Source organism: Eubalaena glacialis, chromosome 2 (assembly GCF_028564815.1).
Source record: "Eubalaena glacialis isolate mEubGla1 chromosome 2, mEubGla1.1.hap2.+ XY, whole genome shotgun sequence".
NCBI lineage: Eukaryota > Metazoa > Chordata > Mammalia > Artiodactyla > Balaenidae > Eubalaena > Eubalaena glacialis.
The window spans coordinates 26,546,851-26,691,029 of record NC_083717.1 but is presented as its reverse complement, the minus strand read 5'-3'; the positions used below and the strand labels follow the sequence as shown (position 1 = coordinate 26,691,029).

General features: G+C 38.8%; 1 protein-coding gene, 1 long non-coding RNA gene and 1 other non-coding gene across 3 annotated transcripts; 1 reads left to right on the top strand and 2 right to left on the bottom strand.

Moving 5' to 3' along the window:
- Positions 1 to 43,331: 43,331 nt before the first annotated feature.
- Positions 43,332 to 130,198, bottom strand: LOC133084875 (uncharacterized). The gene is made up of 3 exons (XR_009699480.1): positions 130,062 to 130,198; positions 46,786 to 46,892; positions 43,332 to 43,368 (listed from the first exon to the last, which is right to left on the bottom strand). It is a non-coding gene; the product is annotated as an uncharacterized LOC133084875 (long non-coding RNA).
- On the top strand, positions 100,699 to 100,771 carry LOC133086054 (small nucleolar RNA R38). Its single transcript, XR_009699837.1, has one exon. It is a non-coding gene; the product is annotated as a small nucleolar RNA R38 (small nucleolar RNA).
- Positions 130,199 to 131,691: 1,493 nt separating the features above from the next.
- On the bottom strand, positions 131,692 to 132,513 carry LOC133084874 (malignant T-cell-amplified sequence 1-like). Its single transcript, XM_061181672.1, has one exon. It carries the CDS (start codon positions 132,379 to 132,381, stop codon positions 131,836 to 131,838), a length of 546 nt encoding a protein of 181 aa, XP_061037655.1. The 5' UTR covers positions 132,382 to 132,513; the 3' UTR covers positions 131,692 to 131,835.
- Between the last annotated feature and the right edge of the window lie 11,666 nt (positions 132,514 to 144,179).

Sequence of the window (144,179 nt, the reverse complement as noted above, 5' to 3'; positions counted from 1 at the left end):
ACATGTGATTCCAAAATGATGACATTAATATTCGTATCCATTAAACACTTTCAAACTAAAGTGTGGGCCCTGGTACAACAGACTTTTTTCCCAGATTTCATAATCAAACATACACAACTTATTTTTACTCCTGGAAGTCTCTTGCTTTAAATGGAAATGCACGTGTGTTCTTGTGCTGTTGTTTTAAGGAATGGGATTTCCCTGGAGCCTGATCTTTATTTACTTTGGAAACATCAGCAGGAACACAAATGGGTATTTAGGAATGGAGATACTAGTTCATGAGTCATGGTTTACAGGTTAGCCGTCTGTAGTTTGAACTGTATTATCTACATCCTTAGCGTTGAAGACAACAACAAAATTCAATTGATTTCATGCTACTGTGTACACCTATTCACTCATTCAAGGTATATTTACTGAGCGCCACTGGATGCCAGACCAGGAGTGTGCAGTCCAGCAATGGAGACAAACAAATTGATCACTATATTCCTGTAGGAAATACTGATGCATACTGATAATACTGTAATACTGATACATATAATACCGTATGCTGGTGGTTGATAGAGGAGGCATGGTTTGTGGATCAAGGAAGATTTCAGAGAACATAATGTCTAAGCTTAAAATGTCGACGACCAGACTGGAAAGATACAGCTTACTCAAGGACTATCAGAGGACCACTGCAGTCAAGAATATTGCACCAAGTTTATGCAATATTCTAAGCCACTTGTACTCACTTCAACAATCCATCAAGTTCACCATCCTTTATGAGCGTGGTTCATGGCCCACCCAAACAATTACAAAACATCAAAGATCACCGATCACAGATGATCATAGCAAACATGATAATGATGAAAAATTTTGAAATATTGCTGGAATTACCAAAATGTGACACAGAGCCACAAAGGGAGCAGGTGCTGTTGGAAAAATGGTGCTGATAGGCTTGCTGGATGCAGGGTTGCCTCCAACCTTCAATTTGTAAAAAATGCAATATCTGCAAAACAAAATAAAAGGAGGTCTGCCTGTATCGTTCTTCATGCAGAAAATGCATGGATTCTTTTTTTTGTAAGTTTTATTGAAGTATAGTTGATTTAATACAATGTTGTGTTAATTTCTGCTGTACAGCAAAGTGATTCAGTTATACATACATATATATATATATATTCTTTTTCATATCCTTTTCCATTATGGTTTATCACAGGATATTGAATATAGTTCCCTGTGCTTTACCATAGAACCTTGTTGTTTATCCATTCTATATATAATAGTTAGAAAATGCACGGATTGTGAAATGAAAGAGCCATGTGGGACTCATAAGTTTCTTTGCCAAATAATTTTAGCCCTTAGAAAGTACTTGCTTTACTTAAAGGCACAACGCACTTTCCATCTTCAATCTCATCAGACCATTTTCTTCCCACCCCCAACCCCGACCTTTTTTTTTTATTCTTTTACTTCCAGAGTAAGACTGACTGATAGAATTCGTAGGTTCCTACTCAAGCTGTCTTTTGAGTGTAACCACCATCTTTGAGTCATTTGAGCGGAACACAAATGAATAAGCAGCCCTGGGATTGAGTGACATTTAATAAAAAATACTATTTGTTTAACCTGATTGCGATGTTGTCTGAATCATAAAAATACTGAGCATCATGGTGGCTGCCAGGCGCTATTATCTGGTACTTGATTTTAAGTGACATCTGTGGGATTATTATGGATATTGATGTTTTCTTTTTCTTTCTTATATTAATACCACAAAAAGTAAAAAGGATTCAGACTGTTGACATCAATGAGTATTCTAGGAATGAAATATTAAATGATTTTAGGAGAAATGTGGCTTTTATGCTAGGAAGCATGACACATTATAGACCTCTCTATCACTGTAATCAGTCCCCTGACATGAAAATGATAAGGCTGCACATGCAATGTCTATTTCCATCTCAGGCATAGTGCTTTAGGTGAAAACAGAAGGCAGAAGGTTCAACAGTGGAAAGAAAGTGCATTCTGGAAAGATGTTTGTTTTAATATTTGAATTTGCTTTGCAAGGCTATGCACCCCTTGGCTAATCTAGAGGGTGTTTTGGCAAGTCTGTCACCTGAAGTGTGTGACTAATCCCGATTCTGACTCAATAGATAGAGGAAGATTAACCTGCTCACAAAATATTAATTTCATGGGTGAGAAGCTCTCTGGATCACCGTTCTCTTCTACTTTCTAATGTTCTGAATATACTGCACAATTCAAGAGCTCCATTTCAGCTTATGTTTTCATTTTATTTTCCATTTTTGTTCCCTCTGATTTCCCAGGACCTCTGTGGTTCCTTGATTAAAACTGGAGTGATTGCTCCTCAGTATTTACTCAAAGGGATTGAAAACATATGTTTATTCAAAAACCTGCACATGAAGGTTTATAGCAGCTTTATTCATCATTTCCAAAACTTGGAAACAATCAAGATGTCCTTCGGTAGGTGAGTGGATAAACTGTGGCACATCCAGACAATGGAATATTACTCACTGATAAAAAGAAATGAACTATCAAGCCATGAAAAGACAGGGAGGAACATTAAATGCCTATTGCTAAATGAAAGAAGCCAATCTGAAAAGGCTACAGACTGTATGATTCCAACTCTGTGACATTCAGGAAAAGGCAAAACTACAGAGACAGTGAAAAGATCAGTGGTTGCCAGGGTTTGAGGGGGAAGGAAGGATGAATATCCTATCCACAGAGGATTTTTAGGGCAGTGAAACTACTCTTTCTGTGAACATAAAACAGCTCTAAAAAATAATATCTTTCAAAAAAAAATCTGGAGTAACTGGGAAAATTGAGTGTAACTTGTTATGTGATGTTACCATTGGCATTCTTTTAGGATTGAGAATGTAATGCAGTGCTTTGGGGTGTTCCAGTAAACATAGCTTCCCCCTTTATCAATATAACTCACCAGAATAGTTTTTTTTTCACCGAGGATGAACCTACATTGACACATCATTATCACCCAAAGTCCCTTGTTTACCTTAGGGTTCACTCTTGGTCTTGTACATTCTATGGGTTTGTCTACCATTATAGTGTCATAGGATCTTTCCCGTTATATGTTATTATAAGATATTGAATATACTTTCCTGTGCTATACAATAGGTCCTTGTTTTTATCTATTTTATATATAGTCATGTGTACATGTTAAGGTAGTGTGTATCTGTCAGTCCCAAACTTCTAATTTATCCCTCCTCCCTCTTCCCTTTTGGTAACCATAAGCTTGTTTTCTGTGTCTGTGAATTTATTTCTGTTTTGTATATAAGTTCATTTGTAGCATTTTTTTTTAGATTCCACATATTAGTGATATCATATGATACTTGTCTTTCTCTCTCTGACTTACTTAGTCTGATAATCTCTAGGTCCATTCATGTTGCTGCAAATGGCATTATTTCACTATTTTGATGGCTGAGTAATATTCCATTGTATATATATTCCACATCTTCTTTATCCATTCATCTGTTGATGGACTTAGGTTGCTCCCATGTCTTGGCTGCTGTAAATAGCGCTGCTATGAATGTTGCAGTGCATGTATCTTTTCAAATTAGTGTTTTTGGGTTTTGTTTTTTTGTTTTGTTTTGTTTTGTTCTGTTTTGATACATGCCCAGGAGTGGGATTGCTGGATCATGTGGTAGCTCTGTTTTTAGTTTTTAAGGAACCTCCATACTGTTCTCCATAGTCAGCCAGCTTTTACTACTTTATATGGCCAGAATCTATCCTCCTAACTTCCGTTGTCTAGTCTTCTGTTTCCATAATGATGCAGATTGGGAAACAAAATAATCTGCGGGGCATCACAGACTGAGGGTCTCTCATACCAGTAAAATATGAAGCTCTGAGCTCAGTCTTTGTGATACAAAGGAAGCTGACTACTCCCTATATAGTGGAGGTTGCCGGGAAGAAATAAAGGTATTGCTCTCATCAGTTTTTATTTACTAATTTCCTCTTAGGAACTATGTAAAAATGTGGACCTAAAATTGAAGGTGAAGGGTACTTCATTCATTAAAAGTAAATAAAACAAGAAAGAAAATTGCAGCTAGATAACTGAGAAATAACGGTGTTTCACTAACACCACTAGAAATTCTGTGAAGCTATGATGGTAGCTCACAGACACAATGGCACTGTAAAATCATACAAGACTCCTTTTAGCCACCAATTTGCTTCACAACCAATAATTAAAAGATGAGGAAATTCCATCTGTCCTCACTGTGTGATGCCTCGGGCCCCACCCTGAGGTTTTAGGCTCTGCACAACGCTGGGGCAGCCCCAGGATCCAGGATCCAGGGTCTGAACCTTCTACATGAATTTTAAGGTATTAAAGGACTTACCTACACTTTAATTGCAAGGACTTATCTTAAATTTAAATGGAATCTTAGAGCCATTGATAACATCATCTTTTTGCCCACTCTACTCAATGGATGCCTGGAAGAGCACAAGTGTCCAAGGAGGAAACAAGGGGCAGAGTCTTATGAATGATCTATGCAAAAGCTTTGGAATTACAGTGATAGCTTTTCAATCCTACCAAATTTGCTCCACAAAGAGTATGACACCAAAACTATAGACAATTGGGAGATATCAAAAGCTATTAAGTGGAAATGAGATCAGATCCATATTTTTGGAAGACAGTGCCATCCTTAGGTGACTGGATTTTTTTTTTCATCTTTTTTCTTCTGCACTCAGCAGTGCGCACCTTCTTCCCTAATTACCTTCCTTACAGTCTTTAAATCTGACCACCTTGCTTAACTCCCAAACTGGGACATTAATTTCATCTGGCCCCTTCATTCTGGCTCATATTTTTGTCCTGGAAATTATCTTTCTTCAGATCTTAATACTCCAGGAACTCTCCACTCTTCTCTGAGATTAGCTTTCACTCCAACACAAATGTACAATTAGAAAGCAACTTTGTTTCCATTTAGATCACTCCTGCCTCAGCTGAAGATACCTAAGATTTCAGGCACATCAGGCTATTTAGCACAAACAGCCATTTTCTTTTGTATAAATTTAGTTACTTTAGTTCAGTTTTTTTGCTCTTTAAAATATATTGCTCTGAGAAAATGTAAACAAAATTATACTAAATCCACTTCTCTCCATTGGCACATACATTTTAACTTAAATGAATACCACCAGACCCTCTTAGTGGCTCTGTTTAAATTGTTGGCGAGATCAAGACTATTTCAATAAACAATTTCAGGAAATACAAAAATCCAAGAATAATATAGTTTATAATTATCGAAAACTATACTCACCTATTCTGCCAATGAACATTCAGTTGATTTCCATTTTTTTCACTATTTTAACCCTTCTGCATCACTTTATTGACAGATAAAAATTTACCTTCTGTGAATCACTCCTCTTATCCTTCAACTTTTTTCCATTTTTTGGTCTTTTTCTTAGAGATATATGAGAGCTTTAAATAGTTTGATTGCTAATTTTTTATAGATTATTTGCACTGTCAATCTATTTATTCTTCCCATCTGTGGCTTGTTTGTTATTTGGGAACATTTGATCAAATATTTAATATATTAATTTTTGTTTATTGATTGATAAATTGATTGTATTCATGAATTTTTCCCGTAACAATTTGGTTTAAGTAATTCTTTTCTCCCTTGTGGACATAGATAGACTGCTTTACTTTTCTTCTACAGTTTTAACATTTTGCTTTTTACTTGTAGTTCCACATAAAGTTTTTTTTAGTATCATTTACTTTTCCACATGGATATCTGATTTCCAGTAACATTTATTGAATGAGAAGCAAATCTTTTTTTTTAATCCATTTTATACACATCAGTGTATACATGTCAATCCCAATCTCCCAATTCATCACACCACAACCCACACCCCCCGCGGCTTTCCCCCCTTGGTGTCCATATGTTTTTTCTCAACTTCTGTGTCTCAATTTCTGCTCTGCAAACCTGTTCATCTGTAGCATTTTCTAGGTTCACATATATGTGTTAATATACGATATTTGTTTTTGTCTTTCTGACTTAGTTCACTCTGTATGACAGTCTCTAGATGCATCCACGTCTCTACAAATGACTAAATTTCGTTGCTTTTTATGGCTGAGTAATATTCCATTGTATATATGTACCATTCTTTATCCATTCATTTGTCGATGGGCATTTAGGTTGCTTCCAAGACCTGGCTATTGTAAATAGTGCTGCAATGAACATTGGGGTGCATGTGTCTTTTTGAATTATGGTTTTCTCTGGGTATATGCACAGTAGTAGGATTGCTGGGTCATATGGTAATTCTATTTTTAGTTTTTTAAGGAACCTCCATACTGTTCTCCATAGTTTCATTAGGTCCCATTTGTTTATTTTTGTTTTTATTTCCATTACTCTAGGAGGTGGATCAAAAAATATCTTACTGTGATTTATGTCAAAGAGTGTTCTTCCTATGTTTTCCTCTAAGAGTTTCATAGTGCCTTGTCTTACATTTAGGTCTCTAATCCATTTTGAGTTTATTTTTGTGTATGGTGTTAAGGAGTGTTCTAATTTCATTCTTTTACATGTAGCTGTCCAGTTTTCCCAGCACCACTTATTAAAGAGACTGTCTTTTCTCCATTGTATATCCTTGCCTCCTTTGTCATAGGTTAGTTGTCCATAGGTGCGTGGGTTTATCTCTGGGCTTTCTGTCCTGTTCCATTGATCTATATTTCTGTTTTTGTGCCAGTACCATATTGTCTTGATTACTGTAGCTTTGTAGTATAGTCTGAAGTCAGGGAGTCTGATTCCTCCAGCTCCATTTTTTTCCCTCAAGACGGCTGTGGCCATTGGGGGTCTTTTGTGTCTCCATGCAAATTTTAAGATATTTTGTTCGAGTTCTGTAAAAAATGCCATTGGTAATTTGATAGGGATTGCATTGAATGTGTAGATTGCTTTGGGTAGTATAGTCATTTTCAAAATATTGATTCTTCCAATCCAAGAACATGGTCTATCTCTCCATCTGTTGATATCATCTTCAATTTCTTTCATCAGTGTCTTATCGTTTTCTGCATAGAAGTCTTTTGTCTCCTTAGGTAGGTTTATTCCTAGGTATTTTATTCTTTTTGTTGCAATGGTAAATGGGAGTGTTTCCTTAATTTCTCTTTCAGATTTTTCATCATTAGTGTATAGGAATGCAAGAGATTTCTGTGCATTAATTTTCTATCCTGCAACTTTACCAAATTCATTGATTAGCTCTAGTAGTTTTCTGGTGGCATCTTTAGAATTCTCTATGTATAGCATCATGTCATCTGCAAACAGTGACAGTTTTACTTCTTCTTTTCCAATTTATATTCCTTTTATTTCTTTTTCTTCTCTAATCGCCATGGCTAGGACTTCCAAAACTATGTTGAATAATAGTGGTGAGAGTGGACATCCTTGTCTTGTTCCTGATATTAGAGGAAATGCTTTCAGTTTTTCACCATTGAGAATGATGTTTGCTGTGGGTTTGTCATATATGGACTTTATTATGTTCAAACAGGTTCCCTCTATGCCCACTTTCTGGAGAGTTTTTATCATAAATGGGTGTTGAATTTTGTCAAAAGTTTTTTCTGCATCTCTTGCGATGATGATATGGCTTTTATTCTTCAATTTGTTAATATGATTTATCACATTGATTGATTTGCGTATATTGAAGAATCCTTGCATCTCTGGGATAAATCCCACTCTATCATGGTGTATGATACTTTTAATGTGTTGTTGGATTCTGTTTGCTAGTATTTTGTTGAGGATATATTCGTCAGTGATATTAGTCTGTAATTTTCTTTTTTTGTAGTATCTTTGTCTCGTTTTGGTATCAGGGTGATGGTGGCCTCATAGAATGAGTTTGGGAGTATTCCTTCCTCTGAAATTTTTTGGAAGAGTTTGAGAAGGATAGGTGTTAGCTCTTCTCTAAATGTTTGATAGAATTCACCTGTGAAGCCATCTGGTCCTGGACTTTTGTTTGTTGGAAGATTTTTAATCACAGTTTCAATTTCATTACTTGTGATTGGTCTGTTCATATTTTCTATTTCTTCCTGGTTCAGTCTTGGAAGATTATACCTTTCTAAGAGTTTGTCCATTTCTTCCAGGTGGTCCATTTTATTGGCATAGAGTTGCTTGTAGTAGTCTCTTAGGATGCTTTGAATTTCTGCGGTGTCTGTTGTAACTTCTCCTTTTTCATTTCTAATTTTATTGATTTGAGTCCTCTCCCTCCTTTTCTTGATGAGTCTGGCTAATGGTTTATCAATTTTGCTTATGATCTCAAAGAACCAGCTTTTAGTTTTATTGATCTTTGCTATTGTTTTCTTTGTTTCTATTTCATTTATTTCTGCTCTGATCTTTATGATTTCTTTCCTTCGGCTAACTTTGGCTTTTGTTTGTTCTTATTTCTCTAGTTCCTTTAGGTGTAACATTAGATTGTTTGAGATTTTTCTTGTTTCTTGAGGTAGGCTTTTATAGCTCTAAATTTCCCTCTTAGAACTGCTTTTGCTGCATCCCATAGGTTTTGGATCGTTGTGTTTTCATTGTCATTTGTCTCTAGGTATTTTCTGATTTCCTCTTTGATTTCTTCAGTGATCTCTTGGTTATTTAGTAATGTATTGTTTAGCCTCCATATGTTTGTGTTTTTTACGTTTTTTCCCCTGTAATTGATTTCTAATCTCATAGCGTTGTGGTCAGCAAAGTTGCTTGATATGATTTCATTTTTCTTAAATTTATTGAGGCTTGATTTGTGACCCAAGATGTGATCTGTCCTGGAGAATGTTCCGTGTGCACTTGAGAAGTGTAATCTGCTGTTTTTGGATGGAATGTCCTATAAATATCAATTAAATCTATCTGGTCTATTGTGTCATTTAAAGCTTGTGTTTCCTTATTAATTTTCTGTTTGGATGATCTGTCCATTGGTGTAAGTGAGGTGTTAAAGTCCTCCACTATTATTGTGTTACTGTCGATTTCCTCTTTTAGAGCGATTAGCAGTTGCCTTATGTATTGAGGTGCTCCTATGTTGGGTGCATATATATTCATAATTGTTGTATCTTCTTCTTGGATTGATCCCTTGATCATTGCGTAGTGTCCTTCCTTGTCCCTTGTAACATTCTTTATTGTAACGTCTATTTTATCTGATATGAGTATTGCTACTCCAGCTTTCTTTTGATTTCCATTTGCATGGAATATCTTTTTCCATCCCCTCACTTTCAGTCTCTATGTGTTCCTAGGTCTGAAGTGGGTCTCTTGTAGACAGCATATATATGGATCTTGTTTTTGTATCCATTCATCAAGGCTGTGTCTTTTGGTTGGAGCATTTAATCCATTCATGTTTAAGGTAATTATTGATATGTATGTTCCTATGACCATTTTCTTAATTGTTTTGGGTTTGTTTTTGTAGGTCCTTTTCTTCTCTTGTGTTTCCCACTTAGAGAAGTTCCTTTAGCATTTGTTGTAGAGCTGGTTTGGTGGTGCTGAATTCTCTTAGCTTTTGCTTGTCCTTAAAGCTTTTGATTTCTCCATCGAATCTGAATGAGACCCATGCTGGGTAGAGTTATCTTGGTTATAGGTTCTTCCCTTTCATCACTTTAAGTATATCATGACACTCCCTTCTGGCTTGTAGAGTTTCTGCTGAGAAATCAGCTGTTAACCTTATGGGAGTTCCCTTGTATGCTATTTGTCATTTTTCCCTTGTGGCTTTCAATAATTTTTCTTTGTCTTTAATTTTTGTGAATCTGATTACTATTTGTCTCGGCGTGTTTCTCCTTGGGTTTATCCTGCCTGGGACTCTCCGCGCTTCCTTGACTTGGGTGGCTATTTCCTTTCCCATGTTAGGGAAGTTTTCGACTATAATCTCTTCAAATATTTTCTCTGGTCCTTTCTCTCTCTTTTCTCCTTCTGGGACCCCTTTAATGCAAATTTTTTTGCGTTTAATGTTGTCCCAGAGGTCTCTTAGGCTGTCTTCATTTCTTTTCATTCTTTTTTCTTTATTCTGTTCCGCAGCAGTGAATTCCACCATTCTGTCTTCCAGGTCACTTATCCGTTCTTCTGCCTCAGTTATTCTGCTATTGATTCCTTCTAGTGTAGCTTTCATTTCAGTTATTGTATTGTTCATCTCTGTTTGTTCTTTAATTCTTCTAGATCTTTTTTAAGCATTTCTTTCATTTTCTTGATCTTTGCCTCCATTCTTTTTCTGAGGCCCTGGATCATCTTCACTATCATTATTCTGAATTCTTTTTCTGGAAGATTGCTTATCTCCATTTCATTTAGTTGTTTTTCTGGGGTTTTATCTTGTTCCTTCATCTGGTACATAGCCCTCTGCCTTTTCATCTTGTCTATCTTTCTGTGAATGTGGTTTTTGTTCCACACTCTGCAGGATTGTAGTTCTTCTTGATTCTGCTGTCTGCCCTCTGGTGGATGAGCCTATCTAAGAGACTTGTCGAGAAGCAAATCTTTTTTAATCCACAAGAGTATCTAACAAATTCTCTGACAGAACCTGATGTTAACTGAATTAAGTTGATTTTGATTAAATTAATTGGCCCGATGGTTATGGGAAGGCCTTACAAGCCATTAATGGGCCCCAGGAGTACAAGACGGGTACTTTGAGCTATAACCCTGGAACTAACTGCATTCCCAGCCTCACTCCAGGCCTGCAAATTCTCTAGGGTTTGTATGCTTGACTCAGTAATGCTCAAAATAAGGTTTTTCTTAGTGTACATAAAAGTTACGGAGAAAAACATCACTTTGTTGCCAAGAGTGGCATTTCAGGCAGAGGCTAGAAAGTTGGCAGAGTCTGCCTTGTGTAACATTTGTCCACGAATCAGATTATAGTAGGACCTCACAAAATATTTATTAAGAGAAAGAGTAAACTTAGCTGATCTAATTTCTGACTGTTAGTCCTTTGCAGTCCGAAAAATTATATTAGTTGAGCTTTCCAAGTTACCCAATAGAGAGCAAAAAGGGTTGAAAAATATTCTAAGTAAATACTTCAGAAAACATGTCTTCAGAAGGCTAGCATATCCAAGACGGAAATTTCTAAGGCAGAGCTTATAGACAATGGGATATGCTAAGATTCTGATGTTCTCGAGCTGGTTAAGGCGCTTTGCAACAAATATAATAGAACCCAGGTTTGTAATGAACTTGCGCCTAGGTCTCTGTGACCTAGATGTGCTGAAAAAAATGGGAGGTACACCTTCTTTTTCCTTCATGTAGCCCACCATCAGTACAGTATTGAATCCCTTTTGTAGAGGGCTTAAACCTGGTGTATTTTGTAATGAACCTTACCTGTTCACCACCCAAACTCAGAAAAAGTATAATTTAAGTGAGAAAAGAAACAGAATATAATTGAATATTTCAAGGCAATCTGCATTTTTGAAAACTGTACGTGTATGAATGAATATGATAGATACAATATGCCATAAACATAATATATACAATATAATTCCATATATTATTGCATGTGTTATATACATTTTATAACATAATTTTGTATATATGCATAGATATACACACAAAAGTATACAGGCAACTAAGACAAAATATTATCAGAATATTTATTCCTTGATGATGGAAATCTCAGGGGTCGTATTTGGTTTTGTTTCTGTTGTTATACCTTATGTATTTTCCAAATATTGTTCAATGAATTTGTATAACCTTTACAATGATAAAAAGTTATTTGTTTCAAGGCTGGAAAGAGAACAGACAAGAAATCTTCACCTGAAAACTCTAAGTGTAGTATCAGAGTTCCTGGCCCCAGGGAAGCAGAGCTGCCCAAAACAGAGAACTGTGGACACCTCTGCCCCCTGCTGTCCACCTTCAGTAAGTATCCTGTGACCCTCAACCTGCTGCTAGTAGGAATCTCCAGGGAGATTGGTGTTTATGAAATCACAAAATCCTGCTGCCCTCCTCAGAGATTCCCAGGCTGGCGACCCTCAGACTACACTGAGAAACGTGCACTTTAGAATTAAGGAATATCCTGATCACAGCTAATGAGATAGACCAGGAAAAATATGGACATCATATGTAGGAACACACATAGAAAGAAACTAGTTTTCTTCCAGTTTTTAAAAAATATATTAGTATATATTATAGTGTATATTGAAAGAGTATATATTAATATAGAATATATTTTAAAATATAATAGTCTGTATACTTAGTATGTACTATTAATATTAATAATGCTAACACATTATATGATTTAATAATATTAATATATTACACATGTACTTTCATAGTATATATGTACTTTAATATACTTGTATATATCTTATATACTTTATAAGCTTTGTACATGTATTTTTACAGTACTATACTTTTTAAATGCATGTATATGTATTTATATACATGCAATTTTATATATGGACAGTACACAGCATATAGCATGTATATATACTATATATGATGTATGTATGTAGAATATGTGTAGTTTTCACACACACACATACTTTTACAAATGATTTTGCATTTGTCAGGATTTTATTTAATGAAGAGCCTAAAGTGTGACTAACATCTGCATTTTAACTCTACAGCTGGTAAAAGTATTTCTTCCTTTTGAAGTTATTCGAAGTTCAAATTTGCTTTAGAAGTTGACACATCTGAGGGGTTTTTTTGTTGTTATTATTTATGAAATTCAGCATTTCCTCAGAGCCAGTTTTGATATAATAAAGTCTTCAGATCTCCAGTCTCACAAGCAATTTATTTACAGTCAGTGAAAGACATTGAAGCCAAATGCCTTTCTTAGACGTGCTTTCAGCAGCGCCCATAGAATTCAGTTACATGTGCTGGTCTGAAGGAAAAATGTGGACAATGTGATAAACACAGTCTGGCCTTAGCCATAACCAAATTAAAATAGCCGCCTCAACAGAGGTAGTTAGGGAACCAAATAGACTGAAAAGAAAACAAGAAAAAAAAAATCAGTTTGAAAGCAAACCAACTTATACCATATTTCCTGATGGCAGATTCTGACCCAAGAGGCATGCAGAAATCAAGCATTAATACTTCAATGGTTGTTGCATTATTTTATGAGATTTCATCATTAAATATTGAAAGTTAGTCCAGGCTTTTTTTATACCATCTTCTTAAATCTGCTTTAAAAGCCTGGGATAATTGCTTTAAAAATGAATCCATACATATATTGATAATATATGATTCAGAAATATATTGGATTAGGGTTTGTGATACTTATAAATGAGAACTTGTCATTTTCAAGCATAAACATTTTTCTTTTCCATGTAATACTTGCCTGGTATTTAACCTGTCTGTCCCTCCCAGAGTGTGTGGAGCTACTGTGAGAAGCCCCCTAAGTGTCTTTTAGGATGGACCAGTAAGTTATACTTGCCATGGATTGATGCTCTGTCTACTCATGGGACAATGTGAAGATCAAACGAGATAAATTATGTGAAAGATTATGATATGACTCAAGCCCTATATCGGGTGCTAAGAACTTCTCACTGCTGTTAAATTGAAGAAAGATATGTAGATTTCAGCATCCTTTCCTCCCATGGCCAATTACAGTTTGCACAGTTGTCTGATGAAAATGTTGATATTGTGCACATATTAACTAAGAAAGTTTTGCAAATTCTCCATTTGACTACCCCTGTATAGAGTGGGCTTTACCGTAAATTTTGATCAAAAAAAAAGAAGATAATGTCCTTATTTGATGCATCTTCTTCAATGTATTACCTCACAGTCAGCCAACTTTTCTATCATGTCAATGGAAAAGAATAAATTTTATGAAACAAAAAAAGTGGGTTTTGTTTCTGAACAAAGGTAGTAGAATATTTACTTTTACTTGGAAAATAATTGATTTTTGTGACCTATGTACCATAGTCAGGCACTCTTGGTCCTCTAGCTAGACATGTAACAAACAAACAAACAAAAAAAACAGATAAATTCAGGATGTAGACAGAGCTCTCAAAGTGTTTTACTGAAGAGAGTCCATAGAGGCACTCACTTTGTGGAAATAGGATCTGTTTATACCCTTTGTCTGTCAGTTGTTGCTCACCAGCTGCCCCCAAGAGGGAGCAGAAGACAGAACCTCGTGGGCCGGGGGTCCTGTAGGCTGTGGACCATTGTATCCAGAAGGGGGCAATGGTAGACAACACGGCCACGGTTCCCAGCAGCTGGGAGCGTGGTGTCCCAGCTGCCAAGGGGTTCTGGGTGGGGCCCCAGTGCCCCCTTCTGCAGGTGGCAACGTGACCAAGGACCAGCAGCTGTGGGAAGCCACTGCCACCCAGGACACTCCGGAGCCAGAGGAACTGCATCTCTAGGGGATCAAAGCCAGTGCTGGAACGTGGTGCCGCAGGTCAGGAGGGAGTAAATACCCAGGCAACTCCCTCTTTCCACCTTCCCATCACCTACCCCTGCTTCCATGGCTAAAGTAACTCTACAGGAACAGGAGGCACGGGAGCCTGGGCAACACAGTCGGTGGAGACCAGCTTCCTTGACCACAAATCAAACGGGAGAGGATGGAGAATGAACCAGGGGTGTGAGAGGGTAGGTAACAGAAAATGAGCACACCCTCCATGGGTTTCCTGCAGCTGTTTAGAGCAGTCAGTAATAAATAGAGGTCTTGCAGATCCCACGATCCCATCCTCCATAGCCCTCTCCCCACACCCGTCTCCTCTGCTTCCTCTTCCTCTTCCCCCTTCCCTCCTCTCTTCCTTTTCTCTCTGTCTCCCCATCTTTCCTTCCTTCCCTCTTACCTCCTCCAGTCTCCCTGAATCATGGGTGACCACTGAGGATTAGGGTGCACGTGGCTAAACCGGACCTATTAACAGACAGGAATGACCTGGTAAGGGGTAAGCGTGGTGATTGCTGCAAACCAGCCTAGGAGCCAAACTGTGGTATTGATAAGGATAGAATAGGGTAATTAAATAGTCAGTTTAGAAATCCCACTAGGGAATTAAGGAGAGAAAGGGAATTTAAAGGGAGTTTGGGAGACTGTGGTAAGCTCATGACCACTCAGGAAAAGAATCCAGTACCCTAGCAACAATCTACACTACCTTGATGGAACACCAGGTGCATTGAAGCACCAGACACACACAAGCCACAAACCTTGATAGTTAAAACGCAAGACAATAGATACAATGGGGTCTGAATCTTGTTACATGAAGTCAGAAAGTTAATAGTCCTTGAGGAGTAGCATTTCTGCATGTAGCCAAGACAGCCAAGACAGAAATATAGGTGAAAGGGGACATTATACTGAAACCTGCGATGAATTACTAAATTTTAGTATATGTCACCACCCTTTTGCTAATATACATATGATCTAAATAGCACCATGACAGTCCCAGTTAAACCATATAGGGCCAAAGAAGGAACTAATGATGTAAACCTTGACACCTGCCCAAGAATGAGGAAGACAGTGGTCTTCTCCCCTCCCCACTTTTTCTTTGGTTATAAAAATGTAGCCCTCTTTGTTCTCGGGGCGGCACACCCTTGCCTGCCGGCTTGTATCTCTCACAAGTGTCCTGTGCTAATAAATTCACCCGTTGCCTATCACTTTGCCTCACGCTGAATTCTATCTGCGACAAGACAAAACAACCTAAGCTTCAGTAAGTCCTGACACCAGGTGAGCGGTTTTAATCAAAAGACAGTGGGTTAGAGGACTTCCCTGGTGGTGCAGTTGCTAAGAATCCACCTGCCAATGCAGGGGACAAGGGTTCCAGCCCTGGTCTGGGAAGATCCCACATGCCACAGAGCAACTAAGCCCGTGCGCCACAACTACTGAGCCTGCGCTCTAGAGCCTGCGCGCCACAACTGCTGAGCCCGAGTGCCACAACTACTGAAGCATGCGTGCCTAGAGCCCGTGCTCCGCAACAAGAGAAGCCACCACAATGAGAAGCCCGCGCACCGCAACAAAGAGTATCCCCCACTCGCCACAACTAGAGAAAGCCCATTCGCAGCAACCAGGACCCAACACAACCAAAAATAAATAAATAAATAAATAAATTTATTTAAAAAAAAAAAAGAAAGACAGTGGGTTCGAGTCTCCTCCTAGTCAGGGATTGTGGGTTCAAGTCCCAATCTGAGTTTTGGCTGAGTTCGAGTCCCACCCAAAAAGGAGTGTGGTTTCAGTGTCAAATAGCAAAGAATACATGACCCGATGTACAAAAGTCATATGGCAATGAAACAACTGCCCATGATGAAAAACAACCAGATTTTGTTGCTATGACTCTTGAGGTAACACAGGGTTTTGCAAAGTGGTCAAGAATTCAGTTGTGCACTATCTCTTCTTCCATGAATTAACTGCAGGTGTTTGCCAGGTGGACGTGGGTATAGAAAGTCATTTTATATACTCTGTATCTGGCAGCGATTATACAAATCATTGTAATTTTAACATGAACAGTGGTCAGTGTGTCGATAAGCAGACCCAGCAAAGGAAGTAGGAAACGGCAGACAGTGCTGTTGCTGTACTGGCTTGTTCCAATCTTTTTGTTTTTCCTTTTCTCTAATTTCTCAGGAAAAAAATTAGCCTTTGGCGGGCCCCGTGGAAGGACTGCCATGTGTGAGATCAGGAGATCGCATGGCACATGGTCAGCTCCCAGGGGCAGGTTCCTGGGCTCCTGTCCACATGCCACCTCCACAGGCTTGTACCCCTGCAGTCCTGGCAGCCTCGAAGGATGCTGACTGCTTCAAAGGCCAATTGGATTACGCGTCCCATGTTTTCTCTTAGCCCTGAACCCGTGGCTCTCTGACTGGGAACAATGCAAACTGCTAAATGTTCCTTCCCTTAATGTGGTTTCCAGCTCACTTTCCTCCAGTCCTGCCCCTGCTTGTGCCAAGGGTCCTATTTTCAGCTAAACAGCTCCATCCCTCTTATGTCTCTGGCTGACGTGGAGATTCTCTCTCATGTTCACTTTGTTTGCCAACGTGCTTTAGCGTCTCTGAACGCCAGCACATAAAGCAAACTGAAGTGTGTACTACTCTGAGAATAGAGTTGGTGAGGAGAGCACAGCTGTGCCAGGACCCAGTCTAGGTAGAGTCTTGAAATTTGAGTTACTGGGGAGCGATTTCGCACCCCATCCCCTTCCTTAACTCATTCTCAGTTTCCCTCCATGGATCCACGTGTGGACATACTGATGCACTCAAATAGATGCACATTGTTCATGTGTGTAGCTTTCTGTAACAACCCCTATGGCTTTCAAAAACGTGTTATCCAGACAAAATGTAGTTTAACAATAATAAAGTGCTAAAGTATGGAAAGTCTCATAATTATATTTTCATAGCAATATTTCCTGAGTTTTTCACACAAGAGTTTTAATAACTGAAAACTTCAAAAGGATAACCTGAGAAGCCAATCTGAAAAGGCTACATATGTGTGATTCCAACTCTATGACATTCTGGAAAAGGCAAAACTATGGAGACAGTAAAAGGATCAGGGGTAAGGAGGAATAGTTGGAGCACAGAAGATTTTTAGGGCAGTGAAACTACTCTGTATGACACTATAATGGTGGATACATGTCATTATACATTTGTCTAAACCTTTAGAATGTATAACACCAAGAGTGAACCCTAATGTCAAGTATGAATTCTGGGTAATGATGACGTGTCAGTGTAGGTTCATCAATTGTAACAGATGTACCATCTGGAGGAGATGTTGATAGTGGGGAGGCTTTGGGAGGCTACAGAGTGGTTATGGGAAATCTCTGTACCTTCCTCTCAATTTTTCTATGAACCTAAAACTGCTGTGAAAAAAAATCTTAAAAAAAAAAAAGTTAACCTGAAGCAGTCCTTTGCAAAAAAAAAGCTTAGATAAAATCATTTGACTTCATTTATAACACCTCCTGTTTAAGAATGGCACAAATAAACACAATTTTACTACAAGTATATTAACCGCCCCACATGCCATCCCAACTAGCCTGGCTTTTATTTCTTCCTCCTTCACATGTATGATTCCTATCTTTGTTTCCTGGATTATCACGTTCCCTGTAAAATCCTCAGACCAGCCCAGGGAAGCTGTTTGTGACTCTCCAAAGATCCTCATATTCAGGAAAAAGGGCAAATTCTTTGTCACATTTTATTCTCATTTTAGTTGTTGTTGTTTTTTTCAGTCCAAATCAAAATAACGCAAGAGTGGCAGGGGCAAAGTAACCGTGGTAACTAAACACTTACTAGACATTTCCCCTAGAGGCTGTTTGCAGATAGCAGCTGCGTGAGTCATGAGAACAGGTCTCCAGGGATCCTCCGTCTCTGACCCAGGGTGGAGTGGGCTTTGGGGCCCTTCACACAGCTCAGCACCCTGGATGATGTCAGCTGATCCAGTCGCAGCAAACAAACCCTGCATTCATTCAGTCTGCAGTCAGAGATTCCAATAACACAGCCAAGTAAGTCTAGGTGGCACAGAAAAAACGACCGATAATAGAAACTGCTGTGAGCCCTCTGTAGATGTAGCTCCAGGCTGAAATGGATTTCCCTGTAAATATCCTGTTTGTCACTGCAGGACAGGGTGTCATTTTGCTGGGCCAGGTTTCACCGGATGTTTTCAGTTTCCTTGTTGGTTTCTAAATGACTCTGTTAAGGAATCTGTGTGAGAAATAGACCTATTTTTACTCACAATGACTTCGCCATCTGCCTTGGTATTTTCTGTAAACAGATTCCTGTCCTGCCTGTTAATGTATTTCCATCTGTGAACCCTCCAGAGTCAAAATGTCTTTTTAAAGAGTAACATGATGATATGAACATTCTGTTTCACAGTGTAGAACTGATAACTACTGAAGGTCCTTCAAATCATTCAAAGAAGGATGGCTTTAAAAATAAAGCTGCAGGAATATTTCATTCAAGACAATGAAATTACATAGTGGCTTGTTTTTCTTAAGGTCGTAGGAAAAATTTTCTCACCAAATGTTTAAATTAGAGGATACTCTTCTTTGTGTGAGTTGAGAGAACTCACTTCCATGTGTTTGGAAATAATTTAAGAATGGGGATAAAGAGACTGGTGCTGACTCCATCATTGATTTATTATATCTTAAATACAACCCTTAAGTACTCTGTTCTCTTGAGTTCCTCATACATAAAATGAGACCAAAAGTGCCTGAGTCTAAATGAAAAGGTTGTCGAAAGTCTGAAATGAGGTGATATGAAAAGTATATCAAGAATTGCCCAAATATGTCAAATCCTGTTATGATTAAGGCTTAGAGTGTCTTCCGGTGAGATTTCATGACTAATACATAAATAAATGGGTGTTAAAGGTACAATGCCTTCACTTAAATCAGTATCTTTCAAACGATTATACAATAAATGCCACTGTGGATTTCGTTACAAAATTAAGGTTGCTTAAAACATAGGAAATGGGTACTTGTACTGTTTCTGTAAAAATAAATAAATAAATAAGGCTATGTCCAGATATGTCCATTTCCAGACATAAGCACTCTTTGTAAATATATATTTATGTAGTGATAAAGTCTGTTTCTCCATGTCATGGCTATGTCTTCTTTTCTTATACTTTTTTTTTAAGGTGAGATTAAAACATACCATGAAATTCACATTTTTAAAATGTACACTAGGGACTTCCCTGGTGGCACAGTGGTTAAGAATCCGCCTGCCAATGCAGGGGACATGGGTTCGAGCCCTGGGCCAGGAAGACCCCACATGCCGTGGAGCACCTAAGCTCGTGCACCACAACTACTGAGCCTGCACTCTAGAGCCTGCGAGCCACAACTACTGAGCCCGTGTGCCACAACTACTGAAGCCCACACACCTAGAGCCCGTGCTCTGCAACAAGAGAAGTCACCGCAATGAGAAGCCCGCGCACTGCAACAGAGTAGCCCCCACTCGCCGCGACTAGAGAAAGCCCGTGTGCAGCAGCAAAGACCCAATGCAGCCAAAGATTTTTTAAATTTTTTAAATTAATTAATTAAAATATTAAAATAAAATAAAATGTACACTAGCGGTTTTCAGTATAGTCACAATCACCACTCTGTATTTCCCAAATATTTTCAAACCAAAAAAGTAAAACGAAAAAAAAAATCCCATCCCCATTAGCACTAACTCTCCTTTCCCTCCTCCCCTTAGTCCCTGGCAAACTAATCTAGTTTCTCTCTCTGCAGATTTTCCTTTTCTGGACACTTTATATATGTTTCTGGTTTCTTTTTCTTAGCACTTTTGCAAGGTGCAGCCATGTTTTAAGATATTTCAGAGCTTCATTTATTTTTATGGCTGGAGAATATTCTAGCGTATGGTTGTACAATGTTTTGTTTATCCATTCATTACTGGATGGACATTTTTTTTTTCCCACTTTGGAGCTATTCTTTTAAAATGTTGCTATGAGCATTCATGTACAAGTTTTTGTTTGGACATATGTTTTCATTTCTCTTGAGTATATGTCTAGGAGTGGAACTGTTGGATCAAATGGTAACTTGACATTAACAATTGGACCGACTGCCAGACTGTTTTCCAAAGTGGCTGCAACATTTTACATTGTCGTCAACAACGCGTGAGGTCTGATTTCCTCACCTTGGGAACAGTTTTTGCAAGTTCTTTTTACCATAGCCATCCTAATGTGTGTGCTGTGGTACCTCACTGAGATTTTGATAGAATTGTCCTAATGACGAATGACCTGGAGCATCTTTATATGTATTTATTGACCATTTATATGTCTTCCATGAAGAAATGCTTATTAAAATCTTTTATCCATTTTTATTATTTGTTTTTTTATTGTTGAGTTGCAAGTTCCACCTGCATCCTGAATAAAAGTCCTTATCAGATATATGACATCCAAACATTTTCTCATATTCTCTGGATTGTCTTTTCACTCTCTTGATAGTATCCTTTGATGCACAGACATGTTTAATTGTGATGAATTCCAATTTATCCAATTTTTCTTTTGCTGCTTGTGCTTTTGGTGTTATATCTAAAAATATATATATATATATTGCTTATATATATATATATTGCATCAAAGTCATGGTGATGTACACCTAATTTTTTCTAAGAGTTTTATCATTGTAACATTTACATTTTGAGTTCGTTTTGTATATGGTGTGAAGTAGGAGTCCCGCTTCATTCTTTTTGATGCTAATATCCATTTGTGCCATCCCTATTTGTTTAAAAGACTATTCTTTTCCCATTGAATTGCCTTTACCTTTATGAAAAATGACTGAGCATATGTGTCAGGGTTTATTTCTAAACCCTCAATTCTATGTCATTAATTTCTATGTCTACTCTTATGCCAGTACCACACACTCTTGATTACTGTGGCTTTGAAAATTTCAAAACTGAGGATAAATAGTCTATTCTCCTTTTCAAGATTGTTTAGGCTATTGTGGTTCCTTACATTTCCATGTGAATTTTAGTATCAGCATGTCAATTTTTGCAATGAAAGCCAAGAGGAATATTGTTAGAGACTGCATTGAATATGTAGAACAATCTGGGTAGCAAAGCATCTTGTTATCACTATTAAGTCTTCCAATCCATGAGACTAGATGTCTTTCTTTGCCATGTGTGGCACTGAAGACTCTGCTTAGTTAGCTTAGTGGTCAGATAGTGTTCAAGAGAAATTTCCTTAAATGTCTGGAAGCAATGTGTCCCTGTCCTTGTTGTTGGATTCTGTTATGGTGTTCAGGTGTGCCTTCAAGACTCAGCCAGGCATTTGGAAATACTGCCTTATCCTTCACTTTTAACTGAGCAGAGTTTCAAGGTCAGCCAGAGGTGAGAGCTCATGGCTTACGGCTTAGGTCTTCCCCCTATGCGTGAGGACAGCCCTGAGCACGAGCGCAGCTCCATGCATGCATGTGGTTTTCTGGACTCCCAGATATGTCAGACCTTTATAAATCTCCCTCAAGTTTTCTTTTCCTCCAGCTTTTCCTTTTCACCTTTTTGGTTTGCCTGTTGTTTTCCCTACTGATAACTCACCACCTGGGGCCATTGGATTATTAAAATATTGCCACAGATGGTTTTCAGCAAATACCCTGCAAAAAGGCTGCTTTTCTGAGGGCCTCTGAGTCAGGCCAAAAAAAGACAAGGCTGATAAGTGGGGTCTTCTGGGAATGGTAGACAATTAAAATAATGACGGTTCTCTGGGAATTGGGCTTCTACCATCAGTGCCTGCAAGGCTGCTGGTTTTCCCTGAGATGCATGCTGTTTCCAAGGCTACCACAGAGCTGGGAGGGGAGGAAGAGAGATGGGAAAAGTTATGTTAAAACTCCCCCAAACTTGCTGTTCTTCCCAAGATTAAGCAGTTTTTCTTGAATAAACACTCCCCGGATTGTTGTCTTTGATTAATTTCCTGAGATCTGAGAAAGTCTATTCTGATCATTTTTGCCAATGTTCTCGTTGAACGTAGATGATTTTCAGAAGTCCTTACTCTGTCATTCCTCCTGACCACTTGTGGCCATGTCTTTTCAAATGGATAAAAAATTTCCTTATTTGAATTCATCAGCATCAGAGAAAACAGCCTTAAATGTGAAGTCCTTAATTTGACTAGTTAGCACGTGCATTATTCTGGAAATATACTAAAGAAGCAAGCTCCATTCTTAACCTTGGGAAAGCTACATTTTTGGCAGTCATCTCCATTACTCTATTGATTACAGGCAGAGCAAGCTACTCCTGGTTTCATTGTAAATGTATAATTTATCCCCCAGGATAAATTATTTACTGGGCAATTAAGAGTGGCCTATTCTCTCCTTCTTCCAGATATCACTTAAACCAAATGACTTGCATTTGTTACTTCTCACAGTAGAATTCTCTTTGTATCTTTGAATTCCTTGCTAGTGCATTTCACTATGATATTTCAAATTCATATTTTGTCTTTTGTTATGCTTATTGATCTTAAGAAAGTGAATTGTTCATACAACCTTGTGCTTAAAATCCATTTAAAGTGGAATCAAATGTATTATAAAATTCCACGGTTTGCTTTGGAAAATATAATGTATTTAAAATTTGTAAACTGTGAATATAGGGAAGAGGGTAAAAAAAAAAAGGCTTTGGTTTTAAAAATAATGATAAATACATCTTCTGATTATTTGAACTTCCATGAAATTTAAAATAGTTTAAGGGATTTCTCCAAGTTAGAGTATATTGATAATATTTTTCTAGTTGCTTTTTTAGATAACAGCCAGGGACAAAATCATTGCTCTGCAGGCCACAGAATATAGTTCAATAAAGAATGCAATGTTATTAGGAAAACATGAACCACAAATGAGTGTTAGAGTTTGTAAGCAGGTAATAGACTGATAGGCATTTTTATCAAAATATAGTCTGTTCACAATAAATGCCCAAACTGCTTATTCTTTTAATGTATTTCTTTTAGCCATTTTAATTACATATTTGCATTTTCAAAAATATCACTAAACCAGTAATAAAACTAATGTTCCAAACCACTAAAATTTTCTTGGAATGCTCTCAGCATTTAAGCATATGGCACTTAACACTCTCTCATGAGTCATTGTCTTAGAATAACTTTCTTCTTAATGTTACAATACTTTCTTATAGGGATTTTGATTTTTCAAACAAATTGATATCATTCGATGTTTTTCATTATTACATAAAAATTATATTTCAGTTCTCTTTAAGCAAAATCAAAATAAGTAACAAGTAATATGATCACTTTCCCATGAACTAAATAGTCAGAATACACATTTGGTTGGCATCCTGGCTGATCCTTTCCTTTATCTCAGAAAGTGACTCATGCATAAGGTAGCGACTCTGACGTTGTACATGTCCCATTATTTTTGCAAGATCCATAAACTCTGTGTGATTGAGGTTTGTCTTTCTATGGATCCAGAAACTTTTTTGCTCTGGTATTCTCAGAAAATAGGTCATTGTATCACTTTCTAAGTGGTTTCATCACACAGGGGTAACGTCTCCTGCTTGTTATCAAAGATGTGTCTTATGTAAGGTAGTTACCTTGATAACTATTTTAAGAGTTTTCTATTACTTTCAGTCTTTAAGGACTGCGAATATCTAGTAGGTGTAAGATAATTTCCTTGGTATGAAAAGAAAAAGTGTGTATTGTGGTTGGTGTTTTAACGCCCACATGAGGAGAGAACAGAATAGTCCATGTCTTATCTTATACAAGATTGGGAACTTCAAATGGATACTTGTGAAATATTGGGACTCTTGAAAGAATACTACTTATAATAAGAGTTCTAGAAACATTCCCCCAAACAAGGCCAAAAATACTACAAGGGAACTAGCCATCTGCATGGGACTCTAATTTACTCAGAGTAAAAATACTTTTTGTAAGAAATTAAATCCTAGTTTGACCTTCACAGCTATATAGACTGAACTAATATTATCAAAGGGAGGTGGAAATCCCAAGTTGATAAATTAAGGGAAAATATATTTGGGGAAGATGAATTATTGGTGGCTCCAGCCAAAAAAAATGCGAAATCACTTTTTATGTGTTCCACTTCAGGCGTGGCCAGGGAAGCTCCTGCCAGACCAATTTTCCCACACACACAAAAAAAAGAACAGTTATATACTTGGATAATTTTTTTTAACTGCCTGGAGTTAGCACAAACTGAACAAAAGCAGGAAGATTATAGCAGAGAATCTGTTTGGAAGACAGAAAGGCATGAGGTGATTTTCCTGTTTTTTGATGACTTAAGCCTGAGAGCAGGCTGAAATCAGTACTGTCAAAGTAAAGCATTGATGGAAAATCCACACTTTTTCTGGTCTAAAGAACCAGAGGACAGAGTATGGATTAATCATTGCCACCATATATTGTTGAAAGCTTGTTTTCCAGTCCTTTGTACAGAGTTAAAAAAAAGAAAAAGAGATTCCATTTATTTAACTTTCTGGAAAAAACTGTTGTGTGTGTAATCTTTTTACCCATTAATTTAAGACTTGTGCATGAAAAAAATATACATTCCAAAAGGAAGAGCAACAGAGAGACAGAGCTTAGAATCCTATGTAAAGAATTTGCCAATTTACTAGATGATTTTGAATTTGCCAACTTACTAGCTGATTTTGAACCATGCACATACAGGGCAAACACAAAATTTTGAAACAAACTTTTTTTTTTTTGGCTGCATTGTGAGGCATGTGGGATCTTAGTTCCATGACCAGGGCTAGAACCCACGCCCCCTGCAGTGGAAGCGCAGAGTCTTAACCACTGGACAGCTTTTGAGCTGCACCAAGGAGACAATCTTTATGAGTCCAAGATAATTGCCTGCTAAAATTTGGAAAATCAGCACTCTATTTAGGAATACAACAGAATTCAGAGTCTCTGCACCTTCAGAATATTCAGGAAACAATACAAATTCACCCAACAGGTGAAAAAAGACCCGTAATTTAACCCATTCTTAAGAGAAAAGACAATCAGTAGAAACCAATTCCCAAATGAATGTATACGGGAATAAGTAGACAGGATTTTATTTTAACTATATGTACTATTCTCAATGTCATAAAGAAAAATATGCTCTCAATAAATGAAAATATAAGAAGTTTCATCAAAAAAATAGTAACTATGAAAAAGTCCCAAAAGGAAATTCAAGAATAGAAAAATGCAGTGCATGAAATAAGTATGCACTGATTGGGCTTTTTAAAATATTTTTTAAAGCCAGGGAAAATATCTATATGCCAAAAAATGATTCAAATATCTTCTGATTTCTGGTCAGAAATTTTGGAAGTCAGAAGAAAGTAGAACAACATAACAAAGTGCTGAAGAAAAAAAAAACTGTCAAACCACAATTCTACATCCAACAAACATATTCATCAAAAATGAAGCTGAAATAAAGACAATCTCAGATAAAAGAAAACAAGGACTATGTGTCGCTAATGACTTGCACTTACGAAAGAAATGCTAAAGTAAATTCTTCAGGCTGAAGAAAAATGATACAAGGAGTAGACACTTAAATCATCATGAAGGAATGAAGGAAAATGGGGAAAATGACATGAATGTTTACACAAAGTATTCTAGGGAATCTACTAAACAACTACTAAAACTCAAAATTTAATTTAAAAAGATCACACATCAATTGTACTATTGTATACAATCAGCAAACAATGGAAAATGTAATCAAATAAAGCACTAAACAGATATAAGAATTAAAAAATCACATCGTATATTCTACAACACAAGATGTATTGAACAACAAAAGCAACTGAAGATGAACTTTAAAAAATTACAACATAGGAAAAAACCACCACAAGGAAGAGGAAATAGAAACAACAGACAGGAACAGAGGTCTCAGATGGAAATAGAGAATATGTTATTGGACCCTGGAAGAAAGGCTACTTTGTTATAAAGTGGCAGAAAACTTGGCCATATTGTTTTCTACCAATGGGTGAAAAGTAGAACTTGTAATTAATGAACCTGGATATTTAGCTGATATTTCCAAGTGAGACTGGAAGATGTGAACTTGTTTCTCCTTTCTGTTTGTAGTAAAATGTTAGAAGAAAGACAGCAATTGAGCAGTGAACTGTTAGGCAAAAAGGAACCAGCATTTGATGATTTGGAAAATTCTCACTCTTTCCAGATAATGTGCTCTGGAACCAGGGCCAAGGGTGTGACTGGAAAACCATTTGTTAAAGAGACTAGATGTGTGACTCATGGATTCAAACACCCTTCTCAACAGAAGTCAGGAATAGAGATGGGTTATCCAGGGAGAATCAGTGTAGAATGCTCGTGTTTATAGGTGTGGATCCCTTTGACATCAATAGGAGACTCACAAGTTTTTGAGAACTTTATACCAGCAGAAACACAGCCAGCCTGGACTGAGAGGAACAGATATGGGATGAAATGAAGGATGAACCACTCCAAGGGCAGAGCCGTGGATCCAAAGTCCAGAGAAGGCAGAGCTGCTATGCTGGGAGGCCTCAGAGGACAGAGCATTGAGCCACAGAGGATTAGTCTTAGCCTTATAACCTAATGGAACTTGTCTTGATGAGTTGAGAACTTGCTCTAGACCAGTAACCCCTTTATTTACTCCATTTTATCCCTTTAGAAATAGGAATGTCTATCTTATGCCTGTCCCACCATTGTATTTTGGAAACAGATCATTTGTTTTCTAGTTTCACAGCTCTGTGGATGGAAAGAAATTTTGACCCAGAATGGCTCATAGCAAATCTCACCCATATCTGATTTAGATAGTTTAGATAATGAAATTTGGAACTTCTTTTGAGTGGATACTATATAGATGAGGTTTTGGATTTAGAACTGAATGCTGGAATGATTTAAGACTTTGGGTGGGATGGAGTGAGTGTATTTTGCACATGGAGGACTTGAATTTTGGGGTGCCAGGAAGTGGACTTTACTGGATTAAAGAGTATCCCCACCAAAAAAAAGAATGCCCATGTAACAGAATTATAGTCTAGGTGACTTAAACAACAAACATTTATTTCTTCACAGCTGTGAAGTCCAAGATCAAAGTGCCAGCTGATTCAGTTCTTATTGAGGGCTCCCTTCCTGGTTTGCAAGAGAGATGCGTTCTTCCTGTATCTTTACATGGTGGAGAGAGAGATCTCTGGTCCCTTCATCTCCTTAAAACGGCACCAATCCCACCATGGGGGCTCTACCCTCATTTTCATCTAAATCCAATTACCTCCCAAAAGCCCCAACTCCAAATACCATTATACTGGGAATGAGGGCTTCAAGATGAATTTTGAGGGCACAGAAACATTCAGTCTATAGCAAGCTCTCTGAAAAAAAAAAAAAAAAAAAAAAAAATATATATATATATATATATACTATAATGAAGGAAAAAAGAGAAGACAAATAAATGATGTATTTTTATGATGTTTGAATCAAAATTCTTAAGTGGATTTTCAAAGAATTTCACAAATGCACCTAAAAGTTGTTCTAAAAGAGTAAAATCAGCCCAGAATTATTTGAAGAAGCTACCTACTCTAACTTGAACTCATTGTTCTTATGTGAAAGTCATAATTCTTTTTTAAAATTTTTCTTATATTTTAGAACTAAAAGATAACTTGCAGATTGAAGCTCTTATGCTGATTATAATTTTGAATTCTAGCTTACCCCTTACCCACTCCCCCCAGTAAGTAAAGAAGGAGAAATCAGTAGAATCACATTTCATATTTAACACACCCTCCCCAAAACTTAATGCACGGAGCTTTCTTTCTAGTTAGGCTAGGCCATCTGTATATATATATATATTTATTTGTTTGTTTGTTTGTTTGCTTATTTTTATTTATATTTACATTTATATTTATATTTTTACTAAAAGATTTGTCCAATAAAAGAAGAAAACTGTTGAATTCTAGTAACCATGAAATTACAATCTCTTATTTTTCTATTTCCTTATGTAAATATCATAAATACGTGTAAATACCCACCCCAAGTTCCATTAAGTATGAAATATTTTAACAGCTCATATTTTGTTTAATCACCTGGAATTAAATGGCTTTATCACAAAAAGAAATAACCCCCAAGTTCCATTAAGTATGAAATATTTTAACAGCTCATATTTTGTTTAATCACCTGGAATTAAATGGCTTTATCACAAAAAGAAATAACAAATTTTGTTTACTCTTCAATATTATCTTATTTAGTAAAAAATCTGAATAAAAATGATGGAACTGGGGAAGGAGAGGGCTACAAATTAAATTTAATGAAATTCAACATTTTGACTTATCACAAGGAAATTTTATGGATCTGGGCAATAAAAGTAAGGCAATGCATATATTTATATTTACCTGATATAAATCTTTCACTTAGCAGTGTCATCATTGTCACCAAATATTAAAGAGCTCACATACAAAGAGAAATATGTGGAGAAAGTTTGTAAGAGCAGTTAAGAGATCCGAAATGATAATTAAGCCAGAAAATCTGTTTTTGGTTTGGTCTTATCATTTAATTTTAATTTTTTTTTAGTATTTTCTGCCTACAATACAAAGCCTGACAACCAATGAATAGTTAAAATTGGGCAGCTGCTAGTGGATGGTGAAGTTACAGATTCTTGGAAAGTTCCTCTGAACAGGATACCTCCCCAACGCCTCGACACAAATGCATCATTAAAAATTAATCCTTGGGGTTAAAAGTTACCCCAAGGAAGACTGTATTGCCGACAGTCCTTTACCTCAATGTAAATTATTTTGCCTTATCTTTTCAGCATAACGACCAGCTGAGAAAGAGAGAAAGGAAATCAAAAGCCTTGAGGAGACTGGAGTTCAGGTTGGGTCGTTAGGAACGAGGCATCAGACCTGATAAAATTGTCATACCCCTCCCAGCCTTGTGTCCTTATCTGTAAATTGAGGAGAATAAAAATACTTATCCCCCACGATTGTAGGGAGGATTAAATTAGCTAGTACACCTGTGGCACCTATGACAATGACTGTCAGAAAATATGCCCTCATAAGTATCAAATACTCCCCACCCTCTCCTCCTTCCCAACTTCCCTTAATCCTACACCCACCCCATTACCATCACTGCTTCTTACTTCAAAGCATATTGCTAACTGTGTCTTGAGGACATGCTAGAGGTTTACATAAAAATCAGATGCAAGGCTCTTTCATTTACCTGTAGCAAAAGAAGAACTAGCTTAAGCTACTTTGGTTCTCCCAAATGTTTTTATGAGATAAAGGCATCAAAAATATTATGTGAATTTTCACTTAATCTATGAAATTTTTCTCCCCTAAAATATCTGAACTAAAACATTTAGGAGTTCCTTATCTTCTTTTCGAGTTTGATTTTTTTAAAGAGAAGCAAATATATGCTGTTAACTATTTCAAAACTCTTATGTTTTATATGGTTTTCCTTTAGAAATTTAATTCTCTCTATTTAAAGACTTATAGGTCACTTGCATTAATTTTTTAAACATTATCAGGATGTGCATAGTGACCACACGTCACAATTATCAGAGGGATAATTAAGTCCATCTCTAGTGAGTAGGATTTTGCCTTTAAGTAATTCATGTGGATAATGCAGTCTCTGGATTTCCAGGGGAAAATCTTTTCAGAGAAAGAGAGTTTCTGAGTTGGTATCTCAGGACCTGTCATAATTTACATCTTCTGACGAATTCCTTATTTATGGACTCAATAGCAAGACTTTGAAGAATGTCATTATTAAGCTTCCTATTTGAATTTTATATTTGTTAACACATTCAGAGTCAAGTACATAGTTTTTATTAAAGAAAAAAGTTCTTAATATATATTTATATATTCAGCATTTATTGACTATATGCTATTCTCTTTGTGATAGAAGGGTTCCAGCTGATCCAACACTGACCTTTTCTCAAGAAACATGATAAAAATATTCCTGTAAAATTAACATCATGATAAGGTAGAAAATAATGAACAGCATTGAACAGGGATATGGAAGTTTGGCAGAAGTACAGAGATGAATACATGTGTTATTTCTGCATTTCATGTCCAGAATTTAAAAAAAAAAATCAACACATTGTATTTTAGAGATAAAGGTACTAAGAGTATTATGAGTCCAAAAAGAAATGGAAAAACCGTAGTAAATACATGGCTAATCCAGGCCAAAAATATGTCTTACTTATTTTTTTAATGTGATGGGTTAATTATGAGAAATGAACATCAGTTTAATTGATTATGTCTCTCATTTTTTTTTCAGATCTGACAAGTTGATGCTGAGGATATGCATAACATGAGCAAGTTTGCAACTGCTTCTAATTTTACCTGGTAAAATAAAATATCCCCTAAGCCACGTTGGCTGGTGTAAGGGAAGAAGAATAAAGTCTGAAATGCAATGCGCGTTCCTCATACCTATCTCTACGCTCGGCATGTTGCCTTCACGTAGTCCGTACTACACATTATTGAAAAGCTGTTGTCATATGCACCCACAGAAATCACCCAAACAACAACAACAACAACAAAACAAATAATTGACAGATGAGCTGCAATTTCCCCTAGTGCCAGGCCATGTTGCCATCATTGTAATTCCCATGTCCAGCACAGGACAGGTCATAAAGAAATAGTTGGTGTGGGTTAGACTTGTTCAATGTCAGGCAGTGCTTAGGGGATAATTTCATTTTTAGTTATTTAGATCATGATTGTAATAAAGATTTCAGAAAGCTTTTTAAAATATTTGTTTTAGGGAAGGAAGGATGTAAGAACAGTCAAGGGGGAATTGAGATAACTTTGGACTGGTTCATGAAAGAAAATGTCTGAGTATAAAGCATTGTTTGTTTTATATCCACTTAAACAATGGTAAAGTGAAATGACATTTTAATATGAGCAGTCAAACTTTATTAGAAGAGTTGGTGAATAATTACAGTTCAACAGCCAAACATTTATCTGTCTGTACCTTATGTGAATAAATAAAATATTTTTAAAGCCAACAACAAACACAAATAATAAATTCCAATGGAAACTGCTTTTCTCTGATAACCGCAAAAACACAGAAATAATAACGTAAGTAATGGAAAACTTTACAAGTCCCCAAAAGATAAAGGGCAGACTGGTTCAACCAAGGCTTGCTTTGATATGTGTAGGAATAAATCTGACCTAGCTACTGTAATGGACCATTAAACTTTTATCAGATCATCATCAGAATGCATGAGGATTAAAAATCATTTTAGCTGAATAATGTGTGCTAAAATTTATATCGTCTGTGTTAAGGTAGTAATCATCATTTGGCTGGTACTTCAAAGGACTGGTGGGCATTAGCCCATTTTGAACTTAAGCACTAATACTTTGACAGCACAAGGAGAATGTTTTTATCACTTTGATAATGCAGTACGAGAATATAAATGTGGGTCATCTCAGCTTCTGTGTGAGTAAGGCATTAGAATTGCGCCATTCACCATTTAATATATTTGTTGAGTTGCTGTCCAAACTCGCTAGATGAGTCTGAAGCAATGTTTCTTGAGTGTTTTTTCTTGAATGTTCTTTATTGTTATATTCTTAGATCTTTTATCACAAGGGATATCCTTCTCTCCAATAACCTGTGTCCTTATACTGAATCTTCCTTTTGTTAAAATTTTAATCAGCCCTTTAATTCACACTGAAGCGCAAAGGGTACTTACATCATGGTGTCACGACTTCCTGGGGCATAGCTGAGGTAGAGGAATGCATTTTCAGTCTCACCTAGAGGAAGTGGTAAAGATGAAGCACACTGGGGCTTTCTAGTGTCCCCACCCTCTCCTCCACCCCTTCCTGATTATCCTACTTATAATAGGAGTCTAGCTATACACTCACCTATAGAGTAAGCTTCCTATGCAGCGCCCTTTTTTTTTTTTAACATCTTTATTGGAGTATAATTGCTTTACAATGGTGTGTTAGTTTCTGCTTTATAACAAAGTAAATCAGCTATACATATACATATATCCCCATATCTCCTCCCTCTTGCGTCTCCCTCCCACCCTCCCTATCCCACCCCTCTAGGTGGTCACAAAGGACCGAGCTGATCTCCCTGTGCTATGCAGCTGCTTCCAACTAGCTATCTATTTTACATTTGGTAGTGTATATATGTCAATGCTACTTTCTCGCTTTGTCCCAGCTTACCCTTCCCCCTCCCCATGTCCTCAAATCCATTCTCTACGTCTGCGTCTTTATTCCTGTCCTGCCCCTAGGTTCTTCAGAACCATTTTTTTTAGATTCCATATATATGTGTTACCATATGGTATTTGTTTTTCTCTTTCTGACTTACTTCAATCTGTATGACAGTCTCTAGGTCCATCCACCTCACTACAAATAACTCAATTTTGTTTCTTTTTATGGCTGAGTAATATTCCATTGTATATATGTGCCACATCTTCTTTATCCATGCAGCTCCCTTTTTTGAAAATAAGAAGCCATGGATATTCTTTTTGAAAGCCTTAATCTCTTATTTATCCCATGTGGATTTGGCCTTAGCAGGGAAACCACTTATGTATTCTTATGTTTTTGTTTATTATTATTGCACTTCAGTCTTGTAATCTTTCTCCCTTTTGGAAACTGAAGAGAGACTTTATATGATGCTTTTGAAGAGAGGAGAAAACACCAATGCACATAAGATATGGTGGGGGGGTGTTAATGTCTTTAAGAATAAATGTTAGGAACACAATACCCTTTATTTATCTCAGGTTTTCAATGAGAAAATAATTCTTTGGTTCATAAAGAAAGATTACCACTATGGAGCTTAGGGATAAACTGTGTTTAGGATGGGGCTCTTCTCATATGAAATTATTTTATTTGACAGTTTTCCAGAAGCTCCCAATTTTCCATCCCTAAAAATGGACCACTTGGGGCTCAGCACAGTACTGTGGGAGGTCCGTCCTAATGATGATACCCACGGAGGTTCAACACAATCATCTTTGACCCTGACCCTACGTGAAAGAGTTATTGGATTGCTTTGTGCCCTTAACACATGGCTGAAAGAAGGGTTCTGGGGGCCTTTGAAAAAGTGTAGGTCAATAATGTGTAGGGAAAAAAAAGAAAAATTCCAAAGTTACAGTGAGGCAACATGAGAGAAGTAAGCTCTTGGTTGAGGGGTTCTCAAAAAGGGGAATTCAGACAGACTTAATGTCGGCTGTGTCTCTGAACCTGTTCTGCCTGCATCGTTACAGGAAAGGAAAATTAGGACAGAGCGCCACCCACATTCAGACAATCGCTTGCGATTTATAATAGCGATAATAGCGATTGCATCTCATCCATCTTTAAGCATTGGCATTTGTCATAGTGCGTGCTCATGTCAGAGGCACGATAAATATTTGTGGAGTGAATGAATGAATAGAATAATATAATTTTAATTTTAGGATTTCCTGGCATTCCATAAAGACATTTTATATTCTTTTAATGTAAGCACTAACATCTCTAGGTGGGCTAGATTTTTTTACAGTTCCATAAAAAATGTAGGAAAACAAAAGACTAGGAATTGGGAGTCAGAGCCAGCTGTGACTATTTAGAAGGTGCTGAGGAATATTTCACAGAAATCCATATCAAGTGATTTTTTTCATTGGAAGAATAACCTCTGATGGTTAAGCCAACTAATGGGAAGGACTAAAAATGACACCGCATGGAGAGAGACTTAGAAATTCTAGGGAAAATCAGTCTTGAAGAGCAGGGCAAATATTAAAAAATGGTTTTTGATATCCATAGTAGATCAATCCAATTTAAAAATCATCTTCATGGATTTAACAACATCAACAACAGAACATTCCGTTGTAGAATATGATTTAATGTTCTTTCAGATTCATGGTTGAATTTAATGTAGCATCACTGAGAACAACACACACCCAGAACAAACCAGTTGAAGTTCTCAAAAGGTTCGATTTGTTGTACTTTCACAGATTTCAATTAAGCATCTCACCATGAGAAAGGCAAATGCCAAAAGCATCGTTTGCTTAGTTTTCCGATCTTGAGCATTTTTTAAAATACTTTGGGAAAATACACACCACACCATGGATGTGTTTTAAGATTTCCACTTGCCTGCAGTTCATTCATTCAACAAATATATTTGAGAGCCCAGGATGTGGCAGACAATGTGCAGAAAGATCGTTGGAAACACAGAATGTCTGAACTCAAAGGCTTCATGAGCGTGAGAGGTAGAGGGGGTGAAGGAGGAATAAAGATATAAACATTGGATATAAAATGTATGGTCAGGTTTCAACAAGTGCAGTGGAGGAAAATGAAGTGGGGAGAGATGACAGCAATTGAAGGCAGAGGAGCCATTTTCTGTTTTCGAGAGGGAGGTAGTGTTCTCTACAGAGGTCAAGTTTCTGCCAACCCTGAAAGAAGCAAGGGTGTGAGTACTGAACACGTCCAGTGGGGAGAGGATTCGAGGCAGAGGCCACCACCAGGCAGAGGCTCTGAGACTGGGCTGATTCTGAAGGGTTGAAGAAGAACAGAGAGTCCAGGGTGGAATAGAGAGGGTGCAGAGGAAGTGGGGAGCGGAGGATGCTGAGACAGGGGTGTAGAGAGGGTCCAGTCCCAGGGACCCCTGAGCCGTGCTGAGGCTGCCCAGTAACATCCTACAGTATCTCCTCGCTCTTAGCAACTCTAATCAGCGTTGCCGGGCAGCTTTGTATTCACTGAAGGTTGAAAAATTCATTTTCCTGCTAAAGGAAAACGTTCTCTACTCACAACACTTCTGTCACCAACTGTGTGGGGTTTCCATGTCAAGCAGTCCTCCGATTCTCTGCAGACACCAACGGGGTGTCCTGCAATTGAATTCAATTCTGATACCAACTACCCAGAGTCAGTGCAGACCCCACAGGTTAGGGCTCAGTCCCACAAAGTTGCCCCTACTTCAGATGCCAGTCTCAAGTAGTGGGTCCCCAAGGTACCCACAATTTTGAGTTGGCTACAAATTGGGGATCCCCCTAACCTCTTCCTCAGAGTCAATAATTTGGTTATAAATGCTCACAAAATCCATGGAAACAATTTACTTACATGTAGTGGTTTATTATATATATATTTTTCAGATTATTTTCCATTATAGGTTATTACAAGATATTGAATATAGTTCCCTGTGCTATACAATAAATCCCTATTGCTTATCTATTTTATAAGTCAGTCATTAATTTTGCATAAATTCACAGGGCCAAAACTTATGATATAGTTTCTAGAGTATGTAGTTTCTGTAGTACATAGCTTCCATAGTATATAACTTTGCTAGCTATTCAGAAACAGCAAAATATTTCCTGCTGAAAGAAAATTGTTACAGAAAAAAGATCTGGGCTTACGAGTAAGTAGTGCAGAAGACATATGTCACTCAGAGTAATGTGCTTTCAAACAGCATGATATTTGTCATTAAACATATTTAGACAACTTTGAAATTAGATTTCTTCCTCAGAATGTCCAAACCACATATTAAACAGGAAACAAACGGAGAGGTGAGAGACCTCACATGCTCTTAAGAAGGACTTGAGTTGCTGTCATTCTGACTGTGACTTCTTTCCTTTAGTTCTCTAATTTTGCAGGTGACTCTGCCCTACCTGGCCACTGAGGCAAGAATGCTGATTCACTGTCAGATGGGCAGATGCCCTGTGGAATGATGGGAAATACAGAGTCAGGAAGGCATCACAACTTTGCTGTCTGTTGCTGGGTCCCCCAAAGAGAACAAGCAGCTTTGGATAGATATATTTATACATTTTGCCATGTGCATATATAAAATATACATGTATGCATATGTAAATGTACTTACATATGTGCTCATGTGTTTGTACTCACACATGTTTATATTATTGGGTATGAAAACTGTATAGGTTTGTGACAACAAAATCGGATGATGCCATTGGGCTGTCGGCGTGTTCATTTGACATCTGGAAGATCCTTTCAGAGCTAGAAGTTTCTGTGTCTCTGTGTGCACACAGATAAGATGCTGACATGTCTTGGAATGTTAGTTGTCTCTTCACTGGGGGTCTGGGCTTGAAAGGATCAGGGATTGCTCTGGGAAAATGTTCAGTTATTTGAAATACACTTGGCTTACTTCTTCAGAGTTTGGGATAATGACCGTGTCTTCCTCTGCACTCTGGTGGATTCGGTGACAAAGGGCTGGTTCGGCAGAGACCAAAGGCCGACTGCATGATGTGTTATGAGCCTCTGCCAATCCACATAGCCAAAGGGTTAGCGCTGAAGGGTAGCAGTCATATGGGAAATTGGAAATTCTGTGCATGGATCTTCCAGACCTACTAGTGGGTCCATGCAGATAATACAAATCTATCTTTGCACAAATGGCAGGGCAGGAGGGGTTCGGAGTTGGTGATCAGGAACTTGATTGAGCTCGTTCTTCCTTTGAGAGATGTTTCTGTAGGTATGTGCATATTGCTGGAAAGTAATTTAGACAAGGAAAATAATCTATTTGCTAGCAAGGGCAATTAATTTTAAGTTATGGGTGCAAATTTTAATAATTGCTTTATCTATGATGGCATTAAAGAGGTGAATCACCATATAGCTTAATCTATCTATCTCTATATATACACATCCATAATACATACCTTTACATACACACATATATACATATAAATATATAGATTAACCTATATAAGCTTAGGTCAGGGTGAATATAAAAGGTAGAAAAAGGCATCGAGTAGAGGAATGTAAGTATAAGCCAAATGGATAATTAATACAATTAACTTTCTTTCCTTTTAAAATGCCCCATCTTTACTATTTTCAGACGTATTTGCAGGGTTTTAGAATGATCAATAGAAAGAACAGTATTCTTCTTGCTGGGGTCACTATTTACAAAGTCAAAGAACTCTCCAGGCACCTCAGTTTTCTCATCTATTAAATAAGATGGTTAGAATGGAGTATTTTTCAAAATGATTTTGCTTCTAAAATTTCATCAAATGTTTTTTGCCTGGCATCCTTTGCCTCTTTGACTCCCTTTGATTTGAGAAATCCTTCTCTGATCTAGGGCATCCAAGTTTACTCAACACAGGGTGGGTGTAGCTCAGACTCATGATGAGTTTTCCCTTCCATGGTCCAGAGGTGAAAACATGAGTTTAGAAAACCAATATATTTGAGGTTTATTATGGACACTGTACAGGAGAAAATTAGTCTCCATCTGAGACAGTGATTGCCAGGGTTTGGGTCGTGTGGAGCAGCTAGGGAACATTTTTGCTGGGATGTGGAGCGGAGTCTAAAGGAGAATAAAATGGGCAAAGAAGAAGCTGATCAGGGACCATCCTGCTGTCAAGATGTCCAGATTTCAGCCAACACATTGTCTTTGTTGTTCCAATGTTTGAGTAATGTCTCTGTGACTTGAATTTAAAAAACAATGGAAAAGAGCTTGATGCTTTTTTGTTGTTGTTACCATTACTACAGAAAGCTTGTGAATTGTATAATGTCTTTAAGTTCAAGGAAAATTAGAAGCTTGTTGATTTCAGTATTTACGCTGTGGAATTTATTTTTGAAACGAACACATTTTATGGTATGCATGATGCCAAGAAGTCAAGACAGGGAAAGTCATAAAAGAAATAAATGAGAGGAGTTGAGGAATCAATACTTATTTGATACATTTACTAAAATAGTGACTATTCATTATCTCTAAATATTCTACAACTTACAAGAAAATGTACTTTTTTTATATTAGAGTAGCCTAAACAGATCAAACAATGTATCATCTTTTGTATTCTTCTAACTACCAAGAAAAAGCAAGAAAAAAGTTTCTCTGTTTAGGGGAAAATTGGAATTTTTACGGCATCATCACTTTTTAAAGTTAGAGTTGAAGATATGAAATATAGCGGAAAACATTATGATATTTAAAACTCAGGCTGAACATATCACCACATGCTAACCAATTCATTGGATTTTTCGCCATCACTAGAGGTTAATTGGAATTCAGATAAAATCACTAGCAGGGGCTTTCATGGAATTTAAGTTTGAGGTGCAAAGGAAAGAAAAATGAAGCAAGAAGTCATTTCAGTCTTTTAGAAAATTAAAATGTTATTCCATATTTTTCCTTATCTCAGAAGCAAACCAAATTGATACTTTACACATACTTCCTCCTTTCCCAATAATTCTTCCTACTCTGAGGACATGTCTGAAAGCTGTCATAATATTGATATTACTGGGATATGGATGAGTGATCAGATTACACATAGAATAAACATCAAAAATCAATTCTTTTCTGAATCAGTCCATTGTCTGTTCTTTTTATTTCAGCTTGGTCAACCATGTTGGATTTATCCTGTAGTGGAAAAGAATTAATGTTCCTTTTTTATCTTGGACTAAGTCTATTTTCTAGAGGGCTTAACCCACATCAGGTTGGTTAGCCCTGAAATAAATGATTCCAATGGGTAAAATTAATAGGCACCATAGGAAAAGGAAAAAGAAGTACTGTAATTTGTGGGAAATTACACTGTTATTAGTGTTAGAAGTACTGTGGTGGGTGATTGAGACACACATACATACACACACGTTTATTGGATCCTTACACTTTATTGGATCCTTACCTCTATTTGTAAATTTCATAATCTTGTATAAAAAAAATCCTGAGGAATCTACAAAAAAAAATTATAACTAATAAATAATTTCAGTAAGGTGAAAGCATAGGATCAATATATAAAAATTAATTGAACTTCTATACACTAGCAATTAACAATTCTGAAATTTAATAAAATTACCCTATTTACAATAGTACTCAAAAGGATAAAATAATTAGAATAAATTTAATAAAATAATTATGACATATGCACTGAGAACTACACATATTTTTTATTTTTTTAAAACGAAAGCTTATTTATTTATTTATTTATTTATTTATTTATTTATTTATTTATTTTTGGCTGTGTTGGGTCTTCGTCTCTGTGCGAGGGCTTTCTCTAGTTGCGGTGAGCGGGGGCCACTCCTCATCGCGGTGCGCGGGCCTCTCACTGTTGCGGCCTCTCCCGTTGCGGAGCACAAGCTCCAGACGCGCAGGCTCAGCAGTTGTGGCTCACGGGCCCAGTTGCTCCGCGGCATTTGGGATCCTCCCAGACCAGGGCTTGAACCCGTGTGCCCTGCATTGGCAGGCAGATTCTCAACCACTGCGCCACCAGGGAAGCCCTACACATATTTTTTAATGAAGGAAAACATTAAATGGAAGCCCATCCCATGGGTAGGTAGACTTAATACTGTTACGAAGGCAAAAATCTCCAAATTGGTCTAGTGATTCAGTGCAAGCCCTATGGAAATCCCAGCTGGCCTCTATACACAAATTAAAAAGTTGATCCTAAATTTCACATAAGAATGCAAAGGATGCAGAATAACCAAACTATCTTTAAAAAGAAAAAATTCGGAAGACTCACACTTTCCAATTTAAAAATTTTCTGCAAGACTACAGTACCAAAGACAATGTGATACTGTCATGGCTGGACATATAGTTCAATGTAATAGAATTGAGAATCTAGAAATACACTTTTGCATTTATTGTAAATTGAATTTCTGCAAGGGTGACGAGGCAAGTCAATAGGCAAAGAACAGTCTTTTCAACAAATTGTGTGGGAAAAAAAATTCCTCAACTAGCGTATGGATAAATGAACTATGTTTCCATACAATGGAATACTACTCAGCAACAAGAAAGAGTGAACTACTGAGACATTGATCACCTGCATGGATCTGAAATTCATTATGTTAAAACAAAGAAGCAAGACCCAAAAGGCTACGTATGATTCTATTTATGTCTCACTCTAGAAAACACAATTATAGGGACAAGTGGGCAGAGGGTCTGACTAAAAATGTCACTACTAGGAGGTTTTTATGGGGGATGAGGAACTCTTTTATAACCTGATTATGATGATGATTACACGACTCTATACATTTGCCAAAAACTATAAAACTGTACACAAAAGAAGAGTGGATTTTACTGTCTATAAATTTTAAATTACATTAAAATGATGTAAAATACTAAAAAATCCACAAATCTATCCTTTACCTAAAGTAATTCAAAAGAAATGTCTGACTTTCAATGCGATATAATTTTAAATTTTCTTTTCAAATATCATTTGCCACAATTCTCTTTTATGTGATTTCTTGGGGGAAAGGATTCATTCATTTTGAAAGTTTCTTTAAACATAATATTTTTTTAAAAAACTAATTTAAATCAGTTCATGGCTGGGAAAATCTGACCAATGTGTGTATTTCATATATTGTATAATATTTTAATTTTACATATTCAGGTTTCCATTTTGGAGAATCTGAATCAGTAGAAGTTCAGAATGATAGCCCATTTAATTGAAACTTTGAATAAGTAACTAGTCATGGATTTTGAAGCACCTCCAAGGGAGGTCACTTGAATTGCCCACTCTCAATGATCTCCAGAATCCACTCCATCTTCTCTTAATGGGCTTCATATTAATATTTCAGTTCCATAACAGCTTAAAATGAAAATTATTGCTTTGTTGCTCAAATGCCTACGAAGTGCTTCCTGCCTTTAAATTGAGACCAAGCCCACCAAATAGTTTATACCCGAGAGCTTGTGAGGTGTGGGAAGGATGGAAGGAGACAGGCTTTTATTCAGTAGTGTGGACACAGCCCAGCTCTCAGACAAGCAGATTCTTCTCCATCTCACGTACCTGAGTATGTTTGAGGAGTAACAGATGGCTATTTTGTGGGGAAATCCCAAGCAGAGTTAAGGATAATGGTATTTGTCTGCTTCCTTGAATTTTTCTCTATTTATCTTTCTCCTGAATTGCTTCAGTAACTTTCCCAATTGATATTTGCCAGTGGGTCTTGTTTGCTTGAATTTTAGGAGTATTTAGCCAACTGTTACTAACTCCCAAAGGCCATGGTTTATGAAGCACAACTTACCATAAGCTTACTTCCAGGTTCACCTTGATTTCAAATTTTAATATTATCTTTATCATCATCATCATTATTACAGGTATCTCTAGTAAAATCAGAAGATTTTAGGATCTTAGAATTTTAGGATTATTTATTAAAAAAAAAGAAAAAGAAAGCCATTGCTGAGTGTTTTTACAGGAGCTCATCCAAACAGTTCCTGTTATTTCCTTATCCCTGTTGAATCATATCCTGTGATTCAAGTTCAGACATAATAGTTTTGCACAGTTCCATTCCATCTAGAACGACCATAAACTGTTGGTACAAAAGTGCCATAAACAGTCTGAAATGATACAGCTATTTGCACGTGTCGTAAGTGGAGGAATACATGTAAATGCTACCAAGCAGCCTGTAAATAGACTAAGGGTGTTTATTTTCAAGAGGAGGTTAATGTCTCAAAATCCAATTGGTAAGCATAGGGCAGTTGACTGGGAGGAAGCTGGGTTTATGCACAATTACACACATTGCTTCATAAACAAACTGTGAGGTTGAGTTGGCATGGTCTTCTGATGATAACCAACCCTCCTTCTCAAAGCTCACCTGTGGGCTGTGATCCGTCTGTATTGACCAAACTATTTCCTGTGAGTGTCGCTTGAACCACAGAGTGAAGATGATTAATGAAAGGAATGTTGTTTATATCGTAACCAATGATTGAAAAATCAGCCTACAGCCCTCACGTGTAAAAATGAAATGTTTAAAAACTTTTGAGACTACGGGGGTGAGCGCCAACTGGATATTTGATGATATGAGGAATTATTATAAAATTTTAGGTGGGATAAAGGTGTTGAGGATATATTTTGTAAAACTTCTTATCTTTAGAGGAAAGCATTGACTGCAGCTGCCTTGGCATCAGGAATTGCTTCAGAATATCTGGGGAAGAGAGAGTAGGGGTTTATATGAAGCAAAACTGGCCGTGACTTGCTATCTCTGAAGTTGAGTGATAGATCCAGGAGGGTCCATGACATGAGGTGTATCCTTGTACTATCCTTGTATTATCTTTGAAATGTTCCCCAATAACAAGTTAAATAAATCAATACTTTTTAGGAAGGAATTCTAGAGCTTGTTTCACAAATCTTTTGTTTTTAAAACTTATATAAGGATCAGCAACACAGACTCAACGTGGGATCCGGACAGCCAAGTTCACATTGTTTGTTTTTAGAGGAGATCTTTATTTTCTTTCCTTTGTTTTGGGGTAAGAGGGATATTTAATTAAGACTATCTAATTATTTAATAACTTTAAAGTTTATTTGTCTCAAAATATTTGCCAGTTCTCTTTTCATTTCATCTTTTTTCTTCGTCTTTTCTGTTATCTGCTCTCTTTTTTTATTTCCTTTCTCCTTACCCTCTTCTACTCTGATGTTTTATCCAATATTTTTAGCTCTTTTCAGTGGCAGACTCAGCCCAGGGGCCTAATCTGTCACCACTGGATGCAGACATTTTCCTCAGCTGCTCTGTCCGTAAAGATCTCTTGTCCAATAACATTTCCAAGGCAGACGTGAGTACTGGAGAGGTTATGCCAGTGGCACATGAAGTAGAAAACTGTAAGTTTTCAGGAAGGGAAACATTAACATTTTCTTTATCCCTATTTAGAATCTCATTAAAAATCCATATAATAGATTAAGGACAATACTTTGATAACCCATTTCCGAGGAGCTGAGAGATTTAAAATAAGTAAGAATGCTTATCTTTCCAGTCTCCTCTACTAAAGGGGTTGTTTTAAGTTTCTTAGTTGTCTTTTACTGTGCCATAGAGAACAGGGCTTTCAGGTGGGTTGAAAATAATGGGGGGGGGGTCACTGGCAGCAAGGCTGGTCCAGCCTCGTGTCCCGGGAAGAATGAATTTAGAGTGAATGAAGTTTGAGTCACCACCTGCCTGCCATTTACTGATGTGCAATCTTGGATCAATAGTTCAATATCTCTGAAGACTATTTCCTCAAAAGGAAATTGGGAACAGGTAATATCTTATTTATAAATTGTCTGGAGGATTAAATTGATTGAGAAACTGTAAAGAAAGTATAAATCTAGTGTTCTCCCTGAAATACTGTAGGAACCCGTTAATGTTAATTTCCCTCCATCTTTGTACCATTCCTAATTACATCCAGCACAGAACAGGATAATAAAAGAGTGAAATCAGATTGAATGTTTTATCTCCTGGATTCTGGAAGACAAACTGGATATCTAGCCACCTCCTTGTTTCCTTCTTCTTCCCTAAATGAAAGTCTGGAGAATTTCGCTCCCTACTTATAACGAAGATAAAAGGGAATTCCAGCATCCTGAAACAAGGGGTTCCCCGAATAGTCAGCCTGTGGAAAGAATGAAATCAGGGTGAATAGAAGAAAGAGCATTGACTCAGAGTAACGGGTAGGTATGGTGATTCACTTACCATGTCTGAGACACAGTCAACTCATGTATGAAATGGGTATAATCATGTCATTTCTGAGCACCTCTAAGTGCTGCTGGGACAATCAAATTGCTTATTAAATGAACTCAGTTGGAAAAATCATAAAGCACTTTATAAGCGTAGAGTGTATAAGTTAAACTATGGGCCACAACACTAAAATATACTTAGACCTGTAAAGACAATAATACAGATAAATAAATGCATATATACATATGTAAACAAACAAACAAAACCTCAAACACTAGCTGACGTGACCCCAGGGGTGGAGGAGGAACAGCAAGTGTGATTTATCTATTGCTTTGGGAAAGGAAAGTGTTTATTGCCTTTTGCAGAGTTAGTTACTGATAAAAGTTCACCTTGTTCCTTGAGTTGCAGCCTTTGCCCCACAGATTCAGGGAAAAGCCCTGAAAGCAATTCCCAAGTGGAGTCTGGACTACAAGTGAGACAATTGATTTAAAAAAATTCTTTTCTGGCCAGAAGCCATTGTTTATTACTATTTGAATAATGATGTAATGCCTGTAACTTGAAAAAGTTATGTCTTTGGAACTCAGAATTTGGTCTATAATAATAGAATGAGTGGGTATTTATTATAGTAAGAGCCACTATGGAATAGATTCTTCTTCAGTAAAATACCGCCATACGGTTAAGAGAGGAATCTCTTTTTCATTGATGGATGAATATCAATGAATAGGAATCACTCCAGAAGTGGCCATATGCAAAACGTTGAGCATATTTTAAAAGTTAAAATAGCCTTGATTTTCATTATGTTGATCTCATGATCTCATCATCCTCTGCGAGCCCATTAACAAAGTGTCTTGAATGGAACTTTTAAAAGCCTCACCGAACACCCGCCATCCACGCCCTGACCCTGCAGGCTAAGCCTCTCTCCCTAGTCCTGACCAGGAGGGCTAGGAGGATTCTAAGAGTTCACCGCGTCAGGTCTGGACTTCCTTGTCCCACTGTGGACTCCATCCCCCAGAGGCTTGCAGAAGAATACTCAAGGGCACAGCTTCCCTGGTACCTGGTGTGCTTCCCGGGGCCAGGAACCCAGGAAATGCACCTCCTGACTCATCTGATTCTCACCTCATTTCCAGCTCTGCTTTCACTTCACACTAGGGCAGAATCCTGACCAGAACATCAGCCTGGCTAGAAACATTTTGGTACCTGAGTGAAAAAACCGTACCTGGGATTGTAAGGGAATTATATATTATTTCCCACTTTGCGCCCATAGCCAAGACAGGTGAAACAAAAGCAGAGCCACTGTGCCCCAGAGATTAAGGGCCTCGTTAATGGAAAGCAATGCTGATAATTCACCTGGACTGCAGTCAGGAGGGGAAGCACCTGGTGAAAAGGTGTGGTCCCAGGAGCAGGTGCAGGGGCTTATTGGGACATTAGCATGCCAGTAGGAGAGTGACAAGCAGTTCATGTGAAAGACTAGAGGTGGGACTCAGAGGGACTCTAGCATCAGGACCAAACAGCCAAATTGAGTCTTGTAGAGGCAACCCCAGAGCACTGAGGAAGTCTGGCCAGAAAATGATGCAATAAAAGCGATGTTGGAAGAATGGATGGATGAAAAAGTGGAAGGGTGATTAAAAGCAGGACCACGTGATCGTTTTCAATAAAAATCCTTGGTTGGGCAGTTGTGTGCTGAAATAATCAAGGGCACAGCTGAGAGCATATATGACAACAGAGGATACACTGATTATGTTGAGGAAAGATCCTGGTTTTGAGGAGATGATGACTTTTATTTCTGAGCGTGACACAGTTTCTCCACAGGAGGTGGTGGGCCAAGTTCAGACCTGCTGTAGGACCTCAGATCCTGTGAGCAGCAGAAGGTTGAAGGTTGCAATGGTGGCTCTGGGTAGAGCTTGAATTCTGCAAAGTCCCACCACCAGCCCAGGAGAGGGGAAAATGGAGGTCGCCCCTCCCACTCTCCTACTAACTGACCCGGAGGAAACAGGAAGCAAATGGAAACGCATTCCCTCAACCTGTCTCTTAGAATCTACCTTGTGTAGAACTTGCTCTGCATATATGTTGGTAATAAACAAAGCTAGTCTCCAAAGTTTGAATGCAAACCTGATTGTTGGTCTGTTCTTGTGTACTGCCAGTTGAAAATTGGGAATATCCAAAATTGAAATATACACAGGAAATAGGAGGTTATAAAAATAGAGGGAGAAATCAGACCTAGCAAGTCTGAATTTATCTACATAGAGGTGAACATTGAAATTCTATGAATGCTAAAAAGTGGAAAAGAGAAGTGATATGACCAAAAGTCATATGATAAATTAAAGGCCCGAGTTAAACTTTTAACACCAAAAGTTGTGGTACATAGAACCGAACAGGAGGCAAACCCCCAAATTTCAGTCTTAGCCTCCAATTTGCTTTTACCATTTCCCTCGATTATTTGTATTCCTTACACATATCTCTTTAATATTACACTATCTCTGGGTGTGGTATTTTATTTGTGGAATGGAAGATAAGAGCAATTTTGAATGAAGTGTCAAAAAACATAAAATTCACATTGATAGCAGTAAACCAAATTACCACCTAGTAGATAGATAAGGAAAACAACAACGATTTAAATATGATATACTGAAATAAAAAAACCACATCGTTTTGTAAGCCTATCAGCATAGTATCTAATGATAGGATCAAGCAAATATTATCTTCCTTGACATAGCTGAATAATTTGGAAACAAGAGACATGGGTCAAAATTGACCAGAATATTTAACTCAGTAAGCTTGATTTGAGAGATAGAAATAAAAACCTGTCAAATTGCAAACACATCCTTTCTCTTCTTGATCACTAACATGATGATCAGAACCTTGGAAAAATGTGCCTGAAATCATGATTTGCCAGCATTTGGTTATGAAACTTTTCAATCAAGTACCTTTTCATCAGTACTGCTGAGCAGTAGTCAATATCATCTTTAATTTCAAGGCAAAGTAACCTAGGCACAGAATGACTTTCTGAAAGACGTAGAAGAAGTTGGTGTGATAACCCTTCAAAACTAATTCAGTGGACCAAGTGAAGGCCACTTGAGGGCAAAATGGAAGATGAAAAAAGTTTAAAAGGTAGTTTGGAGGCTGTTAGTGTCTGGTCAGCCTTTTTCCATAAAAACCTATTCTTAATGGGACTGTAGGATCCCGACTGATAGCACTTTCTGGTTACTTTACTTTTCCTCCATGCCCAACCTGATTGAGAAATTCAACAATACAAAACAGGAAGGCCCATGAGAGACCAAACTACTACCCTTAATTGGGCTGACAGTGGGGTGAGTGGCTTATCTTGGGGGTGAGAGGGCTCCCTGGTACTGACCTCAGAATCAGGCAGAGAGGTCCTCGCATCCAACCTCCCAGCCTCCAAGGCAGGGTCTCTCCAGTGGGGTGGTGCTCCTATAAACTGATATAGGCACTGTACGTGGCCTGTAAAAGATGTACAATGATATTTATTAAATTAATTGATGAACTGAATTAGAATAACTTTTCTCTGCATTGTTCAATACAAAGAAAAAAACTAAATTATTTGTTTCAGAATCATCTAATACCCAATAAAACATTTTTAGCCTTTTTTGGGCATAATTTTATATTGTTCCACTTATCTAGGAACTAGTCTGTGTAATGAAAACAATCATTATTGAATAGCAAGGAAAAAAGACTTGGGTACATACATCTGTCCTGGAAAGAATGCTTTTCCAGATTCATTATTCATATTGTAGCCTAAAATTCCTACAAATGCAAGACTTGTTCAGAAAAAAGCAACCCCACTTAAAGAAGACGAAAATAGTTTTCTTGGAACTGTCTCACCTGCCCAGGAAAATGGAACTTCTCTGTTTGCACTAACCTTCATAAATATCATTAAATCAAGTCTTTAAAGGAGAGAATGGATTTTTAGAAAGAAGACGTCTTCAAGGTAATCCTTGAAGATTACAGTGAAGTCCATCCAAGGTCAGAAGTGATATGCAAATTGTTCTAAAGTGTGAGGAGGGACTTCCCTGGTGGCACAGTGGTTAAGAATCGCCTGCCAAAGCAGGGGACACAGGTTCGAGCCCTGGTCTGGGAAGATCCCACATGCCGCGGAGCAACTAAGCCCCTGCGCCACAACTACTGAGCCTGAGCTCTAGAACCCGCGAGCCACAACTACTGAAGCCCGTGCGCCTAGAGACCGTGCTCCGCAACAAGAGAAGCCACCGCAACGAGAAGCCCGCGCACCGCAACTAGAGAAAGCCCGCACACAGCAATGAAGACCCAACACAGCCAAATAAATAAATAAATCTTTTTAAAAATTTTTAAAAAGTAAAGTGTGAGGGAAGGCCTTGGTTTTCTTTTCTGATTTCCACAGCCCTGCTTTGTGACTCGAAGAGTCTAGCTGATTCTATGTTACGTGAGGAAGTTGAAAGGAGATAAAATACAAGGTCTTTCCTGGAAATAACATGTATGTTATTTCCTAACTTTTGAAAACCTGCCTTTTTTGTTTTCTCCAGAATAAGGTGTAGTAATCCATAGCAGTAGGCAGCAAAATAAAGAATGAAAAGGGGCCCTTTTGAAAGATTTCTGGTGTTTCTCGATTAAGAGGGTGGGACTTAGGCAACGTCATTTTACTGTAATAACAGAAATGCTGGCTCCTACACGTTTATCTTAAAATCTAAAGACACAGAACCGCGGGAAACACTATTTCCCATACAGACTGCAATGAAGCTCTAAAGATGTGGGCCCTTCAAATCACTGGTTGTATTTTCTCTATTCTTTTATTGGGACTCGTGTTTATCATTCATGGGTCATTCAAAGATACTTTTTGTCTTAAGCAATACATATTACCAATTTTATACCAGGTCCTATGATACATGCTGGTAACAGAACTATTAATAGGTAAGGGCTTTTACCCTCCAGTGTCTCCTAGTCTGGTTGGAGGGAAGCGATACCTGAGCTGAATTGGGGAGGCGTTAAAAATCTACATTTTAGAGTCCATCTTCGACCTTTTATCACTTTACTGCTATTGTAAAGACACCAGAGGCACTTGACAGTTTCTGTGAAATATTTCTACCAGGTAGTGTTAGATGAATGCTCACAGGCCCCCAAGAGAGTTGCAGCCAGCTGAGTCCCTGCAAACAACGGTGACAGTTGCCGTAGCCCATGCACCTTCACCCCAAGGGCAATCACACCACTCAGGTGACATCCGCTTCCTTGGAAACTTGGAGTCTTCAAAGCATAAGGGAAAACCAAGTATTTTTGTTTATAAGATTAATAGTTTTTTTCAACATGCTTTGTGAAAATTGAAGAGAAATAGAGGAAGACAGAATATAGATCTATAGATCTAAACATATATATATATATATATATATATATATATATATCTTCAAGGTCAGAAGTGTTTGTTCTCTCTGTGTATTTACCTATCTAGAATATATATATATTCTAGATATATTTATATATATATATATATACACATAAATTTTTCAGTATGTTCTAGCTTCCTGAGCACTCTTGTATGTGATACATGAGGTCTCAAGGAAAGAAAAATCAGAAAATGTCTTTTATTTTTACTAATATCCAGTGGAGTAAATCGAATGAATCTTTATGCAATTAAGAAACTGATTTTTTAATTCCTTCCAATATGTTTATTCTTGATCTTGGATTACTGTGGAGTTTGAAGAAAATCAATGACACTTTTATATCTATCTGTGCTTGGAACCGATGAAAAGACAGACGCAGAAGTTTGGTAGATGGAAATCAAAACACACGCTAAGTGGGAAGGTGTGACCGAGGAGTGAGGCACAAAGGCTTCTGAACAGTAAACTCAGCAACTAGGCAGACTTACCCTCCCAGACACACGCATTTCTGAGAGCTCAGGGCTCCCCTCCCAGACACACGCATTTCTGAGAGCTCAGGGCTCCCCTCCCAGAGGCTGGATCTCATGCTAAGTGCACAAAAGCCAAGAGCCAACAAGAAACAGCCCAGAGACAGAGAGGAGAGGAAAGATGGAGCCTGCACATCCAGCTCCTTCTCTCCTGAACTTACCACTCAGGTGATCACTTTTCCCCCCCAACTGGGGAAATAACAGAACATGCTGAGGGGCCAGGAGTCTGCCCTGGGAAGAGTTCCTTCATGGAAACGTAAGCTGAGGAGAGGGTCAGCTTGGCCACTGCACGTGCTTACAGCCCCTTGGTGGACCCTCACTCCTTAGAGGGGTTTTCTGACGTTGTATTCCTGAAGTGATATCATGCTCCCAATACATGTAAGGATTGCTAATAGGCTCAGAATTATATGTTTATAAACAATGTAACAAAGGCTAATAGGCACTGGAATTCAGGTAAATATCACATTGATCAGAAAGCCAACATAAGGAAGGTTGACCCAGAAACAGGCACCCGTCATTTTCTTTTAAGTAAATAAGTATCAGCCTTAGCTATTACCTGAAATGTGACATGGGATGATGAGATTTCACTCAGGTTCCAGAGCCTTGGTTATATAGGGGACAAACTTCACGAACCACAACTAATTCTACAAGACAGATTTCACAGAGTTTCATTGGGGAAGAAAAAATAAACAGCCTTTTAATAGCTCTTGCTGAAACAAAAACATGTTGAAGCAGAACTTACACCATACATCAAAATAAGCTCTGAGTAGGTTAAAGAGTGGAATATCAAAAAGCTAAAAAGAGATAAGAGGAGAAATAATGATGCCTCCATATTTGGTGTAACAGAAGCAAAGACTGACATGTTTCAAAACTAATTTTAAAATTAAAATTTTAAAATTAGTTTAAAAATTAGTTTAAAAAATTAAAATTTGTTAAAAAATTAGTTAAAAAATTAGTTTAAAAAATTAAAATTTGAATTTTAAAATTGAAAAGTAAAATTTACAGCTAAAATACATTAAAAATTTATTCTGTAAATTTAAAAACTAAAATAAATAACAAAATTAAAATAAAAGCATGCTGACTAACTAGGAAATACATTTGCATGGGTTATCACACATGCATTTTAACATTATCTTAATTTCAAAACAAAACTACCATGGCTCCAAAGGCCATATCTTTAAGAGATATAAACAAATAACTCTCACAGTGAAAATGCTATAGAATACAAACATATGAAACATCTTTGATTTTGTAAGAAACATACATTGCAAATTAAAACAATTTAAGGTATGATTTTATAGGAACAAATTAGTAAAAGTTATTTTCATTAAAAATATTTTTCTGTAAATTATTAGCATTTATAACTGTTTTTTACTTTTAAAATTATAAATAAACCTATGAGTCTGCACAAAAAGATTGATTGCCATACCCTTTGGCTTGGCAACTGCATAATGAGAAATGTAGCCTCCAAAGCAAGTGAAGTACAGTGATTAAGAGCAGGAATTCTGGAGCCAGGCTGCCTGGGTGCAAATGTTAGTTCTGTTATTTATGAACTATAAATAGTAAAGAAGTAAATGTTTGCTGGGCAAGAACACATACAAATGCAACTGGACAGTATGAAAAAGATTTCATAAATTAGAACGTGACATTGTGCTCAAATATGACCTAGCCAATCAAAAGGGTGATTAAAAAAGTTTGTCAAGAAAACTATAATAGTATAATTGTAAATAAAAATGGTGTGTAGGGAAAGACCACATGAATATACACTGTGAACACTACAATTTAGAATATGCATACATTCCTAAGGTATTATTTTAACCAGGCTGCATTTTGAGTCACTTGTCCTTAGGACCTCTGGAAGAGTTTCTATGTACAGAATATAAGTTATAAAGATATACAGATTGCAGACAAATCAGTCATTTGTTAACAACTATTGGATGCTTGCTTGTTCTCATACTGCTGGTTACTAGGGAAACAGAGGGGATCCTTGACCTCTGAACTTTCATGGGCTGCCAGAATGGGCAAACAACACTGCTACACCATCATGGTCTTTAACAGGGGTCTTGGGCAGGGAGGTGGTGTGAATCAGAAAATACTGAGAGATGGGTTCCTGGGTGGGGATTAGTGCATGACAACACCTAACTGGAGATGATGACTTTGAGATGAACATGGATCCAAAAGGCAATTGCAAATAAAGACATTAAGGAAAAGCTGGAATATATGGAGAGAGATAGAGACAGAGAAAGAGACAGAGAAACAGAGAGACAGAGGTACAGAGGAAGAGAGGACAAACATTTTTGCAAAAAGTGTTTAATTATATTTGGGTGATTTTATTGTTCGAAATTAACTCAAGTTTTGTATCAAATTTTGAATACAGTATGTAGTGTTCCTAGTAAATGCTGTGATCCACACGATACTGGGAGTGAAATGGTTAAACAGTAAAACCCTGGAGCTACTTCAAGCAGAGAGGACATTTCTTGTGGTTAGGCAGGGAGTTTACGGACACTCCTATTTATATTCAGTAGGAGACAGTTTCATCTTGAATTCATAGAATAGGAAACAAAACTGGCTACAGGCCTAGAACATTCCAAAAGACAGATGCTAGAGGGCTACAATGCAAATGGAGAGACACGTTATCTGTGTTAATTCATGACCAACAACTGTGCATTTAAGAGGAAACACTGGAAAAGTAATACTTTTGAAAAATAATTAATGAAGAACTTGCATTTAAAATCTGAACTTCCCACACTTCACAAATGTAGAAACAGAATTTTTTTTTTAATTTTATGATCAGGGCCTCTGGACAAAGAAATACACACCAGGGATAGACAAGAATTGTACAGACAAGAATTAGAGAGTACATAGAGAAGATAAAGGGAACAAGAAGAGGAGAAATTAAGATCAAAACCATCAGAGACTCCTTAAGCCAGCATTTCTAGGAGTTGAAGTTCATCCACTCTCTGAGAATGTTAAAGGGTGTTCGGTTCAAAGAGCCAATAAGTCAAGTAAATTGGGAAATTCTGCGTTAACTAAATAGGGTCACGTTTCTTTATGACTCTTCTTCTCAAAGCATTGATAGACTAATATACATGGAGCCTAAGGGAGCAAATAGTAAGAATTGAGAGTATTTCCCAGGTTATTTCAACACACACCCCATTTCTTTCACAGAACAACTTGTAAGATTAATACTTGTAAGATTAATACATACATTTGGGAGCATCTTCTCAAGATAAACTAAGAGTTTTTGCATATCTTCAGGGAGATGGAATTGAAAATTAATACTACAATTTTCTAATATTTAATTTGTTGTATGGTTCAGTTAACAAAGCATATAATAAAATTTTAAGGTATGTATTTAGACGAAGCAATCCCTATTGGACCACTTCAGTCAATGCCCCATTGGCAAACCAGGGCAGACTTGACACTGCTTTGCCTAAGGAGGAAGCTAAGACTTACCCTGTGTTCAGGTGCTTTGGCAATGGGTGGTAATATTGCATTAGAGATGTTTCAATAACATGGAAACATATTCTATGACAGGTAGCCTATGTGTGAAGCATGAGACTGTAGCTCACAACTCCGAATCTTGGGTCCCTTTAACCAAACTGCAAATATAGTACCTGCAAAATCTATTGGTATCAAGCATGTTGACCACATAAACCTATCCTATAACGTGACAACAATTTGCAGATAAGAGACCCAAATCGATATAAACCAAAAAGCATTACAATGGAATATTATTCAGCCATAAAAAAGACTGAAATAATGCCATTTGCAGCAACATGGATGGACCCGGAGATTAACATGCTGACTGAAGTAAATCAGACAGAGAAAAACAGATATTGTATGATATCACTTATATGTGGAATCTAAAAAAATGATACAAATGAACTTAACTACAAAACATAAATAGACTCACAGAAGTGGAGAACAAACTTGTGGTTACCAAAGGGAAAGTGGGGGGAGGGATAAATTAGGATTTGGAGATTAACATATACACACTACTATATATAAAATAGATAATGAACAAGAACCTATTGTATAGCACAGGGAACTATATTCAATACCTTGTACCTATAACGGAAAAGAATCTGAAAAAGAGTATATATATATATATATATCTGAATCACTGTGCTGTACACCTGAAACTAACATAACATTGTAAATCAACTCTACTTCAATAAAAAAATAATAAATTTTTTAAATTTAATAAATAAATAAATAAAAAGCATAAATAAAATTAGGAAAGTATCTCAGGAATCAGTTGTTGGGGGGGCTTGATATGGCACTAAATCAGCAATCCAAGAAAACCAACCAACCAAACACAAACTAGCAAGTAAACCCTCCCCATGTGTCATCAAGCTTGGGGCATAAGCCATCAGCTAGGATATGTCACTGTGCTGCTAGCAGTCACGGGGCAAACAGAACATGAGCTCCTTCAGTAAACAAGACCGACTGGAAAACTAGGTCTAAAGCTGAGGCTCCAGGGCTTCCCTGGCGGTGCAGTGGTTGAGAATCTGCCTCCCAATGCAGGGGACGCAGGTTCGAGTCCTGGTCTGGGATGATCCCACATGCCGCGGAGCAACTAGGCCCGTGAGCCACAACTACTGAGCCTGTGCGTCTGGAGCCTGTGCTCCGCAACAAAAGAGGCCACGACAGTGAGAGGCCCGCGCACCGGGATGAAGAGTGGCCCCCACTTGCCGCAACTAGAGAAGGCCCTCGCACAGAAACGAAGACCCAACACAGCCAAAAATAAATAAATTAATTAATTAATTAATTAAAGCTGAGGCTCCAGCACCTCTGAGTCACAAGTGTGCTTCCAAACGCTTCTCCAGGCAAAGCCAGTCACTGTCTCACATCCCCCAGCAGGTCACAAAGGAGCCTCTGAGTCTTATTTTTATCCAGTATCCCAGGGGCAAACATCTGCTAAATATTGTGTACAGGCACATCTCACTTGATACAATAGAAATGTGTTTGAAACATATCATGAACCCCTTTCATCCTTCAAAACATATTTCCAATAGACTGTGAATAGTTCTATTTTAAGACATTACCACAAATTATTTTTTTAATGGGAAATAAACAGATTTTAAAGAAAATCACCCCCCCAAAGGCCCCCTATTGTGTAAAGCAGGATGTACGTGTGTATCAGCAGGTGTGCTAGGATGCTGCAGCCCTTAAGTGCTCCTGTCAACACGATGCAAACAAACGTTATGGGAGAAGAACAGATTTAAGTGGGAGATGAATATGTGTGTTCCTTCTAGGCTGTAAAGTTGGAGAGGTAGTTATTACGTTTTATGGTATTTTTATATCTTTGTATCTTCCTGGCAGTGAATTCAGATGTTTATGGAGTGAATGAATGAATAAATGAATGAATAAGTAACAAAAGGAAAAGGCCGTTACCCAGAAGACAAGGTCAGTCTGGTGATTTGAACATTTCTCTCTTTATGGAGGGCAAATATCTTGTATATTTAGCCACCTTGATGTCGCATGTCATCCACAGTTCCCCTGTACTTGCTCTGGATAAAACAGATGCGGGTTGGAAACAAATTGGCCAAAATGCCATTCAGAGTTGTCGCTCTTTTTTTTTCTTTTTTTTTTTTGAATTTTATTTTATTTATTTTTTAATACAGCAGGTCCTTATTAGTCATCCATTTTACACACATCAGTGTATACATGTCAATCCCAATCGCCCAATTCATCACACCACCACCCCCACCCCCTGCCGCTTTCCCCCCTTGGTGTCCATACGTTTGTTCTCTACATCTGTGTCTCAATTTCTGCCCTGCAAACTGGTTCATCTGTACCATTTTTCTAGGTTCCACATATATGCGTTAATGTACGATATTTGTTTTTCTCTTTCTGACTTACTTCACTCTGTATGACAGTCTCTAGATCCATCCGCATCTCTACAAATGACCCAATTTCGTTCCTTTTTATGGCTGAGTAATACTCCATCGTATATATGTACCACACCTTCTTTATCCATTCGTCTGTTGATGGGCATTTAGGTTGCTTCCATGACCTGGCTATTGTAAATAGTGCTGCAATGAGCATTGGGGTGCATGTGTCTTTTTGAATTATGGTTTTCTCTGGGTATATGCCCAGTAGTGGGATTGCTGGATCATATGGTAATTCTATTTTTAGTTTTTTAAGGAACCTCCAAACTGTTCTCCATAGTGGCTGTATCAAATTACATTCCCACCAACAGTGCAAGAGGGTTCCCTTTTCTCCACACCCTCTCCAGCATTTGTTGTTTGTAGATTTTCTTATGATGCCCATTCTAACTGGTGTGAGGTGATACCTCATTGTAGTTTTGATTTGCATTTCTCTAATAATTAGTGATGTTGAGCAGCTTTTCATGTGCTTCGTGGCCATCTGTATGTCTTCTTTGGAGAAATGTCTATTTAGGTCTTCTGCCCATTTTTGGACTGGGTTGTTTGGTTTTTTAATATTGAGCTGCATAAGCTGTTTATATATTTTGGAGATTAATCCTTTGTCCGTTGATCCATTTGCAAATATTTTCTCCCATTCTGAGGGTTGTCTTTTCGTCTTGTTTATGGTTTCCTTTGCTGTGCAAAAGCTTTGAAGTTTCATTAGGTCCCATTTGTTTATTTTTGTTTTTATTTCCATTACTCTAGGAGGTGGATCAAAAAATACCTTGCTGTGATTTATGTCAAAGAGTGTTCTTCCTATGTTTTCCTCTAAGAGTTTTATAGTGTCCGGTCTTACAATTAGGTCTCTAATCCATTTTGAGTTTATTTTTGTGTATAGTGTTAGGGAGTGCTCTAATTTCATTCTTTTACATGTAGCTGTCCAGTTTTCCCAGCACCACTTATTAAAGAGACTGTCTTTTCTCCATTGTATATCCTTGCCTCCTTTGTCATAGATTAGTTGACCATAGGTGCGTGGGTTTATCTTTGGGCTTTCTATCTTGTTCCATTGATCTATGTTTCTGTTTTTGTGCCAGTACCATATTGTCTTGATTACTGTAGCTTTGTAGTATAGTCTGAAGTCAGGGAGTCTGATTCCTCCAGCTCCGTTTTTTTCCCTCAAGACGGCTGTAGCTATTGGGGGTCTTTTGTGTCTCCATGCAAATTTTAAGATATTTTGTTCGAGTTCCGTAAAAAATGCCATTGGTAATTTGATAGGGATTGCATTGAATCTGTCGATTGCTTTGGGTAGTATAGTCATTTTCACAATATTGATTCTTCCAATCCAAGAACATGGGATATCTCTCCATCTGTTGATATCATCTTCAATTTCTTTCATCAGTGTCTTATAGTTTTCTGCACAGAGGTCTTTTGTCTCCATAGGTAGGTTTATTCCTAGGTATTTTATTCTTTTTGTTGCAATGGTAAATGGGAGTGTTTCCTTAATTTCTCTTTCAGATTTTTCATCATTAGTGTATAGGAATGCAAGAGATTTCTGTGCATTAATTTTGTATCCTGCAACTTTACCAAATTCATTGATTACTTCTAGTAGTTTTCTGGTGGCATCTTTAGAATTCTCTATGTATAGTATCATGTCATCTGCAAACAGTGACAGTTTTACTTCTTCTTTTCCAATTTATATTCCTTTTATTTCTTTTTCTTCTCAGATTGCCATGGCTAGGACTTCCAAAACTATGTTGAATAATAGTGGTGAGAGTGGACATCCTTGTCTTGTTCCTGATCTTAGAGGAAATGCTTTCAGTTTTTCACCATTGAGAATGATGTTTGCTGTGGGTTTGTCATATATGACCTTTATTATGTTGAGGTAGGTTCCCTCTATGCCCACTTTCTGGAGAGTTTTTATCATAAATGGGTGTTGAATTTTGTCAAAAGCTTTTTCTGCATCTGCTGAGATGATCACGTGGTTTTTATTCTTCAGTTTGTTAATATGGTTTATCACATTGATTGATTTACGTATATTGAAGAATCCTTGCATCCCTGGGATAAATCCCACTTGATCATGGTGTATGATCCTTTTAATGTGTTGTTGGATTCTGTTTGCTAGTATTTTGTTGAGGATTTTTGCATCTGTGTTCATCAGTGATATTGGTCTGTAATTTTCTTTTTTTGTAGTATCTTTGTCTGGTTTTGGTATCAGGGTGATGCTGGCCTCAGAGAATGAGTTTGGGAATGTTCCTTCCTCTGTAATTTTTTGGAAGAGTTTGAGAAGGATAGGTGTTAGCTCTTCTCTAAATGTTTGATAGAATTCACCTGTGAAGCCATCTGGTCCTGGACTTTTGTTTGTTGGAAGATTTTTAATCAGAGTTTCAATTTCATTACTTGTGATTGGTCTGTTCATTTTTTCTATATCTTCCTGGTTCAGTCTTGGAAGGTTATACCTTTCTAATAATTTGTCCATTTCTTCCAGGTTGTCCATTTTATTGGCATAGAGTTGCTTGTAGTAGTCTCTTAGGATGCTTTGTATTTCTGTGATGTCTGTTGGAACTTCTCCTTTTTCATTTCTAATTTTATTGATTTGAGTCTTCTCCCTTTTTTTCTTGATGAGTCTGGCTAATCGTTTATCAATTTTGTTTGTCGTCTCAAAGAACAAGCTTTTAGTTTTATTGATCTTTGCTATTGTTTCCTTCATTTGTTTTTCATTTATTTCTGATCTGATCTTTATGATTTCTTCCCTTCTGCTAACTTTGGGGGTTTTTTATTTTTCTTTCTCTAACTGCTTTAGGTGTAAGGTTAGGTTGTTTTTTTGAGATGTTTCTTGTTTCTTGAGGTAGGATTGTATTGTTATCAACTTCCCTCTTAGAACTGCTTTTGCTGCATCCCATAGGTTTTGGGTCGTCATGTTTACATTGTCATTTGTTTCCAGGTATTTTTTGATTTCCTCTTTGATTTCTTCAGTGATCTCTTGGTTATTAAGTAGTGTGTTGTTTAGCCTCCATGTGTTTGTATATTGTACAGGTTTTTTCCTGTAATTGGTATCTAGTCTCATTGCACTGTGGTCGGAAGGGATAATTGATACGATTTCAATTTTTTTAAATTTACCAAGGCTTGATTTGTGACCCAAGATATGATCTATCCTGGAGAATGTTCCATGAGCCCTTTAGAAGAAAGGGTAATCTGTTTTTTTGGATGGAATATCCTATAAATATCAATTAAGTCCATCTTGTTTAATGTATCATTTAAAGCTTGTGTTTCCTTATTTATTTTCATTTTGGATGATCTGTCCATTGGCGAAAGTGGGGTGTTAACGTCCCCTACTATGATTGTGTTACTGTCGATTTCCCCTTTTATGGCTGTTAGCATTTGCCTTAAGTATTGAGAAGCTCCTATGTTGGGTGCATAAATATTTACAATTTTTATATCTTCTTGGATTGATCCCTTGATCATTATGTATTGTCTTTCTTTGTCTCTTGTAATAGTCTTTATCTTAAAGTCTATTTTGTCTGATATGAGAATTGCTACTCCAGCTTTCTTTTGATTTCCATTTGCATGGAATATCTTTTTCCATCCCCTCACTTTCAGTCTGTATGTGTCCTGAGGTCTGAAGTGGGTCTCTTGTAGACAGCATATATACGGGTCTTGTTTTTTTATCCATTCAGCCAGTCTATGTCTTTGGTTGAAGCATTTAATCCATTTACATTTAAGGTAATTATCGATATGTATGTTCCAATTACCATTTTCTTAACTGTTTTGGGTTTGTTATTGTAGGTCTTTTCCTTCTCTTGTGTTTCCTGCCTAGATAAGTTCCTTTAGCATTTGTTGTAAAGCTGGTTTGGTGGTGCTGAATTCTCTTAGCTTTTGCTTATCTGTAAAGGTTTTAATTTCTCCATCAAATCTGAATGAGATCCTTGCTGGTTAGAGTAATCTTGGTTGTAGGGTTTTCCCTTTCATCACTTTAAATATGTCCTGCCACTCCCTTCTGGCTTGCAGAGTTTCTGCTGAAAGATCAGCTGTTAACCTGATGGGGATTCCCTTGTATGTTATTTGTTCTCTTTCCCTTGCTGCTTTTAATATTTTTTCTTTGTATTTAATTTTTGATAGTCTGATTAATATGTTTCTTGGTATGTTTCTCCTTGGATTTATCTTGTATGGTACCCTCTGTGCTTCCTGGGCTTGATTAACTATTTCCTTTCCCATATCAGGGAAGTTTTCAACTATAATCTCTTCAAATATTTTCTTAGTCCCCTACTCTTTCTCTTCTTCTTCTGGGACCCCTATAATTCGAATGTTGGTGTGTTTAATGTTGTCCTAGAGATCTCTAATACTGTCCTCAATGCTCTTCATTCTTTTTTCTTTATTCAGCTCTGAAATAGTTATTTCCACTATTTTATCTTCCAGGTCACTTATCCGTTCTTCTGCCTCAGTTATTCTGCTATTGATCCCTTCTAGAGAATTTTTAATTTCATTTATTGTGTTGTTCATCATTGTTTGTTTGCTCTTTAGTTCTTCTAGGTCCTTGTTAAACGTTTCTTATATTTTCTCCATTCTATTTCCAAGATTTTGGATCATCTTTACTAACATTACTCTGAATTCTTTTTCAGGGAGACTGCCTATTTCCTCTTCATTTGTTTGGTCTGGTGGGTTTTTACCTTGCTCCTTCATCTGCTGTGTGTTTCTCTGTCTTCTCATTTTGCTTAACTTACTGTGCTTGGGGTCTCCTTTTCACAGGCTGCAGGTTCGTAGTTCCCATTGTTTTTGGTGTCTGCCCCCAGTGGGTAAGGTTGGTTCAGTGGGTTGTGTAGGCTTCCTGGTGGAAGGGACTAGTGCCTGTGTTGTGGTGGATGAGGCTGGATCTTGTCTTTCTGGTAGGCAGGACCGCGTCCGGTGGTGTGTTTTAGGGTGCCTGTGACCTTATTATGATTTTAGGCGGCCTCTCTGCTAATGGGTGTGGTTGTGTTCCTGTCTTGCTAGTTGTTTGGCATAGGGTGTCCAGCACTGTAGCTTGCTGGTCGTTGAGTGGAGCTGGGTCTTAGCATTGAGATGGAGATCTCTGGGAGAGCTTTTGCCATTTGATATTACATGGAGCCGGGAGGTCTCTGGCAGCCCAATGTCCTGAAGTTGGCTCTCCCACCTCAGAGGCACAGGCCTGACACCCTGCCGTAGCACCAAGACCCTGTCAGCCACACGGCTTGAGCATCAGGTTCCTCCTCCAGCTGAGCTGGGAGTAGAGATTTTACTGCACAAAACTATGATTCCTAACCATACATTTTAATCCAATCCAAAAGTTGTTGAATTCAAGCACAGGATATGGATCTTAAAGGTAAGAAATAATTAATAATTTATAAGGATCATCTTTTACTAAAAATTCTTGGTGTTTCTTAACTGTTTAAAGTTAACATATTTTGTTGATTTTAAAGATATTGATATATTTTATTTAAGAACAACTGTGGTGTTAGCAATTTAAAAATACAAGTTTCAGCTCAAAATATTACTTTTATACTTAGGGTAGATATTCAAATATGTTTCTTTTTTCCTGAGCTATTTAACAAAAATATAAATATCATGTAAATTTTCAAATAGTGTGTCACAATCAGTTTCAATCCTAAGAAGTAGTGTGGTTGCATAAAACAGATAGTAGTGAGTATAGGTCCAAGGTATGTTTAACCCTTGAAACTGGAAACATAATTTTAAGCCATAGAAATTTGGAATAAAAAATTCTATGAGAGTATTTGTGGAACTTCAAAAATACCCAGTATTCTACACATCTGAAAGACTATTTACAGGGAACACTTTGGTCAGTATTTTACTACGTTTCCATTGCTGAATAAAGTCCAGTTTTTATTCAAGCTGGAAAATGCCATGTCAGGTTATCACATGAAAGGTGCTTATTTGTAAATCAACATCTTTGTTCCCAAGCATTTGCCCTTTTGATTATCAAAACAAAGCTTGTATACAAAGACACTATCAGAGGTCAAGGTTGACTTGTCCAAGACTCTCCTCTTCGATCTGGCATCTCAAAGAGAAGCCTGGCCTCCCAAAGACCCCTGCTGGTCGTGGGTTACAGCCCAGGGTCTAAGGCAGTAAATTCTGATCCACCCTAAAAGAATGCCATCAGGGCTGATGCCTTCCCAAACATGAACACCGATGGGCACTCCTCCTGCAAGTTTGCCATGTCATACAACCACAATAGCAAGACTTGGACCCCAGCCCCCAAGTGCCTCCTCACCAGTCACACCAGGTGAGGGTCCTGGACCCTCTCCACTCACTGAAGCTTAGCTGGCAGGCTTGGGCAGGAGTCAAGGCTCTGGGAGGTGTCTGTGCTTCTCCATCCACATTTTAAATGCTTCGTAGCCCAAGGATGGAGATTACTGTGCAGTTTTCCCCAATGATGCTCCCTCAACAGGCCTGGTGGGGGCACTGCCTGTCCAGGTGTCAATGTGACACCTTCTCTTCGTGGTCACAGTGTTGCTCCTGCTGAGTAAGGATGGCAGTCTCTCCTGATAAGTGGGCTCTGCAGGTCCACTTGGACCACAGACTGAGCTGCCCTGAGGGAGGGTAAGGATATTCTACTTCTTTGAGGACCACCCCCCAGTTCTCTATTCAGGACTCCCCTAAGGAAATTCTAGCTATGGCATATAGTCCAACCCCCAAACCTCACCTTTCCAGCATGTGACAGTCCTTCATCAGTGTTACTTTTCTGGGGTAGGACCCCATCTCTTTAAGCTCTCTCCCTGCATCCCTTTAAGAGTGGAATGTGGAAGTCTCTGTTCGCCATATGGCCTATATTCTAAGACAGATCATTCCAAACATACTCTACATAGTTGGTGGAAATATGCCAATTTTTCAATGATTTGATTCCAAACAAACTAAAATTTGTGAGCTTTACTGATTTCTCTTATCTTTTCTATTTGCTTTGTCCTTGGGGCTGGTTTTAAGAATACAAATGTAACACGGTCCCACAGGGCTCAGGTTCTAGAATCAGAAAACTTGAGTTAGGATCTTCTTTCTGTTTTACATCCTAGTCTATGTGAACTTGGGAGCATTTTTCTATCTGTTTATACATAGCACACACATATGTTTTATTTATATTTATATAACTAATATATACATATATAAAAATAATGTTTAAATAAATAAAATTTATTTTAACTGTTAAAAAGTTATTTAAATAATAACAAAACCTATCACCATTGAGTAAGGTCTCTCCTCTCTTGTTTTCCTGGACTGAATAAGACATTTATAATGCAAAGGATGACAGGGAATCTTAAAAATGACAGAAAAAATGATAGCACTATAAATTTTATATAGGAAGAATCAAAATAGGGTGGCTTACTTATGACTGTTATTTAATTAAAGAGGTTCTAAAAGGTCAGTCTTATACCAAATATTCCATATCCATATTGTGTCATAAATCTTCTGTACTATTATTAAAGCAGTATATCTGAGCAGGTCACTGTTAAATTGTATGTTACCTGGAGGCAAAATGCCATCTGCATCTATTATTATATTCATACAAACCACTTCCTTGCATCAGTTGCCTGAGTCACTTCTCAGAGCTGTGCTCAGATCATATGAGCTTTTTTTTATAGGATGGGATCAGGGAAGAGCCACAGAACAGAGTACTGTTAGAGCAGGCAGTTTTTGAATGGAGCATCTCAAGAGCATTGAATTCATGATGGATTTGCACGGGGGTTCAGGTTGAAAATGAAGTTGAAAAAGAGAAGTAAGATAGGCCAAAGAGAAGGAAAGTTATGAAGCAAGACAAAAAAGAACTCGGACCATTTTACAGTTGCTAGAACTGCAAAGGGGTTTTGTTGGGGCCAAAAAAGCAATCTGGAAGGACAATGAAATGCAGATTTCCTAAAATCTTAGAGCTCATAACTTCTGGCAGATGGAGAAGGGGATTGGGGGAGAGAGAGAGAGAGAGAGAAGTCTTTTCTCTTTCAAGTTCTCCCATTTTATGGTTGATTTTCTATCTTTCCCAATCACTGAGTCATCACCAAAGTCTGGCTAGAATTCCGTCCTGTTGTCATGGAATATATTTTGATCTTTTGACTTAGATCATTAATTCCTTCAGTCACAGCACAGCAAAGTGGTCCTGATATTGAGGGGAAAGCAGGGCTAGATATTCAACAGGCATGGACCAATTCCAAGTAAGAAATGTATCATCCTCAGTTCAGAGATAAAATGATGTTTCAGTTCACCAGCAGTGTTGATTTTAGTTACCTTTATTATCATTTTTGGCAAAAAGAATAGCATTTTTGATGTCATATACATTTTTCAGATTTTTATATACAACTTACTTATTTGTCAGTGTGTTTCCAGGTGGTCTTAAGTTATTCAAATGCTTTAAATTTTCTTTATATTTTTAAGCCAGCACCCTTCAAAGGAGGTTCCTAATATTTATCAAAGAACAATCACTCTGAATGCCAAAATAAAATAAATTAAAATGTACGCTGTTTTTTATTATTTCTTTTTTATTGAAAAAAATAGATTTGAAAAAATTTAAGTTGCTTCAACAAATAGTTATTGCCAACAAATTTGGAAATTAATCCTGTTGAATAGATCAAAAAACTAAGTTAGCTGGCTAACACACTAATAGGATTTTTTAAAAATTAACTCCAGATGTTACTGACATGTTTTACAAACAACCCTTTTATATGGATGTGTGGATTTTTGTTAATCCACACATTACACTTTTCAGTTGTCTATATCCATGTGCCCAATAGAAATAAAATGAGGGCACATAGGTAATTTTAAATTGTCTAGGAGCCACATTAAAAAAATAAAAACAGGCTATATTAACTTTACTATTTATTATTTAAACCAATATATTCAAGAAGTATCACTTCAATGTGTGCTCAATATAAAAATTATGAATGAAATATGGTGCATTCTTTTATTCCTACTATGTCCTTGAAATCTGGTGTGTATTTTACATTTGAAGTGTATCTCAAATAGGATTAGCCACATTCTAAGTGCTCAGAGTCCACAGGAAGCTGGTGGCTACCGTATTGGGCGGCCCAAGTCTAAATCACAATCATTATTCAGTTCAAGTTCAGTATGACTCAGCGTCTGTCCTAAAAGCATTCAGATTTACTTCCTTACTTTCTGTATTTTTCGCATTGCTCATTGCTTATAAATGCTGATCCCAGTAATAGATCTGTACAGGAATGAGAGGAATAATTGATTCATTTGGCCAATAGTGCCAGGAAATTAATTCAAGTGTACTGATTGTTAAAATTGCTTCTAATGGCATAACAAACTGACATTGTTTCTCAGTTTTGTACTTCTTTAGGTGATTTAGAGATATTTCAGATTTTTCTTAAGTACTGGTTTGAAGTTTCCATTGTATATGCTATTACAAAGCTCATAGGTCGCAGGAATAGTGAAAAAATTATTTATCAACTTAGGGAATTTAAAAAAATATGATGTCTGCCTTCATGAAACTAACAGACCAGTAGATCACAATATTAAGTGTCTTAAATGGATTGACCTTGACTGTATTTTTATAAACCATATGGATCAATATTGAAAATAGAAGTGATAAAATATCCGCAATACAATATTATTGTAAAGACAGTGTAATTTTTGAACACTAAAATAATTTTGAGGGAATGCTTCCTTGTACCCATTAATAAGAATCAGTACTAAATGCAGATACAGTTCAGGAGCTGTCCTGTACTGACAGTGGCAAATAGCATTGTTCACGGTTAGACTTTCATGACACAAAAACAGCATACTTAATAGACATAAGTTTATTTGGTTGCCCCTGTATGTCAGTACCTTGCAAAGTAAATGGCACTTAGATGACAGTCAGTAAATATTTGCTTAAACAAATGGAAAAATAGCCGTTTGAAGATGCTTATTATTTTCTCAACCCTGTAATTAACAGCACACATCTTCGGATACAAAATTACATGCTAAGGTTGTCCTGGAATGTTAGAAAGAAGAAAAAACTATTTTGTTTCTTTGCTATCTTTGGAGTAACAGTCTATATTTAAAAGCATTTTTGTTAAATAACCATAATTATAGACTAAATGTTATTACTAGATCAATACTGTTGTGGAGGTATTTGATATCTTTTCAGGGATGTAGATTTCCAATTAGGGTGTAGTTACTGTATAATTGTGTAGTTGGTATACCTGTGTGGTTGGTATATAACAATATGAGAAAAAAAATTTTTAAGTTTAGATTAATAGGTGAATGTTTTAAAAATTTTAATTAGAAGTGGTTTCGCAAGGGAAAAAATATTAGTATCACGGCATGATACTCAAACTTTTTAAGTCTGCACATAAACAGACTTTTGCCATTTGGAAAGATAAAGGGAAAGAAAAATCAGTCATTTTTCATATATAACGAGTCTTCCAGATAATCATAAAACATGGTGAAGGAGTGAAACACGAGAAGTACTTCACATTTTAAACCCACATGAAATTTTTTTATGTTTAAGGGAGAAATTTCAACAAATTGTCTTGCCTTTCTTGTATATAATCATAAACTATTTAAATCTTTATTCCAGTCACAATATTAGCAATCAGAGCATGACTACCACATCCTGGCACGAGTCAGCTTGTTGAGATTTCTTAGAGTTACTGTGCTTTTTCAGAGTGATATCAATATTTACGTATTGATGATATAAGTGAACAGTTTGTATTAAGTATTAGAAAGAAAAACACTTTTTTATTGAAATAAAACCATGTCCACATAATTAAAGGATTTTGGAAAATTTTATGCCAATCATTTTGAAGAACGATAGGCTTATCACACAAATATTTGGGATTTCTTTCATTTGGGTTGAAAAAAACTAAATAAGATATTCCAGAGTAAAAATGACAACACTGGGATTCAAATATTATATTCTCACCAAAAAATGACTAATAGTGCCTCAGGACGGATTGAACCACTAAGTATATCATGGGACCTATTGACCTCTATATTTTATAACAATGGTTCTGAAACTTAGACTCAGGATTCCTTTACAGTTTTATGAATTTTAGAGAATTCCAAAGACCTTTGGATTGTGTGGGTTATATCTATAAATCTTTAGCATACTCAAAATTAAAATTGATAAAAATTTTAATATCTATCAATTCATTTAAAAATAATAATAATAAACCCATACTCTGTTGACATATTTTTGAAGAAGAGTAACTATATGGTCTAAAATGAAAAAAAAGTGAGAAGAGAGACATTATTTTACCTTTTTGAAAATCTTTTTATTATCTGACTTAATAGATAATAAACTATTAGAGATATTAAGCTAATAGATATAAATATTAGAGATGCCGTAGTTGGAGTTTCTGAATTCTGAATATCTGAATGCCTGCTTTTGCATTCATTGTGTTGAAATATGTTTCATGGATAAAGTATATTAAAAAATTCAGCCTCATACAAAATACATATTTGGAAAAGGGAGGAATATTGCAATAGCCTTTTCAGGTCATTGTTATATTTTTTAATACCATACCAGAATTGGACAAATGGGAGTTTCTTGTAAGTTTCTATGTGAAAACTGTAATGTGGAATCAGAAATCTTATCAATAAGCTTTTTGTACTCTGTTACATTAATATCCATGAGTTTGTCTTATACTTTTGAACAGATCTTTTACCTATGCATAATGTCATAAAATCATGTGATTGTTATTTGGAAAATATCACTTGAGCTATTCAGTTCTTTCAAATATTGATATATCTTAATATATAATATCAAAAATTCACAATTATACTATCACCATGAGCTCATCAGGAAAGTATTAAATACTAGAAAGTTGCAAGATCACCATGATGGACACAAGTTTTCCAAATTCTATCATTTGAAAGCTGAAAATTTATTGGCAACAAACAGTGTCAGTTGGTTTCTTTAAAGTGATGAATCCGTTTATTTAGTCTGAGAAAATGTCTCCTAGAAACCCAAGTCTGAATTACCAGAGATTTTCTGTCAGTCATTCTTGAGAGAAAAAAAAAAAAAAAATTCTTCCATGAAAAAGTGGCTATTTGAGCCCACAACTCAATCAATCAAACACATGCTTTTCCTCAAGATAATCATGACACTTTGGTATCCAGAAATGAATTAGGCATACTTCCCATTTCATTACACAGAATGTTTAAAAGATGTGTACTAAGGGTCAAGATTTCATAAACTTAATATGTTATACTGCTACAAGAAGGACCGTCTTCAGCAAAGCCAACACTAGTTTTCTTTTTTTATGCCAATGGTAAGAAAGACAATTGATGTCTAGTAGAGTTTTGTGCCACTGTTTTGATTCATGTTAAGCCATCAGCAGTTTTATCTACCATTGCTTTTGCACCATCAATGACAATGGCAGTGCAAAAGGCATTGATGTCTTAGTGTAATTAGGAAAATATTTTTCACCATGTGGAATCCTCAGAAGATCTCAGGGATACCACACTATGAACCACTGCTCTATAACTCCACTAAGCAAGGATCCAGCTTCAGTTTGAACACTTTAAGCTGAAGCATCTCTGTTGGGGGCAGAAATGATGGTCTTCTTTAGATAAAGTTGAAATCCATCTCCCTATAACTTCCACCAGTAAATCCTACCTACTCCGACCTCTTGGGAAAGCCCAGAAGAAAAGAAAGCCCTTTTCTATATGACAGCCTTCCAATTTTTTGAAGACAGAATGTCTTCCCAAGTCTATGCTTCTCCAGATTCAACATTCTCATTTATCAACAATTTCTCCTTGGGATTAACTTTAACTTTCTTACACACCCTTCCTCCTCAGATAGCTGTATTTACATGTATCATGTTACTGTTAGTTTTCAACTTTAATTTCAAAGATATCTGATCTTCATCACAATCTAGTGGTTTTCCTTCCCAGTTCTAATTTCTCACACTTTTATATTTCTTAGGCATTACCTCCCCAAAAATCAAATAAGAAAATGTTAATAAAATAAAGTCCTAATATACACTATGGGACATTATTCATCCTTAAAAATAAAGGAAATTCTGTCATATGCTATAACATGGGTGAACCTTAAGGACATTATGCTAAGTGAAATAAACCAGTCACAAAAAGAAAATATTGTGTGACTCCACTTATATGAGCTATAAAGAGTAGTGAAACTCATTGAGACAGAAGTAGAATGTTGGTTGCCAGAGACTGTGGGGAGAAGGGATGGGAAGTTCTTGTTTAATGGTTACAGAGTTTCAATTTTGCAGGATGAAAAAAGTTTTGGAGGTGGATGGTGGTAATGGTTACACAAAAATATGAATGTACTTAATGCCATTAAATGGTGCACTTAAAAGTGGTTAAGATAGTAAATTTTATGTATTGATAAAATCTTAGCAACATTGATCTAGTAATAACACAGAAAATATAAATTAAATATATAAGAATGATACAGGGCTTATCACTACAAATCTGACACATTTAAAAAGATAACTTTATGACAAATACTTGAAAAATACATGACAACTCTTATTTAAAAATAAAAATGTATCAAAATTGAGACTAGAAAAAAAAACTTAAAATTATTCCTTGTCTATGAAATGAATTGATTCCTTAATTAATTAAATGTTATTGAAAACATTCCAGAAGTGAAAGCCCCAGACTTAAATACCTTCACTGTAAGAAATAGATGATAACTATTCAATAAACTCACCCAGAGAATATTTTAAAAAAGGGACACTTCCAAACTTATTTTTTGAGGCCAACATACCTAAGGTAGATTGCACTGAGAGTCTTAATTTTCCTACCTCATTGTATCCATTCCTATGGTTAATTTCTTCCCACAGACTCTGGGCTTGGCCATAGACTTGCTTTTGTCTGTGGACTGCAGCACATGTGCTGCAGGAAGAGGCTTGGAAAAGTGCATATGTGTTTCACACTCTTTCTAGGAGCCCAGGCACTGCCGAGAGAATGTTCTGGACCAGCCCCTGGAGGATGGAACAGGTGCAGGAGAACTGAGTTGGCTCAGCTGAACCCACACTAGACCAGCCAGCTCCTACCCCGTTCATCCATGGATGAAGGAGCCTGCCCAGCCGAGATCAGCTCATCCCACTCCAGATCTGCAGAATTTCCAGCCAGCCCAGAAAATCATGTGTAAATAAACAAAGAGAGAGAGAGAGAGAGACAAATATAAACTCAGTGGTCTTAGTGCGTGTCCCATCCCTAGCATCCTAACACAGTGGAGCCTTCCTATTGGAGACAGCCCTGTCACCAGCGGGGCGACCTCTTCACTGTTGCAGTCCCACAAGGGTGCAGTGTACCCTTTAAACCAGCAGGTGGTGTTTGATGCCGCCTCCATCACACCTGAACGGAACATGTCTTGGAACCAAGGGAAGGATGAAGGTGGGAGAGGACCCCTTTCTGCTACATGTACCTTATAAACCACTTGAAAAATGTTGCATCCCATTCCCATGATGCAGGGCTCAGTGGGTTTGGAGGTCCGAGTGACAGAGGGCCCAACTCTTATCTAATGACCCTTTTCTACAGGAGCCTGTTTCTGGGCTGCAGCAAACCACCATTAGGTCCGAGGGTGGTGATAACTTCCTGAGATTCTTAGCCTCTGCATGTTTCTACATCTCTTGTTTGCGTCCCTCAACTCTGCCTAGACCTTTGCAAGGTTTCCATTTACTGACAGCTTTTCAGTCACTTTGTGAGGGTGACACCACATGATGCCAAGTACAGGTTGTGAGGATGATGATACTATTTAGAGAGCAGGGAAAACAGTGCATTGTGTCTGCAGTGTTTCTGATATCTTTGAATGACATTTTACTACTAAATAATGGAAAGTTACTGCTTCCAGATAGAATTATGTTCTATCTATGGACTTTAAAAGGTTATTGTATTTCTGGATTTTTTTTTTTTACCACTGTCATAAATATTGTGGCTGTAAGTATTATGGACTTTCACCTAATGTACTCTTGTTCACAGTATTAGTGCCAAATTTAAAACCTCTTTTACTTCCTTTCTTGACTCATTGATCATAAATATACTCTTTACTTCAGAAATCGCCTTGATATTCTCTAAATTTCCATTCCTTTAGAAAATAACACCCAAGATAATGACTATTTTATTAACTTCTGTGGCCCCAACCACCTAACTTTGTACCTAAAAACTATTCATATAAATAAATGGATTAATAAATGAAGTGACTCCCATAGCTGAAGTTCATGGTTTTAAATTTTAGCACAATCTGTGGGTCTCTGAGTCCTTTGATCTGTTTGGACTTCCCTCTTTAATATCGCGCACGCACACACGCACACACACACGCATACCTGCATCAACCTCAAAATAATATGGAAAATCCAATATAGACTATCGTGAATATAGTCATGGTCATCTTTGTCTCCATTGATTTTTGTTGTTGTTGTTGTTAATTTCTTATATTGTGGCCCATCGCACCTCTTTGTAACATGTAAACCCAAACATAAGATACAGCAACTTTCTTATAATTTCCCACAAACCAAAAACATGAGGCTATTGCATGCTGCATAATTTTACTAAAATTTGTATCATAAAACAGCTTACTCCATGGCACAACTGTCAACTTAAACTTGTTTATTATTTGGCCCCGTACCTAAAGCTCTTTGGTCATTTCACAGCATTTCTTGCTGATGAACTTTCTTCCTCAGGAAGCAAAGCCTTTTCTCTATTTAGGGGCCCTTTACTCCTTACTAATCCTCAAATGTCATCTTTTCAACTTTTACACCACTCCATCCCTTCTTCTGACGTGGCTACAGTAACTGAAAATTTTCTCTTGCTTTATTATTATTTAAAGTAATTTAGGAGGCAGGTGGTCGTATAAAATTCCAAAATCAAAAGTAGACAATTTTCCAAGAAAAAGCCATCTTCCATATAGAAATTGTGACCTTACTCTGGTCATCAAAATCAGATGAAATCAGTTTTTGTTCAAAATAATATTTTTTCCTGGGATACAAATAGCTTTGAACACCGTTTTGTATGGCATAATAGCTTGAACTTCCTTCCTCTCCTCCATTTCTGCCAAGGACTGCGGTGGGGAAGACAAAGGATGCATTTGAATCATGGTCTCGGATCAGGAGCCGAGACAGAAGAGGGGGTGTCCCGGGCTTGAACGTCTGCAGTGTGTCTGCAGGACGCGTGTGCATGTGTGTTGTATGTATGCATGTTAAATAAAAAAGATAATTCAAGTGGATAGTAGGGCATCTTCAGACAGGTGTGTCTCAGTCACATTAGTGAGAAAGTAACGAGTTGGTCAACACTTTATTTAATTTTATTCATTTTTGGCTGCGTTGGGTCTTCGTTTGCTGTGCGGGCTTTCTCTAGTTGCGGTGAGCAGGGGCTACTCTTCATTGCAGTGCGTGGGCTTCTCATTGCGGTGGCTTCTCTTGTTGCAGAGCACCGGCTCTAGGCGCGGGGGCTTCAGTAGTTGTGGAACATGGGCTCAGTAGTTGTGGCTCGTGGGCTCTAGAGCGCAGGTTCAGTAGTTGTAGCGCATGGGCTTAGTTGCTCTGCGGCATGTGGGATCTTCCCGGACCAGGGCTTGAACGCGTGTCCCCTACATTGGCAGGCGGATTCTTAACCACTGCGCCACCAGGGAAGACCCCAACACTTTAAGATAAAGTTGTTTTGTACAATGAGGATTACCAGTGAGAGAAATAAGATGGGAGGCAGGAAACAGCTTAGGAAGCTATTGAAAATTGCCCTGGATAATATAGTTTAAGTTGTTCTATAGTCATAAGGATTAATTTGCAGGTTTTTAAAATAATACTACTTATTTTCCTTACTTACTTTCTATTTTAAAATTTCAGGGAGAAGAAAAAATCCTAGCCACAGAGAAACTAGTTCTCATGGGAACTAGTTTATCATAAATGGGAGAAGGAAGTGGACATCGTTGCTGATAATATTTCCCAGAAAGGGAAAGTTAGCTTCATATTATATTCCCATTACAATGATTTCTACATGCTTTTGTAGGAAGTTTGTAAACATCCTATACGATAATTATACATGAGGCAAAATTAATAACATGATTTCTTCTCTTTTCTGCTTTATAAAAGTAGTAGTAGTAATAGTAGTGGTAGTAACCATGGTCTTAAGTTATAACTTATTTGGTAAGAAAAATTAGGTTATATTTGAATTACAATAATAAAATTAAAAAGCAAACAATAAATAATTTTTAAAAATAAAGCGTATTATCAGAATTCTCAAATCAAATCACCTGCAAGACTTTTCCACCTCTGTCTCCTCTGTCTCGTACTCAAAGCTCTTGCACACCACAGGTGTCTCCTCATCTTGTCTAACCAACTCATCTTTCTATGGCATCTAATTTTTACTCAATGTTTTTGTCAGAGTAACAATCTCTAGATCCTCCCTCCATCAACAACATCTAAATGAACTTTACATTTTATATTCGGTCAAAGTCAAACAAGATAAGTCTTTGTGAAAAAATCAGTGGATGTGTCAAAGAGTTCTTTCTTATCTTTCCCATATTTCACTGCTGGCCTTCTTCCTTTCACCAAATTAGCCAATCTGTTCCCAAAATGTAATGTCCTTAAATATTTGCTTTCTTCTCCTCCACCTTTCTCTGATTTATCTATGACCTTCCATTCAGAAAATGCTATTCACCGCTACTATCATCTTATAATCTTAAATTCAGTCAGGTTCACTACTGACAGTATTTCCTGGCTAAGCGAGCAGTAAAAACATGCATTGGGCTGTGATGCTTTCAGGATGAATTCTAACCAGTAACGTGAGATTGATACACCTCAGAAAATGATGTAAGCACATATAGATGCAGCTACTGTGTGTTTGCCGATTTTCTTTGCATAAAAGTTTTACTTTTTCATGATCCGATTTAACCTGTAACTAAAAATTGCTAGTTTGTATGAGCCACACACATATATATAATAGAGATTTGGAATGGCACCAGGAAATCTGTTTTCTATAGGAAACTGAAAATAGCCACAGCACCTGAGTTTTTGATTCAGTTCATGAAGATACTTATTTTGTTAGTGAATTGGTATAAGGACCTAAATCTGTGAATTGGAGAGAATCATATCTCTATGTGGAAAGGTCGTTATAAGCATTAGTAAAAATACATGTGTATTATCAGTATATATCCTTATAATAAATATGGTTTCATACTACCTGACTATAATAATGATTAACTGTAATTGTATCAACATATTAGTCATTCTGATGTATGAATGAAGATATCTATAACCATTCAATCAAGATAGAGTCAATGTTGACCACGTGCTCCTGGGGTTTTTATTGCTTAAATTTGGTTTGAGTTTGAGTTTCCCTTTTTGCCAGGATGTCTCACTGGTTTAAAACCTAAATTGCCTACTGATAGGAATCTTGATACAACAGCCCTCCCGGCCTGTGTGCATAACCAAGTCAGATTAGAGATCTTGTTTTATTTTAAGAGGGTCTCATGACTCTCATTCAAATACAGTGTTTGATTAGAAAAGATTAAATATGACTAATGAAATAAAAATTATTAACTATAATTTATAACCCAAAATAGGTCTTCATAATGATGCAAATATATACAAGTCATTCCAGATGTACTCTGTGTTTTTCTAAGAAAAAGTTCCCTTGGAACAAATTAAGCAGTGCATGTGTGGCTTATTTTGCTGTTTGGTTTTTTTTGTTGTTGTTGTTTTTAATGAAATAAGAAAGCTTTCTGGGTCTATATACAGATTATACAATTACTTCTTTTTTAGTAGAATTTTAAGTTAAATTTAAATTAAAAATAAAATTGAGTTAAAATATTTACACACACAGGTTTTTATTTGCCTTTGTTATTCTTCCCTCTACCCTGCTTATCCTAAGACTGCCTACCTCCTAAATTTATTTCCAAGTAATCATTTTTATCTGGTTTTTTTGAACAAAGAAATATGTATATGATATTTCCAAGCTAAGTGTAGCATCACAGCCTTTTACTCTATTTTTAAATAAAGAGCAGTTGTTCTATAAGTGACATTTATTTTGCTCACATGTCCTTACCTCTTCCTTCTCAGTAATAATGAGCCCACTCATGGATTGAGCTCTCTAAAAAGACTAGACTGACTCTTCATTCAGAAATATTTCAGTTTAAAACTCAACTTAGCGGAAAGCAAATTCCTCTCCTCCTTCTCTTCCTTTTTCTCACCCTCCTTCTCCTCAAAACTTCAATCATACTGATCTTTTCTCTCTTAACAATATATCACGAACAATTTTCCATAAATTCAATATTTTCTACAATCATATTTTCACTGGTATGTCATATTCTACTACATAAATGAATCTAATTTATTTAACTCTTTCCAATTTTTAAATCTGCCCTTCAGTTTTCAAAGATGATGAGGTTGAATTTATCTAGATGAATAGTGTAACTAAAAATTAGACATTTTTCCCATAGTTGCTACATTTATGTTATCCTTAGAGCTACCATGAGCTTATTTCAAAATGTCTGCTTCCATTTGATATCACCATGAACTTCAGAAAAGCTTTGCATTAAAAGCCACACCATTTTTTGATTGATGTGTTATGAATGTATATCTCTGCCGCTGTTCCATCAGCATCTCACAATTATGCTTTATGGCTACATAGACCTACTCAGTTATTCAAATGCAGTGATGGTTTCATCATTAGTCACACCCAGACTCATGCATATGCAGGCACTATACACTGGTCTATGGATTTTCTTCTGCCTTCTAGTCTTACTATTCAGTCATCAAAATTTACAGAGTACTCGTATGACCAACACTGTGCAAGGCATGACGCCAAAGATATGATATGAAGTCCCTGGAATTAAGGGTACCAATAACAATAACAATAAAATACTAATGATGATAGGGAACGTTATATAACACACATATCAGAAACTGTCCTACACGTGGAAACAACCTAAACTTCCATCAACGGGAGAATGGATAAAGAAGATGTGGTACACATATACAGTGGAATACTACTCAGCCATTAAAAAGAATGAAATAATGCCATTTGCAGCAACATGGATAGACCTAGAGATGATCAAACTAAGTGAAGTAAGTCAGAAAGAGAAAGATAAATGCCATGTGATATCACTTATATATAGAATCTAAAATGTGACGCAAATGGACTTATCTATGAAACAGAAACAGACTCACAGACATGGAGAACAGACTTGTGGTTGCCAAGTGGGAAGGGGTGGGGGAGGGAAGGATTGGGAGTTTGGGATTAGCAGATGCAAACTATTATATATAGGATGGATAAACAACAAGGTCCTATTGTATAGCACAGGGAACTATGTTCAATATCTTATGATAAACCATAATGGAAAAGAAAATGAAAAAGAATGTATACATATGTATAACTGAATCACTTTTCTATACAGCAGAAATGAACATAACATTGTAAATCAAAAATACTTGAATAAAATTAAAAAAAGAAACTGTCCTACATATTTTTTGTACATTTATTATTTAATCCTCACAACAGCCTATAAGCTGTACTGTTTATCATTGTTCCCACTTTGCATGAAGAAAACTGAGGCACGAAAATGTCTAAGTGATTTTCCCAAGGTTACCAACACTTTTAAGTGAAAGATCCAAGATTGGATCTCAGGCAGTTTGGAATCTGGACTTAATCTTTATAATATGATTGGCGGGGATAAGTAGCATATTCAAGAAAAATTAGAGAACAAAATAGTTCATTACCAAGTGTTAAATTACCAGGTAAAAACAATTGGTACATTAGCTACCGTATAAAGAAGTGCTAATTGTATGGCATGGAAAAAGGAGCTTGAAAATGAGGTCTTCTTAGATAAGAGTGATTAAGGAATTCTCCACGGAGAGGCGGTAGGTATGTGAAGACAGACAAAGCCTTCCTCAGATTGGGGGTGGAGGAGAAGGACAAATCCATTCCTCCTATCACCAAGGTCAGTCTTATATTTTTGCATTGCCAATGAGTAACCAGTTTGGGTGTTGATATTGTGTATTTGGCAGGGGAAAAATGTGAAAAAAACAAAGTGTGGTATTTTGTATGTGATCATTTTAAGTCACTTTGTAAGAATGAGTTCTCATTGAAATTTGCTTTGCTTAAGACTTGCCAGTAATGGTGAAAATTTACATAACAGTAAGTATTTCCAGGATGCTTGTTTTTCACTTGCACAATGTGCTATTTGGAAAACTTGAACAGACTGAAGATTCCACTTTAGAAAAATCATTCTAGCTCATTATTTAGTACATTAGTAATTTATCACTAATTGTAGCAATTTAACAAGAAAAATGAACAACAAAATCTTATGTGTTGTGTATCCAGCCCTATGACCTTGAGTTATTTATGGCCATATCTACTAGTATAATTAATTTTTGGAAAGTGTTATAACTATAATTCATGTTTGCTAGAAAAAGTGGAAAATCTTGTATAGAGATGAATCTTTAGTAGTTTTGAATAACTGTGATAAAACTATTTTTTTAAAGGCCTTGCTAAAGGCATCAGCATCCCTTTCAAAGCAAGGTCAGATGTGCACTTTCTAACAGAGAGTGAGGAAAGGTCATGTCTTCTGACCTTCCCAAATAAAACAACACATTCAAATCTGGCCTTAGCAAAGGTAAGTTCTGACTGTGTTCAATACATGCTCCCATCCCCCCTCCATTCTAAATAGAAACTCCTTAATGAATCCAGACCACATTTCAATTGGTTTATAGTAATATCTTCACTCAGTTAATGTAAGGGCTTGCTTTTTGAATTTTTGGAAACATCTACAATTGAATTCATTTTTATTTTGGTAAAACAGTTAAGGAGTAAATAGGACATTTTTATCACTGTTAATTTATTAATTTCCCCTGTGCTTTGATGATCAGCTATCTATTTTCATTAACGCTTTCATATTGGTCATATATACCACTATTTTTGCCATGGGTTTGTTCTAAATGCTAATGTTTGTTTCTAGATCAGCTTGAGTAAGCTGGACACCTTCCATCTTTTCCTGTAGAATGGAAGATGTTTCTCTTCCAGACATGGATGGTACTTCTACAAACCTGTCAGATCCCACCTGTCTTTTCAGCTTTTCGTGCATGCATATAATGACTAAGCTCTTAATTTAAGAACTTCATTATAATAATTAAGTATGAATCATTGCTCTTCCCATTATTCTGGATGCAATTCTTGTTATGCTTCTCTCTCAACAAGATAAAGCTGCTGATTTAAGTGTTGGCATATGAGTAAAACTCCTGCAATGATTCCAGCTGGAAGAGAAGAAGCAAGAAAAACATAATGTCTGTTTGGCTTTAATATTTGCGCTTACAAAATAACAGAGCCAGGGTGGACAGAAACATTGTAGCTTGAAAGTGTAGGAAATCCCTAAGGTCTGTAAATAGTCTAGTGATTATGTTTTAAGTGTTTAGTACCACATATAACTGTTAATCAATGGAATTCTACGGTCCTGCCAATTTGTCAGTATGTCACTGCCCCTCTGCTAGCAGTGAGTAGATTTCCTGAAATGTGCAAAGGAATAAGTCCCAATCCACAAGGATGCTTCCTGCCGGGGAAGAAAGCCGTTCTTCCAGTAGGACCACAGAATGACTGGGAAGACACCCGAAGTCCTGACTCCAATTGTCCTGCAGAGGAATAGAATTATTTTTTGCTCCCCTTTCTTCTCTGCCTCTTACTTTATCCCTGACTATAATTCCATTCCATCCTTGCTTCTGGTGACTCCCCATTTCGTGGGAAGAAATTTATTTTTTCTCAGTCATTAAATATATATTCAGAGAATATCTCACGCAGTTATATTTACATTATAAAGGTCTCATCTGAAATGTCAGAGGCAATTGAAATATTTCATTTTAAAGAAATATGAAAAATCATGGATTTTTATTCTGATAATAATTTCAGTGTAATTAAGGAGAACAGATTAGTACCACAAATGTACGAGCTTGAATATTAAGAAGGGCAGTAAGATTCCTGAAGCAACCTCATGTTTTGCCTACAGCTAAGGTATGTTTTTCTAAGCAGGTCAGTTATGAGGACCCTGGAAGCCAGCTTGTCTGTTTTCATGAGCATCACATGGATGCTTGGATACCTGAGGGTTACATTATGCAGGCTTTTACGGATTTACCCACTGGACTGAGAGCTTCCCACTCCTGGAAAGCATTTCTCAGTCATTCACGGCAGTGCGGCGGAGGAAAGCAGAAATCCTTCTGTCTCCTTTTCCTTCAGTGAGACCAACAGCAAGGAGATGTGAGTCTAAGGCTTGAGATGTGGGCATCACCTGTCCTGATGAGGACATGTGGTTTGTGAGCAGAGAAGGACATTTGTAATCCACCCCCTTTCTTTTTTTAGTTTACTGTACTTCTTTCAAAGCTTATGCCAGCCCAAATTATTTCCTGCTTTTGATTTTCTGGTGATGTTTCCTCTTCCATTGCTAATAATTATTTTTTCACCACGGATGGGTGATCACCACAAAAGACTTGATTAGATTGACTATCTCTAGAAAACAAGATAAGAAAGCATCACCGAATTTATAGTCAAAAGACAGTTTGAGTCATCTAGTTTAGTGGAAATTTTTGCCTACTTAACACCCAGAAGAATTTTGAAAAACTATATATCCTTTCACACAATGTTAGGTGGCCGCTAAAAAATTTTGTCATAAGTTGATAAAGTTGTAAAGAGTATAATTTCCAGATCAACAAATATTGGAGTTTTAAAAATAAGTCAACTAGAATTTAGATACATGTTTGTAAATTTACCTAATGAAATCTAAAAATTGTAATGATTTTATATCTTGGATCAGCCATGGAAAGGTACACATGAACAAGCTCAAGTAACAGTTGGCTATTTTACATGACTTTTCTTTCTTGAATGTAAATTTCACTCCATTTCTCCCTTTGAGTTTTGTTAGTGTAAATGTTTTTATTCCTGAAAATGCTTTGTTGATCATCATATTTTTTCACTCCGATAAAAATGTGGGCAAAAATTTCTGTGCCCATAAGACTCTAGAGATTAAAAATTTCTTCCAGATTGATTCTTCATTATGATTATTCATTGATACAGAAAGAATCAAGCAACATAAATTCATAAATACAGAATTTTTTATCAAACAATAGAAATAGTGCAGCATAAATACCAGAATTAATCAAACAGCGGAAATACTAATGTTTGGGACCTCTGAACCTGGGGTCATCCATGACCCTTCAGAGATGTCCCCCGTGGACACAGGGCTGCTTTATTTGGCCATGGGCAATTCCTGGAGACAGACTCAGCAGTGTTCCGTCAAAATCCATACTTCTGACAATCGTGTAAATGAGTGTCACAGTCCTAGAGGGACAATTTGACAGTGGGGCACAGATTACTACATATAACAGTTCTTCAGTTAATGCATAAAAGCATTTAGGACAGTGCTCAACGTACCACATTTGATAAATTATTAAGAAATTATTGGGACTTCCCTGGTGGCGCAGTGGTTAAGAATCCACCTGCCAATGCAGGGGACACGGGTTCAAGCCCTGGTCCGGGAAGATCCCACGTGCCGCGGAGCAACTAAGCCCGTGCGCCACAACTCCTGAGCCTGCGCTCTAGAGCCCACAAGCCACAACTACTGAGCCCGCGTGCTGCAACTACTGAAGTCTGCGTGCTGCAATTACTGAAGCCCGCGCGCCTAGAGCCTGTGCTTGGCAACAAGAGAAGCCACCGCAATGAGAAGCCCGCGCACCACAATGAAGAGTAGCCCCCGGTCGCCACAACTAGAGAAAGCCCGCGTGCAGCAACAAAGACCCAACACAGCCAAAAGTAAATAAATAAAATAAATAAAATTTTAAAAAAAGAAAAGAAATTATTATACCATTAATAAGCTCTGTGTTTTGATAAAATATTATTCACATTTCTAAACAGAATATTTTATTAAATTACAAGTAAGACCTCTAGCATTAGTAAAGTCTAAAGATTAAAATATTGGACACATAGGGAAAAAAGAACCTAAATATTTGCTGAATGCATTTGAAGAGCCAAGATAATATTCTTCTGCTCTTGAAAAAATAAAAATCAATTTCCTGGGTTTCATTATTTGTTAATTATTTGAGTAACTGCACATTTTCTGTAAGAGAACTTTTTTTCAATTTGGGAGTAAAGTTAAGATCATTTCTCTTCCCGAGAGAGCACTTTTGTGTCTCTTACTAAATGGTCCCTTCCCTCCAAGTTCTACAGTCCCTCACTTTTATTCTGCTCCTCTCCAAAAACACAGATCCTATGAGTTTCCATTTCATTTAAGCCAAAGCATATGAGAAAAGTAAAGTCTTTCCAAATTCTACTTAACCATTCCTAATATTTATGTAAAAAGACATGAAAATGGCAAACATACTCTTTAGATGAGTACATATGAGTTGTTAAGGAAAGTATTTCATATTAAAATTTTTGTCTTTGAATTACATGGAATCTCTCTTGAAAATGAGTCAAAGATGTTGAAATCCACTATTGTTTGTTAAGTGTGTTTGCATAAGTCTGCCTTTTACTCTGAGAAGATAAATATAGGATTTGAATTATTGAACTGTTGCTTATATAAAGTAAATAGCATACCTTATTTTAAACACATTTTTAAACATATTTCAGAACTGCTGGCTTATACTATAAAAACTACCAGTAAAAAGAAAAAAATGTTATCCGAACTAAGAGGCATTTTTCAGCTAGCCTAAGAATAAGTCTTAGTCTAAGAAGATTATGTGGAAACAACAAGAAATCTATCTCAGAATAATAATTACATAAAATTTCTTTTCTTAGAAGGGGAAGGTATAAATACTAATGGAGATAGCTAATTTTTTAGAAATATTTAAGCATTAGTAAAATAGTCATACAATTTACTTCTAAACTCTACAGATTGGTTTAGAACTTTTATTTTCAGCAGGAGTTGTAAAACTCAACTGGACTTGACATTTCTCACTTAAAATATGCAGGATATAAAGAAATGGAGAGCATAAATTACTATTTTCTAAACACTTGAAAATCTAAGGTATGATTTCTGTATTTTAAGGAACAAAGCTAAATCTACTTTCCACATTTTATTATGTGCAAATATATCAAGTTCACTTTGGTATTCTAATTTTGAAATAAATTTTAAAATAAAGACCTTAAATAAAAATAAAATAAAATAAAGGCCTTAGTGTTTAAACTACAACTATCTTCCTTTTCAAAAATTTTTTAAATAAGAACTACTCCATACCCTCCTCTACCAAAATTATTCTAAGTCCTGAAAAAGGATTAAAAGAGTAAAACCAATCTTACTGATCTGTTCACAGATGTTCACATTTTAGTGTACTGGATCAGGTTTCCCTGACTAATTAATGGAATTGGCATTAAGTGATATTTCCCAAAGCCTTACTTGGTCGGTTTTCAAGATGCCATTCCTTCCAGGTTTCAAGCTGTTGATCAAACAGCTGCATTGAAGAGAGACAACCCTGAGTTCTCTACCTTTCCAACATAGAAACAAAGTGAAGAGGATTAAACACCTTGTGAGGGAGGAAGTATTATTTTCCTTTTGCAGATAAGGAAAGTGACGTTATGCTAGGAATCCTGCCCAAGGTCACCATCTATGGAAGCATGAGCATCATGTCGTCCCAGCATCGCTCAGCTGCAGGTGGGAGCCCCCCTACTCCCTCCTCTGATCACGAGATCAAAGCGACAGGAAGGAAGTACCCTTTGGGACCCTGTATGTATTTGAGGCCTGGGATAGAAGCCAAGATGTAGGAATAACATTTTTGCTAGTGATTTCCTTGGAGCTGGAGGTGGTGGAGTTCACGCCCAAGGGTGAAGCAATGTTGGCCATTCCCCAGGGCATATTATTTATAAAGATAGATCTTTTTAAGTTGGGGGTAAACCCTTGCTTCAGCTCGCTGGCTCTCTTTTTTGGAGGGTGTCATAGACATTTCAACATAAGAGGCAATTTTGTGGTAAGAGTGATCTCCCTGGGCAGGGGTATATAATTTGCTGCTTATTGAAATCAGGAGCAGTAAAAAGAGCTGAATATAACCGAGAGGGGAGTAACCCTGGTGGATATGACAAGCTGTGTATATTTTGCAGAGTGGATAAACTGTTAGTGGTTCAATGATTTTTGAAACGACTTGCAAAGCTGCTGCAGGGGACGGATAAGTAAATGTTGATTGATTCATTGAAGGGTGCAGGTCCCCCAGCTTCAGTCAATGACTGGAAATGTGCACTCCGGAGCTCTCTTTCTTGTTGCACACCTAATTTGCTGCTCCTGAGGCGAGCTCTTTCAATTCAACATGGCTCTGATTCCTCCCTATATGGATTTCACCTCATTTTTTTTAAAATGCAGATTCGCAGACCCTGCTCAGACCTACTGAATCAAATCTCTGGAAGGAGGGGCCTGGGCTTTGTTTCTTAATAAGTCTATCAGGTGATTCCCCCTCCTTCATATTGTTAAATGTTATTTGATACCTATAAATATTATATGTGAGATACACACACACATATATATATATATATATATATATATATATATATATATATATATGCATGTAGTGATATGTCCTTTTAAAAATAAAGCACAATAAAGTATACCTTCATGAACCTATCACCCAGCCCAAAAGCTGGATCATTAAAAATAATTTATTTATATTTATATTTATCTTTGTGCTTCTCTCTTATGCCTTCCCTCTGCCTCCCTACGAGAGGTAACATTTTACGTTTTGGATTTCACCTCATTTGTTAGTGAGGTTGAAGCTGGCTTGAAGCACAGCCTACACCAGAACAAGGTGATATTGGAAAGTGGGGGGACAATTTTGATAAAAATTTCAAGTGAACACTAGCGATAAAGGCTGGAGGTGTGTCGCCTGAACTGCTCTGAGTTGCAGATTTATAGCCATCGTTGCTCTCTGAAAGCCACATTCACATTCACAGCCATGAAAGTCTGAGTGTCTGTGGGAAGACCTTCCTCTGGGATCAAGGTCCTTCTCACCCTGATGATCCATGAATAAACATTTTCACAGGGCAGCCCTCTAGTTTTATTTTATTAGGAGAAGATCGCAAAGGTCAAGTTTTAGTATCCTGATCAGCAGAATCAAATTTCTCCTCACTAAAGCACCGTATGCTTATCTGGGGTCTGAGTCAGATTTTAGATAGTTTATTCCTCTCTTATTCACTTTCTCAGGGTTCCTAAGTTGTCAGGGGAAGATATAACTTCAAAGAATGTGAATAACCTGGACAATAGGATATGATAAACAACTTGAAGTGAAAATAGCAATGAAAAATTTATACTTAAGAATATATTTCATGAAATATATTCTACTTAGTCCTTTGAAATATAGACAGATTCTCTTTGCTAATATTTTATTTAGAGTTACTGCTTTTATCATAATAAGCCAAACTGGCTTGCAGTTTTGTATTTTGCTTCTATTTTTATGAAATCTGGGCATGAAAATTATGTTGACATCATTGAGGAGCTTTATATATATTTCAATGGCTTATCTTAAATAATATGGGAATTTTCTGTTATTTAGAGTCCAGGTACAACTCAGTTGTGAAGCCATATGGTCCTGATGTCTTTTTAAATGATAGATTCTTGACCGTCTTATGGATTATTTAGTAGCTGATTGATTAAAATTGTCTACTTCTTGTTTTTTTAAAACATGAATCCAAGAATAATAGAGTGCTTAATATCAGGAAATGTATCCATTTAATTCAGTATAGCAAAAAAAGTGAAAGATAAAAGCCCAAGTTGATTAAAAGGCATTTGAAAAAATTCAATAGTCAGTCCTAATTAAAAATAGCACTAGAAAGAAACTATTTAAATCAATAAAAATAATTTTCCAAAAACTAGCAGCAAATTCTAAAATCAGAACCAGACAAAGATAATCCATTTCACGTTAATTTTAACACTGTTACAGGTATTATAGTAAATACTAAAAGAAAATGAAATAACTGGCAAAAAACATGGGAAAAAGAAAAACTATTACTTTTGCTGATTACACGACTGTACACTAGTATACAAAGAAAACTCAAGACATTCTAGTACAAAAAATTCTAAAACTAATAAAATAATTTATTCTAATTTCTGGAATATTTATTCTAATTTCTAATTTCTGGAAGGAAATTCTGGCATAGGATACAACATGAGTAAACCGGGAAGATCTTATGCTATGTGAAATAAGCCAGACACAAAAGGACAAATACTGTATGATTCCAAGTATGTGAGGTACTTTGAATAGTCAGTTCATAGACTGAAAGTAGAATAGTGGTAACCAGGGGCTGGGGGACGAGGGAATGAGGAATTGTTGTTTAATAGGTTCAGAGTTTCCGTTGGGGAAGATGAAAAGAGCTATGGAGATGGATGGTGGTGATGGTGTCACAACAATATGAATGTACTTAATGCCACTGAACTGGACACCCAAGAATGGTTAAAATGTTACATTTTGTGTTATGTCTATTTTACCACAACAATAAAAAAAGAAAAGAAAATTTTATTTATTTCTTTATTTCAGACAATGTAAACTTCCTAAGACTACATATAAAGCAAAGATTCAACAACTGTATGGAGAAAACGCAAGTTAGGAAAGAAGTTTATAAAATTTTTTTAGGTATACTTATCCAAATTCTCGGTCCTGCCGCAAGGAAAATGTGAAACAAATTTTTACATGAAAGTGACTTAACCAGAGCTTTATGTAAGCTTCAAGACATTTCTGCCCCTTCCTGACTTGGGGTGAAGAAGAAAGGAGACAGAATGGCAGAGTGGTAGGACTTTCTACTGCCTCTCAGAGGTCGTCCCCACACATGGGTTTTTCTGTGTGTTTTATCTAAAGTCACAAGAATTCATCCAGTATAAACAAAGTCATTTTCTTTCTTTTTTTTTTTAAGACCATCACCTTTTTTTTTTTTTTTTTTTTTTTTATTTTTGGCTGTGTTGGGTCTTCGTTTCTGTGCGAGGGCTTTCTCTAGTTGTGGCGAGCGGGGGCCACTCTTCATCGCGGTGCGCGTGCCTCTCACTATCGCAGCCTCTCTTGTTGCGGAGCACAGGCTCCAGACGCGCAGGCTCAGTAGTTGTGGCTCACGGGCCCAGTTGCGCCGCGGCATGTGGGATCTTCCCAGACCAGGGCTTGAACCCGTGTCCCCTGCATTGGCAGGTGGATTCTCAACCACTGCACCACCAGGGAAGCCCCTTTCTTTTTTTTTTTTAATTAATTAATTTATTTATTTATTTTTGGTTGTGTTGGGTCTTCGTTGCTGTGCGCGGGCTTTCTCTAGTTGCGGCGAGCGGGGGCTACTCCTCTTTGCTGTGCGCAGGCTTCTCATTTCAGTGGCTTCTCTTATTGTGGAGCATGGGCTCTAGGCGTGCGGGCTTCAATAGTTGTGGCGTGCGGGCTCAGTAGTTGTGGCTCACGGGCTCTAGAGCACAGGCTCAGTAGTTGTGGCTCACGGGCTCTAGAGCACAGGCTCAGTAGTTGTGGTGCACGGGCTTAGTTGCTCCGTGGCATGTGGGATCTTCCCGGACCAGGGCTCGAACCCATGTCCCCTGCATTGTCAGGTGGATTCTTAACCACTGCGCTACGAGAGAAGTCCTAAACAAAGTCATTTTCAGTGTTCAGTATATTTGACTGCAGCGAGCAGTGAACGGTCACATTTGTTGAGAATCCTTTTGGGGGTATGTGTTGTATGCCCAATTTATCAGATTGTCCCTGATGGTTCCTACAGACACTGAAAGTCAGAGATAACTCATTCCTGCTCTCAGGAACCAGGGAGTTCTAGAAGGTGAACATGCATGAATTTCCAAGGGCACAAACTCCTGAATGCCACTAGCCTTACAAAGCACATTAAAATAATACATTTTCCTAATGAAAATTAGGAGTCATCAACAAAGATAAGAGAAAAGGAAAAAAAGGATGGTTTGGTATATTCAGACTGGAGGAGAAGTGAAAATAAGAGAGGTGGAGAAAAAGGAGAAAAAGAAAAGCAGTTCAAAGATGGGGATGTAGACATAGGGGCACAGGCCAGAAAAGGCTCAGACATAGGGATCTCGGAGGGCGCTGTGGTTTGCAAGCTCTCCTGCAGCACGGGTGCTAGCACTGCTTGGGATTTATGATGGTGGAAAACTTAGAACAGGTTGTTGAAGAAGGTGGTGGACCACAGAGGGCATAGACCAGGACCAGACTTTGCCACGTTGGATTAATGAACTATTTATTACCAGCAACCAGTGTAAGAAGAAAGTGATGATCCAAACAAAATTCCCTTTAAAAGTCCTTAGAGACATAAAAGTGTAAAACGTCCGTCCTCGGATGTGCATATTTAGACTAAAAGATTGGTAAATATTTAGTGATTCTCTACTTATCATTTAAAGAATCCTTTGAGTGCAGAGGGTTGTCTGAGTTCAAAGCACCTTAAGATTGTATGAAGGTATCTTAAGATGAGATTAGGGGTGGAGCTGAAGTCTCCCGGTCCCCAGGGAAAGCTGAAGACCACACCCACCCACCCAACTAGCTGAAGAAGAGGAAGGAGAGAGTCTCAGACTTCTGTGTCTCTGCTGGATACTGTCGCCCAAGCCTCCACCCTATCTGATCCTATAAAAGGCCAAATTCAACGGATGGGGTTGAGCAGAATTCTCAGTAGGGAAGAATGTGGAGCCACTGGAGCATTTCAGTGCCTTGTTGATGTCTCATCTACCTCTGAATGTACAGTAGGAATTAAAGTGTCACATGCCTGTGCTCCCAACCCCATAAGGGCCAAGGGGCTTTTCCCCATCAGGAAGAGCTCCAGGTAGAGAAGCACCACTGGGCTAAACTCCCCAGTCATTTGCTACCAGACACTATGTATATCCTCTGAGCTGCTGTGGCCGTTCCAGCTCAGCTCCACCCAAACAGAAGTTATGATGTTTGTGGTCACTGCTCAGTGGGCCGAACGCAAAGCCATTCTCATAGCTGTGTCCAAAATTCCTGTTGATGTGCCTTGTTAATCTCTTCTGCCCCTTGGGCTGTTGCCAGTGGTCCCGCTGTTTGTCTCAGGTGAGGGAGGCCACTGTGCAGGGGGTATGGCCCCTGCTGCTCCTGGCAGATTGACTACACCTGATGCCGAAGCTCCTCTCAGGCTATCACTTGTGTCTCATCACACTTGACATTTCATGAGATGCAGTCCAATCAGCTGACTCCGGCCACACCACTGGGGCCTTGAACGTAATCTGGGCCATGTTTTCCATTTGAAATCTGACAGTGGTGTGCCTTCTACAGCAAAAACCACCCAACCATGGGCTGGTAGTCAAGATGGCCCTTCCGTGCTGCCTACCAACCACAGTCATTCTGTATCATTGAATGTTCGAACAGCCTCCTGAAAAAAATGACTCAAAAATTTTCTAACTCTACCTCCCTCACCTCTTTCTGGTCTGCAGCCTTAGCAAGGTACTTTGGTCACTGAACACCACTGTTCCAAAAAGGGACCGTCCCTTCCTGGCCATCTCCTGAGTAATGATCAGGATGAAAGGGGTGGCAAACACCTAACCTGAATATCTAAGCTTCTACTCTGAGAATTCCCGGCATGATGTGTCTTTCTCTCCCACACTGGACCAGTCTGGTTGGTACACCTTTGGGTGGTAGCCCGGCCAAAAGGGGCCTGGGGAATTCAAACTTGCTTCCGGCTAGCCATCTGGATTCTCTGGATGGATTGGCACGTCCTATGGACTGCGGTCCTGTTGGTAGAAGCCTAAATTAAACGTCATGGAGACAAGTTGAACAGACTTTGCTGCTGCTTCTGTTGGTCAGATTAATCATAGTGCCCAACAGCGTGTGTACTCCTGGGAAATCTCACCATATTATTGAAAGATCATTCTCCATGTGTCTCTGGGATTTGGGTACATCTTTCCAGCAGAGGGAAATCTGAACAGCAAACAGGGTATTTGAATGGCAATCAGCATGGAAGATACAGTGTCTCCTTCCAGAACAAAGGGAAGACATTCTTACTGTTCTTAGATCAGGCTCTCCAAATTCAAGGTCCCTGTCCACTGCACACACACACCTCCCTGTGGGATTTGGGGGACAAGCAGTGCAAACTCAGCAAATGTTTGCTCAAGCTGCCTGCTGCACCATGAGTCATAAAGTCCTTGTCTCTGACCCGGGAGTCTCATGTCTTCTGATTACCATCCATGAAATTGGCAACCTAACTTGTTGGTTCCAAGTTGGGTGAAATCTTAAGTGCTTCACAACTCTTGACAGTTCTGATAGGAAGCTACACTGTATCTGTGTCTTCAGAGCAGTCACATAGCTGGATATAAATCAAACTGAAATTAACCATGGGCTTTGGGAACCTCAGAGGAACGTCTTTATAAAAATGTAAAACGATATTATGCATTTAGGTGCTGTGTATATTAGAAATTCTTCATTGTAAAAATCAGTTATCTACATGTTCTAAATGAAAAATCACCCTAATGACCCAAAAGGCACTTCAGGGAGTATTCAAAATATGGGAATAATATTCACATCATAATTTTGTTTTATTGTGATGTGTGATATGGATATTAATAATCCATGGATGGGAGAGAGAGAATATATATATTCTGAATAGAGAAAGTTGACAGCAGGCAAGAGCAGGCCATTAACTTTAGTCACTGCAGAGATTTTCTTTCCTTTCAATAACCTCAAATGCAGTTATTCTTCCATTTAATATCATTATTTTGATTCTGAGAGGACTGTTCATCTTATAAATCAATTAGTTTGACTAATGGTTAATTTTCATAGTTAGTATTTGATTTTGTTCAAGTGACTCAGAAGTTCATGGGCCTATCTCTCTTTTCAATCTTTCTATTCTTTCACCTTTCTTCCTATTCATCATTTTCTCAGTAACTTCCCTGGGACCTGCTAAGCAAATTATTTGCTTAACGTACTTCATTAGAGCAGAACTTTGCATGGAAAGGGAATGTTTTCTTTAAGATCTGAACTTCGTGCTTGTTCCTAGAGCCGATTTTGTTGTTTGACTGCAGCAAGAAAGTTAACGTTAGCTGCTTGATGAAATGAAAGGAACCTAATGCAGGAAGGCACCCTCAGCTGCAGAGCTAGAGAAAGCAGTGGGGACTTGAGAAGCCCCACCCTACGCAGCATGTCCTGATTCCAAAGCCACTCCAATAAAGGAATAATCTAAGGAAAACCCAGGAGTTTCCTATGCAAATGCAGCTTCATTACAAGTCTCCTAGACTCTCCATCCATAAAGTTATCCCTTTAAATCTCTCCCTTCTAGAAATTCTGGAACTACCACTGGAACTCCCTCCTACTGAGAGACTGAATGGAGAAAAGGACAGCAGCTAGACTGTCTATGACAGCAGAACTCCGACCTACAACCACAGCAGCAGCCAGCCCAGGAAGCCAAACCACAACCCCTGCAGCCATTGGCCCCAAATGGCCAGGACTAGGTCAGTAACTGCCAGCTTCTCTCATGTTGGCCCCTGCCCTCCTTTCTAACACAGAACTGACCAGAGGAAGTCTCCTAGGAGCCCCATGGTAATGTTAGCCTGCCTACAGCTTTCCCCGAGCTGACAGCCTCCACCTGGGCACCCCTGAAGCCTTCCCTTCTGTCCATGATGAAGCTTTCCAACTCCCCTGACTGCCTTGGAGTCTCCTGCCAAAAGCAAGTGATGGTGGCTGACTGCCTTCGCTCTAGCAAGCTCAGAATAGATAGCTTTTGCCTGTTCTCATTTGGATGGTCTTCGTTTATCTCCAGGTAATGTAGTAGGAAGAGTCTGTGAAATGCCAATGGTTCCATGATAAAATCCTTCAATTCCTGAATTGCAAAATTAATAAAAGTTAGGGTTTGGTTTTTTTTTTTTCAGTTAGTTTGTATGTTTGTGTTGCCACCAAAAAAAAGCACGGAATTAAAGATAGTGAAATTTATATGGAACCAAGGAAATAAATACTGATGGAAATGTCCCACCCTCACCCCAAGCACACGCCCTCCCAAGGGTGGAGACACGTGTCTCTCACATCTTATCTCTTCCCCTGCTGCTGCGGGAAGAGTTAGCACAAGCTTTATGCTCTCTGTGTTTGTATTTAATTAGTAGGCTTCACATGTGTCCAGGTTCACAATATCTTAACTGCAATTCAAAATCCAAAATGCAGTAAAAAACAAACAAACAAACAAACTTCATAATTCCTCTAATGTCAACAGGTGGCCTGAGTGGAGGAGAAGTTATTTACAGTCCCTACAGTATTTACCTCCAGAATCCTTAATATGCTTGACAGTGTGGAGCTGCCCCAGAGCTTGATGGGGATACTGTATAATGCACTGTATCCTCCATGTATTTCCTTTCTAAAATCCAAAAGGAAAAACCAAATCTGAATTTTGAAACACATCAGACCCAGGGTGTTTGGGGTAAGGCCCTGGGGACCTGCCCCACTGGCTGCTTGGACACTGGACTTGTTCACCATCCCTATGAGCTCTGGCAGGACCACTCTACACAGATGCCCCATCTAGGCCTGGGAAAAGAGCCCACCTCTCATTCATCCCAACTCCTTCTGTGCTGAATGGGGAAACTAAGGCCCAAGGTGGTTCACACAACGAGCTTTCACATATGTTTATGTATCTCAATCCATAAATTTGAAAATTTTGGCAACATTTAGCAAGGGCCAGCACTAAAAGAAAAAAGATAATAATTAGAAAGCAATATTTTGTCATAGTTACTACTAGGTTCGAATTACTTTCTTGGTTCACATAATGAAAATCATCAGTAGATTTTCTACTTGTTAAGCTTCTATTCACTTAAAAAGAAAAAAGGCTAAGTTAAACATTAATCTAAGGAAAACAGGTGATATGCAAAATAGTATAAATTTGTATATGAAGATATCCAGATTGTCAGACCTTTTAAATAATGCAGACCTTGCTCCCAAGAGAATATTTTGCCAGCATTTAGTCCAGGATATTTTCTAATGAATAAGCATCGGGGAAGTCATGTCCTCAGAGATCATCTCCAATTCAAATAGGTATTACAAATAAAATGTCTTTTACCAAATTTTCCCATAACATTGTCAAGTTATTATACACAGCTGTTCATACAGAGCTCTCACAGTAAAATCAGAGAGGTTTCCTTGTCTCCTTTATTTGGAATAAGATGGCAAAATCACCAAATGTTAAACCTTGGAAGTCTCCAAAACAACATCTGATTAGGCCATTTACTTTTATAAGTAAAAGGACATTCAGTTCGTTGCTAAAAAGTCTTCTGCTCAGAAGTAGCATACGCTGAAAACTGGATGGTCATTCTGCTGCATTGTAATGGAAATTTTAAAAATAATTGTAACAAGTTATTTGAGCCAGGCAAAGGGCAAAGTGCTTTATCTGCATTTACTCATTTAATCTCGCTTCTAAAATATATATTCCAATGGAGAACCTTTGTCAAATTGAAACTTAGTCAAATGTGTAATGATGTGGGCAATTTGATTTTCAGATACTTTCAAAAGGAAACCATATTTTTAAATAATATTTTGAAGAGTTCTGTAAAGCCTTCCAATCAGATATTTGATTGAAGTTTTAGTTACCTTATATTGTCTATAACACATTGAAAATCGTTTTATTGTTAAAGTACTATCACATTTTCAATGGTTGAGAGAAAGTATTACCTGTTGATAAATATATATATATATATATATATATATATATATATATATATATGGACAAACCTTGTAGTATATCTTGGTTTTCCAAAAATTCTGTCTTTCCTCACCTTTTCAACAAAAATTTCTAATATATAATTTTCAGCATCAATCATTTATGGTCCTTCAGACAGTTTTCAAGCCACTTGGCAATATGAACAAGAAGAAATAATGTAAATTACAAAATAAATTTTCAAAATATTAAAGTCCACGACTGTCATATCAATTTTCTGTCCTTTTCATTTTCAGGTCAGGTGATTATTTGGGGAGCATTGTGTTCTTTTTGAACTCAAGCTTTCATTACTCTCCTTCTTCTGTGAGTTAACAATGCAGCTTTATGTCAACTTCCACTTTTTGAATAGCAGCATCATTTCCATGAGAATCCTGGCAACAGAACCGAAGCCAGGTCTCCTTACCCATTCCTGTTACATGATATTTGTTGATGCTGTAGGAAGTATCTTCTCAGAATAAACCAAATGTGTGAAAAATCCCTTCCCTTCTATTGCGGAAAGAGCCAGAGGCTGGAAAGGCAGCATTTGGTAAAATGGCATTGCTGGGTCACAGCTGGAAACAGAGGTGCTTTAGAAAATGCTATAGAGATGACAGAAGGATGGCAGGTTCTCCCTGAAAATGCCATTTCTCTGAATATATGAATGTTCTTACAAAAGAATTGAGGAGACTTTACAGATAAACATCAGCTGAAAAATATTCTTAACTTCAATGATCCCATATCCCTCCCCACTCTCCCATCTGCGGTTATTGGGCTAAAAATGCTATTTGGCTGAGGAGCAGTGCTGCTGAATCAGAGTCCTGGACCCAGTGATGCGACCAGAATTCTCATCAAAACTCTCCCCTTGAATTTTAACTTCAAAATTAAGAACCTCAGTCTCCCTGGCCTTAAACAGAGAAATTGAACCCAAAAGGTCTAGGGTTCCTTTTAGTTCCAGAAGTCAGATATTATGTATAATAATCCTATCATTACTTTAATACAATTATTACAGCTTGTGTGGTTTTAGTTCCAAACGTTATTGTCAATAAAGTCATTATAGGACTTCCCTAGTGGCGCAGTGGTTAAGGATCCTCCTGCCAATGCAGGGCACAGGGGTTTGAGCCCTAGTCCGGGAAGATCCCACACGCCACAGAGCAACTAGGCCCGTGCACCACAACTACTGAAGCCCGCGCGCCTAGAGCCCATGCTCCACAACAAGAGAAGCCACCACAATGAGAAGCCCGTGCACCGCAACAAAGAGTAGCCCTCGCTCACGGCAGCTAGAGAAAGCCCACGCACAGCAACAAAGACCCAACGCAGCCCAAAATAAAATATAAATAAATAAATAAATTTATATAAATAAATAAACAAACAAAGTCATTATAGTTTTAGTACACTAAGAATTAATAAGCAAAGAGAGAAAATACCATTTTAGGTTGTTTTCTGATCACGAAATTCTTCCTACTGATTATAAAATAGGCTGTTGCGCCCTCTGCTGGTAGTTCTGAGGTTGCCTCTCAGGTGACTGCAATGCCTTTTCTGTTTTAAGGGTACCTGTCCTTTCTGCCCCTGTTGCCCCTAAAAGCTTTCAAAATTGTTTTCTGATTTCCACATAAGGTAAATAGAAATGCCAAGATAGTTATGATGGTCTGAAAGTAAAGTTGTGAGCATTTAGCCATACATTTTTACATGTTTCTCCAAAGAGGCACTGATATGTACATTTTTAAATGAGATGTCTAGATTGAATTTGTTGATATAAATAAGCGGAACATTTGAACTCTAACAACCTAGTGTTTTAAGTCAAATTCCCTCCTCATTTCTGGACTTCCCCCAGGAAGCTAAAGGTTGCAAAATAAAGTGGGCTCTGTGGCTACACAACCTAACTCTGTTTCTTCCCACACGTAGAGTAAGAGGACTTTCCTAAAATGACACTTTGTGAGATGTCACACATATGCATGACCCCACTGTGCCCAGGAAAGTGAAATAGCACGGGCAGCTCTGGAAAGGGATAATTGGATTCCAAGTTATGATGAATAACGATTTGTTAATGAACAAAGAACAAAGAAAATGTCTTCTTGGGGAAAAAATGCAATTTAGGTAGAATTATCAAAGGAATAAATAAAGGAATCCTCTATTATTCATCACTTGAAAGTTCCCAAAATTATATCTCTTTCAGCAACCTAGAGGGCCTTTGAAGATGTTCTAATTAAGTTTCTAGAGAGGGCAGAGTATTTGATCCTTTTAGCATAAACAAAAAGTAATATTGTTTCAGTGACTTGTTTATGGTTCTTGTATTCAGAAAATAAACTGTGTTCTTCCATCACCCTTCACATAAGGCAGGCTTGCAGAACCTCTTCTAGAAAAGTCTCCCGTTTAGGTGGATTATAGAAACTACACAAGTGCTACCCCAGGACCTGTCAGTCCTGTCAGCACACACTGAAGGTGATAAGCGAGAAGGATTTTTTAAATCCTGAAATAACTCTTTGAATGGAGGACAGGATGGATTCCAAATTTTATAAATGTTGTATAATCATATTGTAGTGCTTGAAAGTGAGCAAGCAGCTAATTACTGGAATCACTGATAATTATGATTGTACTAAGAGCACATGATGTGCAAAACAAGAGTGTTTTTAAATGGAATCCACGTTTAGTTTAGCTCATGAAGGGCTGGTAATATTGACGTCTGTGGCTGAGTTCTGCTGAAAGATTCAGGGGCTTCCACTGGAACACCAGCCTCACTGCCCTGAACTTTTCAAATCCGTGACAGTCTGTGATTTAATCACAACACAAGTGAGGTAGAATGTACTCAGGAAACGCAAGCTAATTTTTTCATGTGCCTGTAAAACATTATCAGTCAGGTTATGCAATTCGGATTGGCTACATCAAGATTTTCCGTGATTTGCTTTATCTTTTCCTTCATTCCTTCCACCTCACCTCTGCCTGGGGACAGTGGGCAAACTGCAGCAAGGCTATGTCAACTGAAAAAAATATGTACAACTAAAAGTTGAGAGAGATGTTTTATTCGGTGAACAAAACTGAGGACTTGAGCCCGGGAGGCAGCCTGTCAGATAGCTCTGAGGGACTGCTCCAAAGAGGTAGGGAAGGAGCCAGGGTATATAGGAGTTTTTGCAACAAAGACCAAGTAGTTGGAACATCAAAAGATTACTGTTAATTAAAGAATTAAAGAAAATCAGACATCTCAAGTTAAGGAATTTAGTGCTTTTCTATGTAGGGGAAGATTCAAGAATCAGGGCTCGCTGAAATCATTCCTTTGATATGTACCTCAGCTATCTGAGGCCAGTATACTGTGTTTTCTCACCCTGAGTCTCCTCAGGGTGCATCGTTGGGGGTGGCTGCAGTGTGATGTCTTGATGGCTACAACATCCTTTGTTTACTGTTATGGAAGGCAACATTTTTTCACTGACAGCTATGGAACTAAGAGATAGATCAAGAAAAGAGAGAGATTCATCAAGGGGCCCCTTAGGCTCAAAGTGGCTTCCTTCCTAGAACTGCCTTCCATGCTTCCTGAATGAACAAAAGACACTTCTAGGACTTCCCTGGTGGCGCAGTGGTTAAGAATCTGCCTGCCAGTGCAGAGGACATGGGTTCGAGCCCTGGTCCGGGAATATCCCACATGCCGCGGAGCAACTAAGCCCGTGCGCCACAACTACTGAGGCCGCATGCCACAACTACTGAAGCCCGTGCGCCTAGAGCCCCTGCTCCACAACAGGAGAAGCCACCGCAGTGAGAAGCCTGCACACCGCAACGAAAAGTAGCCCCCGCTCGTCGCAACTAGAGAAAGCCCGCGCGCAGCAACGAAGACCCAATGCAGCCAAAAATAAATAAATAAATTTATTTTTAAAAAAAGACACTTCTATGACTGAACAATCAAGTGAAATCTGCATTTCTTTGTCTCAATCTATAGTTGAGTCAGCAGATTTGAATGTGTCTTTCTTGATTGTTTTGGGGCTTTAATAAATTTTATGGGAGAGTATTTGGTTGACTTAGATATAGCCAAGGTGGTGGGGTCAGGAGCAGGGGTAGGGGGAACAAATATTTAAATCTGATCTGCACTGATGCTTTCAAAGGAAAATCATCCTGCTCCCAGACCTCATCTTGCCTGACATATTAGGCCTGGGCAATCAAATGAATGAAAATGTCAGGAAGGGACATAATTGAATCCAACTAGTGACTGCACAAGCCAAGCCTTATTAAATAAGGTAACAGCCAAGAGGACCCTGGAAACCCATTACCCTAACTCAGTTAGCCCTTTTGCTCTCAGAGAGGCCTAAGCCAGGGGAGAATTGGAAACAACAGATTTGAGCGTGACCAATGAAAACACCTAGCCCGTAAGAAGGTATATTCAAATTATTTTCCCCTTTTTTTTAGAAATTATCTTTTTTTCAGCTTTATTGAGATGTCATTGACATATAACATTGTATAAGTCAAAGGTATACAATGTGATGGTTTGGTACACTTGTAGATTGCAAAATGATTACTTCCCTCACATCACTTAGTTACCATTGTGTGTGTGTGTGTGTGTGTGTGTGTGTGTGTGTGTTTATGGTGAGAACATTTAAGATTTATTCTCTTAGCAACTTTCAAGTACACAATACAGTACGAGTAACTATCATCGCCATGCTGTACATTGGATCCCAGAACTTATCTTTTAACTGGAAATGTGTACCCTTTGACCAATATCTCCCCATTTCTTTCACCCCTGTGCCCTCCCCCCAAGTCTCTGGTAACCATTTTAAAATGTAAATATACTATTGCTATATATGCAAAGATAATGTCTTCAACGATCTTTACAAATCTCTGTCAACTGGCGTGCTTTCAATGTTTTGGAATCCAGTCTAATACTTAACATGTTAAGAATCTTTCCATAAACTGTCTAGCACATAAAATAAACTTAAATTTCTCCATCCTATGGAATTTCAGTTCCGTCCTCAAGACAGTGGGCTGACAGCATTCTGACAGGGAAAAATAGAACTAGAGTTGCTAGCAGTTTGTTTTTTCATAGAGAAAGCAACAACTCAAAGTTAACATCTTTTTTAATTAGTAAATCGTATACTTATTCATGCACAAGCCTGAGTCAACAGACAAGACTTTATTGTCTCCACCATACAATTCTCTCTCACCATTAGGGAAATTGGCTTATTCCTGGATGTCTCAAAAGCTTCCTAAACACAGGGAATTTACACAATTACAAAAGGTTTTTGTAATGGATTCCCTTTTGCAACTCAATATTAAATTGATATATAATCACATAGGAAGGGGGCACAGACCGGAAAGCAATTTGTTTTAATGGAGTCTTAAGAAAAATGCATAAAAAAAGAATATGCCTTTCATATCCTCCTAATAAATCAAAACAAGGGATAGCTTGTAAAACAGTAAATGTGACTTTGAGAAAATTATACTATTTTTTTAAAGGAATAAACCTGGATGTTGTTTTGAGAATCACTAATTTCATAATTCACCTCTTTAGTATCAACATTTCTTTTCTTTAATCCTCTAAACTCTGCAAACTATAGTAAATGATACATCTGAATGCTCACCAATACATGAAACTGAGTATTCCAATATTTTGAGAATTATTTCTCAACTCACATGTTAGTGAAATTAACCCAATCTGCAAATTCACATATTAATCCCCCCAAAAGAAATATGTTTGATTATTGAAAATGTCATAGCTTTAGAGAATTAAAAGGTACACAAGGGTGGTAAAGTTTCTAACATGCAGCTTAAAAATGTGGAGAATGAAATTTACCTTGCTGTCAGCATCTTCCTGAAATTCAAAATAATTACAATGTCTTAAGCTCAAGATAATATTTTAGGTTACAATTAAAATCGTTCGTTCATTTTTATTCTGCCTCTGACTTATCCTGGCTACAAATTTGGGAGCTACTAGGAAAGAATAGTAAAACATCTTAAAAACTTTTTGAAGGGTTCTTTTTTTCTTATTTCAAAAAGTAAAATGTATTCAATGCACTGTTGGGTAAATTAAAAAGCATCTAAGACATAGGAAAATTCATTTAATCAAAATATTTCCTATATTTATATTTAAAACCCTTTAAATATTACTTGGCTTTTTCTTTTCCTTTTAAGGTATAAAGTTTCTCTTCCTGGTTTTGGAATTGATGAACAAATACAGTGCTATGAACTTGGTAGGGACACAATCAGATCCTTTTTTTTTTCTATTTCCTTTTTTAAGTTTCCTGTTGGCCTGACACATTGTGTTCTCACATCCCTTAGAAACCATGTGGGGAAGTAATAAAGTGCATCCTTCTGTCCACAGGTACGCAATGTTTATTAACTGATTGAAAAAAATACTGAGAGGTCATTGCAACCTGTTATATATGATCATTCAATCACACCGAGCAAGGGACGAGACCAGTACACAGGAAACAGCCGTGGGAAAGGACAATGCATAATGGGCAGTTTAATTTTTCACAAAACACAGAAATAAAAAATAGTAGCAACATTCTGGCCATTGCTATTTAAGACAAGCTCCCTGCAAAGACAAGGAAGCGGGCACAGGACTTGTGACTCAAAGAAGTGTTTTTTCTTTAGCACCAAATCTTGCACATTGTAGCACTACTTACAGTAAAAAGAACGAAGAGCCTTCAGACATTAATATCGTCTTTCAAAGATTTCCTTCCCAGAAACTTGGAAGATGTGCAAACACAGAACATATGCTTAAGGATTTAGCTCCATCTACAGGAAGCAGGAAGTGAAACTGATTCTTTGTAAACAAAGTTCTCTCTGCCCACATCGTAATATTGACAGTTTTTGCTTCTGATAAGTGATGTTTTTCCACTGAGGACATTCAAGAGAAGAAAGGAAAGTAAAAAGAGAAGCAATATGCATTACGGAGGTGTTGACTTTTTTTCTCTCTTCTTTGTAGATTAAAAGAAAAAAAAGGTGTCAGTGTAGGTTCATCCTTGGTTAAAAGAGGAAAAAAAACAAAGGACCATTCTGGTGGGGGTGGTGATCGTGGGTGAAACTATGCATTTGTGGAGCAGAGGGTTTATGGGAAATCTCTGTACCTTCTTCTCAATTGAGTTGTAAACCTAAAACTGCTCTTAAAAAATAGAATCTTTTAAGACAAAAAAACCTCAGGTAGAGTCCACTCAGAGCCGGAAGTATCCATACTTACACCAGCCGTGGGAACATGCGGTTCTTTTCGATGTCCTCTCTCCTCTTTATGCTGGATCCTGACTATCCCCCTGCTCTCAATGTGGCAGGGCGTACAGGGCTGCCTCTTCTTCCTAGATCTCCTCTCTCCCGGGTCCAATCGGCTCTGAGGCTCCCGGGGCTACAGCTAGGTAAGGACAGGCTCCTGACTTCACATGCAGACACACAGAGCCACCTTCTCAGTTCTCACACTCCAGGGAGACGGTGGCTGGTCTGGAAGAGTTCAGCCTTACCCTCATCCTGGAACCTGTTCTTCAGGTGGCCAACCAAAGTCCAGGAGTGAGGACCAGAAAACTGAGCCAAACTTTCCCTTTCTAACAAGCGCCTCCTTCTTTCAAGGGCTGTCCCTGTGTTCTTTCCTCTAAGTCCCCCTCAGTTCCAGCTCCCTGAGCTCAGCAGACACGATTTAGTATATCTGCGCTCCAAAGAAAATGTCTCTAAGCAAAAGGGGATCCAAGCTTTGTGGGCTCTGGAGTTGACATAATATGGGGGAATCCTCGTTAAGAAAAAGAATCCAAAAATATGTATAAAATAGATGTTTGTTTGAAATGAGAATACACATCCCCACAAATTACAAATTTTTGAAAAGCTAATAAATGCCACACACATCACGTTTAGAATGATTTTTTTAAATTAATTTGCTGCCCAGCATACCTTTCTACTGCTTCTCCCTGCATCTCTGACTCTTCTCTTTGAGCATCTCTCCATTTGGCAATCATTTTGTAACATAACTTTTTATATTAGAAAAACCAAAAATATAATTTAGTTGTTTTTTTTTTCTCTAGCAAGGCTGGCCAGAATTTGAGGGTTTGTTTGTTTGTTTGTTTGTTTTGACAGCTTTGAGCAGTTCATGTCACCTTCACAACTCTGGGTTGATCATTTCGTGCAAATTTTTAGGACTCTTGTCACATTTAAGAAGATCTTTGTGAAGGTTATTGCTCATTTGAGCTGTAAGATTTTAGAGCATTTCAAGTATTCTTGTGCAGTGACTAATCATAAATGCTCTGAATTAACAACACTTACTTTCTATCATAGGTAACATTTGAGAACTCTGAAAAACAGAAAAAGTGAAGAAAAAGAATTCAAAATTTTGGTATCCACAAAAGCAAACCAGCTCTTCGGGGCCGGTCTCGTGGCTGGAAGTCATGGTGGCCTCAGTCTGGTCCAAGCGAGGCCAGCAACCTCAGACCTGTGGCAGCAGCCTTTGGCATCTGCAGAGACGGTGAGAAGCCAACATGCACGTTGAAGCTTAAAACTAACGAATGGAACCTTGAAATGAGTAAGAATAGATGCAGGCAAGACCTGGCTGGGCACCAGAAATGAGAAAGATTAAAGAGGTTGGCTGTGGACTTGGAAAAAGTCACATGAAAACCATCATCCAAAGATATTGAGTGTAAGGATCTTCGTGATGAAATTTCTATAAATGGTACAGTCTCAGCCTCAGTTTGAGGCTGAAAAGGATGCTCCAGAACAAGACACTAACTAGCAGCAGTGCTGTTTCAGCTGCCCTGGACCCAAGGCGGAATTTCTCTCCTGTGTGTAATAGAGAAGACCTTTGGAACAGGCTTGGGTGCAGTGTTCTTTTTGCTTCCCCTGTCCTGGCCTTTGAGTTGTGCTACGTGTCAGGGAGACTTTGACATAGGTTTGTTTTCTTTGCTAGGTGTCTGCAGTGAGTGAGACAGAACTGAACTGCTTTGCCTGAAGCAAGTGAAATGATGATTCCTCTCTTGTTGTTTGTAAGCTTTCTGTTTCCATCTTACATGTCCCGAGCCTATGATGGTTAGTTATCCCTGTCTGAAAATCTCTACTGAGGGAAAACAATCTGTTCTGAGGCTTAAGGGGCTAGCCCTGTGCTCTTAAAAGAAGTTCAGTCTTTATAAGGGATCGAATTGAATGGACTCCAAAGGGAATTGTGCATACCCTGCCGAGACCCCAGTCCTAGTGCATCATCCCTCTGCAACTTGAAAACCAGTGGTGTGGCTGCCCTGTCACGCTTTAGGCCCCTTGATTAATGGCTCTGAGGGCATAGGCTATAAGAGGTGGTAGAAATGGGCAAGTGGCCCAGATTTGGTTTATACTCTTATCGTGGAATGAAAGAGTGCTTGTCACATATTTCAAGAAAATGAATGCGCTCTTTGAAACAGACGGGAAGGGCAGATGTATGCCAGCTGTGGCAGTGAGAACACTTCAGGACTATCTGACCTCTTGCCTTTGCACCATATCCTGACATTCAGGAAAGAAGGGGTACAATGGCACTAGCAGAGCAATTTGGTTTCCAGGTGCTTTGTTAACACCAGGGAGCTCTCCTGGCATTAGCTCAGCTCTCTGAATGGCATGGCTGGCATGTGAGCAAGAGAGTAGCAAAGTGGTGCTGGGCTTTGTTCCCATTTAAATGCCAGGCTTGAAGTGGACACAGATTGCCTTTCTTTTCTGTTGAAGTTGGGAGGTGTGTGCAGCTCTTTATATGTAAGGTCACATATTTGTTCGGTCACCAAGGAAGCTATATTTGGAATGAGATTTAAAGAGCCTGAAAACCGGTCCAAGCAGCTTATAGCTGGAAGTAAAATAAAGCGAAAGGATGTGTTAACAGTGGGAAAGTCTACCTGCTGGGTTATAGTCGGCTTCTGAGTGGACTTGACTGCTCTGTGGGACCCAAGTGAACCTGTAGGTTTGTTTCTGTTTTTGTTTTTTTTAAGCTGCGCTGCACAGCTTGTGGGATCTTAGTTCCTCAACCAGGGCTTGAACCCTGGCCCTTGGCAATGAGAGTGATGAGTCCTAACCACTGGACCGCCAGGGAATTCCCGAACCTGTCGGTTTGACTCCAGAGGGGGGTTGAATATAAATGTCGCCAGCACTTCACGGCTGCTCTTTACTGGTACTGGTCACTTGCCAGATTCTTCTCCCTCAGATCACAGTCTCCCGAAAAGGAGAGTCATTTGGGACCTACCAGGCTGCACTGAATCGATCTGGTTGTGCCTTACACACAACACACACACACACACACACACACACACACACACACACACACACAGGCATAATGATCAACTGCCTAGAATGAGTTCCTCTAGGATTACCTTTTTTTCTCTAAATTAGTTTTTTCTTTAAATTTAACCTTCAGTTTTGAGTCACTTAGTTGGCTGCTGCATCAAATGATTCTTCGGTTTTATAGGTTCTCTCCCAGTGATGCCAGATGGGATCAGCACAGCCCCAGGTTCTAGTTTCTAATGCTTATAAAATACCACCTACCCAACCCCCCAAAGGAGAATCATTTAAGAGTTCTTTGGCCTTCATCTTCAAAAGTAGCCAAAGAATTCAAGTGACAGGTTATCTCAGAAAATCTTTTGCCGTTAGTGAAATTAGGGTATAACTAAGAACATTGAGAATACTACACACACAGTTTAGGTGATCTTGGTATAGTGGTGGGACAGCAGTGATTATAAAATGAAACATGTACATGCTCTGTTGGGGGAGACTAAAGGGAAAGAGGTGTTCAGCCTAGAAAAACATTTCTCAGTGGATTTCCTATGAAGTCAATGTGTCTTGGGTTTAACTTTGAAACAAATTTAAAAATTTAAAAACTGAAAATAAAAAAGCAAACCAAATGTTGTATTGAGGTGCGAATCATGTAATTGTGTAATCAGGCTGGTCTTGCATCCTCACAGTGTCACTGGGATGCTTGTTTTTATAGGACATTGTGCACACTGCTTAGTTTGTGCTGTGGACTGAATGTGTCTCTAAAAAATTTATACATTGAAGCCTAAATCCTCAATGTGCTGATGTCAGGAGGTGGGGCCTTTGGGGGTGATTAGTTCATGAGGGTGGCACCCCCATGAATGGGATTAGTACCCTTATAAAAAGAGACACAAGGGAAGGTCTAAGGAGAAGATAACTCTGAGGACACCTTGATCTTGGACTCCCAGGCTCCAGAACTGTGAGAAATAAATGTCTGCTGTTTAATCCAGCCAGTCTGTGGTATCCATTATAGCAGCCCGAGCAAACGAATAAGGTCTGGAATTATGAGACTTTGTGATGACAAGATGCCTGATTGGACAGTTTGGGACTTAGCTGAAGCTGGACACTAGTTAAAGTGGCAAGGAAGATTCTAATCGGTAACGTACTATTGCAGGAGGGAAGAGGATCTGATGTAAACTGAGCTCAACTTCAATTAGTACAGAGGTGACTGGTTTAAAGGGAGGATGAGGGATTAGGGGACCTCTGTAGAGCCAGGGAAGTGAAAAGTCAGAAAGGATTGGCAAGGGTAAAGGCGATTGGGTCAGCTGTGTCTGCTGGCTGGTAATGAAAAAAAAAAATGTTAGGATTCTACCCTCCCACAGAGACGGGAGACAGAGTGCCCAACCCTCCTGATGATCACGTTTTAAAGAAATGGGTTTCAGATCTTTGAAAAAGACACTCCCAGCAGCCCTTTCCACATGGAAATGTTAGAAAGTGACTGTGAATTTCATAAATATCTCTCACTAAGCCCAAACTCAGTGAATCCCTGACTCACCTTCCCCGTAGATCCTCAACATTTCTGTGGTTTCTCCACCTACAGAGAGTGTGACGGGGGAAGGGGGGACATCAGAATGGTCTCTTACTTTTGCAAATTTTATAGGACATATTGCCTTGTGGGAGGGCGGGTATTGATGGAGCGTCTTCCAAGATTTTGGATGGGTCTGTGCCAACAAGATTCCCTGAGTGCTAAAGTTGCAGGTAATTATGTCTGTGGGTATGAATGAGTTTCAATCCTCTTCTTCCCAGTAAACATCAAATCCTCTGAATATTGCCCACCCCACATAACAATGCTTGATGAGCTAGATCCTGATATGGGGGAGGAGGGTGGAGAATAACTGCTAATATCCTTTCTCAAAACAATGCCAGGAATCTAGGTATTGACTTTGTTCCCACAGAAGGTTAATTGACAATGAAGATATTTATTTACTTCAGGAGAGCAGAGGTAGTCAGAGATGGTTTGTCCACCAGAAACTACAAATGAGATAGTCCACTTTCCCCAAAGTCATATTTTATTCATTCTTAAACACCCCCTTGAAGAGCTAATAGTTAGAGATGTCCTCAGCTAAACCAGATCCTTGTCATAGAATTTCCTCCGAAGAGCTTTGAGTAGAGGTGATACTGACACATCCTTCTACCAGCTGAATGACCCTAGATTTCTGGAATCAAATGTGTAATTTTTCATCGTTGAGGAGTCTAACTCTAAAATTAGGTTTAAAATGTTCTAATCATACAGGGATACTGCCTTGTTTATATATCTAATTTCCATTTCTAAATGAAAGCACAGCATCTCAAAATGAAGAAACTGCATTTGGGCTAATCTCCTGTGCTAACAAAGATGATCAGGTACCAACCTCAACCCTGCATGAGCTTATACGGACATTATACCATGTATGTGAAATTAAACTCACCAAATCATTTTATCCCAGAGCAAGGAGAGGATTCACCACAAAGAGAAATACCAATCTCTACTCTGGGGATGATAAGCTTCTCAAATTCCATAAATTAGACATTTTTCAGCTTCAAACATTTTCAGAACTAACCTCCTTCAAGCCCACGTGCAGCAACGAAGACCCAACACAGCCAAAAATAAATAAATAAATAAATTTAATAAATAAATTTTTTTAAAAAAAGAATGAGTACCTATGAAGGCAGTTTAAGGGGTTAAAATACTTATTGTTAGAAAAGAGCTCTGCAGTTAGACTTAATCACAGTTTTTAAGTATTAAGGAGACCAGGAGAAGTTAGTTAAAGTAGTTGTGTCTTGAAGTCATTTTCGAATATGAGAGTTTTGGTCTTTACTTATTCTTTTTATTGTACAGGCTTATGATCAACAATGTTAAAATCTTATATCAACCTTTTACAGCTCTTTTGCAAATAGGTCCCTTTCTCTAAAACATAATCTCCAGGGGCTAAATGGAGAAAATCATGAAAGAGTCCCAGAATGCCATGCTCAAGAATGTAAATTGGTACAGCCACCATGGAAGACAGGATGGAGGTTCCTCAAAAAACTAGAACTACCATATGATCCAGCAATTCCACTCCTGGGTATATATCCCAAAAAAATGAAAACACTAATTTGAAAAGTACATGCACCCCAGTGCTCATAGCAGCATTATTTACAATAGCCAAGATATGGAAGCAACCTAAGTGTCCATCAACAGATGAATGGATAAAGAAGATGTGGTAAATAGGTACAATGGAATATTACTCAGCCATAAAAAGGGATGAAATTCTGCCATTTGCAACAACATAGATGGATCTAGAGGGTATTATGCTAAGTGAAATGAGCCAGAGACAGACTAATACTCTATGTTATCACTTACATGTGGAATCTAAAAAATAAAACAAACTAATGTATATAACAGAATAGAAGCAGACTCACAGATATAGAGAACAAAATAGTGGTTACCAGTGGGGAGAGGGAAGGGAGGAGGGGCAAGATAGGGGTAGGGGATTAAGAGGTACAAACTACTGTGTATAAAATAAATATGCTACAAGGATATATTGTATAGCACAGGGATATATAGTCAATATTTTATAATAACTTTAAATGGAGTATATTCTATAAAAATATTGAATCTCTATGTTGTACACCTGAAAGTAACATAAAATTGTAAATCAACTATACTTCATGTTTTTAAAGAAGACTCTATGGAGGAAGGGTACCTGTGAAGCTGGGTGCTTGACACTTGCTTGGCAGAACACAGACAATGCTCAGCTGCTTGACCTGATCAGACATAGCACCCAGCTACAGATGCTGCCTCCTAAAACACAGTGTGGAGCACGCAACAGTCAAGGGAAATAAACTCAGATGCCCGTGGCCATGGAGTAGGAATCCTATTAGACAGTCTTAAGACTGGAAAATGGGGACATTGTGCATCCAGAGAAAATATTCTGACTCTCCCAGTTTCCTCTTCAGAGGCATTTGACATCACTTTCTGATGTTTGATGGTTCACGTTCACTCCTTGTACACACACTCCTGTCCTCAGGCCCTGCCAGACCTCTGTCAACAGAAAGTCTCAGCCATTTGTACGTGATTGTGTATCTGACAACCGCCACCCCCGACACACACACACACACACACAGTACTTGTATGTATAATCAGGAGTATGAAGTGAGGGGCCTTGACTCCCCAAGAATAAAGGGTTGGCTTCAGAAAACAGAGCAAACATTGAGGGAGAGAAGGAAAGATGCAGAAGGTGTTGGCAGTATCCCCAAAATCCCAGTTGAGCCCGTGTGTACACCAGCGCTGAGCAGCACTGACTAAGTTTATCAACAAAGAAACTCTAACAGTGGCAGAGGAGTCAGAGGATTGTACACAGTTTGACATGATGTATTAGCCAGAGGAGGAAAACTGCGTGTGTGTGCTTGACCTTTGACATTCTAAATAAACTTGTGAGAGCAACATATTCTTTTGGTAATCTGTTTGGCACGTGATTTTAATCCATTTATTATACAAACCTACCTGATTGTGCTTTCACAAGGCTTCCCTTCAAATATGTGAGGACCGCTGGAATGTTCCAACCCGCCCTTCACGAGTTTTCTTTGCACCTGGATAAACATCCCAAGGTGTTTAAACCATTAGTCATGTAAAATACTGTGTCTCCATGGTCCTGAAATCACTCCTGTAGGCATTCGCTACTTGGTCATTGTTGCAGGCAAAACTGTCTTCTTTTTAAGGTAAAGGAGTTTTGGAGAAGATCAGTTTGGAGAAACTGATGCCTGACTTCTGGTTTCAGCTTCGACATGTAAAGAGTTTAGAAGCTGTCACTCCCATTTTTACAACAAAAAAGCTAGGCAAACTGAAAATAAATGACTTTCTCGGACCCATCAGAGAATTGAGGCTGTGGGGCAAGTTGCCACTCTGAAATCTGGAGACCAGTGAGTCCAGAAAAGACTTTACTGGCCTTACCTCAGCTGGGGGAGGGTCTTCTTCCACTCCCTCTAATATTTATGTCTCACTCAAGAGGATAAAACAAAAACACAACAGTAGTCAGAAGGTTAGAGCCTTAAGGAAATAGATAGGCAACTCTCTAGTCAAGAAGGGAGAAGTGGATGAGGGAAGAAAACTATACCATGGGAAAAACACTCGTGAAGGTCACAGCCCAGAGATGCAGGCCTGCAAGACACTGAGATTTAGTCCTGAGATTATAGAATGCTTGTCCTTCCCTGTGTGTTACCACCAAAACATAGGGTTCCTGTATAATAACAGTGCATTATACCTGAAAGAGCTGGAAGACAGAGACTCTCTCTGGAGATTAATTAGGGAACCCCAAAATCACAATGGAGACAAAAACAAGGGCACTGGAGGACCTTGAGTCCTCAAGCACATTCCGCTACAGCTACCCTTAGCCGGATGACCATAAATCCTCCAACTAAAAGCCTATTTACTTCAGTACCTGTTAGTCAATGTGTGTCCGGCTTTCAACAAAAAATTAGAAAGCATAAAAGACATGAAAAAATACAGTGTGAAGAGACAAAGTGAGCATCGGTATCAGACACATGTGACACAGATGTCAGAATTATCAGTTACAGAATTTAAAATAACTGTGATTAGTAGGTCAAGGGCTCTAATGGGAAAAGTTAACAGCATGTAAGTTTACATGGGTAATGTAAGCAGAGAGACAGAAGCTCTAAGAATCAAAAAGAAATGCTAGAAATTAAAAACATAGTAACAGACATGAAGAATGCCTTCAAAGAGATCATCAGTAGACCGGACACAGCTGAGGAAAGAGTCAGTGAGCTTGGATATATAAATAGAAACTTCCTAGACTGAAATTCAAGGAGAAAAAAAAAAGAGAAAGAGAAATAACAGGACATTCAAGAACTGTGAGACAATTTAAAAGTATGTAACATATGTGTCATTGGAATATCCGGAGAATAAAGATAGGATGGAGGAAAAGAAATATTTGAAGAAATAATGGTCAAGAACTTTGAAAAATTAATGACTAACACTAAACCACAAATCCAGGAAGCTCATAGAACATCAGGAAGAATAAATATTTATTTTAAAAATCATACCTTCATATATTTTTATATTTTAAAATATTTATTTTAAATATCACAGACTATATTCAAACTACAGAAAACCAAGACGGTGTGGTATTTGCAAAACAATAGACACATAGATCAATGAGCATGATACAGAGCTCAAAATTAGACCCAAACAAATTAAGTCAGCTGATTTTTGACAGGGGTTCAAGGGCAATTCAGTGGAGAAAGAATAGTCTTTTAAACAAATTGTGGTAGAATTGTGTATCTCCATATGCAAAAAACAAAGTGTAGACACAAACCATACACTTTTTACAAAAATTAACTCAAAATGGGCCATAGGCCCAAGGGTTAAATACTAAACTATAAAATTTCTAGAAGAAAATGTAGGAGAAAATCTATTTGACCTTCAGTTTGGTGATGAATTTTTACATATAGCACCAAAAACATGATCCATTTAAAAAATTGATAGGGTGAGCATTATTAAAATTAAAAGTGTCTGTTTTGTGAAAGATGCTGTTAGCCTCGGAATGAGAGAAGACATTTGCAAAACACTTATCTGATAAAAGTCTTGTCTCTAAAAAATACACAGGACTCTTCAGACTCAACAATAAGAAAGCAAAGGACCCAAGTAAGAAATGGTAAAAAGATCTGAATAGACATCTCACCAAAAAGGAAAATTGTCACATGAAAAGATGAAGATGCTCAATGGTACATGTTTTCAGAGAAATGCAAATTAAACCAGTGATGAAAACCATTACACACCTATCAGTATTCTTAACCGTAAAGACCCATAAACACCAAGCATGCTACAGGAACTCTCATTCATTGCTCGCGGGAATGCAAAATGGTACAGCCATTTTGGAAGACAGTTTGGCAGTTCCTTACAAAACTAAGCATAGTCTTTCAAATGATTTAGCAATCAGGCCCCTAAGGTATTTACCCAACTGATTGGAAAATGTACATTTACACAAAAATCTGCAAGCAAGTATTATAGTAGCTTTATTCATAATTGCCCAAAACTGGAAGTAATCAATATATCCTTCAATATTTGAGTGAATAAACATACTGTGGCACATCCACACCTTAGAATGCTATTCAAAGATAAAAAGGAATGAGTTATGAAGACTCATAAAGACATAGATGAATAATATATTAATTGTTATTTGAATCACATCTCTCAATTTTGTCAGACTAAAAAAGAACTCATGATCCAAATATACATTTCTAAAATCAAATTCCAATAACTCAGATGAAACTTAAATTCAACATCTAATATATCTTATTCCAGTCTTTTCCATATGGCTGTATATGATGTCTCTGTAAAATAAGTAGTTAAAGGGGCTCTTGTGCTTTGTTTTAAGCTTTCCTTAGCAGGCAGTGTGATCTTGGATGTCTCGAGATTTTGTGCCTCTATTCTTCATTTTATAAAGAAGAATAAAAACAACTGATACTTAACAAACATTTTGATTCTAATAAATCTATTAAAAAGAAATTTGCTAAGAAGCATTTAAATAATAAGTGAATGTATAGTTTGACTGTAAGAGTATTGCTTTTTGTACAATCATTTGAGTCTGGGACCTGGGAGAAAGGTCAGTGCACCAATAACAATGTTCTCGCTTTGGAAAAAAAAGAAGTATTGAGATAACATCTAAGAATTTAGTTTTCTAAATGTCTTGGCATTTGGACTTGAGTTTTAACCTGGCACAAACATCAGTATTACAACTGAATATGCACTTGCTCCATTCAGCATCTTATTTGCTAAAAGTAAGAATAAATTGTAATATTTCAAAATCCTTATTTTAAATCTTCTTTGATAAATATACAATCTCATTTCCTCTTCTATCCAACAAAGCAAAATAAAAAAGAAATATCCTGAATAATTTTAAGATTATGCTTTTCTTCTTAATTTATATCTTGCCATTATTTTTTTCTCTTTTCTTTTTTTTTTTAAACTTTTTTTAAAATTTATTTATTTATTTATTTATTTATTTATGGCTGTGTTGGGTCTTCGTTTCTGTGTGAGGGCTTTCTCTAGTTGCGGCAAGCGGGGGCCACTCTTCATCGCGGTGCGCGGGCCTCTCATTATCGCGGCCTCTCTTGCTGCGGAGCACAGGCTCCAGACGTGCAGGCTCAGTAATTGTGGCTCACGGGCCTAGTTGCTCCGCGGCATGTGGGATCTTCCCAGACCAGTGCTCGAACCCGTGTCCCCTGCATTGGTAGCCAGATTCTCAACCACTGCGCCACCAGGGAAGCCCTCTTTTCTTTTTTTATCTACAATTATAGTTTTCATTTAGGAAACCTTTTTGAGCTAAGTAGAAATGATGTATTACAAGACTAAGCCAATGTTGAGAATTCTAAGAAAACAGGTAGCAGACAAAGGATTTGAATTTAGCTGGCTAACTCATATTTTGAGAAACTACAGCTACTGGAATTACTTGCCTAAATACACCTTTATTTTCTAAAACTGGAATTACGCTTTCAAATGAAATTAAAATATTCTATTTGCATGTGTGTATTCTACACATTGCTTGTCAAAATGTGGTCCATGGATCAGCACCACGTGGGGCTCCACGAGAATGCAGAATCTTACTCCCTACCTGAGATGTATGGAATCGGGATCTGCATTTAACAGGATTTCCGGGTGCTAGGCATGCACGTTAAAGTTCTATATAACTACCAATAATAGGAACAATATTTTCACCAGAATGTGCTATATAAAATTCAAGTTAAAATTTATTTCTGAATTTGTTGCGACTGCTTTTGTTGTTCCTTTGTTTCACATTCTTTTTCCAAAATATGAATATAAGATTAACATAAGTGCTTAACAGATAAAAGCAACTGAGTCCTCCAAGGTGAAAGTTCACTCTTGCCTTTCATCTCCAAATAAAATAGCGTCAAATGAAGTATCCCTCCCTCCATGCCATCCTAATCTTACAATCTACTTCCCCTACTAGCATTTCAAAGGTCAGCTTCTACTAATTGAAGTAACAGAGAGGGATTTGATCTCATATCTGCCCCTGAATGATTTCACATTACACACTGCAGGTTAATTCTTCTGGCTTTTACCAGTCTGGAGAGATGAAGTTATCCTTATGCTATGGTAACAAATAACTCCCAATCTGAAAGGCTTAAAATAGCAAGGTTTAGCTCTCATTCACCCTGTATATGTGTGTGTGTGTGTGTATGTGTGTGTGTGTGTGTGTGTACCATGCTTTTGGTGCTATATGTAGAAATTCAAACTGAAGGTCAAATAGATTTTCTCCAAATTTATCATCTTATAGTTTTAGAAGTCAAAAAGTCCAAAATAGGTCTTCCTGAGCTAAAATCAGGTCAGCAGGCCTGTGTTCCTTCTGAAGGCTTTCGGAAGCCTCGGTATACTTGCCTTTTCCAGCTTCTAGAGGCTGCCTGCATTCTTGGCTCACGGCACCTTCCTCCATCTTCCAATTTTTCTCTGACTCTGACTTCCCCTTTTGTCTCCCTCTTATACTTTAAAGGACCCTGAAATTACACTGGGCCCAGTGGGATAATCTAGGAGACTCTTCTTATTTTAAGGTGAACTGATTAGCAATCTTATTTTCATCTACAACCTTAATTCCCCCTTGCCATGTAACATAACACATTAGCAGGTTCTGGAGATTCAGATGCAGACATCTTTAGAGTGGGGGGTGGGGGCACATCCTGCTAACCACATCTTCATTATGGAAAAGAATGGATTGTCCTAGCAACTGAGAGTCAAGTTAAGCCACGTCAATAGATCACAAAAGACACCAAGTGCTCAATAACCTCAGAGATTAATATTTCTAACATGGTTTCCAATATATATGAAAAATATGTTTGTTTACAATGGTCTTAGGATGTAGAACTTAATTAATATGTATGTTTTAGACCAATATTTTTTCCAACTGAGGTAGTCATTAAAATATCTGAGGTGCTTATTAAAAATATAGATTCTGAGGTGTCACATTCCAGACCTCCAGATGAGAGATTTAGGAATCACTGTGTTTAACAAGTGCCCCAGGAAATTCTGCTGATGAGCCCAGTTGGGAAGACAGGACTCCAAAAAAGATGTGGAAAGTCATCAAGATACATTGATGACAATTACAGAAGGAAGCATTGTATATACGGATTAAATTCTGCATCATTGGGTGGCAAGTAAAATACCAGTTAGTCAAACATTATGACGTTTTTCAGGACTACAAATACTTTATCTTCAATTGGCTTTAACAGCATGTATGGGGAGCCCCAGGACCAAAAAAAGTTTTAAGATAACAGCAAATACTCACTGAGCACTTATTTAGTCACCTTTTGGAGTGATTTGTGTATATTAACACCTTTAATCCCATGAGAACTAAACAAGGCAGGTATTATTATTATCTCAATTTTACATACAAAAATACTGAGGACTATAGAGATTAACTTACTTCTCCAAAGTCATAAAGCCTCTAAGGCATAGAGACAGGATTTCAACCCAGGAAGTTTATTCCAGAGCCTGTGACCTCAAACCCCACAGGTTAAGGCCGTATAATATTTCGGTGTTTCAAACTAAACCAAACATGTTTGATATAAAACTGTAGTCACAAATCTATTTTTTATAGAGTATTATTTATACCCTGATAGAGTTAAGGTCACCCTAGTATAATCGAGGCAAAGAAACAGCTGCCAACTATTCCATTTAGAGATTCAATCATCGTAAGACTGAATTGATGACCCTCCAAGTAAGCCTCGTCATCAAGTATCAAATGCAATTTTGTCAGGAAGTATTATGGAAAATACAAGGCATCAATTTATGTAAATCAAAACATGAGCTTGCAAATGGTATAATATTTATTATTAAAAACACAGCAACTTTGAAAGCATTGTACATTTCTCATCTATAAAGCCCATATTTAAATGATATTTTATTTAAAAATCTATAAAGATACTGGAATACTGAAATGGAGGAAAATGGGTCTGAGAACAATTTTCAGTCTGCTTTTAATTGTCCCAGATACGCAGAAAGTAATATGGCTGTTACAATTACTGGAGCATTGCCAGCCTATCTTGCACACGTGGATGCAAAGTTTGGACGCCCTTGCCAGGAAACTGAGAAGCCTGAATTGTATGGCACTTAATGTTTCCTAGCACTTAATGTTCCCTCCCAGACCCATAGAGAATAGAATTGAGATTAGGAGGGAAAGGAAGATGTGACATTGGGAGAAAAAAATGTCTTATGTAAACTTCAGTTAAAATATGCCCCTTTGAGCTGGACTTAAATCACCCAGATCCTAGCTTCTGGGTGGTCCTTTAAGCATCCAGTCATCTATTAAATATTTCAAGATTATGGGATCTTGACTAGACCTTTGTCCTTTATTTTTACCCAATCCCCAAATTACCACAGATATTGTAAAATCTAGCTACCAGTCATATTTCTCCCTCCTTCTTTCCTTCCTTAATTTTTGTTGTTGTTGTTGTTGTTCTTTTTTCTCTTTGCACTTTAGTTTGGAAGGTTTCAGTTGATATACCTTCAAGCTCGGTGATTCTTTCCCTGCCTGTGTCTCATCTACTCATGAGCCCATCAGATAGTTTCCACCTCTCTGCTTCCATTATTCCTCTCTCTTTTTTTTTTTTACAATCATCACATTGATTTATTTAGTTTTAATGACACCACTCAACATCCACAGTGGAAAATAAGATCATTTAGGAACACATACAATTTTCTATCAGAGACCCAGCTGGCATCAAGAAACTCAAGCAGTCTGTTTGGATGCCCTGAAAAAAGGAAGGGAAGGGATGGAGGCAGGGAATCCACAGGTGCTCTGTGGTTGTGTTGATAAAAAATCATATTCATCTCTTCCTGTGTGCTGTCTACCTTTTCCATTAGAGCTTAATCATAGTTATTTTTAAACATTCCAAAATCTGTGCCATATCTAAGTATCTTTCTGATGCTCGTTTTGTCTTTCCACACTGTAATTTTCCTGCCTTTTAGCACGCCTTTTGATTTTTTACTGAAATCCAGACATGACATGCTGGGTAATAGGAACTGAGGTAAACAGACCTTTCATGTGCACTTCAGGCTATGTTTAATGTTTGTTATAGTTGTACACGCCAGCTTCAAATTCCTCTAGTTCCATTGGTTTTATCTCCCCTGACGGCTTTGGGGCTTCCCTACGAATTCCTCCTTAGAGTCTGAATCCCTTACAATCTGCTGTTATTATACAGGAGGCCTGCTGATGTAGCTGTGGGGTGTGGGAGAGGAGAAGTGCTCTGTTATCTTCTGATTAAACCCCAGTCTCTTGGTGGGCCTGTGTCCCGGAGCTGTGACCTTCACACATGCTACTTAGCTTCAGGAAGTCTAGAGGGGGCTGGAGTCAGGGCAGTGGTCTTCCCCCAGGTGGAATAAGGTGATGGTACAGTCTGCTCTCCACAGAGTAGGATTCTGTTATGGAGAACACTTGGGTGTCTTTCTCAAAGATTGCTCTCCTCCCCTGCCAGAGCCACAAGGGGCTCTTCCTTGGCTCTTTACAGAATTCCTGGAGGTAAAGCCCCTTTCAGTGGTCTCCACCAACTTCTTACTCTCAAGCTAGACCATACTCTGCTTCCAGAAATTCAACAAAATTACCCTTTAAGTGTTGCTACCAGTTTATGGCTCCAGTGGGTTCTGTTCCAGGAAAGCAGGTCTTGGCTCTGACTTTCCAGATTCACGTTTCTCTCCAGAATTTGGAGTGGTACCTAGACCTAAGACTTCATTGATTTTTTTTCAGTTAGTTCATCTTTTTTCCTGATGTGAGGATGGTAATGACAACTTCCAAGCTCTTCACATGTCTGAGTTGAAGCTGTAAGTCTCCACCTGTTTCCTGATGTGTCTTTCTGCAACCTCTCTGCACCTTGAGATTTGCACCTACAGAGCTAGCAGGAATCTACCCCTGTAATTGGCCTCTGATCTCTTCATGTGACATCCCAGCCCCGAGAGGCCACTGTTATTGAGGAAAGCTAGGAGGTAGAGAATTATATCATTGATATCTGTATCATTTAAGTAAACAGTTAATAAATAATTTTCTGTGATAAAAAAAAACAAACCATTATCCAACAACTCTGGTAAGATTTCCAAAACTTATTTTGTAGGTAAGTTAAAAGTATTCAAGGGTATAGAGAGTTTGAAACCACCAGATAAAAAGATCTGGAAAATCTTTTTATCTTTTTAAAAATTCACAATTTTAAAAAAACAAAGCAAAATAATTTGCATTGTGACATTGAGCTCCAATAAAGGAGATTATGCATGTACATATGCATGTGCATTTTAGAAGCCCTTATTAAGATTTTAATTTGCTATTAAATTAAAATGTCACATGAAGAAGAAACTATTTTATGATTCATTTGCCAAGTGTGACTGTGACAGCTGAGATTAATTTAACCTGGGCTTTTATACATTAGTATTCAAAAGGAATCTAACGCAGAGAAAAGTGCTTGGTTTTGTTTTATTTTTATAATGAAGGAAATGTGTGTTCTCTGTTTTGCTGATTACAATGAGCGGGTGGATTAAATGGTTTTGTAGTTAAACACAAATACGGATTAGGAATGAAAGCTACTTCCAAGATGCATTTCCGCCCTTCAGACAAGTGCTTGAATGACACAGGGTCATGAAAAGCAGGGGCTGTAACATTTACTCTGGAAAATAAATGTTTACCTCAAGCAGCAATTGACATTTCTAGCTTATTATGTGAATGTCAAGCACTGTTTCAAATCACTTTCCCCACATTGGTCCCAGCTTTGGGCCCTAGGCCAATATCAGATCGGTCAACCTTGATTGGTGGCTTACCTTTACTTCCTAGAATTCATATTCGTGTCAGTAACATGACCTCCAAATTCATAACAAGCAAGACGCGTTCAGAACTGAAATACATCCACAGGAACCATGGAAACGAAGGAAGAGCTGCAGACGTGGGCGGGCCCGTTGCTCTGCACCCAATCAAGAGTGGTGTTCTGTGAGTTTCAACCCATCCCGCTGAGACCACGAGGTCTCCAGTACCACAAAGCGCTGTTCAAAGTCTACATCTTCAGCCCTAACCTCTGACCCCGACTGAGCACGTTATCACCACTATGCACGATGGTTACTGTTGCTATTGGTGACGCAGCCACAGAGACATCCACTAACACAGAAGCCCCCATGATTCCCATCAGTTGGTTCCTCTTTTCCTTTTTCTTCTTTGCCAATCACACATAATCCACCACCATAGCAAGAAAAACCCCTGAATCCTCTCCTTTTCTTTCCATTTTAGTGGTGGGATTCTCATAATCTCTTGCCTTAATTGCTGCAACAATAGCACTAAAAAAATCTTCATTCTGATGTTTCTACCCATTCTCGTTTCTTTCTCTCAATGCAAGTCTATGGAGCCAAATTACACACACTCTCACAAACACACACTTTTTTTTTTTTTACTATTAACTGTAATTATTATTACTGAGAGTTTATCATATGCCAAGCATTCCATGAGCTTGGTGAATTTTTAATTTTAGTCAGCCCCAGCAACTCTCGATTAACTAGTCTGTGCCATAAATTTAGCATTTCGATGATATTTCAGTATTATTATTGTATGTAAAGACATACATTCTGACTCCTCAACTAAACTTAAGCCTCTTAAAGTTAATGACTGTGTCTTACTCTCTATAACAGGCCCTCGCTAAATCAGAGCATCAAGCTTGTTTTGAGACATTTTGTGAACAAGGAGCTCATCCTACTCCACACACTAAGTTTGAGATGTTTGGTTAAACGGGATAATTAAAGGCATTCATAGAACTTGCACTGTGGCACGCTCCTAATAATTGAACAGAATTCATAAATGTATTTAAACTCAAGTTTCCTACCTTATAGCTACTTTTGAGAAGCTAGGACCCTTGAAACTGGCTCAAAGGGAGTTAAAAATGTCACAGGAAATGAAATATTCTGTCCAAAGCCCACTAAGAAATTTGAGAGAACATGCTATTTTTGGAGTAGATTGACCATTTCTTAGTATGTCAAAATTTTGGCAGGTGGTTGGTTAGCCATAAATACTATGGAAATATTATTTTAAGGAGGCCAAAGAGTCTATACATAAGGCACACATAGCTTAACATGGAAATATGTATCCAACATATATTTTTAATTAGAAAGAAAATTACAGTTGAGTATAGGACTATATATGTTTAGCGGATTCACATAAAACTGGGAAATACAGACATCTGCTATTTTTACTCAAAGTATACTGAGTGCCCATGACATAATTTGGCAAATACATGTATACCATAATTTTTTAAAATGTGTTGGAATAAATGAGACTTGGTTATATCAGGAATGGAATGTTTAAATACCCCAATAATCTAGATACCTCTCTGTAGAAAAGACAATTTTTTTCTTCTGCTGTAATACAATTTTAAAGAAAGCAATCTTTTGTTTCTTCAAAGACACAGATAAATAAATGATTGTTTACAGGAATTTTGTTCAGCATGCATTCCAGTTTTCTAAACCTAAAAATGCCTTATAATATGTGAAAGGAAAGCCACCTGTCATGCATCTATAAGCAAAAACAAAAAACATATTATTTTGAATGCTGTCTGGCCTATGGCCTTTAAAATCTTTAAAGTTCAGTTGCTTTGGAAAGGATTTTCTAAATTGCAAAGTCGCAATCCAAATTACACCTGAAAACTGGGTGCATTCCTGTAATGAAGGGTTCATTCATACTGTCTCCCAGGAGGTGTTTAACCCTTTGAAGGACTCCTGTGTGCTTCTGTCTCTCTGTCAGAGAACTGCTTCCCCTCTAGCATCACTCAGAATTCTGTTGCTCCACGACCCGGCCACGTGAACATGACTTTCTGCATTTCCTAGGCTTTTGCTCTCAACCACAAACCTTTGTTACGCTCTTCTCTTGGCCTCGAATGCTCTTCCCTGACTTCCACTTGCCTAAACCTTCCCTACCCTGCAGTCTGAAGACAGGCGTGGGTTCCCTGAGGACTCCTTTCTTGACCCGCAGACCTTACCTTCTGTCTGTGTTATCATTGTCTCTTTGCTAGACTCCCCTTCCTACCCAGACGGGGATGTGTAAGGGCAGAGCCTGGCTCTGCTCACCATTCCATCTCCAGGCATTAGCACAGGACTAAGTAAACACACAGGACTTGTTAAATTAATAAATCAATGGGGGTGGTGTGGCAGCTAATTTGCATCTTTCTTTTCCTCTCTTTTCATTTTGTCTTTGCCAGCTGTGTTCTGTGAGGTGGGTAGATGTCTTTCCAGGGCTAAAATGTATGCTAATCTCCTTCATGGTTTGTTCCTCAACTTTGGCTCTGGGTTCCAGAGAGGATGCTCCTGTATTCCCTCACTTCACAAAGTGCTCTCAACTGGCTTAGCTTGGCTACTTGCTTGGCTAATTTCACAGTATGTGGAAAACATAATGAAAATGCTCTGTGCTGGCAGAAGTGATTTCCATGCCAAAGAGAACTGATTTTTTAATCTTAACTATGTCATTATCCAAGTCTATTAAGTTGGACAATTTCAGTTATTTTTGCTGGCCTCAGTTTTCTCCTTTATGAAATGAGGGGTTGAACTACATGATTTTAGAGGTGCCTATAGTGGGCAGTTCTCGGATTAAATTGCCAGGGCGTTCCTTGCATATAGTTAGAGATACGTGATGCTAATGTATGGTTTGAATATCTCGTGCAATCTGTAAATTCAACCTCATGCATCGATTATATTAGCACAGGTGACAACATAACAAAAATAATAACCCACAAGCCACAGGTCGATTTGGCTAAAACTATAAAGGAAAGTTATGGACACACATAACTGAAAGGTCAGAAGAATTTGAGGCTTCGAAAGCGGTTTCATCACAGCCCCCCTCCTGCTCTTCTCATCCTCTTGGATCCGACCCCCATGCATGACTGGGCTTCAAATTCAGGCTGACTTGCCTTTTGGTTGCAATCTGATTGCTGTCGTCCCAAGCCTGCTGCCCAGTTTCTTCCCCAATCCTTAAAGTCCTGGCATCATTCTGGTGGAGCCAAATAGGAGCAATTGCCCAGACCCCTAAAACAGTCAATTTGACCAGGGCTGGGGTCAGGGCAAGGATTGCACTGCCGAGCTTAGGCCTGAGCCCAGGGTTGCAGGGCCATCTAGTTGCTCCTGGAACAAACCAATTTTGAAGGTTGCAGAAATACTGAAACAAAAATCTAGGTTTTGTATTTAGAAAGGGGGAAGGAGAGAGTAAGGAGGCCCAAACAATAGATTGTCACAGTAGGTAGGCTTTGGAAAGCTATTCCTTTAAAAAGAGAGAAATAATAAGTGTTCATTGAGGACACTCAAAACTACATCTTAATTTTTAACATCTATCTTCAAATTCACACACTAATCTGCAGGTGACTGTTATATAATGTGGCTGTCCCACTATCCCCTCAACCCAGCAAATCTACAAAAGAGCACACAAACCCTCTCTCGCACACACCAGCCCACAGAACACTGTACTTCTCTCAGCTGCACTACTGTTCTCCAGGTAACTCAGGCTTGGACACATGGAATCTACTTGGATTATATTTAGGTCACATTTTGAAAAAACCTTAAGTGAACCCAAATGAATTCTCTTTATACGATACGATAAAACGATGAGTAGAAGAAAGACAGTCAAATGCACGGATAACTAAAATATTGAAGAAAAATAAGCAAATGCACAGAAATGTATTCAAGGTACAAATTCTGGAACGATACACTTATCACCAAAGTATACAGAGGGCTGGTGCACAAACTGCCCTACAGCCAGGACTTAGTCTCTTGAGTTACCCAATCTCATGGCAGGGATATTACAATGCATTATTGCTGTTTTAACGCTTAATTAATAAAATGTCTACACCATTTAAAAATACATGGACTAAATTCCCACATTATCAATGTGGTCTACAAAACAAATATAAGGGGGTGGGGGGCTTGTATATTTATTTCCATTTACAGATAATGAAATCAAGTTTCAAACAAGGATGTATGACTTGGCCTTGATCATAGAGACTAGGAGGTTTCAAAGCCTTAATTCCCACAGTTTTTGACACTAAGCGTTGTGGGTTTGTCATAGTATTAGTAAGAAAGTTGTCACACAACTAAGCTATTTGTCCTTTAGGTAAATAAAGTCCTGGGCATCATTCTGGCAGGGCCAAATAGCAGCAATTGCCCACAGAATTTGCTTCTGTGGCTGTGAATATTTTAATCTCCATCTACCTTTTCGTTTGTCTTTCTCTCATTTGATTCCAAATGCAGAAGAGGAACAGGGAAGCACGTATTGAGGGCAACAACCTGGAACAAGCATGTGGCTATTTGAACACAGGAACTCCAACAAAAGAGCTAATACCTTAGGTATTACTTGAATGTCAACCCCCAAGTTACTCATATTTTATTGATTTATATAGATATATATTTATAAAGGTATTTTAGACTTTGTACTCTTTGGGGAGATACTTCTACAGCTTCTAAATACTCGTATTGTTTTATTTAAATTTTATACCAACCCTTTAATGTTAGTAAGGAATTTGACTAATTTCACACAAGTTCAGGAAGAACCAGGATTAGACATTGTATTTTTCAAACATCCAGCACATTCAAGTTAACCCCTCCTGTTTCCGATTACTTACCAACCAGTTTTCTTCTGAGTTAAATCATCAGTATATTTTCCTTAAACAACAGCATTCTGTGGCAGTTGGTTCACTTAGTGAGGGGGTGGGGCAGTTAAAATCCTTGTCTCCTTCCCATCTGGAAATGCTATTATTCGATTATGGATTCCACTGATTTGATTATTTCCCTATTTAATCAGTATTTATTGCTAATACAGTATATAATAGGTGGAAACAAGTTTTCACAAATTGTACAGACACACGAGCAGACAACTGTACAGATGCCCAGGGCTGCAGCAGCAGTGGTACCTGGTGCGAGGGGGCATGTGGGGCTGTGGCTCAGACTTGGGATCAGGAAAGTCTGCCGGATGCAACAAGCAATTAACACAGAAGGAGGAGTAAGAGTTAGCCACGCGAAGGCAGAGGGTAGGCAGAATAGAGAAGTTCTTCAGACAGAACAGAGAAGTTAAAACCCAAAGGCAGGGGACAGCATGGTGCCTTAGAAAAACTACAAATTCAGGGTTTCTGTAGCAGAGAGGGCTAGAATTAGTGAAGCTGGTGAGAGAGGAGACCTAAGAATTCCCAGAGGCTGAATCAGGAAGGGCCTCGCACTCCATTTAAGGCATCCCTATTTTAACCAGAGAGTAATATGCAGCCTTTTAAGACTAAAAGCTAGGTGTGAGGCATGATCAGATTTGAATTTCAGAAGGATCCATCTGAATGCAGCAGGGAAGACTGTTTGGGAAAAATAAAAGACCAGAGTAGGGAGGGCAGGAGGCTGCTGCAGTAATTGATGAGCCAAGGGGTGATGAGAGCAAAGCAACGCCAAGGGTACACATTCTTCCTGGAACTTGGATTTGGATTTCAGACACTAATCAGTGTCCACAGGTGGCCAACTCAGGAGCACAGTCTGGGCAATTCTGACTCATGTACACCAAAATCAGAGCAAGTGGTTTGCAAGAAAGGAACAGAACAAAGCAGAAAGAAAGAGACAGAGATGAGACCCCCCCCACCCCTCACCTTGAGTCGTAACGGGTCTGCGGGCACAGCCCCGTGAGAACCAACCCCACTCCCAACCCTGTGCCTTCCTGGAGATGCCCCAAATCTTTAAGATGGCCGACAATGTTTTGCTTCTACTAGGGCAATGGGGCTTTGTTAATTGCAGCCAAAAAGGCTTGCCTAAGTATTTTAATTTCCATTTTATGGTGGGCGCTAATTAGTAGTTGTTAGATGAATTAATGTAAGAATAAATGAATACATAAATTAAGTCAATGGTTTCAGATGAATTTTGGAAATTTCATTAACAGCATAAGGCTTTCTATTATTTCTTCCAACTAATTATCTACATCTGTTTATTACATTTTCACTCCCAATTCTACCCCCTCCCCCCAAAAAGAGGCAGTTTGTCTTTCATGCACTAGTATGATTACCTTGCTCGAAATATTTGTTTTAAATGAAAAGACTTAATGTGTGTAGCGTGGTGGAGGGGTGGGAGAGCGGGGGAGGGGTCCTTTCCTGTGTAAACTCCCAGTCCTTAATTAAAACTGTATTTTCTAATATTAAAAATAACTAATTCTTATTCAGAGTTCTGGCTGTAAGTCTAAAAGGAAAGGCTATGATTTTTTAAAGCTATAAGAAGTACTGAGGGTTTCTCCATTATTACTGATTATTGGATTGTGTATTAAAATTGACAAATGTACTTCATAAAATTGTTTTTATTGTTAATAGTTTAATTCATTATTACATTAAAATCTTAAAATATTCTAAGGGAATAAAATACAAAGCTATTCTACTATAAATTTCATACTTTAGAGTTTGTGCATATTGTATGTCACATATTTCTTAATTTTCAGGTATTTAAATACATGAACATATGCATAATCTATCCCTGGACTAGAGTTTGATGTGAAAAATCCTGCACATTGTATTTTACTCTTCTTTGGTGTTTATTTATAGCTAGATTTCTGCACTAATTTTATCATACCTGAATTCCATCATCCATATTTTAAATCATCCATGTTCCTAGTGCTAAAAAGATCTAGGCTTTTGTAGTTCTCATTGCTGTTAAAATGGAAAAAGAACAAACAGATGTTCCCTAATCACATGGATGGTGTTCTTTCTGATGTTTAGTACAGGATGGGGTAAAAAGACACAGTTCAGACACTAAGGCAACACCAAGTAACTCCAGCCCAGCAGGTGAGAGTGGGGACTGTCAATCACGGAGCCATTCTTGCCAGGCTACAGGGTGTCAGACAACAGACTTCACTGTCTCCATTGAACTGCTAATTATTTGAGGATTCTGTAGGGCAAAGTCCATGTAGAGTTGGCCTGTTCAATTCTCAAACAGCTTGCTCCTGCTAAATCATGTGCACACACACACTCTCACACACACACACAACAACAACAACGGGTATGTAACCCACCGATATGACTTTTCCACCTTTCTCTCTCTCACTTCCTGCGCTCAGGGTCTCAACCCTCCATACTTACAGCACGCAGACTTTCCCACGTCTATAGTCTCTCTTGCAAGACACTTTCAAAATCAACATGCCATTGCTGGGCTCAAAAGCCCAGGTGACCTGTTACCTTCAGGTGAATGCACTGACTGAGAACTCAAAGCACTCTCTACGTGGCTTCAATCCACCTTTTCCATTCTTACATTCCACTTCCACTACATTTTTCGTCTGTTATGTGTTTACGGCTTCATCTGTCTCCTCCATAAATCTTCCTGGACTGGTCAGGACACTAGTTACCTCTCCCTCCTCTTCACGCATATATTGATATTGTCCTCACAAAGAATGTCTGTGTAGTGCCAGCTACTTTGGTATCATCTTGTCTTATTCCTAGTTTTGGTTTTAAAAAAGTATTTTTAAAAATTCACCTTTATATCTTGACTTCATATATATATAAATTCACTGAGTGCAAAAACCCTGTTTCACACTGCTTTGCAGTTCTAACATAACCAGCACTGTGGTTTTGCTAGTAGATGACAATCCATGTAACTTTTATATGATTCCTTGAGGCCAACGTGATAAAATGGCAAAATGAGATATACAGACATTACGTTCTCTTAAGATCTCAGAAGATTCGACTTTGGTGAGGGGAATAATAAAGGAGAATCTAATAGAGGAAATGCAAGCCTTCATTAAGTTCTGAAGAAAAGTGATAATGTATATAATAGTTAGGCCAAGAGGGAATAGAAAACTCAAGATAAAAGAATAATTTGAACTAAGCTGGACTCCAAAATGTCCATAAAAAGTCTGTGAGAGAGTGAATAAAACAGGTTGGCTAGAGTGAAGTGGGATGGTTAGCTTTTAGAGATGAAAACTAAGACTCTGTGACTTTTTTTCCAGTGAGAGGAAACTAACAGAAATTCTTGCATGTCCCTGAGGGTGAGGTAACAAGTGAAACAGCATGTTGAATCAGGTGGGGAAATTCTCTGGTGTCTTCTATAGATGAGCACCCGGATTCTGGAGTCAGATGTCTGAGACCCAAGCCCATCTCCATCATTCACGGGCTCTGTGACTTTGGGTAATTAGCCTTGCCTCTCTGTGTGCCTCAAATTGTCAGCTCCAAAAAAGGAGGTTATAATCCTATCTCAGATGATTGTTCTCATAAATTATGAATATTTTAAAGGGTATATGGGGAGAGGGGGAAGCTGAAGAGGAAGGGCTGTGTAGGTTTGGGGAAAGGGGCACCAGGAAAAGAAGGATGGGGTAAAGGGTATTAGCAGCTATGGAGAGTTAGTCACCACCTAATCCTGTGGGGAAGTATCCACAGCTCAAGGAATTTCTCCTGCGTTCATCTACAAATAGGTAGTGCAAAACAGCATCCTTTAATTCAGAGTAATAGTACATTAAACCGAATTTTAACAAAAGCAATAAACCTAAGCCTCTTTGGTGCATCACCAGAATGAGGGCATTACTTGGTTAAGGGCTCACTTTTAAACCACATTCACCGAAGTGGTGCTTTACCTGTAATTAAGACAGTGATACTCAAAACCTTAGTGCAGCTTCTCGAATGTCATCTAGTACAACTTGGAAGGTTAATAAGAAAGGAAAAAAACAGCATAACGGATAAACAGGACGACAAATCACAGCTCTCTTTGGCCTGAGAATCTGCAATGGTTTTAAGAACGTGTCCTTCTTAGCCTAATGCCCTCTACATGCACCCATGTTTTCATTCTTTTTTTACATTTTTATAGATTTTTACTGAGATATAGAGATAAATACAAATTTTTAAAAATAAACTGTCATTTGACCTCAAAAGAATAGAGACATAATGACCAATAGTCGGTATGTATATAAGGAGCCCTTGGAGGGGCTGCTTACTTCATGGTTTTGAAAGGAATGGTCATAGTTAGCTCAAATCCTCAACAGACCGGAAATGCAGGGCTTACTTTAAAAAGCATTATTTTGCCCAAAGAAAACCAATTGATATCATATTTGGTTTTCACGATTGTTTGGCTAAGCTTCTGACATAACCATGACTTGCTTGTGCACCTTTCTACAACATTCGGACAGAAGAAAAACAGTCTTCAGACAGAGATAACCCCAAAACATGCAATTGAAAATGTTGTTTTGCAGAGTCAAAAGACTTTTCCTGCTTAGAAAATGTTTTCTCTGTAACAGATGTGCTTTTCAAAGCCTCAGAATTTCCTTCTTTGAAAATATGTTGAGCCAACTGAATTTTTAAAGAAAATATTTATACCCTGAATTTAGCTCTGCTGAAAGAGCACGCAAGAATTGCAATCATGCTCTTTGTAAGTGTTTTAAAGTTTTCCTGGAGTTTATCACGTGAGGATGAACTGAAGGACTGAGGTCCCAGGATTAACATAGACCTTGACCTTTCTCAAAAGAATGAGAAAGTGCATAGAGGTGAAAAAATGTGCCAATATGTTCACTATCATTAATCCTCATAATCTGAAAACCTCAGTTTGTAATATTCAACATCCTTATTGGTCATTATTTGTAATATGTATGCTGTTAAAAGATTCCTATTAAAATAAAGATTGAGAGTGGATAAGTATATGGCAATGGTAGGAATGTCCCTTTGGTAGGAATGTCCCTTTACTGTGTTTCAAGTTTGGGGGGATTACAAATACAGCCACTATAAACATTTCCTTTCCACAGCTGGCTACACCACTTGCATTCCCAGCAGCAATGGATGAGAGTTCCATTTGCTCAGCATTTCTGCCGACACTTACACGGCCAGCCTTTTCTGTTGTTGTTGTTTCTATGTAGTGTATCTCACTGTGGTTTAATTTTAATTTCTCTAATTATTAAAGATGTTGAGCATCTTTTCATGTGCTGATTTGCTATTCATATATATCTTATTTAGTGAAGTGTCTGTCAAACATTTTACCTGTTTTTTTCTTGCTTTTTCATCACTGAATTTTGAAAATATACATTTTGGATGCTAACGACTTATTAAATATATGTTTTGATAATAGTTCCTTTTAGTATATGGTTTATCTTTTCCGTGTCTTAACAGTGTCTTTAAAAACTTAGAAGTTCTTAATTTCAGTTAATTCTATTTCTTCATTTAAGGGTAGTGTTTTGGGGCCTTCCCTGGTGGTGTAGTGGATAAGAATCTGCCTGCCAGTGCAGGGGACGCAGGTTCGAGCCCTGGTCCGGGAAGATCCCACATGCCGCGGAGCAACTAAGCCCATGCACCACAACTATTGAGCCTGCGCTCTAGAGCACACGAGCCACAACTACTGAAGCCCACGCGCCCAGAGCCCGTGCTCCGCAACAAGAGAAGCCACTGCAATGAGAAGCCCACGCACCGTAAACAAAGAGTAGCCCCCGCTCGCTGCAACTAGAGAAAGCCCACCTGCAGCAACGAAGACCCAACATAGCCATAAATTAATTAATTAATTAAATTTTTTAAAAAGGGTAGTGTTTTTGGTGTTACATCTAAGAAATCTTTGTTAAACTCAGTTTTTCTCCTATGTTTACTTCTAGAAATTTGATACGTTTTAACATTTAGGTCTACAATGCATTTTGAGTTAATTTTTATTTACATTGTAAAGTAAGGGCCAAAGTTCAATATTTTTGCATACGGATGCCCCCAGCACCATTTGTTGAGAAAACTATTCTTGCTCCATGGAATTACCTTTGCAACTTTGTAGAAAATCAATTGACAATATTTAGCAGGTCCATCTGGGGACTCTTCTCAGCTCCCTTGATTCATGAGTCTGTCCTTTCGCTAAGACCACACTGTCTACGGCAGCTTTATAGGAAGCTTTGGAGTCTGTAAGTGTGAGCCCTCCAACTTTGTTCTCCCTTTTCACAATGGTTTGGACTATTCTGTCCCTTTGAAGTGCCATTAAAATTTTAGAAATAGGGACTTCCCTGGTGGTGCAGTGGTTAAGAATCCGCCTGCCAATGCAGGGGACACGGGTTCAAGCCCTGGTCCGGGAAGATCCCACATGCCACGGAGCAACTAAGCCTGTGCGCCACAACTACTGAGCCTGAGCTCTGGAGCCCGCAAGTCACAACTACTGAGGCCGCGTGCCACAACTACTGAAGCCCGCACGCCTAGAGCCCGTGCTCTGCAATAAGAGAAGCCACCGCAATGAGAAGCCCGCGCACCGCAAAGAGTAGCCCCCGCTCACCGCAACTAGAGAAAGCCCACGTGCAGCAAAGAAGGCCCAACGTAGCCAGAAATAAATAAATAAATAAATATAACAACAACAACAAAAATTTATAAATAGTTTGCCAATTCTTATGAAAAACCTGTGTGATTTTGACTCAAATTGTATTAAATCTCTATATTAATTTGGGGAGAATTGACATTATCACTTTCCTGTTACTGAACAGATCAAACCTCTGTGTTTATGAACGTGCCCTTTAATCAGTGTTTCATTCATAAGTGTTTTGTGGTTTTGGCATACAGATCATGCACATACTGTTTGATTAAGGATTTCAAGTTTTTTTGTGCTACTGAAAATGGTCTATTTTTAAATTTCAACAATTGTTCATTGCTGGCATGTAGACATGCAACTGATTTTTAAATATTGATTTGCTAACCTCATGCATCTGTTCTAATGGCTTATTTTGTACATTCCTTTGGATTTTCTACTTAGACAACTAAGTTGTCTGTGAGTAGAGACAGTTTTGTTTTTTACTTGCAGGCTGTATGCCTTTTATTTCTTTGGTCTTCCTTTACTGAATCACTACCTAAAATGACTGATAGAAGGAGTTATAGGGGACATTTCTGTCCTGTTCCTGATTTTAGGAAGACAGCATTCAGTCTTTCACCAAGAAATATATGTGAGCTGTAGGTATTTTATAGACCTACTTTATCAGGTTGAGGAAGATTTCTTTCAGTGAATGAATTAATAATGAACTATGTCAAATGTTTTTTTCTGCATCTAGTGGGAATACCTTATGCTTTTCCTTCTTTAATCTATTAATATGGCATATTACATTGATTTCTAAATATTAAACCAAGCTTCCATTTCCAGAATAAATCCGTTTTGCCATTTTTACATATTGCTGGGCTCAGTTTGCTCATTTTTTAAACAGCATTTGTGTTTATATTCAGATGGATATTGGTCTATAGTTTTGTGGGGGGTTTTGCCATGTCTTTGGTTTGGATTTTTCGGTACTGCTGGCCTCATAAAATGAGTTGGAAAGTATCCCCCAAACCTCTTTACTGTAGAAGAAATTCTATAAATTTTTAAATTATTTCTTCCTGAAATGTTTGGTAGATTTCACTAGTGAAACTTTCTGGGTCTGGAGTTTTCCTTGTTTGTAGAATTTTAACTACAAATTTAATTATGTACTTTAATAGATATAGTACTATTGTAGTTATCCATTTCTTCTTAAGTGAGCTGGTGGTTCCCTTAATGTCAGGAAAATTTCCTCCACAAACATTTTTAGAATAGTTCAAATCATTTTAATCAGTGCCATTATCTTTTGCCTGAAATACCTACAATGCTGCAATATTAGTTACTTTCTCTAGTCTTATTCCCACTAGAACCCATCCTCACCATTATCATCTATCCAAAATACATTGTTCATGTCTCATTTTTTTTAGCAGCCTTTTAAAGACCGATTTAAATTGTCAAGTATATACATTTTTTAATATTTATTTATTTATTTGGCTGCGCTGGGTCTTAGTTGCAGCATGCAGGATCTTTTGTTGCAGCATGTGGGCTTCTCTCCAGTTGTGGTGTGCAGGTTTTTTTTTTTTTCCTCTCTCTAGTTGTGGTGTGTGGGCTCCAGAGCACATGGGCTCTGTAGTTTGCAGCATGTGGGCTCTCTCATGGAGGTGCGTCAGCTCAGCAGTTGTGGCATGCGGGCTTAGTTGCCCTGCGACGTGTGGGATCTTAGTTCCCTGACCAGGGATCGAACCCGTGTTCCCTGTATTGGAAGGTGGATTCTTTACCTCTGGACCACCAGGGAAGTCCCTCAAGTATATAAATTCTTTAGCATATTAAAAATGGGTCTCTACCGTAGGCCTCCAGCTTCATCTCCTCTCACCTTTTCCAGGAAAATCATGGCCTACAAAAGCCAAACTGCTTGTATTTCTGTGAATCTACTGCATTGCTTGCCCTGTATCTTTTACTGTAATTTTTCACCATATTCATTATGAAGATTTTTTTTTTTTTTTGACCACGCCACTTGGCTTGTGGGATCTTACTTCCCTGACCAGGGACTAAACTCTGGCCCTCAGCAGTGAAAGCACAGAGTCCCAACCACTGGACCACCAGGGAATTCCCAATATTCTGAATCACCTTTTATGTCCTCACTCACACAACCTGTCATTCAGAAACCCTCTTTGTTTCTCTAGGGAGAGACAGCTTTCCCTCATTCATTCATGCTATGTTGTAATAGGTAATTCAGATATTTACCGTATGTAGGTTATATACATACACGAATATACGAAAGTGGAATTATCTAAGTTTGCCTTCCTAGCAAGACCAAGCTCCTAAAAGTTAAGGTAATAGTATATTTTTCTTTCTGTCCCTTACTGCTAGCCCAGTGTCTGCCTTACAGTAAGTACCCAAGAATGTTTGTTGAACTATTCTGGGTTACATAGCACTGGAGTGGGTAGATTCTTGAGGTAAGATATGACTGTAATTTGTATTTCATTTTCCAGCATCCTATCATTGAACTATGCACTGGCATTAGCCAAGAAGATGGGGATGCTCTTCTACTTTAATTGTTCATAATACCCTTTTGGCTCACAGGTCATCTTAAACACATGATCAATGTAGAGAATGCTTTACCAAATACAGTTATCTATGCACATACACACCAGATTTTGTATGAAATTCCAGGAAGTTCATAGAACTCTTGATCTCCATCCGCTTCCCAGTTTGTATACAGGCTGTCCATTCTGAGTTGTTCAGTAGGACTACAACACCATCCAATAGAACCAAGTGAACCAGGATGGAATAAGAGAAGGAATAGAAGAGACCTGAAAGAAGGCTTAGAGTAGATCCAGAAGGTCCTTGTTCAATTTTTGGTGGAGATAGTTAGAATATGGTAAAAGAAGAACTGAAAGGTTGCTTACTTGTCTCCATCAGTGTTCGTCAGAGGCCTGGGTGCTCCAGATTATCATGAGACGTTCAGAGACCCTCCACAGGTATCCACCACTGACCAGACTTAATGATGCTGATTTGGGCGGAGAATTAATAGGGGCAAAAGCCCTAAGCCTTTAAGGAAAAAACAGTGTTTTGAAGAGGAGTATTTAAGAGCTGTTACATGACAACCCTGTGGTGAAAGGCGATAATCAAAATGTGCAGATTTCTGAGGACAGAAGGCCATCCTCTACCCCTGCTTTTGGAGCCATTCCTTTCTGCTTTCCTATTCCACTGATTAAATCCCCATCAAGTATCCCTCTCTTAGTGAATCTTTCCCCTCAGCATATAAATATACTCAGATACTCCACTAACAAACATGCCACAAGAAAGAAAAAAACAAAAACAATTAAAATAACAACAGTAAAATAATATAAACTCCAAAACAGACTATCTTGACTATGACCTTCCTTTCACCCACCTTTTAATTCCCAAAATTCTGTAAATAATAACATGAAGTGTAAACTCCCACACCTTAACCTTCTCACTCCCCATTCACCCCCAGATCTACTGCAATTTATCTTGCTTTCATATGAATTTCACTGAAACTGCTCATGTGAAAGTCACTGATGAACTTTCAGCTGACCTATTTTATCCCTGTTTAAGATATTTTTCATTTGGGTGTCTATGATGCCACGCTATAAAAATTGAGCTCTCTTTAGCTTTAAATTTCAGAAAACTCAAGTACAAATGAAGTAATCTATAAGAAAATTTTATTATTTCACAGAACTTAGTCACACCCCTTAAGAGGTCCCAATATATGGAATCTGCAGTTGATTAATCATTGGTTCATAGATCACCAAGGGCACTCTTTTCTATTTTCAACTTTACCATGTTCAGACTTTATGCTAATCAAGGGCGTGGGCGTGTGTGTGTGTGTGTGTGTGTGTGTGTGTGTGTGTGTGTGTGTGTTTGGCAAGAGCAAAATCATATGCCAATGTCCATCCAAAGTAGGGAGAGTTTCTCCCCATGCATCTTTCTTTTAGTGGTCCCACCTATAAATGACTCAAAACCATGGGAGGAAGGACCCTCATTTTCCCATGGGTTCCTAAACAGAAGATCCTCCTTGGCCTTAGGCCCCACGCCCACCTACAAATGAATCCATCTCATAGGGAAATAGACCACCGTGATAGGCCTTGACTAATCAGCATTTTCCAGACTCGTGTAGAAAAGGGATGGACAGAGCTATGTCACCAAGGAGGGAGGGGGCTACTTTGTTGGGTGGACAACCAATAATGACCGCTGTGTACTTTTTACCGGATTTTCTGTTTCTAGTACTCATCCCTTAAACGGTCATATGAATAGAGTTGTTTAGGGTCTCTCTCCAGTCATTTTCTTCTCCCAACTTGGGTCCATCTAGCAACTGCACACTCTTGACTTTGAAATCTATTTTTCTAAAAGATAATTTACCTGTTTGAACTGATATCTGCTTAAACAGACAAGACAGCAAATCTAATCACTCCCCTGTAAACACACACAAACACACACACACACCCTCACATATCCACAGGCATACACACTCACACAGACACACACACAATGACACATGCACAGACATATGGATTCGTTCCAAAGCTTTACTTCGTCTATTTCCGGTTTTTAGCGTCTGTTGAATTGCTAACCACAGAGGTGCCATCTTCACGCCGTCACACACAAGCAGATACTGCACGAGGTCCATGTTTAGCCCAGGCGCATTTCTTCTGAGGCTCATTTATACGTCTTCATGTGCCACAGCCCGTCATTTAAATAATGGATATTTTCGATCCCGATTCCCTTGTTGACTTTCTCGATTTCCTCTGCAGACATCTTCATGACTCCCACACACAGGGCGTGCTGTTTTCCTTCTGCCATGATTGCGACCACCGTGTCCACCGCGGCGGGGTAGAGCTTAGCTCCGGGAGAGGTCAGGCCCGGACACATGATATTGGCTCCACTGAGCACAAACTTGATGGCTCCTTTATCAACCTGCTGGCGGGGCAGGATGAAAGGGTATTTGTGAAGCAGCCTTAGCGTTGGATAAAAAGGCCCTTCTCTTTGTCTAAAAAATAGTAACTCCCCGTTTACCGTGAGGATTTCTATGTGTTCGTGGCATCGCACTATTTTGACCGGATCCTTCTTAGGCATGATTTGATTCAGCCACGGATCGATACCAGGAAATTGCTCTATCAACTGGTTCTTAATACCCTTAATAACGGAAGTTTTCAACTGGATGCAGTTGGACACATTTTCTTTTTCATCAAATTTCTTGAACATGATCCAAGGTGAAGAGGGCGACGACAAGGAAGTGCCCGGAATGGAAGAGAAAATTGAATTACAGAGAGCCCGGCGGAGGCGCTTACCGGAGGACGGTCGGCGACGACGGTCCGTACGGCTGTTATTAACCGGAAGAGGGGCGCGCTTTACGGCTTACCGGGAAATCTACTTCCGCTCCTTGGAATGTGGCGTCGCTCTTTGCGGCAGTATTTGGTCTTCCGATTACTCTCCGGGGCGGGCATGTAAAAGGGCGGGACTTGAGAAGGAAGGGTGGTAGAGCAATCATTTTTGTTGCAGGAAGAGAAGAATGGAGGGGGCCTGTCTTCTATTTTTTTAATTGGGAAATGGATCACCATCCGTCCAATTACCCACGCCAGAAACCGGGGGACGAATCCTGAACGATAAGACCTCCTGTTCCGCACCGTCACGGCAAGGAGTCGAGTCCTGTGCGTTATTCCTCCTCCACAATCTCTCATGCTCTCACAATCTCTCGCTGGTTTAGCGCAGCTCCAAATACTTGCAAACAGTCGCTGCCTGTCACCTTCCCAGTTCTCTCCACTTGCACCCGGAGAAGAGAGGCTTTGCGGCCAGGAGGAATGCGAATGTTGTACGATTTCAATCCTTTTAAACACACCCAAACTCGTTTTATGGGCCGGCATACGGTCTCTTTTGGTGAATGTAACGGTGCTTCTGAAAATAATGGGCCTTCTGCTTTGTTTGGGTGCAGCGCTTCTCTATTCTTACTGATTTTCTGTGTGCTCATTCTGTCCGTTACTGAGCAGCATATTGAAATCTCCATGGTTGTGGAGCTCTTTCCCTTTTCAGTTCTATAAGCTTTGGATTTATAGATTTTGAAGCTGCGTTATTAGGTCCATACCCATTTCAGATTAATGTGGAAGTCACCCTATTAATTAGGATTTTATCCGCTTAGGTTTTACTTGTCATCCAAAGAAGTGTGAGGCCCGTGAGGGCAGTAATTGTATATTTTATCTCTGTATTTTTTCACCCAGCACAAGATAGATCTGTTTCATACTACATACACAATAAGTGACTGATGAATAAATGAAAGAATGCTTCCTCTCCCCCAAGTTTTGGTCCCTTTGTTTCCCAGACAGTGCTTTGTGAAGAGAATAAGAGCAAATCCTTGCTCTGTGGGCACTTCTCTCCAATGACACATGCTTAATTTGGGAAGCCTGCACTGCAGCAGAATTGTAACAGGTGCTGAATGTATAGTGGAAAAATAACATACATTTCCTCATTTTGGGGAGCTTATAGCACATGAGGGTTTTATATATGTGTGTTTTATACATATACATATATAATCATTATTATAAGGAATTGGCTTGCACGATTATGGAGGCTGAGGAGTTCCAAAATCAACAGTCAACAAGCCAGACACTCAGGAGAGCCGATGGTGTAATTCAGTTTGAATCTAAAGGCCTGAGGACCAAGATGGTGTAAATTCCAGTCTGAGTCCAAGTCTGAAGGTAGATGAAGACCATTGTCCCAGCTCAAAGGCCATCAGCAGGAGGATGCCCTTTTCAGGGGAGAGTCAACCTTTTTGTTTTATTCAGGCTTCCAAACTGATTGGATAAGGCCTGTCCACATTAGGGAGGACAATCTGCTTTCCTCTACAATTAAAATGTTAATCTCATCCAGAAACACCCAGAATAATATTTGATCAAATATCTGTGCACCCCGTGGACAGTCAAGTTGACACATAAATGAACCATCACAGGGGTAGACCATCTTAAATGAGGCAGTATAATGGGGTATTTATGTGTGCTGACCCTAGAGCCCAGAAATGACTCCTGCCCCATCAGTTACTAGATTGAAATCCTGGAAGTTACTTAACTTCATCTGTGCCTCAGTTTATTCATGATGAATGTGTGGTTAACAAGAATACCCATCTCCTGGGGGTGGGGGTGAGAATTGCTTGAATTAATATAACAAATGGGTTTTAAATATTTGACATAGCTATTATTATTAAATTAACATCAAAACAGTTACATAAATATTTTAAACACTCTTCACACAGGACACAGTACAACTGGCCCCACATTTGCGCTTTCCTATTTATAGCTGAGTCTGTTCTGCTTCCCTAAAACTTCACTGCAGTCACTTTGATCCTGTGAAGTTGCACACATCCAGATACATCTCTGGTTATTTTATAAGCCGCTAACCTAATTCATTATATGTGGATTTTATGGGCTTAACTCTTCTTATAGGATGATTGTCTTTCTTTTGTTCTTAAGGATTGTCCCATTGTTCCGATCTGTGAAGTCATATGTATGAGCAGCATAAATGAGATGTAGAAATTCAGGGGAGGGAAAGTCATTACTGGCTAGAATGACCAGGGTGACCTGTCTAGATGCCAAATGTCTTAATCAGAAATGATCTGACCTAGACCTGGCTATCAGAGGCATGCCCAAGGGATTTTGTAGTGAAGCTATTTTAAGCAAAGGACTTAAAAATTTTTAGTCTGGAGTTCCATAGCAATGAAAAATCTTTTTGAAGTTAATTATCCTTCTTATCTGAAATCATACTCTTAATTCCATACCATGTAACTCTTCCCCAGGGTGAACTTTCTTAGCCCACAAGCATTTCTTTGCTATCTACCATGAAAAGGGACACGAAGCTCTAGTTTTTGCTTCTAAATTCTTCAGTTAAAATGGAAAACCTCTTTTTAGACTTTCTAAAAACTCACCTCTAAAATCATGGGGCCTGGTTCTTAAACTTTATAGAAGAACCTAGGTCTTAGGCTGGCATACATTAGCATATTAAAGAATGATACACAAATGTTGCTTTAAACATACTAATATGTTAAAACATGACCAACTTATTCTGGTTAAATAATTTTAAATCAATTCAAAATTAATTAACTATATGAATTTTTAGAAGAAAGAAAGTCATGGCACAAAATTCAGTCTTTCAGGCCCGGGGTGTACCACTTCCTCAGTCTTATCAGCCCCCCTCAGTATCACTTTATTTCCTCATGAAATCAGAATAATATAGCGTGTACTTCACAAAGTGTACGGGGTAGTTACGAGGAATAAAAAATACAGTATATAATGGATTTACCTAATAGTAGGAAACAGTGTAAGTACATTTTAAAGTGTTTACTTGCAAAACAACCTTTATGCAATAGCGATAAGATCTAAGATTATACCATATATGTAAAAAAATTACAGAAAATAACTGTAGCTTTGGATAATTTACTAAGTCAAATAGTCAAGAGATGCCAGAATTGAATTTTATATCAGTAATCTCAAGGGAATATGTAATCGACACATGGTGTTTATGTTGCAAAGATGAGGAAATCAAGTCAGAAAATTTCTCAGGTTCCTCTAATCTCCAAAATTCCCAACCTGATCCCCACACCTGGGTTGTATAATTTCAGGGGGTTCACCTAATACAAGTTTCTCTGCATTTTGATAAATGACCACTAGAGGGCAGGAGAACCAAACGAAGTCATACGGTTCAACAAGATTGAAGTTCTGTATTAGAAGGAATACTAATAGGTAACTCAACTAATACGTAACTATTCTCAATTAAAAGGTAACTATTTTTTATCATACAGTTGTTTTTCCTCAGTTATATTTCCGAAATAAACAAACCCATCTCTACAGAGTCACAAAATATTTCCCAAGCTCAGGTGAAGTACATTCTAAATAGTAATCTACTTAATTTACAATTTGTGAATTTTTCTCTGCAACTATAGACAATCAGCAATAAAATAATTACTTCTAAAATGATGTCTTTTAAAACAAAAAATTAGCCCTACATTTTTTGCCTGTTGAAAGAAACATTAAAAGTGCCTTTTCTCATATTGCTTCAATGTATAAACTATTTTTGAAAATTTAAAAAGCTATGTGTATTATAAAAATAATCTCACAACATCCAGAATGTTTTAAATTATGTCATCTACCTCATTGCTCCATTCCACAGGTAACACTGCTAAGTTTCTCATATACTGTACTACAAAAATGTACTCTGCATACCAAGCATAGTAGATGGATGGGGAGAAAACATGAGGTCGCGCATGCGCCTCACCTGTGCCCAAGTGGGGATGCACAGAGGAAAGGGCCCCACGTGGGAGAGGTGCGCAGGGGGTCCCGCAGGATCCTAGGGGCTCTCATTCCCAAAGCAAACCCTGGCCTCGGGGTACTGAACCCTCCCTTCTCCTCTGGACTCGGCCCACCTCTCGGGCCCTGGGCCAGTCCCCGACTCTCCTGGTCTCAGATTCTCCCGATTGTCCCAGGAGGGGATGGACACAGAACTGTGGGAGCCCCACTCGGTGTGGACACGGCCTGGGCTCCTGGCCCCCAGGCCCCCGGGTGGGTGCAGCAGGATGCGCTCAGGGGTGCAGGGGCCTCCCTCCCACGTGCGGACTCAGCGCGGGGCCGCCGGCCTCGCGTCCAAGTCCACCTCCCGGCACACACGCAGACCCCGGGCAGCGCGGGCACGAGACCCAACATCAGCATCAGCCGTTGGTGCACTGAGCGCATGAGCTCAGGGCACCAACGGCTCCCAGCCCGGCCGTTATCGCACGGCCCCAACGGCCGCTGCTCTGCGACCCCATGACCCCTGGGACCCCCGGGCCACCCTACTCCTGTCAGGCTGGCTGGAGACCTGGGAACATGAAAGTCACGGAATACCCCCCATACACAACCTGCTGTCCTGGTCCCCAGACTCCTCCCCGAGGCCAGCTCGGTGCATGGCTGGGTCAGGGGGCCTAGAGGTAGCGTAGACACGGGCCTGGGCAGGAGAAGGGCAGGCCGCCCCTGCCCCTCCTCCTCCACACCCGCCTCTCTCTCCTTCTCTGGCAGGACCCCGGGACACGCACCGGGTACAGCCTGGCCCTGGCCGCGGCCCTGGCTGGTGTAGCAGGGGCTGGAGGGAGCCCCCAGAGGAGGTGGCCCCACAGGGAGGGCCAAGTGAGGGTTGGGGGTAATTCCTGTTATTAGGGAGCCCCTCCTGGGCACTCAGTGAGTTCACCCAAATTTATAGATGAGCCATGGCATGGATGCTCAGGGTCACTCAGCTCTAAGTGACCAAGCCCAGCCAAACTGAAACTCTGAGAAGTCACCACGAAGATTGCCTGTCACGGGGCTGTGACTGGCCCCAGGTCAATCTGACTCCAAACGCCATGCTGTGCCCAGGAGCCCAAGAGGTGGCCCCTGAGCCCAGGCTTGGAGGTGAGTCCATTGTGGATGGGGGAGTATAGGGAGGGGCACTGCAGGCTGGGGCTGTGAGGAGGCAAGGGCGGTGGGGTCCATGGGTGAAGAAGGCTCTAGGGAGGCTGGAGGGAGGGAGGGTGATGGTGCACCCTGGGGAGGTCCTCTGGATCCGAACACATAGGGCTCTGAGCGCCAAGCAAGGAGTCAGGGGCCACTGCACGTTGGGGGTGGGCAGGAGACACAATCCAGGTGGTCCGCCCAGAGCCACAGCATCTTAGACCTGGAGCGAGCTTAATGAGCATGGATCCCCAGGAGCCACCCAGGGCTAAGGAGACCGCCTCTGTGTCCTCATGGTGCAGCGGAGCGCTGGCCTGCCTCCCCCTGGGTCTGGCTGTGCTGCCTGAAGGGCACCTGTTCAGGAGAGGTCTATGCCCAGAGAGGTCTGAGTGCGGGGACCACGCCCCACCCGTTCAGATGACCAGGGTGCTCTTGTGCATGTTGTCCTCCTCCAGGCTGACGGGCATGGAGCAGCATCGCCTGCCTGCTGGAGCTGTGTCCGCAGACCCGAGACACAGGGCTGCTGGCTGCGTGGGACAGTCACAGGCAACCATACTGAAACGGAGATGCTGCTGGAGCTGTGCCTGCAGACCCCCGAGACACAGGGCTGCTGGCTGCGTGGGACAGTCACAGGCAACCACACTGAAAAGGAGATGCTGCTGGAAGCTGAGCTAATGCTGTAGATTTGGGGGGGACTCTGAGGAGGTCGACTCCCAGAACAGTGGGGGATGGCAAGGGCAGCAGTAGCCCTGGACTCTGCAGGGCGTCACATGCCAGGGTGCAGCTTTAGGGGCTTCCTGGTTCCTTTTGTGGGTACAGATTGGGGAGCACTGAGAGGGGCTGCAGAAGTGCTGTCAGGGAGAAGAGGCGGGTGCTCAGCTTCTTTTCTTGGCCATCGGAGGACTCGAAGACAAAGCTTATGTTGATCTCCTTCACTTCGGAGCCGAAGGAGCTGCCAGAGTGCTCGCTGAACTCTCTGCTGAGGGAGGGCTGCGTCTGTAATGTTCATAGGACTTGGGGTCCTGGGGTCCTGTGGACTTGGAGTTGCTGTTGGTCCTGGCTCTTTGATGGGGCCCTTGTAGCTGAATGGAAGGCTGGCTTTGCAGTGGTCAGAGCCACGCAGGAGTGGTGCTCTGGGGTGCCTGTGGGCACAGGTGGCAGTGACCCACCCCCAGGGAGACACGAGAGAAGTCCTCGAGGACAGTGATGGTGGTGGGCACACACGCCTCCACACCCATGGCAGTGCTCCTTGGCAAAACTGAGCTGGTCTTTGGATCCCAGAGAACAGAAGGCGTCCAAGGCTGTGAGTGGTCTATGGAGGTAAGTCAGCCTATAGACCACTCATTTCTCATATATGACACCATATATATTCTCAACAGCAAGAGAATTTCAGGGTAAAAGTGGAATCTGAGAGTAGCTTGGGCTGGTAGTGGGGCAGAAAATGCCCAGGTAGCTCAGTCTGCTACAGTCTGCAAGTACTTACCTGTCTGACCACCCAGACCCTGAGGAGCACAGCTCAGTGCCTGCCAGTGCCAAGCTGGTTAGAAGATGACCTTGGTGACCTAGAAAAAGAAGAGGAAAGTAAACCTAGAATTAGCAGGAGGAAGGAAATAATAAGGATTAGAGCAAGATGAATGGAATAGAGAACAGATGAACACTTGAGAAAAACAATGAATTCAAGTTCCTTCTTGAGAAGATTTACAAAATTGGCAAATGTTTAGCTAGATTGACTTTAAAAAGAGAGAAGACTCAAATAACAAAAACAGAAATGACAGTGGGACATTATTAATGACTCTGCATAAAGAACAAGGATTGTAAGAGAGCACTAGGAACATTTGTAGGCTGAGAAATTGGTTAAGCTTGAGGAAATGGACAAATTACTAGAAGCTGGCAAACTACCAAAACTGACTCAAGAAGAAATGGAAACTCTAAAGAGGGGGTGATCCTGAGTAACAAGATTGAGTCAGTTATCAGAAAGTTCTCAACCAAGAAAAGCAGGGAATCAGATCACTTCCCTGGTGAACTATCCCAAATATATAAGAAGATATGATGCCAATCATTCTCAGATACTACCAAAATATATATATATATACAAGAGGAAGAAACAATCTATGATGCCTGCAATCTACCCTGATACCAAAGACAAAGACCTCACAAGAAAGGAAACTACAGGCCAAAATCCATTATGAATAGAAATGCAAAAATCCTTAACAAAATACTAGCAAACAGAATTAAGCAGTATATTGAAAGGAATATACATCATGATAAATGCAGTTTATTCAAGGAATGAAAGCATTGTTCAAGATGGTTAAAACTATCAACATAATACTCCATATCAGTAGAATGAAGGAATAAAACTACATGATCATTTCAATTGATGCAAAGAAAGCATGTGACAAAATACAAGATCCTTTCATGATAAGAGAGCTCAATAAAATAGATGACTTTCTCAACATGACAAAGATTATTTATGAAAAACTCAAACCTACCATAATACTCATTGATGAAAGACCTAAAGTTTTCTCCCTGAGATCAGAAGAAAGAATGCCTGCTCCCATCACTTCAACATGGTAATGGAAGTTAGGTCAGAGCAATTAGGTAAGATAAATAAGACACCAAAATTGGAAAGGAAGGGAAAAGTATCTCTGTTGAGCTTCTACATAGAAAATCCTAAGGAATAAAAACAAACAGCAAAAAATAACCTGTTAGAACCAGTAAACATTTTCAGCAGTGCTTTGAAAGATTAACACAAACAGGTCGATGGAATAAAATTAAAAGTCAAGAAATAGATCTATACATGTATAGTCAATTGACTTTCCAGAGGTGTAGCATGATCATTAAATGAGACACAGTCTTTTCAACAAATGGTGCTGTGAAAACTGGATATCCACATGCAAAAGAGTGAAGTTGGGGTGTTACCTAACACCATACAAAAAAATTAAAGTGACTCAAAAAGCTAAATTTAGGAGATAAAAGAATAGTACTCTCAGAAAAAAACATAAAGACAAATCATCATGACCATTGATTTGGCAATGGTTTATTATATATGACACCAAAGGCAAAAGCAGCAAAAGACTGATAAATTGAGCTTCATCAAAATTTAAAACTTTTTTGCATGCAAGGACATTCTCAAGAGATTGGAGACAACCCACTGAATGGGAGAAAAATATTTGCAAATCACAAAATATGATAAGGGTCATGTATCCAGAATAAATAAAAAATTCTTATAATTCAACAACAAAAGCAATCCAATTTAAAGTGAGGGAAGGACTTGAATACACATTTCTCCACAGAAGATATACAACTGGCCAGTAAGCATATGAAAACATGACCAACCAGGTCACTAATGGAGGAAATTGGGTTATTTCCAATCTTTTGCTCATGTGAAGAAGGCTGCAATGAATAACTGGGTACATATGCCAAGTGTAGAGGTGTTTCCATGGGGTAAATTCCCTGAACTGTGATTGTTGAGTTAAAGGGTAAATACATTTGTAATTGTGTATAGATAGAGCTCCACTGCCTCTGTTGGAAGGCAACTTGCATTCCCATCAACAATGAATAAAAGTTCTATTTCTACAGCAGCTTCAGAGTATACCTTCAATCTTCTGGATTTAGTAATTTTGTCATAGGAACCTGAGCATATTTCATGCGTTTAGAGCTATATTTGTTTTCTTTGGAGTGTATGATAATGTCTTTTGCCCATTTTTATATTGCGGCTCTTCTCTTTCTTACCAGTTTCTAGGGTCTCTTTATTTATAGAGGCAGTTAGGCCCTTTGCCTGAGATATAAGTTGCAAATATTTCTTCCCAGATTATCACTTTTTCCTTTTTAGGTTACGGTGTCTTTTCCCTTGGTACAATGTTAAAATGTCAGTTCTCCCCCAATTTGACTTATAGATTCAGTACAATCTCTATAAAATGCCTCAGCAGAAATCTCTTTGTGGAAACTGATGAGCTAATTTCAAAATATATACAGAAATACAAAGGGCCAAGAATAGTCAGAATAATCTTGAAGAAGAAAGTTGGAGGACATACTAGATATCCAGACTTTTAATTCAGCAACAGTAAACAAGGCAGTGCGGTCGTGGTGCAGGACGGACAAATGGAACGGTAGAAAGTACAGATTCCATCCACAGGCCCACATACAGATGCTCAGGAGTGCTACAAGCACAGCGAGGTAGGACCTTCTAAGGATGGGTTAACATGCAAAAACCAATCAATGCAACACTCTAAGAGAACGAAGGGAAAAAACCGTGACATCGGGCTGGAGACCTGATACAGCCTGAGGCAGGACATGAATGAGTTCTGCTGGCCGGCCCTGATTCTGGTGGTCTTTCCTAGCAGGTATGGAGGAAGAGGCATTTCCCAGATCAACAGCTGCATGCCAGGTACCGGGGGATGTGTCATTCTGCTCAGGCAATAAAATCACACTGAGGAAGCAGCAACGGGAGTCAGTCACCACCTGGCTGAGCTTACGATCATTCACTGTCCTTTTCCAAGATACATCCCAGGCCTCCTGTGCTCCACACGCCACTGCTGAGATGTCCTTGGGCAAATCGCTGCTTTGCTTTTTCCCAGGGTCCCGTTCTTGGGGCACAGGGGACAGGCACCTTGAGGCCTCTTGTCACACGTGAGGGACAGCCACAGTAGTTCACAGTGCACCTGCAGCCCCCAAGAATGTGCCTCCCACGGGGACGGGCGCTCTTTCCAGGTGGCCCTTTGTCGGATCCTTGTCACTGAGCACATACGGGGGCCCCCAAGTGCAGTCGCGCTGAGCCTGTCTCCATATCACCTTAGAAGGCCACTGCTGGCCCCACTTCACAGACGAGCAAACTGTGGCTCGAATAGCAACACCTTCCCCGGTGATGGGGTCTGTCTGACCTCAGAGCCTGTGCCTCGACCACCAGGTGGCACTGCCCCAGCCACGTGGCCGTCACACATCCCTGCTCTCTGCCCTCACCCGCTCACCATACAGTCAGGGTCTTCCCTCCCCTTCCTCCAGGGAGAGCCTGGCGAGTTCCCCCCTTGAGGACCGGCGCTGTCTGCTTGGGGGGCTCCAAGTCTGGGCAGACAAGACACAAGTGGCTGTGGCTTCATCCGACAGCCTCAGACCATGTGGACCCTCCTGCCCGCAACCCACTTTGAGGCAGGTGAGGCTCTCCGACTCCTCCCTGCCAGGCAGAGCTGAGTGTGACTGACGCTCGGGCTCGGGGTGGCAGCCCGCACTCCCGTGGAGCCTGAGATGCAGTCTGAGCAGTGCTCCGTCTCCAAAGCCCCCAGCCTGATGCTCTGACCTTCCAGCAGCTTCCCTGAGGCCCCCACCCACCCCCGTGCTCTGTGAAGGCCTCCTCTGCTCATAGGAGCTCAAGGGTCCTGATGTTGCAGCTGAGAACATCCCCTGGATGGATGCCTCGGGGGAGAGGGAGCAGGCAGGCCACGCCCTCCGGTGTCCTGGACAGCAGGGCTGGGTGCTCAGCTCAGAAGCTGCATTAAGATGCAGGAGGGGTAGGGGAGGGGCAAGATGGCGGAAGAGTAAGACGCGGAGATCACCTTCCTCCCCACAGATACATGAGAAATACATCTACACGTGGAACTGCTCCTACAGAACACCCACTGAACGCTGGCAGAAGACGTCAGACCTCCCAAAAGGCAAGAAAATCCCCACGTACTTGGGTAGGGCAAAAGAAAAAAGAAATAACAGAGACAAAAGAATAGGGACGGGACCTGCACCAGTGGGAGGGAGCTGTGAAGGAGGAAAGGTTTCCACACACTAGGAAGCCCCTTCGTGGGCAGAGACTGCGGGTAGCAGAGGGGGGAAGCTTCGGAGCCACGGAGGAGAGCGCAGCCACATTGGTGCGGAGGGCAAAGCGGAGATTCCCGCACAGAGGAGCGGTGCCGACCAGCACTCACCAGCCCGAGAGGCTTGTCTGCTCAGCCGCCGGGGCGGGCGGGGCCTGGGAGCTGGGGCTCGGGCTTCGGTGCTGGCCGGGAGGAAGTCCGGGAAAAAGACTGCAGCTGCCAAAGAGGCAAGAGAATTTTTCTTGCCTCTTTGTTTCGCGGCGCGCAAGGAGAGGGGATTCAGAGCGCCGCCTAAACGAACTCCAGAGACGGGCGCGAGCCGCGGCTATCAGCGCGGATCCCACAGCAACAGGGACGCAGAGGGAAAAACGGAGAGATTCCCGCACAGAGGCTCGGCGCCGAGCAGCACTCACCAGCCCGAGAGGCTTGTCTGCTCACCCGCCGGGGCGGGCGGGGGCTGGGAGCTGAGGCGCGGGCTTCGGTCGGATCCCAGGGAGAGGACTGGGGTTGGCTGCGTGAACACAGCCTGAAGGGTCTAGCGCACCACAACTAGCCGGGAGGGTGCACGAGAAAAAGTCTGCAGCTGCCGAAGAGGCAGGAGACTTTTTCTTGCCTCTTTGTTTCGCGGCGTGCAAGGAGAGGGGATTCAGAGCGCCACTTAAACGAACTCCAGAGACGGGCGCGAGCCGCGGCTATCAGCGCGGACCCCAGAGACGGGCATGAGACGCTAAGGCTGCTGCTGCCGCCACCAAACAGCCTGTGG

Coding starts and splice junctions, on each gene's coding strand:
- LOC133084874 (XM_061181672.1), bottom strand. CDS start 132,381: ATGTTCAAGAAATTTGATGAAAAAGAAAATGTGTCCAACTGCATCCAG.